Consider the following 140,274-nt stretch of genomic DNA (forward strand, 5'->3'; position numbering starts at 1 on the left):
CTGTTGTCCCAGAGAGCTCTGCCGACAGGTACAGAGACGTACTAGCAGTGACAGACCTGTCACACCAAAACTGTGGCAGTTCACACACGGTTCACCCTTGAGCGTTCCCTGCGTGGTGTGGCCGTCTCTGGAGGTACCTGAGCTCAGTGAAGAGGTCAACATATGTTTTTATACTTTAAGAGCATAATGATGCGTTTAAGATGTAACAGGAACAAATACAGTTTACACCTTAAAGATGATTTCACGGCTCTTGGTGCTTGGGGAAGGCAAAATAGGTAATCCCTGATTAAATGTGTATGATACCAATACGCAGAGCGTGGCGGCCTTTTGTTCTCTGTCCCTCAACCCCGCAGGCCTCCCACGAGGGATGAACTCCTCCGTGGTCACGGCTTGGTGGCTTCCACACCATAACCGCAAAGGACCAATGCCCCCTCCCTCCTCCCTGGGTGGTGACCAGGTGTGGGCACAGTGGGACAGCTGGGTGCTCCTACCGAGGACTTTGAATTTGAGGAATGACCCCAAGACACGGAAAGCACTGTTTCCATGGCAACGGAGCAGCAGCTGTCAGACTGACCCTTCAAAGTGTCATCAGATCACCTTAGGATGTCACACAACATCGCTGACTGAGGTCCAGGACGCGGAAGCCGTCTTCCCAGGGTCACACAGCTATCGGGCAGGGCTCCAGAGAGACCAGACTTCTCCCTCCCCGCTGTGGCACTCAGCTGACCACACTCCCCATACGGAGAACGTCAAATTGATCACTGTCCCCAGATGTGTGGATGCTCAGCTGGCCTCTCAGTCATGAGGCACAAGCTCAGAAAAGGTGCATGGGCTGCCCCAGGAAAGGATGTGAGAGTGGCGTCTCAGCTTCCCGTCGTGGGTGTCAATGTGCCAACGGAGCCCACGCCATCCGACAGGGTGGCTGAGGCGTGGGCGGAGAGAAGGCCCTGCACAGGGCTTCGGCTACCTCTGCTGCCACACCCAGGCCAGTTCTGGTTCTGGAGACTCAGCAGATATGGGAAGAGGTGCTGTGGGAGGCAGCTCGGGCCCTCGGGTGTCTGCCAGCCTCCTTCCGGCTCGTCCCTGCCGCGCCTGGAGAGCAACGCTGTCCTAGGATAGTTTGTGTTGCTGTAAGGAATGCTTGAGACTAGGAACGTTAGTCACTGCTCTGGAGGTTGGAGAGCACAGTGCTGGCCTCTGCCACTCTAACGAGGGACTCATGCCAGGTGGCAGCACAGTGGTGACAGCACCTGCCTGTGTAGGAACAGCTTGAGCAGACGAGGGGGTCAGGGCAGGGCCCACAGCCACGTAGAGCACCGTCTCCTGGAAGCTACCCAGTCCCACGAGACTGGAGCCCCCAGCCAGGTAGCACCAACCCTGCCCAGAACCCCACGACCTAACTCCCTCCGACCAGGTGCCACCGCTTCAACACTGCAGGGACAGGCGTCCCACCTGCAGCCCTCGGGGGACAGACCATCTCCAAACCGTAATGACCACACTTCTCAGACCCCTGCAGCTGCAGCTCCGGCTGTCATTTCTTTTCTGCCCGCCGGTCGCGCTGCCAAGAGACTCGTTAGAGGAGGGCCCCGCGCTCTCTCACCGCCGACCCCGGCCAGCAAGGCCGGCTTCAGGAGCAGGTTCTGGAGCCGACAGCCCGGCGCTGCCTACACCGGGTCCACGGTGGAAGCAGAGCAGCAGCTCTTCCGACTGTGGCGGACGGGCACCCCCAGCAGGCCAGTTCTGGAGGCTTCCTGGAGTGACGCCTGGTGTGGGGACCGGCGCCGTCCCCAGGCCTCAACAGAAGCTGGAGCCTCTCATTCTTTCTGTGGAAACTCTCCTGACGGGCCAGCTGAGTGCCTCTGGCACCTGTCACTGAACCCTGACGGGGAGCCAGCAGCTCCCCTTCCCTAACTCCACTTCAGCTCGTGTTCTCAGTTCTGTCTAAAAACCCGCTTGCCCTGGCTCTTTCTGGAAACTTCCTTTTACTGCAGCACTTGGGGCAGACGTCAGCTCTTCCTGGAAGTCTTGGCTTCCTATTTCGAACAGGCTGTGGCAGGTACTCCTCCTCATCCCTGTGCACTCTGCGGTCCTTTCCCTCTTCCCGTCTGTCTCCCTCCTCCCCTCCTGCCTCCCCTTTCCATTCTTCCAGCTGTCGTCAGACAGCCCCTCGTATTTAACGTTCAATGTCGGACGGGTACTGGAGGCAGGACCCGAGCGCAAGCCCTGCCTCAGGTGCCTGCAGAGCAGGGAAGCCGCCCAGCGGGTTGGCAAGTCTACGCTGGGATCCAGGCTCACAGGTGCACAGGAAAGGGACAGAGCTGCGCACGGTTTCCCAGAGGGGTTGACGCCTTAGCTGAGCTCAGACGTGTGAGGAAGAGAATCCAGCAAAGGGAAGAGGGATGACTTTCTAATCAAAAAGAGTGACAACTGCAAGACAGAACTTGTGAGAGACCATGGGGCCGGGGGACCTGCCAGTATTTCAAGGTTGCTGTTCTTAACTATACAGTGACGCGACCACATCAATGTTTACAGCAGTTCAATTCACAATAGCTAAACTATGGAACCAACCTAGGTGCCCCTCAACAGATGAATGGATGAAGAAAATGTGGTACCTATACACAATGGAGCATTACTCAGCCATAAAGAAGAACGAAATGATGGCATTTGCTGGTAAATGGATGGAACTGGAGACTATCATGCTAAGTGAAATAAGCCAATCCCCAAAACCAAAGGCCAAATGTTCCCTCTGATATGTGGATCCTAACACCCAGTGGGAGGGGGAAGGGAAGAATAGAAGTTCATCGGATTAGACAAAGGGGAATGAAGGGAAGGGAGGGGATGGAATAGGAAGGACAATAGAGTGAATGGGGCATGATTTTCCTGTGTTCATATATGAAGACAGGACCAGGGAAACTCCACATGACCACAAGATGGGATCCTAGTTAGAATAAGATGGACTCCATGTTTGTATAAATAAGTTAAATCATACTCTACTGTCATGCATAACAACAACAACAAAATACCCCACATGCAGGGAGCTGAGGGAGCTGGGAGATGACCTGGCCCACTGACAGCTGAGCAGAAGCACGGGGGGCCGTCCAGGGGCAGCGTGTGGACCGAGGTTGGAGGGAGGCCAGGCCGGGCGGCCGGGAGACGGTGGGGCGTTCAGATGAGGAGCCACCAGGATGGAAAGGCAGCCACAGGAAGAGGTGGCAGATCAATGGGCCTCAGGGCTGCTGAGTGCGAGAGGTGACGGTTAAACTGGGATCAACGAGGAGATAAGGGACATTCTTATTTTGAGGGCCAGGTAATCGAGGTGGGAGGAGGAAGAGGAGCAGCATTCACAGAGGGAGAAGACACAGAGGAGAAGCAGCTGTTCCCGCAGCGAGCGAGGGCTGTCCGCGCTCTTTGTGTGGCATTTCGGAGGCAGCTGTGTAACCCAGGTGTCCAGCGGCGGCTGGACATACAGACCTGGACATTGGCAGAGAAGACCCCGCTGAGGCCGAGGCCCGCATGGGACAGATGCAGCTTGGTGTGAGCGTGGGGTGGAGGGTCGACCAGTGTGTGTGTTATTTTGTAATGTCATTCAAAATGATGTTTTATTCTCCCTGTTGGGCTAGGAATTATGACGATTTTACCTGTAAGTCCCTATTTTTTTGGAATAGGATCTTTGTTGCAGTTTGGATAGGAGGTGTCTCCCCAAACTCATGCGAGACCCTGCAAGAAGGTTCAGAGGTGAAATGACTGAGTTAACCCAATCAGCGGATTAATCCACGGATATGGATTAACTCGGTGGTAACCTTAGGCAGGCAGGGTGTGACTGGAGGAGGGGGGTCAAGAGATGTGTCGTTGGGACTTACATCGTGTCCCTGGTGAGCCGAGTGCTTTCTGCTTCCTGACTGCCACGTCCTGAGCTGCCTTTCTCCAGAACTCTTCCACCCTGAGCTCTGCCACTGGCCGTCCAGGGGCCGAGGCCTCCGAAACCCTGTGCCCCACATGGGCTTTACCTCCTCTGTTTTGTTCTTGTCAGGCCTTTTGGTCACAGAGACAAAAAGCTTACCAGAACGACTTTGAACCTAACAATTCAAAAAGTGGGAATGAGCAGATCAATCACGATTCAATAATTCGGTCATTTTAAAATGGCTCATGATCTCAAAAGAGGCATAGGTTCAGAGGGGATCACAATAAAGGAAGAGCCAAAGGAGGGGACCCATGAGAGCCCGCGGGGCATCTCTAATATGCAGACCGACAGGGGCACCAGAGAGGATCCCGGGAGCTCAGGACCACCCTCTGTGACTGCCCTGGTGAGGACCGGCTCCTGTCCCCGGCTCTCCTTCCATCAGTGATGACTCCACCTGCAGGTACTTCCTGGTTTCCTCTAACATCTGCAGACATCCACTGGGAAAGCAAACTGCTCTCTGCACGAACCCTGGTGGAGTCACGCTCCCTTCTCGAGCCCTATGGACAGTCCTCTGAGCCCACATGGAGTCACACCTGCAGTGCTGCCACTGCCCGTTGCTCAGCTCCGAGAGCTCTGTGGCTTCCTGAGTTGCGTGCAGATGGCCAGGGACCCTGGGAGGCTGCTGCCGGCCCCGCCCGAGTGTCCCTCCGCTTTCAGGGGTTCCATGACCTGCCGGGATGTGGGCAGGGGTTGCAACAGCCTGCGCTGGTCTTGAGGTCCAGCAGATGGGAGAGACCTGCACTGACTGCAGCTTCCCCCAGGGGGCCCCAGGGAGAACTGCAGTCCTGCAGATCGGCTCACTGGTCCCACGGCAACGCCCGCAAGACCTCCTGTGCTGTCCCCCCTCCGTCCTTCAGCAAAACTGTTTATTCCAGCCTCAATCCAAAGCATCATCCAGCCAGAGCTACCTGGGCTCACCGCTGGCACAACCAGCGCCTCCGTTCCCTTTGGAGGATACGATTTGTGACCAACCCGTCCCCACGTCCTGCCCACACCCATCAGTCTCCGTCTAATGGCCTTCTGTTTTCCCTCACCTGTGGCACTACCCTAAACTGTTCCGGGGGTGAATCTGCGTAGGTGCCTGCCACCTGCTCCTACCACTGCAATGCACATTCCGCGTCTTGTTCCGGAATGTGTCTCAGAGCCCAGATTGAGTGCTCCACCGTTAACTGTTAAGTGAACGAGGTTACCTTTCTGTTCTCTTTTCTTTCTTTTCTTGGGGGGGCAGGGTGATTATCAGGGATTGAACCCAGGGGTGCTAACCACTGAGAAACATCCCGAACCCTTTTGATATTTTATTTAGAGACAGGCTCTTGCTAAGTTGCGTAGGGCCTCACTGTTGCTGAGGCTGGCTTTGAACTCACGATCCTCCTGCCTCAGTCTCCTGAGCTGCTGGGAAGACAGGCCATGTGTCCGGCCTGTTCTCTTTTCTGAGAACCTCCCAGCTCCTTCCTTTGCTGAGATCCAAGTCCTCCAGCACTAGGCTTCCCCTGCCACCCAGATCCTCAGGTCCAGGGGTTTGGGGTGAGCACAGAGTCGTCCCCTTTGACACGGCCCGACTGGCACTTTTCCCACTTTGTAGAACCTGAAACCAACCCAAGCAAACAAAACCCCAGTCCCTTGAGGCTTCCGCCATCCCCCCTCCCAGTGGCTCCCAGCAGCTGCCACCTGGCCACTCTCCTCTCCTTATCAAGCCTTTGCACTTGGTACCAGTTCCTCTTCTTTGTCCCAAACCCCAGAGACCTTGATGCCATCTGAGTGACCAGCTCCACGACCTCTCGGTGCCGGGACTCTCTCCCGGTGACGCCCACCCGTCCCTTACTCACCCACCCCAGGGCCACACCCTGTGGCTTCTCATCACGTGTAACACTTTCGTTACTGGCAGCCCCGCCAGGGAGCCTCCCTGGTCCCCGGGTGCCCAGATTCAGTCGCCTACCAGCAGGAAATAGGCAAATGATGGAAAAGGAGAAGGACTTGGGAGCAGCAGCAGAGGGCGTCCCCCTCGTCCCAAAGAAGCCGTTGCGATTTACAGACTCAAAGGCCAGCCAGTGCCTGTGTGTGGGCATAGCCAGGCTGCGCTGATCAGAAAGCTGTCATGTCCCGAGTCTGGGCGCCTGGCAGGCCCGAGGTGGTGGTCATTCTCCGCCTGAGGTCGTTCAGGAACTTTCTCCTTCAATCCACCTCTGAACAGCCAGCGTAAGCACCCCGTCCTCAGAGCCTGCCCATCTTCCCCCGACTCTCCGTTACCCCACTGCTCACGAATCCCAGACACGCAGCGGCCTGCGGGCCTGGGACCTGCTCGGCCTGCTCTGCCGCCTCCCATCCGCAGTACCTACCGCCTTCCAGTCACTGCTGAGGCCCGTGTATGTCGTACCCCCTGCCTGGCTCCTCCGTCTGCCCGCGGCACTGCCCAGCAGAGCTCTGGACCCAGCCAGGGTCTGCCCACCTGGACTCTCCACCAGAGCCACCCAGCACCTTGGGAGAGCACGGCAGCCCATGTGCACCGGTGACATTGAAAACCAGCTGGCCTCCATGGTTGCTTAGCAACCGTTCCCTGATTTGATAATGAGTCGGCTCTTCCATCTCTACAGAAAATATTCCAAACCTCCCCACTTTCTTCCACCCCTGCCACACCTCCTGTTTCCTCACCTAGAGCAGATTAGCAGAAGCTAGCGGGCCCCTCCCCAACCCCATCAGCCCAGCCGTCCAGGGGCTCTCCCCCTCCCTTGGGGCTTCAGGGGGAGGGATGTGGTTCTGCTACGCAAAATTGTTCAGGGAATCTATTTGCGAGGCTTCGAGTTGGGACCAGCCCCAAGACAGCACGTGTCCCTCTGCACATCAGGAGGAGTGGAAGGCACCTGTCAACCTCACCACCCTCCCTGCTCTGGTTAGAATAAACCCACCCTTGCAAGCATTCGAACAAAAGGGTCAGATGAGACACTGAAATCACAGAAATCGTTGCTATCTTCTGTCAAAACGACCCTGCAAAAAGAGCCTCATTTTAAGTCGTTGTCTTACTGGGCTGTGTGCTGCTGAGGAGACTTCAAAACTTGCCCACAGATCCTTCCAGACTTTTCTCATTCAAGGTGGAGCCTGATTTCCCTCCCACCGGATGCCGCTGGCATGAGTGAAGCAGGACTTTCAAAGCAAGGTCAGCAGAAGTGACACAGCTTCCACCTGGCTCTTTCCAAGGCCCACTCTTGGAACCCAGCCGCCATATTGTGAGGGTCCTTTGATGGACAGTCCCGCTGAGGACCCAGCACAGCCAGCCAGATCTGCACACAGGGAGCCCATAGCCCACTCCTGGTCCCACCCCGGGGGCCTCCTCAGCCCACGCTGGCTGGAGCAGACACATCGTGTTCCCCCTGATGCCTGAGCAACCGCAGTCACACACAGTAAGTAGTGTCTTCCTTTATGTGTTAAAGCTTATTTATTTATTCCACAATAGATAAATCAAACCAATGCTTTGGAAATAATACTGATAAAGCACCTCCACACCTTTAAGTGGCTTAAAAAAGGATTTCTCGTTAAGTCTCAATGTCATCGGTCCTTTTCTCCCAGATGCGTCGTGGGACAATCAAAGCATAGAGCACTGTAGAAGTAATCTGAGAAGACCTGTGTCACGCAGCTCACTTGGGGGAGAAGCAGCAGAGGCCAGGCTTGGACCATGCGGTGTGCGGGAACATGCACGCCACGTCCCTGGCGCAGGCACCTCCACCCGCCTTCCCACCTGTCCTTCTCTGCCAGCTCCTTCCTGCCAGGGCTCACACTTGGCTGAACCTGTTGCAGCTCAAAGGTTTCCTTAGCTTCTCATGGTCCTCTCTCCTCCCCTCCACGGCCAGATTTCTGAAGGGGTCTCTCTGCCCCCTCTCTCCAGGTTCTCACTCCCAGCTGCCTCCTGAAGACCCTGAGCTTCAGCTCGGCTCTGGTGTCTCCCAGCTGAGACCTGGTGGACGCTTCAGTACTCTTCAGAGGGGCTCTGCACGCCTCTGGTCTGTACTCCGTGCCTCCTGTCTCCTGGCTTTCCTTCCGCCTCTCAGAAGAGAGGGCTTCCTTCTGCCTGTGCTCCCAGCCACCCCAAAGGCGCTCCATCTGCGCTGCCTCTCCGTCTCCCTCGCTGCTGATTGGTTCATGCCATGAGTCCAGTCATCTGCTTTATGCTGAAAACTCCAAAATTTCTATCTCTCTTCCAAGTTTCTCCTGCACCCGGAACTGGCACCAAACGCCCTCACCAGTGTTTCCACGCAGCTTAAAACTCAGCCCAGTCAGAAGCTCAGCTTACGTCCTCTCCAAACTCCTCCACCATTCTGTCAGGGAACAGGCGAAGCACCAGCCTCTACCTACTGCCTGCAGGGTATGTGGGGGTGGGCTCTGCAGCACCCCGACCCTCGCCTGGGTCTGTTCAGGGCGAGGACTGCCATCCCTCTGGTCAAGTGACTGACCAGGCCTAGGAGGTGCCATGTACTAAGCTGTACCCAGGGACAACACAGCAGGGACAGGGACCCAACCCCCAGATCAGGGAACTTCCACCCAAACCCATCCTCCTGCCCCACAGCTGCCAGCCCTAGGCAAAGCACTTCCCATCCCAAGTGGGGCCTGGACCCCGATTTCCCTGTCTCCTCTGTTGTGGGGAGACATAGATTCTCAGAATCAGTTTCCTCTGGGTTTCCGTCAGGGGTCACAGACTTTGCCTTTCTTGTTGGGGGAAGTCATGACGGATGAGCAGCCTCTCCGACTGAGACTGGTTTTCCATGATCCTTTCTGACTAATGAGCCTGAGCAGAAAATGACATATTGGGCTGGTTCCACGGAGGGGAGTTCTGTTTTGATTTCTGACTTCCTGTTTTAGTTATTCCCTTTCTGTCATGGAAACACAGACACAGAGAGGGTCATGTACCGGGTTGAAATTCACTCCTGTGAGGCTGGCTCATGACCTAGAGCAGGGGGCTGCATTTTAACATCACGTGACAAGCGCATCTTGAAGCTGGCGGTGGGAACGAGAGGTTCTGTCGACTCACCATCGATGGCAGAAAAGGTTGAGGCCGAGGGGAAGCTCGGTAGATGCCGGAAATCCTGACTCTTCCCAAGAGCCACACAGAGCTTCCTAGATCAGGCCCCTGGGATCAGCCAGTTTGGGATGGGATCGCAGGAATCTTTATTTTAACTAGCATTCTGCTGGTCCTGATACACAGGGTCAAGGGAGTTTGAGAATCTCTGGTGCTCTGAGAGCAAATATTACATAGCACAGTAAAGGCGTGGACATGCACTGTGGCCAATGAGAGCGACGGGCAGGGCAGGCAGCTGGGTGTCCTGGGGGAGAGCCCAGCTGTCCTCACCTGTGAGGACATCCTTTGGTCTTCCTCTCAGGTGGCATCCGTGGCTCAGAACATCTGGAGCCACTAATTACACACTCTCCGTTGGCTCGCCATCGAATCCCGGGATTGCAGAAGCAGAGTGTAAGAATGAGGGGCGCTGCTTGAACCCGAAAGCTGAAGTCAAACCCCACTCAGAGCTTCCAGCATAGAACCTTCCGGAGCAGCACTTAGTCAACGGATTCCTCCCTCGGGTTGCAGGAGACTTGGTTCCAGGACCCCCATAGGCCCTGAAGCCCAAGGATGCTCAGATCCCTCACATAAAACGGCACACATTCCAAGTGACACACACAAGTCCCCACACATACCGTAAGCCGCCTCCAGGTTACCCATGGTGCCCGCTGCGCGGCTGCATGTGCAGGCTGCGTGGACAGAGCTGTTCTGAACCGTTCAAGGACTAAGTCTGTCCGTGTTCAGAGCAGACCCTCCTTCCCAAATATCCCCGTCCCTGACTGGTGTGGGAGCCACGGGTACGGAGGGCGACTGCGCACACGGAGGGCTGGGGAGGGAGCGGGCGCCCTGGGAGAAGAGCCCGAGCCCGCCTCACGAGGGGCACCAGCAGTCGGGCGCGCAGGCGGAGGGGTTTCTCCACTCCTGTGCCCGCCGCCCCTTGGCTTTCCCACTCCTCCTCTGGGTTCGAGGGGTCGCCCTCAGCTCTACTGACGGCCTGAGCCCTGTCCTCACCTCCTACTCAGGGACTCCGATGGGACATCACTTCCCTCTGCAAGTCCCTCCAAGGGCTGACCGGCTCACCAGGTTCCCGGTCAGCCCGAAACCACATAGCCGGATGAGGAACACTCAAGAGGGCCTGGGAGCCCGGCCTTCCCGACCGGTCAGGAGCACCAAGTCCTGGAACCCACTCGCTCCTGAGTCCAGACGGCACCGCGCCACCTGGGTGCTCGGTGACACCTGGAGAGAAAGCGAGGTCCCGGCCTGCACAGCCCATGTCGCAGCTGGGTGCCAAGGCAGCATAGCATGCCGGGGCGGCTCCCGGGGAACCAGGCAGCCTGGTCTCCGCCCCGCCTCCCACCTGCCAGCAGTGACCCTGGCACGAATTTCCGCAGCTCTTCCCTTGACGGGTAAAATCTATTTCCCTGCCCACATCCCCCTTCCCTCCGGCCTGGCCTGCCATCTGCCTTGAGCAACAGGATGCAGGAGCAGTGGCCATGTGAGCTCAGAATCCTGAGCCTCAAGTGGCACCAAGATTGTCACACAGGAAAGTCACTCGGGTCTGCAGAGGATGAAAGGATACCTGGAGGAGAGCCAAGGCCCCCTGCCAACAGCACAACTGCCCACCCAGCAGGCCCCAGGATGGTGAGGAATGACAAGTCGTTGCTGCTTCGTGTCACTGGGTTTTGGGTTGGTTTGTTACGCAGCAATAGCTCACTGAGACACCATCAGACCCTCTCTCCATGACTCCCTCCGGTGACCACAGCTCCTGATGACTCAGGACAGGTGACCCAGTGCTGTTCTCCACAGGGCCTGACCCCTAAGTCGGGCCACCCTGGGGATCCTACGGGGCTTCCTGGGACTGAGGTCTATGCTGACCCCACCAAGCAAGAGTTCTCCCACCTGCTCGTGCATTTCTTCCTTTATTATTTAGCAATGTCACCGAGTGCCCCACACATGACGTGAACACTGTGCTTGCTAGTCAAATACAAATGACCACAGCAGACTGAAACCTCTGCCTTGTGGCTCTTGTGTTCTAGCAGAGGCTGAAGGAGAAAAAGCACAGTAAGTGAAAAATAAATCATAGTGTATGTTAGACTTATTAGTACCCTGAGTGAGGTAGGAGTGCTGATATTCAAGGGAGTGCATGTGGTAATTTTAAATAGAGTAACCAGGGCAGGTCTCCCTGAGGAAATAAACCACGCAGGTCATTGGGGAATAAGTTTCCAGAGAGCAGGTGCAAAGGTCATGGGGTTGCGTGGTGCCTGGAGTGTCTTTGGAGAACTGTGAGAGGTCAGTGTGGCTGAGGCAGAGAGAACAAAGGCGGAGGCGAACAGGAGAGATCACAGAACTGACCTTTCCCATAACCCTATGAGCGTTCCTTTAAAAAGTGTTCCAGCAACCAGTCTGGAAAGTACTCAGCTGCATCTCCGGCCCTCTAGGTATCTGAGATCATGTGATCAGGACTGTGATCCTTTGGCTGTGGACCCACAAAAACATCCATGGAAGAGCTTCTGCCTGGACTCAGCCCGGGTAAGGGTGGCAGGGAGCTGGAGGTGGTCAGGGTGCAGGAGAATGGTTCCCTGCAGCACCTGTCTCGGGGAAAGGGACCAGGAATGCATGCTGTGCTCCTTCGTGCCGGAACCTCAGAGTGAGTATGTGCCCAACGCCTGCTTCCTGCCCAGGCTCGAAGCCCCCAGGAAGCAGGGCCCAGTCCCTCTGGTCAAGGGGGTGCTAGGGGACTTGCTATTGGCTCCAGCTATCGGCTGGTCAGGTTGATTGCAAGGCCCTCTTTATTCCAAGAGGCTCTGGAACTACTTTGCACAAGAGAGAAATGTGTTCTGGGTCTTCATGTGATCCAGGTCTGATTCCCTCTGTTTCAGGACAAGTCCATTGTGAGACAGACCCTGGGGCACAGGGGCTGCCGGGTAGGAAGGATGGGACTTCAGGTGCCAGGCAGCTCCCAGACCCAGGCAGGCCAACACAGAGCTCGATCTCTGTCGCCCCCTGCAGCCCGGAGGCCGCACTGCAGGCTGCGGGTCTCATAGGCTGGGGACCCTGGATGAGGGTAGGTTGTCGTTTGCTGCCGACTGTCTGCTTTGGTAGGATGCTAGCGAGACTTTGCAGCTATGCAAATGTGAAATGAAATCGGAAGATTATGTAGAAATATAACCTGCGTGCAAGCACTCCTGTCCAAGTTACCCTCTCGGTTTGTGCTCGACGTGCTCCTCTCTGTCAAGTTCATTTACGGAATGGTAGTATCTTTCAGAGGATGTTGTCCAGGAAAAATGATGTCCAGTATAGAGTGTCCTTCACTTTTCTTCAGTTTTCTTTCTTCTCCCTAAACCCGGAACCAGCAGGGGTGGTGCGTGCTACAGGGTTTTGTGGGGGGTGCTCACGGCAGTCGCTCACACATCTTGAGATGAAAAATTGGGTGGAAGGGAAGCAGGACCAGCTTTTGCTCCTGGTTGGGGTGGTTTAGGACACACAGGTTCTAGTGGACGCTGGACACACTGCTGCTCCAGAGCCTCCCGGATTAAAGAGGAGGGCCCTCGACCATCTGCTGCCTCCAGAGCCCACGGTGGGCACACAAGCACGCATGGAACTCATCCGGGCAGAGCACACACACACGTACATGCAGACACGTGTTCATGCTTTTGCACGTGCACCCCATACACACGTGGCACGTGCTGACATTTCCTTGCCACCGGGCTCCCTGGCGCCCCCAATGGACAGGTTGCCACACTGTGCGCCAATCCCCTTTCGCCCTGTGGCCTGCAGGGCAGTTCACTCAGATGTGAGCACTGGGCGGGAGCCAACCTGGGCCTCTCCCCCATAGCTCCTCCATGCTAGCCCTCGGCCCGCCTCAGAGGGAAGGCTTTGGCGTGGTCTCCACGGAGGGGAAGGAATCAGGAGGCAAGCCCTGGGAGGTGGGAGAGGAGTATTCTTGGCATCCGTGAACTGCGCCCGTCGGGAGCGGCTTCCATCTCTGACTTTTAAATCTCTGGTGCCAGAACAACCTGCCATTATTTACATCAGAGTCCTGCAGGATCTGCGCTGTGGGCCTGGTTTTATTTGGTTTGGAGCCCAGGGCTACACACAGGGTAGGCAAGTGCTCCACCGCTGAGCCACCCAGCCTCTGTCCTGCAGAATCGGAATCACAGGCCCTCACCCGCCGCACTTTGGAGTATCTTCCAGTCATCTGTAGAAAGCAGTCAATATATGTTGGCTTTATCCATAATGTCTGGGCCACCTACACCGTGTATCCTTGGGGTAGGAACCTTTCAAAGGTCTTTGCATCCTCAGCTCTGATACAGGAGTAGTGCCCATTAGATGTTCAATTGTTTGTTTGTTTTTTAACTTACGTAGAAAATGTGATCGAAGTGGGAAGAGACCTGGATATGCCTGGGGGCCTGGGCCAGCAAAAATGTGTGACCAGGGCTGGGATGTAGCTCAGCAGTAGAGCTCTCGCCTAGCATGTGCGAGGCCCTGGGTTCAATCCCCAGTACCATCAAAAAAAAAATAAAAAATAAAAAAAGTGAGAGTAACCATGTGCTAAAGCCTCTAACTGGGAGGCTGTTACAGAAGACAGCTCCAACCTTGAGTTCCTACCTCAGCAATCTGAAATGCAGCTCAGGGCGAAGGGTCACAGCATTCAAAAAGGAAGCCAGCTATCCCAACCAGAAGCCACCGCCACCCTATAAACAGGGACTTGCCAGTTAGAAACCCCCAGGCCACATCTAACTAAGGACTTCCCACTTGAGCCAGCCACTCTCTTCTTCTCCTGCTTGGGGCACATCTCATAAAATCTGCCCCTGCACGCCCACCTGGAGAAGCCCTGAGTGGCAGCTTGTATTCTTCCAACACAAAAATCACAGTCCACTCAAATAAACTCTTTAAAATCTTGCTGGGCATGGTAGCACACACCTGTAATTCCAGGGACTCGGGAGGCTAAAGTCGGAGGATTGCAAGTGGAGGCCAGCCTCAGCAATTGAGTGACACCCTAAGCAACTTAGAGAGTCCCTATGGCAAAATAAAAAATAAAAAGGGCTGGGAATGTGGCTCAGTGGTTAAGCGCCCCTAGGTTCTATCCCTGGTGCCAAAAGGAAAAGAAAATCCTAGTGTGCCTCATTTAATCTTTTAAGCCATGGGTGCAGGAGATGAGCTGGCCATGGAAGAGGAAGCCAGGGTCAGGCTCACTGTAGAACCAGACAGAAGGCAGGGAGGGCTGGGGGCAAGAGCTGGGATGAGCTAGGGCCTGGCAGCATCCAGGTGGTCCAGCCCTGAGAATCCCAGCCCCGCTTTAGGATAGCTGGATGACCCTGCAGGCTCCGAGGCCAGGCATGCACAATCAATCAGGCCTCCCCGACTCCAGGGGTCCCGGGGATGCCCCGCCTACCTTCCCCTCTCAGAGCTCAGCGACTCCTCAGCCACAAGCCTTAGGTGCCCCCAGCATACCTGACTCATCATGCCCCGGACGTACAGGGCTCCCCCACCTTGCCGTCCCGAGTCGCTCTCTCTGCAGAGATTGCCTCTTGAGGCCCAGATTCAAAGCACGGAGCCTGGTGGCTCCGGATCTGTGCAAGGGCGCCCCTCCACCTTGCTTCTGGGGTTCTCCTTACAATGCACCATGAACATCCTACCAGAACCAAGAGATGTCCCCTCATTTGTCAGCGATTACGCACTGAGTCAGCGCCTTCTGTGTACCAGCTGCTGTAGTAGACACTAGTGAAGTGAAGCCCATCAGGCCTCCAGCTTCACGCATTCCTGGAGCTTCCTTTTGCACCCAGTATAAGGAGGCCCTTCCTTTGCCCTCAAGGCTTCACGGGCCCTGGCCTGCTGGTGCTGCTCACCTCCTCTCTGACCCTCGCTGTCTGGCCCCAGCCCCAGCCTTCCACTCAGTGCCAAAGCTCTTCCTCTGCCAGCATCTTTCCTGTCCCAGCTCCTTCCTGTCCATCAGCCTCCATTCTAAAGCGTCAGACCACCTGCCCAGCCCGTCTGACTGAGCCCTGAGCCAGCTGCCTGCACGTTCTGACATGACCTGCCTGATCGTCTCCTTGTCCATCATTGGCTTGTTCAGTGCTTCTGCCTCTCAAGGGCGGGATCCAGGGGAGATGGGTTTCTCCACCACTGGGTCCCCAGCTCCGAGCGGAAGACAGTTTGTGGAACAGCACTGGACTCCGTGGGCCAGGCCCGAGCTTGAGGTCCAACACAGAAGCCCCCTGACCTTCAGCTTGTCACTCACTTCTCTCAGTTTTCTCGTGGTCACAGGGAGGTGAGAAAACACTGCTTTGCTGGGTCACTCGAGAAAGAAGGGACACAGCTCTCTCAGGTCAGAACGAGTCCGGGGTGCCGAGCGGCCTGCCCCACAGGAGCAGCACCCCAGCCACCCTGCCAGCAGCCACGGTAGCATGGCCTCTGCTCCAGCTTGAGCCCAGCCACAGACCTCGTGAAATGGAGAAGGATCGGGGCTCTGGGGACCAGAGTCAGTTCCAGTGCAAGCTCTCAGCCGGGTTCCAGCCCGGGCACCTCGACTCTGGGACCCCCTGTGAGCATGCACGCGAGGTGTCCTGAGGCTGTGGTGGCCTTCCAGGACGAGTCTCCATGTTCCCTCAGCCCACACACCGAGCACTGTGCACAGGACAGATGGAGGCCCCTGGGGGGTCTCCTGTAGCCAACTAGCACAAACTCCATGGCTTCAAATGACGCACATTTATTATTTTTCACATTCTGGAGGTCAGAAGTCTGAAAGGGTGTCAACAGACTTCTGGGGTCTCTGAGGAGGACCTGTTCCCTTGCCTTTGCCAGCTTCCAGAAACACCTGCTTTGGGCAGCACATGACTGGATCTTCAAACCCAGCAGCATGGCCCCCTCCCATCCCCCTCTGCCCCGTACCCTCCTGCCTCCCTCTTATGCAGTCCCTGGGATGACACAGGGCCCCCTGAAGAGCTCGGGATGCGTGACCTAATCACATTTGCCGAGTGCCTTTGCCACGAAGGGTAGACACTCAGATTCTGGGGGTGAAGCCGTGGATGTCTTTTTGGCTGCTCTCCCTACCACAAGCAGGATGGGCTTGGCGGTGGGCACCAGCTGCCTCCGGCCTCCCTAGCGGCTCTGTTCGAAGTAGAACTCAGTGCGGGCCGAGGGCTCGCTCTCCTTGGCAAGCCGCACTGGCTGCTGGGGCTTGTCAGGGCCACAGAGGAACCAGCCAGGACAGGCAGCAGCCTCGAGCCTGAAGGCAGAGCCCAGGCTGCTCTGGAAGAAGGTGAAGCGCGTGGCCTGTTCGCCGCCCTTGTACAGGTCCTCGATGTTCACATCCTGTGGGACGGGCGAGGGTGCAGAGGGGGTGTACACCCAGGGGCCTTTGGGCTCTGCCAAAAGGGACACAGGGCAGGGCTTTCCCCAGGGATGCGCCTTCTGCAGATTCCCGAAGGCAGGGCTTTAGCGTTGGGGACAAGGGAGATGGTGGAAGCCTGAGGACCGAGGGTCCAGATGCATGCGACTAGGGCCAGGCTGGGTCTGCAGCCTCCCGAGGAGGGCAGGGGCTCACCTCCAGCTGCAGGGAAGGGCCCTCTCTGGTCTCCACACATGCCAGGCAGCGACTCCCTCCCTGGATCCCCAGGAGAATAGGGACCTTGGCACGGTCCAGGTCCCTGTTGGGAAGTACGCAGATCTTCTCTGGGAGGAGGAAAGAGGCCGGAGATGAGGGCAGCCCGGGCTGCAGGGTCTCAGGCAGCAGAAGCCCTGCTGGCCTGGCCATGCCCAGCAGGGCCAGTGGAACCCTGCAGCGGTCCTTTCAGGCCAAAGCTTCCCCTGTTTCTTTCTGTGGTGGTGGGGACGCCCTCTGGTGGACACAGAAATGGAGAGAAGTAGGGCTGCGGTGGGTGGAGTGTGACACAGGGGATGGAGGTGGGGAAGCTCACCAGCACGGCAGTCGTCCGTGTCAGGATCACCCACCAGGAGCTGGCCGTCTCTCGTGTATAGCGCCTTCTGATCTGCATCTTTGATTCTGGAACATGACATCACCACTGAGACCCCAAGCCCTTCCTCTAACCCACTGCACTGAGCGCGTGGGGGTGCTGGGCCTCTCCACGGGTGAGCGGAGGGACGCTTCTCCACCGAGCAGGTCAGGGCGGCCCTGTCTCAACCCGAGAGAGAAGGCCTCCTCCCCGGTCTTCTGAGGCTGGGAGGAGTGAGGGGAGTCCCCGCCTTCCCGTGGAGGGTAGAGAGTTTCCCAGGAGGCTCAGGAGGCTCCGAGGCACGGTGAGCCTTATCCCAGATCTTCTGGGCCTGCCCCAGTGTTTTATGAATGTTCATTTTCTTTAATAAAAGAACTCATCAAGTGTATAATGAAGCATGATTTGCTTTTCAGATATTATGAAGACTTTTTCTAGGAGAAAACCTCAAATGGGAAAACAAAATTAAAAACATGCCGTGCTACCTTAGCATCCAACACGACTGTCAGGCCCGGGGCAGGCTTGGTATGCTCTGGGTGGGCCAGACACAGGTCAGCAGAGAACCACGCAGTCATGACCAGCCTGGGAGGGCCGGCACTGCTGGGCAGGCTGGTAGGCACGTGGAACAGCTGTCACACAGGCAGCTCAGCCGCCCGGCTGGTTTCGAAGGTGCCCATCAGCGGCTCCCAGGGCCTGGGAGCAGGGCTCTGGGCCCGTGCCACCCCTCCAAGCCGTCTCTCTCTAACAGCTGGTTATAACACCTTCACTAATGACTGTATGCACAAGCAGTTTCACTTGTGTAATAAAAATAAAGATCTGGAAAGATCTTGGGCTTGCTGGTTGACGTTCTCCCTCACACCTGGACAGCTGGGACCTGGCGGCTCACCTGTCAGCAGCATCCTCTTTGGAAGCCAGTGAACAGTAACCAAGGATGCAAATGTCAAATGAGGCTAAATGCAGACAGGAGCTGGGAACCTGGGCTCAAGGTACGGCCACAGACAACACCGTGAACACAGTGTCACTGGACTCGGGGTCGCCTCTGAGCGCTCAGACAGCCCCCTGGTGCAGCGCGGAGAACAGAACTCGGCTTCCGGGCTCTGCCTTTGGTAGCTGCCTGGCATGGGGGGACATGGGCCTCCGTTTCCGGTCTGTAAAGTGGAGCTCGTCATGTTTCCTGTACAGATTTCTAGGGGCAGGACCCAGGCGGTAGAATGGCTGGCATCTTGCAGAACCTCGGAAAGAGCTCTTGTCGTTGCAGTGATGACGGAGTGTAATTATGGGGTTTCTGTGGAGTCCCGTCCCTCTGACTCAGCCTTCCTTCCCTCTCCCCGTGTGGTCCCCAGACCCCCTGAGGGGAAAGCAGGGGACACAGCAGGACGACTTACATGTAGTATTTTGCCATGGGGAGGGAGCACATCCTGTAACCAGGGGTGTCTGGTCCTCACTAAGGGGGAGGAGAGAAGGGCTGTTAGAGAAGGAGGAGGCGAAACAGGGGCATGCACAGCCCCGGAGGCAGAACCACCCCAACAGACTGCAGAAGCCGCTTAGCCATAACCAGCCTGCCAGAATCCAGCAGCACCTGGCTCCCCGCACCCAGCTCCAGGAGCTCAGTCCTGTCCTCACTGGGGAGTAGGAGGAGCCAGCAGGGGTGTGAGCCTGGTGTGTGTGTGTGTGTGTGTGTGAGCGTGTGTGTGCGCACATGGGCTCACTGTGCCCATCTCTGGTGCTATGGAGAACGGTTCCCCCAAATAACTTAGCAGGACACTTCCTTGCTGAGAGGGAGATTGTGCAATCAAGCCCCACAGCTGGAGGATGAAGCTGGAGCAGATCCAGCCTGGTTGGAAGGTCACACCCCTTCTGTCCCCTGACCTAGCAAGGGCTTACCTATCCCCGAGCCCAAGAGCAGAGGGAAGGGCACCATCGCTACGAGGCCTCTCCAGCCACCCTCCAGGCAGGTCCTCCCGCAGGGTGGGGGCATCCTCCCCAGGGATGATCCTGCTCTCCTGGGCTGTTGAAGGGAGCCCAGATCCTTCCGTTGTGCTCCAAGTAGAAATCGGGACCACCTTCAGATTCAGAGGCCGTACTTTCCAAAGCCAAGAATCCTAAAGCAGAGATTGCCCCTGGCCACAAAGCTTCACGGGACCCTGCTCCTTGCCTAGAGGGTCATCCTACCCCAGAGGGCTTCCATGAAGTGACCACCCTGCAGAAAGGCCAGTCCAGACGTCCAGACTCCAGCATGAACAGCAGCCAACTGTGAGAGTGGCCAGAGCTGCCGTTACCAGGGGGTCTAGTTGTCACCAAGTTAGAAGGGAGGCAGGAGGAGCACATGAGAACAAGGGACGAGACAGGAAGAAGCAAGGAAGACCAGCAGAGGGGAGCCAGCTCGGGACAGGGCGGAGCCATGCACGGATCCAGGCGGTGGGGCGGGTCCAGCTGGGCTGAGCACTCTGAGCTCCAAGACCTGGGTGTCCTGGAGCTGTGACCAAGGTGACTTTGGGTACTGTAAACACCACTGTCACCGGGGACAGGTCATTTTCCATCCCTGAGCCTTGAGGCCAGAGTTTGAGAGTTGATGAGGGTGAGGAAGAGCCGGGTAGGTGAGCAGATTCCTGCCACACGCTGGCGTAGGGACCCTGCCACACGCTCTGAGCTGGCGCACGCCCTCGAGTCCAGAGGGTAAGAACAGATTTCCCAAAGGGTTAGTTATGAAGAAGCAAGTGCCTCGTTTTTACAATATTGAGATGCCGGGACAACCTAGGTGTTCTCAACTAACCTAATAGGCCATTGTTTGAAAAAAAAAAGCATGGCAAATCCAGTAAATAAGATGTATGCGTACATTTAAGACGATAGCGCGGAGGAACATTTTATAACATAATTTCCAAATATATTCTGGGAAAAGTGCAGGTTATGAATAATATGTACATTATAGCCCTTCCACACACATACAGAGACACACATACAATCATAAAGACTGCTGGTGTTGTTATAGCACTTATCTATGACTGGTAGGATTACGAGTGACTTATTAACACCTTTGAACATTTTTCCTATAATAAGCACAAATTTTCTTTGTAATATAAAGAAGGTCTTATTTTTTTTAAGTGCCCAGTTAAAATCATTGGCTCTCAAATATGCCTAAGCAACTGGATCACCTGGGGGACTTTTTTGGGGGGCAAGGACTGGGGATTGAACTCAGGGGCACTTCACTACTGAGCCACATCCACAGCCCTTTTTCGTATTTTATTTTGAGACAGTTTCTCACTAAGTTGCTCAGGGCCTCACTAACTTGCTGAAGCTGGCTTTGAACTTGCAATCCTCCTGCCTCAGCCTCCTGAGCCACTGAGATGACAGGCATTACCACCGCACCTGGCACCAGACTCTGAATAAACATTATTTCATGAGCTGAGGGTACTGATTCAGCAGGGCTTGAAGCAAGTCCAGTGACAAGCCAGTCTTGGGACCTGGTGTCCTAGCTCAGTTCTTCTCACTCTTTAATGAACATACAAATCACCTACAATTCTTGTTAAACTAGACTGTTCCTTAGGTCTGGGATGGGGACCCAGACTCTGCGTTGCAAACATTCAGCTGGGTGGTGTTCATGGTGCTGGTCCCTGGACCCCACTTTGAATTACAGAGTACTAGCCAACACGCAGCCCAGGTGGTCCAACAGCAGCTAGGTCTAGAAGCAAGCCCACTTGATGTGCTCCCACCCAGCCATACTGCTGAGGTGCCTTTGGTTGTGGCAACAGACGTGAACAGCCGGTTAGGTGTGCTGAGATCTGGAAGGGGCAGACTGAGTGAAGGGCCCTGTGTGAAGCTGAAGACTGCCCTTGGTCAATGTCAGTTCAAAGAGCAGATGGGGATTCCGTGGTGGTCTAGCCCCACTGGATCAGCTGGGCTCTATAACCCACCCTGGTGGGTGTTCTGCAGACTCCATATTGGGCCCTCTGCCTGGGTTCTGGCTTGATCGTGATGGAGGAAGTGGGGACAAGAAGGTGGCTGCTGGTGAGAGCCCTGCTGAGCCCGCCCTTACATCCCCAGAGCTTTCCCTTCCCTTTAGGCCCCAGATGGCCTTGCACTGGACCTTGGCCTCTGTCCCTCTTTTCTCCCTCTTCCTTCTCCCTGGACACGGCCTCTAGCTGTCTCAGTCATCCTCACATCTATTCTGGACCAAATTCCACTGACAAATGGTGCTGAGCTTTGTCCATGTTCTCCTTCCCATCACACATGTCCTGTCCTCTCCTTGTCCTCCCATACCGTGTCTCCATGGCCATTGTTAGCTTCCACGGAGCCACATCCACAGACTCTTTTTTGATTCCCTTGCTGTTTGGTCACTACCCTCACAAGAACGCTTGATATGGCCGACGCCCTTCCTACCTCTCCTCTTCTGTCTCAGGTTCATCAGATTCTCCCTCCTCCTGGAAGGAGCTGTCCCAGAGGACACAACATCAAGTCCTGAGCACTTCTGTGCCATGTCCTGTGGAGCTGCAGTTCTTGGACTTCCACCACTGCAGTGATCTCTTGATCCAACGCCTCCACACATAGTCCAAACGTCCTGCTTGAACTCCAGCCGTCTACAGCGCACCACACCGCCTCTGGGTGTCCCACCATTACACACAACCATACGTATCTAAGCTTAGATAATTAGCTTCTCCTCCTTCCAAGCCACTTCCCTCTCAATTCCATTCCTCACACCTCCAGAATATTCATTGTACTCATAAAATCCATAAGCAAAGTCCAAAACCTGAGGAGAACCCAAACTAGCTCCCATTTCTCTGACTTTGTGTCTGCCTTGTCGGCAAATCCTGATGGATCATTCTTGACACATAACTTTCTGCTCTTAATGGCCATGCAACTCCACTGTATTCCTGGTTTTTCTGCCTTCAATCCAGAGCACCCCTCGTGAGGTCTCTGGACTTCTTTTCCTAGTATTTATCTCTCACCACATCCTGCCCAGCTCTAGAATCTGCAGTGGCTCCTCATTTGGCCACCATTTGGCCCTGATCTGCCTGTATGATAGTACATCACTCCTGTGTGGCACTAAGGCACCTCTCCAGGCAACACGACTCCTTCCTCATCTTCTCAGAGAGTGTCTTCAGCATGGTCTTTGATGTCCCTCATCAATGTTCATTCAGACCTCTCAGTATTAAAATTGCTGGACATGGTATCCATATGGAAGGGTTCAGTGCTAGTTCTTTCCCATTAATTATCCACGCAGACTAGGAGCTCAGGCATACAGGGTCATGTCACTTAACAGCCAGTCCTCAGGTTCCGCATCTATAAATCTATGAAGTTAGATTACGGGGCTAAGGTTCTTTCTAGGTCAAATTATCTTTGATTCCATGACTCAAAGTTTAATGAATCCTTCCTTTACTGTTAGAACCCTGCTCTGAAGACCTATTAAGTTTCACTGTGTTGTTCATTGTTGTACATTAAGACAGTTGTTTCTCTTATAAAAGTCGATAATCTCCTGAGGTCATGAAGCATGGCTCTCTTGATGCTCTCCCCAGGTGCCCTGACTGACATTCCTAGGTGCTCATGAGCAGGACATGGAAATGCACACCCCAGGCTTTGAATGGCAAGGCTGGGTTCCAGACCTAGCTCTGCCACCAATTTGTCTTGCTGCCTTTGTCACTGAGTCTCCATTTTAATCTCTCATTGGAATGAGAGGTTGGGCAAACTACACAGTTTTCAAAACTGTGTAGTTTCACAATGAGAGTTTACACAGAAACTACTGACTGTCCAGGGAGGAAGGGACCTGCTTTTGTTGAACAAGAAGCAATGGAGACACTGGAACCCTGCTGGGATGCCTCTTGTCTACTGAAGCAGGCACTGGACATCTCCAAGGGGCTCCCACGTTCACCAAACGCTGCCTGACTTCCACTGGCTGAGGTGCTTTTCTTGGCCATTGACTTCTAAAGTCAGTGGTTCTAGATATTTAAAAATCTAGAGTTGATTTACCCTATACCACTCCTCAAATCCCACTATGCACTGCTAGACCAAGTTCTGTGAAGGGGATTATTTGTTAACCAGACAGCTCAACAGGTGGAGTCAAGGGGGGGTGCATTTCAGGGACATAGAAAAAAAGAGGAAGGCAATACTGCCAGCCCACCACTGACCTGCAGATCCTGGGTGCCTGGAACCCTGACGTCTGGATCTCCAGCTGGTTTCTCCAGGGCATCTGCCCTGCCTTTATATTACTGGTCAGGGTGGGTCAGGCCGGCCACAGTCTCTGTAATTGGTTCCAGGACAGGGAGGAAGAAGAGCCCACAGATTTCACAATGTTTTTGACACAGTATGGCTAATAAGATGGTGGGGAGATTAATGAGTATTTATCAGAGGGGGAGAGAGTCACCCATAAAGCCTTGACAGAGGCCAGGCACTGAACCTCATTCTGTGGCTACTGTCATTGACTATATTATTATTGGTTTGGCAGCCAGGTAAACAGTGTGGGGTCAGACATCACTGATGCCCCATTGGGCTCAATCCAAGGCTTGGGACATGGTTACTGCAAGGCAGAGTAGGTCTGAAGGGGCCAAGGACAGAACAACTTATGGAGCTGAAAGCGAGATCGGGGCTGATAAGCATTGGGAAAGTGACCCTTGCTATCTGGAAAGATGAGGGCGGGTGTCTCTGCTTTTCAATGGTTTAATTAGTTGATATCACCCTGATGAAACAGAACATCTAGGGAAACCCAGCTGTGGAAGATACTGACCTTATTATATTCACCCTGGGTCTGGGCAGGTGCTACGTGCTGTGCACTACCGGGGAATATGACAGTATGAGAGGTCAGAACTGAACACCCAGTTCTCTAACTGACAGTACTTAACACAGGCTCTCCATCCATCCACTTCTTCGTTCACCCACCTTCTCCTTCATTCATCCCATCATTCACCCACCCATTCACCCATTTCTCTATCCATCCATCCATTCCCCTCTAATCATTCACCCACCCCTCCATCCATTCATCCATCTGCCCATCTATCCATCTGTCCATTCATCCATCCATCCATCCAGTCGTCCACCTATGCATCCATCCATTCATCCATCCATCCATCCAACCATCCACTGTCCCATCCACCCACCCATCCATCCGTCCATCTGTCCACCCATCCATCTTTCAGAAGGGGCAGAGAGGTTTGGGCCTAATGCCCTCTGGAGTCTAGTAGCTTTGCTGTAACTCTCCATCTCAGGTTCTCGTATCATTTGTAAAGTTCCACAAAGGACTTGCTGAGGAAACGGGAGGGGTCAGCCCAAGACCCAGATGATTACAGGATGAGAAAACAGAAAAGATGGGCAGGAATAAGACCAGAAAGTTGCTTTCTGAAGCCAGTGATCATTCTCCAACCCCTCTCCCGATCTCGCACCTCTCTGTGGGAAAGACTAAAGTGTGGGTGTCATATCAGGCAATAAGTGAGTGTTTACCAAGCTTTTAGCTGCTCTATGACAAAGACATGACCAGTACTCAGTTCCTGTTAAGTAGCTTCACAGCTTAGCTGGGAGCAAAGTTGTAAACACTTGAAAGATAATTTAATGACCAGAATCTCTAAGCTATGGACTGAGGGCATGTTGAAGATTATAGTTGCAGAAAAACTCCTTGGTTAAAAAAAAAAGAAAATTTAGAAATTGAAATGACTTTGGACATGATATCTTGGTGGCCCTCCAGATGGAGAGGTCTTTGCTACGGAGCTCTGGAGAAATAGGTTGATCATACTTTTCCTCAGCACCTCTAAGGCCAGGGTCTGCACAACCTCTGGAAGAAGCACTAACAATGTGGGATTTGTGGTTAAAAATCTGAGATTGTTCAGGAAAAACAGTCTCTACATCATTCCCACCCATTTATCCAATTTGTTTTCTGGAATGACAGTAAAAGTACACTCTTCTACTTGGCAGAACTTTGAGTGTCTGAAGGGGCTCCCTGTGTGTTGCTTCTTTGGTGTGAAGACCCTCAGCACCTTCACCTCTTCCCTGATGACCTGCCCTTGGAGCCCCTCTATACTTTTCCATTTCTGGAACTGGCATGAACCCCACATGATGTGGAGAGTGTGTCTCTGTAATCACAGGTCCAGGCCTGTGGCCTAATCAACAATTACAGAAATCTATTACCACCAGGTCTTTTTCACTTGAACAACCACAATGCCAGAATCCACTGCCACATATACCCCAAGGTAGTGTTTTATGTTCCTCCCTTTTCTACTGACTTATAAATGTCGGCTCATCTAGGCAAAAGCCCTTTTGAATTCTGTCACCCCATAAATAAGGAATCAAATCACTTCGGGCTGAAGAAACCTTCAAGAATGAGGTGGAATTTGAGCTCCACCCTTAAAGGCTTAGCTGGGTGGAGGAGAGGGAAAGAATGTTCCGGGTGGAGAAAGAGTTGCCACATTCCATGCTCACTGGATTCCAGTGTTGGCTAATGTTCAGAAGCAAACTGATGCAGCCCTAACTTCAAGGTCATCTGGGGTCAGATTCCAAGCCCACTTACTACAAGAAGGTGGGCACGAAGCACTGCCAGAACAGATGACCAGCGCTCTCAGCTCAGCAAAGGCTTCTTGGAGGAGGTGACATCTTAGCAGGGTATGAAAGATGAGCAGCTTCTCTAGGCAGGGAGGATGCTGAAGAGCCCCAAAGCAGAAGAGCATCGTAAGACTGTCTACAGACCCACAGATAAAGGGGACAGGAACAAGGTGTACAGAAACACAGCCTGTCACCTAGAGCCCATGTTCTCAGCAGCCCTGGTGGAAGCTGTGCTGCTTGTTGCCTGGGGACCTCAGCTGTACCTGAGCTGGAGTTGCTGAGGCCCATGGAGGTCATCCTCCTGTCCTGGCCACCTTCTTGCTCCTCCCTCTGAAGACTTTGAACCTGCCAGGCTGGTCCAACAGGTGAGCTGCAGGTGGAATAGCTGGGGGGCTCAGATATGGGACCCTGCTCTGGCTTCTTTGCTCAGTCCCCAGGATGTTGGTAGGGACACTGGAGCAAACTCTGGCATACGGAACTAGAAGTGTGCAGATAGTCAAGAATGATCTAGATCTTGCTGAGGCAGAGAATATTTAACCTATTTTTCACGATAGGCATTTAAGTAGACTATTTGGAAAAATAAAGGGTCAGACTTCATTTTGAAAGAAGGAAAAAATGGAGAAATTGCCATCATAATCAGAATGCATTGATGGCCCTTTCCTTGGGTCTGAGTCATCTATTGCTTCATAACAAGTTATTCCAGAACTGGCAACTGTGCACTCTGATGAGCTCACAGTTTCTGGGGCAGGAATCTGGGCAGTGCAGGCTGGACCACTCTGCGTAGTGTCTGAAGGCTGCAAACCAGCTGTCAGCTGGGCGGCTGTCATTGCTGAAGGCCTGACAGAGCCAGAGGACCTGGTTCCAAGCTCGTGCCTGTGGGTGTGGACAGGAGGATTTGATTTTCATGTGGGTGTCCCTGGGAGGCTCCAGAGCCAGTGAGAGAGGAAGAGGAGAGATTGATAACGAGAGAGAGAGAGAGAGCACCTCAAGATAGGAGGCACAGTGTCTTCCATAACTTACTCTCCCAAGGGGCAACCCATCATTGCCACATCCCACCAGCCCAGGGACACCTCTGGTGCAGTGTGGGAGGAATCCACACAGGGCCGCCATGCTGTCTTCATTCCCAGAGTCCACAGTCAGTCACCACACACTTCATGCTTAAAACAACAAAAGTTTATTCTCTCACAATCCAGGAGGCTGCCACGTCCTTGGTGTCCTGCCCTGGCAAGAGGCAGCCTCAGTCCATCGCCCCAGTGCCTCCTCTGTCTCTGGGTCCTCTCCTTACAAGCACACTGGCCACGTGAGAATTTACTCCACCCAATGCAGCCTGACCCTGTCCTAACCATCTATAAAGATCCCATCTCCGGCTGAGGTTCCGGAAGGACACGATGACCTCAGGGAGGACACTATTCGATCCTCACAGCAGCCCTCTCGGAAGCTGGGTCCCAGACCTTGGAATCCCAGGGACTGTCGGCCATTCCAGCTCGAAGCACAGAATTTTTAAAATTATGATCATTATAATTTTGGTACTGGGGATTGAACTCAGGGGCACTTAACCACTGAACCACGTCCCCAGCCCTTTTTGGTATTTTATTTTGAGACAGAGCCCCACTGAGTTGCTTAGGGCCTCACTAAGTTGCTGAGGCTGGCTTTGATAAAATTGTTTTTTTGATTATATGGGGGTTTTGTTGTTGTTGTTGTTGTTTTTTTCTTTCATTTGTTTGTTTGCCTTTTGATTTGGGTTTTTCCTGTGACTGCCTTACCCTGGAGATTCCAGCCACACAAACCCATCGCATCCTCCTCTGGGCACTTAGTTGGGAGGTTTCCACTCCTGTGTCTGCAACCCAGAGCGGCTGAGCTCAATTCAGCTTGAATTTCCCTCCAGGGAAGTGGCCGAGGACTGCCAGAAATGATGTCTTTTCTGCTTCCCTCAAGACTAACTTCTTTCTTATTGTAACATAAGTAACCTGCCTTCATTATAGAAAAATGAGGAAACAGATTAAAAGTTAAAATGGAAAGAAAAGTCATCTATAGCAGCACCAGCGGACGCTGCTGCCAGGGGCATACTCCTCCAGAGATACCAGAAATGTCTACGCCGGTATTTCTTTTCAATTCAGATGAAGGTGCAAGAGCCATTACTTTTAGTGTGCTCTCCTCACGGTGCCTAAGCACACTTCCGTGTGAGGAGGACTAGCACTGGAGGTCCGCTTTGTACCTTGGGTTTCTAAAAGGGATGGCATGCCCGTCCCCTGTCTTCTGAGCTGAAGCCACTTCCTCGATGCCACACTCTCACGCCCAGGGCCAGAGGAAAAGGGCAGAGATGGAAGAGGCAGCAGACGGTGGTGGGAACAGGGAGGGGCTGGTCCAGCAGTGGATGGTGGCCCACCATCTGTGGGCCTGCACCTGGGGGATGACAGGGCCTCCCGTGGGCACCTGGGGCACCTCCAAACATAAAGGAGTCGCACTCGGCAGTTTTATGTCGCTCACGGCTTATCCCACGTGGGGTTTTAGGGTTCCACTGCAGGACCACCCGGTGGGGAGTGAATCTGGGCACTGACCCCCAACACAGAGGACTCGACACAAATGGGGGTCAGAAGAGGAGAGAGCGGCTGGGTGTCCCGTAAGTCAGGGGGAGTTGAGAGCAGGGGAGGTCCCCCTGACCCAGCTGACGCTGCCCGAGGAGCTAATCGCACTGCTGGAAGTAGAAGTCTGTGATGGGCGCGTCCCAGGCCGTGTCCTCGGGGACCTGGGAGAGCCTCACAGGCTGATCAGCCTCCGGCACCGTGCAGAGGAACCAGCCCGGGTAGGCGGCTGACTCAAAGCTGGAGGTGAGTCCCCTGTCCCTCCGGTAGAAGGTGAAGCTCTTGGACTCCTTGGCACCCAGGTAGAGCTCCATGATATTCACGGGCTGCCAGCAGAGGGCCAGGCGGGTGAGGGGCAGGAGCCGGACAGTGGAGCGGGCCGGGCAGAGTCGGGGCGCAGAGGGAGCCGCGAGCAGCAGCTGCTTGCCAGGTCCCCAGGGCCCCCAGAGGCAGCGCCCAGCCCAGGTTTGTTCAGATCGGTTGGCTCAGGGGCCCATGGAAAGGACACAGGGACAGGGCTCACCTCCAGCTTCAGAGTCGGTTCCTTCTCTGTCCCACACGACAGACACTGACTCCCTCCCTGAACACCCAGGATGACTGGGGACAGCCTGGCGTCCAGCGACCGATTGGGGACAACGCTGATCTCCTCACCTGCAGGCAAGAGTCGAGATGCGGGGACTTTGGCTGCCCTCTGTCCCCTCTCCCCCATCCTGGATTCCAGAAGCACGGCCAGCATGAGGCTGCCTGCCCCCAGGCTGGGCAGAAGGGAGACTCAGCAGTTGTCACACCAGGAAGGTCGGCCTCCCACCACTGCCCCAGAGAGGACATTGAGGCCCAGAAGCACATGGTGCCGCTGCCGCTGCAGCCCCCATGTTCAGAGCTGTCCCTAGACCCCGAGAGAAACCCTGAGCACCTGCCCTGACACCCAGCCTCCATTCTGGAACCTGTCTTCAGGAGCCTCCTAGAGGAGGACCTGGATCCCCTCTGCACAGCCCCTCACCCACACGCCTGTGCACAGACACACATGCACACACGTGCACAATACACACACAGGTACCACACACGTGCCCACACACACGCAAACACTCATATCCATATCAGTACACATGCACACACAGCAGCAGAGGACCCGCTGGCTCCAGTGACCCCTCAGAGTGCCCAGGTGCACGGGTGTGCACTATGGCAGAAGATCCGTCACAGCACACAGGTAAGCCTGAAGCCGCACAGTGCCCCCCGCCACCTGGGTCCCACCCATCGGGGTTACTGAGGACCCTCAGAGAGCAGAGGGCCGGGTTGCCCCAGAAGCCCGGCATGGGCCCACGGCTCAGTTCTCTCCCCAGCGCTGGCGCCCAGGGAAGGCACACACTTGGCCTCCTCAGCCCTTGAGGGAATGACAAGCCATGTGTCCTGGGGAATATGCCACCTCTGCAGAGAGGGCCTCGGAGGCACCAGGCCTAGGTCCTCGCTTCGCTGGAAGTCTGGGTCATGGTGCCCCACCCCAGCTGCCCAGGGCCTCCCCAGGCGCCGCCCACAGAGGGCACAGAGAGGGGAACCCTCAGGTCCTGTTCTACACCGACCTTTAATGACCTTCCCTGTGTGCAGCCCTCCGGCCAGAAGCTGGTTGTCATGCAGATAGAGCACCTTCAAGGCCGAGTCCTTCATTCTGAAACACCAGGAGGCAGGAGAGGTCGGGAGCGAGGCCCTGCAGCTTGCCTGGCCCGGCGTCCCCATCTGAGGTGTCTGGCCGCCCTCTCTTCCCACTGTGCCCGGTGCCCGGGCGCAGCCCGTCCCCAGCCCTGCTGGGCTCAAGCCCTGCCGATGGGATGACCCCCAGCCCCCAGCCGAGTCTCACCCTGCTCACTCTTTCCTATCTCACCAGACTCCATGCACTCTCTCAGAGAGAAGTGACTGTGAGTCCGAGCCCTGGGCTCTGCCATCAGTGCTGCTGAGCTACAGGGACAAGTCACTCACCCTCTATGGGCCTGAGTCTCATTATTGCTAAAGATGGGTTAGGTAGTACCCAGGCCCCTTCCTGATTAACATCTGGTTCCTCAAGTATTTTTGAAGATTTCCATGAACATTTACTTCCCCTTGGCCATGTATTCCTTTCTGAGTGAGGAGTTTCTCTAAATTTAAAATGGATTTATCTAACTTTTCAAAGTTATTTCTCGTATATGACTTCGTTGATTTTCTGATATACCATGAGGTGAAAGCTGTGCTCTGTGAAGCAGGTTTCTTCAGATATTAAGTGGGGAAAAGTTCGCAGTGTCAGCATTGGTGTGACGTCTGACCCATCGTGATTAAACAAGTGACAGGGCTGTGTAAGATCCAAAGTCACCGGCACGCTGAGAGGCACGCACGCAAGCCTGGACTGGGGAACTCTAATGCGCAAAGAACCCCTTGGGATTGAGGCCCGAGAACACACTTTGAAAAGCGCTCTCCAGTCGTCCCTTGGTGTCCACGGGGAATGTCCGCAGACACTAAAATCCACAATGCTCCAGTCCCCGATATAAACCGGCGACGTATTTGCATAGAATCTTCGCGCATCTTCTCCTGTACCGTGAATCCACTCTAGGCGACTTATAATACCTGATATCATGCAAATGCCATGCAAACAGCTGTCATACTGTACTGTTCAGAGAGTGATGATAAGACAACGTCCGCACGTGTCCACCGCAGGTGCAATCTGTCTCTGCCCATACATTTGTTTCAGTCCACAGCTGGTTAATCTGTGGGTGTGGAGACCACAGCTCCCGAGGGCCCACCATACAAGACTCAGCTCAGAGAGAGGGAGGACCGTTCTCATCCACTGCTATGAAGTCCACCCATAGCAGAGCTTCTGGATGGTACATGCTTGCAGATGGGCAGACTGGAGACTGATTTGGTTTTATCCCCCCCTCCCCAGGGCCACAGGGAGGAGGTGGCCCAGTGGCAGGGGTGACACTGACTCATGCCGTGGGTAGCAAATGAGCTCCTGGCTCCCAACCTCCCCACGCGTCGACTGGCTGCAGCTCTGCCCCCTGGTTACCTGTCCCCTGGAGGTGGGCTTCCCAATCCTGCCCTGGAAGTGACTGTGGGCCTGACCCCCAGCAGCCTGGTCCACCAGTGGGAGCCCCAGCTGGGGCAGCAGGTCCCCTGCTGGGCAGGCCTCCCCAGAACGCGCTCCCCTGGGGGCCCAGACACTCACCGGAAGCACAGCGCCCCGCTCAGGACCATCTTGAGTCCCCGATGTGTAGACTCCCCTACTTTGAAACAAACAGCAGAGAATTTTAGGAGCAGATCAAGGCTGAGCTGTCAGGGGCCTGGGTGGCAAGCAGGCACCGAGTGTCCCAGCAGGTGAACAACCTCCACGGAGCTAGGGATTCTGGTCTGGGGTCAGGAGAGCGCCCGGCACCCAGAGGCTACCTCAGCTTGCTCGTCCCGCGTGGGAGCCTGTGGCCTCTGCCCGCTCCTCTCCTCCGAGGATGCCTTGCCTTTTAAGTGCGGCCTTCTGGGCACTCTCCTCCCGGGTGGCTGGGAGGAGCCCTGAAACCTGCAACCCAGGGCGGAGCAGATTTTCCCGTGAAGTCACACCGCCCTGATCCTCCCACAACACCTGCCGCTTGGGAGGGAGGGAGGGAGGGAGGGAGGCTCTGGAGACAGCTCCTCTAGCAGCTCCCAACCTCCCAGGCTCCCCAGCAGCACTCGGAAATGGCGCAGCAGCCTCTGTCCCAGTCCCCACCTGTTGCCTTGGCCAGGCCAGTGGAGACCTGAGCGTGTGGATTCCCTGCTGGGGGAACGTGGAGGCTCCAGGTTCACTGCAGAAACCCTGAGGATCCAGAAGAGCGAACGAGGACTTAAAGCGAGCCCTGCTGTGCGCGCCCACCCAAAACCCCGCAGGACACCCTTCCTCCCGCGTCACTGCACGTCACTGCAGGCAGCCATTGGTGCAGACTTGTTTCCCACACTAATGTGCATAACGACATCCTAGGTGTGAGCAACAAGCACCTAGGATGCTATAGTTGATCATTCCTAAATACCTCGTTGGCCAAAAATACGATGATTGTGAGCCAGTTAATGTGCTTTCAGAACCTCCACAAACCCCCCCAGGTGGCTCTGAATTAACAGTAGTCCCTGCATAACAATCGGCCACCATCGGTAACTGTCTATGGTAAAAGCATGCATTTTAAAGAAAGGGGATTCAGACAGGTGGGCCAACAAAATCCTCAAAGGGTTTAGAAATAAATGTTGGCTTGATTGAAAGGTAGAAAGTGACCCCTTATCCATATAAGGCTGCCAATGTGATAAATGGCATTCGGAAAAATAAGCCTGACATAGGTGCTGCCTGAGCAAAATAACTAAGTGTACCATAAAGTGGCCAAAGACAAACGACTCAGAAAGTATTGCTGACTACGTGAACCAAATTCCAGAGTTAAGCTATAGACAAAGCAGTTTTAAGAAAACAGGTTCTTGTCTGCAAAGGGAGCGTAGAGACAGACGCTCTTTCACCTAAAACGCCAGGTACCGCCTGCCTGCGCCAGTGAATCAACCCCGTGTGCCTGTTGAACACCGGGGCCAGCTCTTCCGAGAGAGCTCTTCCCAGTTCGGAACAAAGCCTATAATTCCAGCAGCTCAGGAGGCTGAGGCAAGAGGATCGCGAGCTCAAGGCCAGCCTCAGCAACTTAGTGAGAACGTATCTCAAAATAAAAATATAAAAGACTGGGGATTTGGCTCTGTGGTTAAAAGAGGGGATTAGGTCACCAAGGCAGAAGAATGGATCAATCCTTTAAGGACTAATGCACACATGTGATAATGAGTTGCCTTGAGAGCAAATAAAACCAGCTTGGCTCTGTTCCCTGCATGTACTGTTTCAGTCAGTTTGTTGTCGCTGTGACTAAAAGACCTGACAAGAGCAGCTTTAAGGAGGAAGAGTGTATTTGATTCCTCAGGGCTGGAAGAGTGTGGTGGAGGGAGGTGGTTCACAGGATGGTCAGGAGCAGAGAGAGGGAGCACAGCACCGGACATACCCCACCTCCTCCAGCCACACCCTACCTGCTACAGTTACCACTCAGTTCACCCCTGTTAGGGGAGTAATTCAGATTGGGTTAAGGCTTCGTAACCCAATTATTTCAGCTCTAAGCCTTCTCACATTGTCTGACACCTGATGTTTTGGGGGTCACATCCAAACCATAATAGTACCGTTTTTTACTATACGGTGCCCTACGCTGCCTTGGGACTGTGCAGAGTTCCCACCAGGAACAAAGACCTCATCAGATGCAGCTGCCAATCTTGCACCTCCAAATCTTCAGAACTGTAAGCCAAAAAAATTAAAAATAAAACAAACAAAAAACAAAACAAAACAAAAACCTCTCTTACAAATTACCCAGTCTCAGGTATTTTGTTACAGCAATAGAAAACAAACTGAAACACAGATTCTCTGAAGTTAGATGTGAACTAAGAGAAGACTGATAAATTCCAAGTTATTTTTATCTGATAGAAAAAGGAAATTCAAGAGCAACAATTTCTTTTAAATGTAACTGAGCCAAGCTATTCCAGCATTTCTTTCCCAAAGATACTAAAACCATTGTTTCTTGAACCATCCTTGGATAATCAGCTTTCTCATCCTGACTCCCTCACTTATTAACAACAGTAAACCTTTTACTCCTGCTCACTGTATATTTGTATAAGAGTAAAATTTTGAATTTGGGGAATTTAAACTTTGCCTCTACCTAAGGACCATGCTATTCTGCCCTGAATCCACATACCCTAGAGCGGGTAGCCCCTCACTCCTTCCCTTGATGGTGGCCCGCCCTTGGTGACTTGCTCCTGATGAATGCGTTACCTGGTGGGAAGACTGTGTCACATCTAAGCGAGCTCACCTTGCTCTTCCCTGAGTGGTTCACCCAGGGGAAGCCAGTGGCCCTGTGATGGTCACTCATGTGGCCCTAAGGGACCCAGGTGGTGAGGGATGGATGACGGTTCCTGCCAGCATCCTGGGAGCCAGCGATCTGGGCTGCAGACCCTCCACCCCCGCAAGCCTAGGATATTACAGCCCCCGCTGAAGCCCGCCTGCCCCTGGGAGGACCCCACCTGAGGCCGCCCTCCCACCCCCAGGGCCTGTGTGAAATCACTGGTGTTTCTCGTTTCCGTTGCTGGGATTGGAACGGTGTGTTCGGCACTGGGAGCCCCACAGCACCTGGTCCCTGGGGCTTCACAGTCTGGAGTGGGCCCCCTCCCTTCTCAGCAAACTCCTCACTTCTTTGTGGTCTTTATACGCCCCAGAAATGTCACAGCCCGCAGAGGGACTATGTCCCCCGGTGACTCATGCCCGTGTGTGGGAGGTGTGCAGAGCCCTGGAGGAGGAGGAGACGAGGACTTCAGGTAAGTGTAAGCCCCTTACCACTCATGACTGAAGAGGGGACACTGTCCCTATGGAAACCGATTTAATGGCCATTAAAATGACCAGTCCTCCCCCAGGGCTCACCATGCCCCTGGAATTAAGTATGGTGGTTTGCCTGACTGTTTTCATTGCACATTTAGAGTCGCCTGTGTGATGACCACTATTATTTCTGCTCTTTGGATGGGAAATCAGGCCCGAAACTTGATCACTTATCAGTATTCGAGTCAGAACTGAGTCGGGAAACCTGAGTCCAAAGCTATTGACCCCAAGATAAGACACGGCACTCAGGGTGACCCTTTTGCTGCCTGAGTCAGACGGGTCACTCCTCTGGTCCCCACACCTCTGTGAGTGAAAGGCGAGTCTCCGAGGCCCTACGCCATGGGCTCCCTTTGACTTCCAGCCTCCTCCTTCCCGTTAAGGGGACCAAGAGCCAAGTGGACTCTTGCTCTTCCTCTAACAAGCCCGCATGGTCCTCCTCTGAGGCCTTCACACTGGCTCTCCTCCCGCTGGGAAGTTGTTCACCATTATGCCCACAAGCACCTCACTAGCCTTTGCCAGGATGCCCTCTTGCTGAGGCCCACGCTCACCCCTTTCTGCTTCCATCTCCCGCTCCCACATCCTCCACCATGCTTCATTTCTCCCTGGGACTCACCACTTAGCAGACCATATGCTTCTCCCAGCGTACAGTGCTTATTACTACTGCCTGGCTCTTCGGTGGTGTTGGTGCACAGTACCTCTTCAGTAAATGGCTGCTGAATTGCACGCCCACCATTCCACACTTAAGCAGCCCAGGAGCTGTCCGACATTTCGTTCATGATGACTATTGTTGTCCCTATAATTATTATTCCATCCCCGGAAAGCTCTGATGCTTGTGACCCTCATTTTTTCCCTGAACACTTAAGACCATGGATTGGCAAAGACTGGCCTATGGGCCACGACCCGCTGCTTGGTTTATAAATGAAGCTCACATTTACAGTAAGAGTCTGCCGAGCTGTGGTCGAGACTGTTGCTACCCAGTATGCATCTTTGGTCAATTACTGAAGCTTCTGGTTTTGGAGTTTTCATTTGTAAAAGGGGGAGAAACGTCACTACTGTTATGAGGACTGAACGAGTTAATATACGTGAAGCGTTTAGAACTATGCTAGCACACGGTAGGTGCTCACCTGTCCGCTGTATCATGATCACCACCACATCCATCGCCACCATCCATCACCACCACCATCTAACACCATCATCACCACCATCATTGTCACCACCATCATCACCACCACATCCATCACCACCACCATCACCACCATCCATCACCACCACATCCATCGCCACCATCATTGTCACCACCATCATCATCACCACTATCCAACACCATCACCATCATCTTCACACACTGTCTTCACCACCACTATCCATCACCATCATCATTTACCACCATCTTCACCACCATCATCATCATCTCCATCATCACCACCATCTTCACCACCTTCATCATCATCTCCATCATCACCACCATCTTCACCACCTTCATCATCATCTCCATCATCACCACCATCTTCACCACCTTCATCATCATCTCCATCACAACCACCATCTAACACCATCATCACCACCACCATCATCATCATCTCCATCATCACCACCATCATCATCATCTCCATCATCACCACCATCATCACCACCATCATCATCATCTCCATCATCACCACCATCTTCACCACCATCATCATCATCTCCATCATCACCACCATCTTCACCACCTTCATCATCATCTCCATCATCACCACCATCTTCGTCGCCTCTACTCAACACCATCATCCTTCTCACCATCACCACCATGACCACGGTCCTCATCACACCTACCATCACCACCACCATCTTCACCACCATCTTCATGACCCTGGGAAATTTGCTTCGTCACTCTGAGCTGATGTTGTCCTACTTGTTTCTGGCTCCCTGTGCAGAGGAAGGTTTCAGCCCTGTCACTGGGGAGTGGTGACAGCTGTATGGGCTGAGGCCGTGAAGGGCAGGTCAGCAGGTGGACAACCCCTGTCACCTGTTTTTTGACCCCTGCGTCCCCGCCTCTCGTCCCTCTTGGGGTATGTGAGACCCTGAGAACACAGTGGGGCAAGTGCTCTCTGGTTTGAGTCCCAGGTGGCTGGAGACCTGAGGCGCTGGGGCAGGTGCCCTGGCCCCAGGCAGGGAAGGCCTCCATCACTGCGGGATCTGCTGTGGGGCTTTCGTGTCTGACAAGGATGGTGAACTTCTGCTACTCTGTCATCGTGTCAGAATCAATGTGGCTTTTGTCCCATCTTATTGTCACATCAGTCCCACAGGTAAGTGCAACTTATATTCCCATTTAAAATTAGGCCAAAGAGGCTTAGAGACGGGAAGAGCCTCCTGGGGCCACAGTACAGGGGGCACGAGGGTTCTCTGGCAGTTCAAAACCCGGCCCCAGGTGGAAACTGCGACTTGCTTACAGATACAAGGGACGGAGGGTGGAGCCAGAGCAGGACGGTTTGCAGGAAGGACCAGGGGGCCCTTGAAAGGGAAGACGACAGCAGCAGCAGAGCCAGCCCAGGGCGGCCCAGCGCCGTATGCTGAGATGGGGCCTCCTGACTTCCTGGGGTGACCTTTACTAGCATGGAGCACCAGGAGGGCCCCAGCGGGCGCGGAGACAATGGCCACGTGCAGAGCACCTCTGGGAGCCAGCCGCAGGAGCGGGCCTCCCTTCAGCCTGACTGTCCTCCAGCCAGTCACGGGGTAACGTGGGGGCCACCCGGGGGGCGGGGCCGGGCTGGAGGGCCGGGCGGCGGCACTTCCCCTGGTTTGTCGCTTGCTTGCTGTGTGGCCCCGTGGCACCTTCAGCCCCCCGGGGGGGGGGGCGGGGGCGGCAGGGGTGGACGCGGAGGCCGGGGCGTCGACGTGGCCAGTTCTACAGGCTGGACCTGGGAGAGCGGGTGGGGCCCCGCGCACGCCGCACCCACGGGCAGTTTCTCCTGGCTGAGTCACCGAGGGCAGGGCCACGGCCACCGCAGCCTCCCTCCCTGAGGTCCGGGGAGGCCCTCCAGAGCTGGCCCAGGTGCCTGGCCTGCCCCTGCCCCAGAGGCTGCAGAGCCTGACCCCCGCCCTGGGGTGTGGGGCGGCCACTGAAGGAGGAGACGAACACGGATTAGAAACAAGCCCAAGTGGGGGAGAGCCAAGGGGGCAGCGGGGCGAGGGCTCCTGTGCCGGCCGCAGGGACCAGCAGGGCACCAGCAGGGACGGCGCAAGGCAGCCCCCACCCGGCTGGACCAGAGGAGCTGCTTCCACATCACAGGACCAGTCCGGGCACGGGCTTCCCCCCTGCTTCTCCGCCTCGCTCACGGGGTCCGGCACGGCTGGCCCAGGCAGCGAGCCTCGCAGCAGACGCAGACTGGGAGCCTCCGCTGCACCCAGATGCCCAGGAGGCCGCGCTTCCCTAGGCTCCGCGGGGCGCGGCACCGAGGGGCATCATCCCCCTCAAGAGTGCCTCAAAAACAGGGGCTTTTGTGAAGCTAGGATCCTCTCTTTATTATATAAGTGTCTGTACATTTGTCTTTTTTGATAGGTTTTTAATTATTATTTTCAATTGCAGGAAAATATCGGTAAGATAAAAGTTACCATTTTAACCTCGTTTCAGTGTACTGCTCGGGGGCTTGATTCAGACCAGTGGGCCATCTCCAGAACTCTTCTCACCTCCCAAAACTGAAACTCTGTGCTTCCTAAACAATGACTCCCACTGCCTGCAGCCCAGGCCCTGTCAGCCACCCTCCTTCCCATGTCCATGAATTTGACTCCCCTGGGTACCAAGTGGAACCTCACAGCACTCGTCCTAATTTGTGACTGGCTTATTTCACTTAATGTTCTCATGTTGTAGCTTGTATCAGAACTTTATTCTTCTTCAAGGGTAAATAATATTCCAATATATGTATAAGCTACATTTTCTTTATCCTTTTACCAGGCAGTGAACGCATTGAGGTTGGTTCCACCCTCTGGCTACTGTGAGTAATGCAGCTATAGCTGTTGGTGTGCAAGTAACTCTTCAGGTCTCTGCTTCTGGTTCTCTCTAGTGCACACCCAGAGGTGGACGTGCTGAGTCGTGTGGTACTCCTGCTCTTGTGATGGGGTGTTGTCAGTGAGACCCAGTAGCTCACAGCTTTGTCCAGCTCTTCTCTGTCCTGTGCCTTCTGAGGTTGCTATTCTGCCTACTCGTTCTATCTGTTATGGAGAAAGGAGTGTTGAACTCACCAGCAAAACCTGGACATGCGTCTGCTTCTCCTGTTAGTCCTACCGAGGTTTTGACACAGGTCCTTTGAAGCTCCGTTGTTAGGAGCGCACACTTGAGACCGTTTGTGTGTTTCTGGAGGGCTGAGCCTTTGTCATTAGTGGTGTTCCTCTTCCTTCCCGATCATCTCCTCGTCTTTAAATCTGCTGTGTCTGGCACTAATAGAACCACTCCGGGGCTCCTTTGCTTTGCATATGCATGGGATGCCTTTCTCCGTCTCCTTACCTTCAAACTGTCATTGTCTTTACATAATGACTGTGTAATTAGACACTATATAATTAGATCTTGCATTAGCCCATCTGGAAATCCCAGTCTTGTAACTGGTGTGTTTACAGCATTTACATGTGAGTGATGATACAACTGGGTGTCTATCATTCCACGGCTTTCTATTTATTCTACGTATTCTTTATTTCTCTTATTCTCTTCTTCCTTCTCCCAAATTAGCATCTTTTATGATTCCATTTTACCTATTATACTGCCTTATTATTTATACCTTTAAATAACGATTTTGGTCCCCCAGGGCTTGGGCGTCCTCAATGAGTAAGACTAACTTCCGATAACACGACCCCACCTTGTCGTAAAATAAGGGCCACAACAGCTCATTTCCGATTTCTCTTCCACCCTTTGTGATGCTGTTGGGATCCCCCCTGAAGCTAGGGACGAAAGCTTTCCAAAGAGTTGGAGAGAACCATATCCGTTCCACTGTCTGGCCTGGAAAGAGTCAGAATTCACAAGTCCTCAGGTTCGATGTGCAGAAGGACCGGCGTCAGTCATGGAAAGTCATTGGGCCTCGGCCACGTGCTTCTCCGGTTCCACCTCTCACATCTCAGGCACCTCAGATGCACCCAAGACTAAAGACGGAGTCCATTCACAGTGATGCCTAAATACCCGGCACCCTTGGGGAAATGGCTGAATTGGGGCGGGGGCGGGAGCACCTCAGAGTGGCCTCCACACCCTGCAGAGACGGAAAGTAGAGGGGTGCCTTGAAGAAGGACAGGAAGGACGCTTCCGCAGGAAGTACCGGTACACCTCCCAGGCCCCCATCGGAGCAACCTGGGGGGATCGGCAGGAGCCCCGTGGGGCAGAGCCAGGGAGTTGGAGGGCCCGTGGGCACCCCTGCTCCGCCAGTGCTCCCTGGGGCGAGGTGCAGCCAAGGGGATCCGAGCAGGGAGGGTGTTCCTGATCCCGTCTCCGCAGGGTGGACATTTAGTTCTAGGGGGTAAGAAAGATGCCGGGCTAGCATTGGGGGTTGTTGCCCCATTCCCAGGAAGAGAGGTAATGGGGGATTCAGAGAGTGGAGCCCCAAGGAGTCGCCGGGAGCCGCGTGGCAGCAAATTTTGGCACAGATGATACCGTTGTTCAGGATGGGTCCCGGTGCCCCCCTCCCCGCATCGTTGAAGACTGAAATCCAGAATCTCGGAGGCCAGAGCAGAAAGCTCTGTTTAAAGGATGGAACAGAGGGCGCTGCAGACTCCTCAGCACAGGAGGGGCCACGGGAGTGGGGGTGTCCTGCCCCTCTGGAATCATCCCCGTCCCCTGACCCAGGCGTTCATTCCCTACGCTGACAGCCCTTTGCCCCACCCCGCCACCTCACAAGGAATAGGGTTTTTTAATGTTCAGGGCGGACCTGTTTAGTTCTGTGTCTCAGGAGTGATGAGTTCCTCTCATTGCCACCTTCAGGCTGCCTCCGAGCCTTGATTCAGAGTTCAGGAACCACCAGCTAAATTCCAAGACTTTCTTGTGGTCACAGAGCTGGCGCCCTCCAGGAAACTGAGGCAAAGCAAAGACCACCCCCCTTCGTCTGCGACCCACGTGACCGAGTCAGAAAGAGTTCAGACCTGTCGCTCAGAGTGACAGGCATGAGTTCACTGAAGGACTAGGAAGAGGAAGGGAGTGGGTCCTCTCAGAGAGGAGAGGGACATCCTGCTTTTCTTGCACTCCAGTTTTCTTAGGGATCCCAGAGAAGTTTCCGGAGAGTCCCGCCTAGGTCCACCTCTTGACTTCTGACTGGTGACATCAGACTTTCAAGTCCATGGCAGCTCCAGGTCACCTTGGCCCACGCTGACCAATCCCACTTGGATTCTTAACCGTGCTTTCTTACAGACTTCGTGTTTGGGAGGAACTATCCTGAGCTTCCAGAATCTGGTCTGTGTAAAGGGCCTCGGAAGTCTCCCCCTCAGACTGCTTGGGCTCCTCCACGGGTGATATTTCCGGTCGGCATGTCCTTGCAGTTAGAGGTAGTTTAGAGGTAGGAAGGAGCCTCGGCCTCTGCGCTTAGGCCAGGCAAGGCTGCGGGCAAATCCCTTTTTAGTAAACAAAGCGTGTGGGGTCAGCACAGCGGGCCATTTTACAGACTTTCTCTTCACCTTGTGTTCCCACCGTCCTCGTCTGTCTGTCCCCTAATGCTACCATGCGAGCCTCCTCCCCTGGTCCCATCACTGGTCTCCGTATTGACAGTGACCACAGGACCATCTTGTGTTTGGCTAGCACATAGGGCGGGGGACGGAGACCCAGAGGAAGCAGGTCCCGGAGAGCCTGAGCACCGGGAAACGGGCCTCCGTCTTGCTAGGTTTCTCAGTCGCCCTGTGACTTGGGGGAAGTGTTTTCTTATATGAAAAATAAAGATCAATGGCCCCTCACGGTTATTGAGAGGTTTAAAAGACCACCCAGCTAAAGCTCTAACACTCAGTCACAGAATCAGCTCTTGGTATCCACATAGTGTCACGCTCGTACATAAATCTCCTGAGAGGAGGCTGTGACAGGGCGGTGGCCTCATGCTACTCAGTGAGTCCAGGAGCCACACCCCTGACCCAAGGCCCTCTGGAAAAGATGCTCTCCTCCCTCAGTCTGCGTCCGGCTTCACCTGGCTTCCTCACTCCTGGTTACCCGAGTTTGCTCTGCGCTTGTTTTTCAAGGAGCCAGGCCTGTCACGCCCGTGCTGGTTCCCGGCCAATCACCCAAAGCCTCTCAGGACCTCTGTGCCAGCCCAGCTCCCTTGCCAGAGTGGGAGGCCCCGGACCAGGAGGTAAGATTCCCTCTTGCTCAGTGGAAAAGCCCAGGGCTCCTGGCCCAGCTTCCTCCAACCTCAGACGCGGCTGGAGCCCTGATTTCGCAGCCAGGACCAAGAATACCTCTGGGCAAAGGCCGCTTCTGCTGCTCAGAAGCCAGGCGTGGAGAACCTTCTCTCAGCACTCTGGCTACCCTGGAGGTGCTTGTGGGCTCCCAGGCCCAAGTGCAGGGTGCCAGAGGACCCGGCGCTGCGTCCAAGAGCGAGGCTGCTGATTTGCTTGTTCCCTGTTTAGGAATAACTATGGCGTCAGGCCCTGGGGGTCTCGAGACAGAACGCTGAGGAGGACTGGTTCTCATTGTGAGGAGTCTGTGATCCTCAGGGAACCCCTCTGGTGCCCTCACCAGAAGCAGATGTCCCTTGAGCATCAAAATGCCTGGTGTGGCCGTGGATGGCCCTCTTTGGAAGAAGAGCAGAGGAAGGTGAGGCCAAGAGGCTCACCGGCTGCCAGTCGCTCAGGAGGGTCCCCCTCAAACTTGGCAGAGGTGGCCACTCACCAGCCTTGTGAGGACTGGACTGAAGACAGCACGTGCTCTCTTCCCTCCTCTAGGCCAGAGCCTCGCTGCACAGAAGATATCTGGGGCGATGCTCTGGACCCTCCTAACGCTCCCAGATAGTCCTCCAGCATCACGGCCTGGAGAAGCAGGGTTGCCCTGCCCTCACAGGGGTGGGGGCTTCCAATCAGGATTTGCTGACCTCACAATAAGCTCTCCCCACTCTGGCTTTCAAATGCGTATGTGGGACAGGGACTCGGGGACGCTCTCTCTAAAGCAATTTTGCCATGTTCCAGGTGCGACGAGAGAAGCAGGGGACATGTCTTCCTCCTCTCCTCCTCACATCGCGCAGCTGCAGACAGGCTGCCCTCCCCCTCCTCACATGCTTGTCCCCAACATGGACAGGTCCGAAGCCTACAAGATCACCCCAGAGTGTAAGTGGCGAGCCAGGGACCAACCAGACTCACAGAGGCAGGATGTAAGGGCCCCCAGCATTCGCTCAACTGCAAATGCATCTACTCTGGCTAAAATGCTCAGAAATCTGCAGTCGAAACTCTCAGAGCATTTAGCTCTCATTGTCTGTGCTTAGAATTGCTTGTTTATTTTAACTAAGAGAATAAAGGGGGAAAGAAACCAAAGAACTGATGACGAATTAGTTTTTGTTTTTGTAACTACCCACAGACTAGTCACAAAAGATAACCCCAGGAGAGAGAGGCAGATCTTGACACTCTCTCAAACCCATGAATATGTTTAGATCTTTTCCGGTGCTTTGATCCACAAACCAGCCCCAGCCGGCTTCCCTTTTCTTTCCCCCTCTTCTCAGACAGTAAGCCGTCCCAGAACTCAGGAGCCAGGGCTGCCAGGGTGCAGCTGGCGTCCTACCGTTAGCATAACAGCATCGTGTTCTGTGATTTGTCTTCCGGCAGTGCAGGAAATCCCCAGATCCTACTCCATTCGTGATTCCCAGCAGATGGTGTGGGTTCTGAGTGGAGGCGTTTTGATAGCTGCTCCTTCGAGCAACAGTGTCCAGCCTGGTGAGTGGCATCTGAATCCACACTTGCTCTTGAAGGGACACCCGTTCCAGGAGGCGGGCCCTGGTCCTCGTCCACTTCTGGGCACCAGCCCAACGTCCAGAGGAAGGACAGGAAAGGAAAACCCGTACCTAGGAGGGGTTGGCACCTGAAGAACCTGTCTTCAGATTCATAGGGGGTTGTCCTTTCAGACAATGGCTGACCTACTCCTTGGAGTTTCTCTCCTTTAAATTCCAATCATTACTCCCTGCGTCCTTAGATTCAAACTTCCGCATCTTTCCATCATCAGATTGGCACACTTTTCTAATTTGGCATCATCTCTTCTAATAACGGGGATGTTCCTTCCTTCCTTCAAGCCAGTCCCCCTCCGCTCCTGTCCCTTGCCCCAGGGCTCTGGCGTTGACGGAGCTCCTCTCCAAGCCGGTACCCCACCACTGTCTACTGGCTCATTTCCATTGCGGACAGACACGCTCCAGTCCTAGCACCTGCTCTTGATCCTCACTTCCTCTTCCGATTGCTCTTCCATTTCCCTGTGCCCGGCACAGCCACGCTTCACGGGACAGCTGGCCACACCACTGTCTGCACTTCACGTTGGCATCAGAACCGTCGGACTTCTACACTGCTCTCTTCTCTCCCTTAGGGTTCCCTTTCCAAGTGCATCTTCAAATGCCGACACCCAAAGGGACTCTTCTCAGAGGCCACGCTGGCTGGCCCCTCAGCTGTACTGAGCATTGCCGATTACTCTCCTTGACCCTCCGCCTTCTTCGGGAAGAGGCCTCCAGGTCCTGGGGACCGCTGACTCCTCTTTGGGGTGTATCTTTATGACTACTTGCTCCCTGAAACCTCCAAATGATGGGGTGCTGCAGGCCCAGTCTGCGATCCCGCGGGCCCTGGGGTGGGGAGCTGGTCTTGCGCTGGGGTGCGTGGCTTCTGTCCTCATCCCTGCCATTTGTGCTCTGGCCACGGATCTCTGCACCATTCACGGTGTCCTCTCTGGCAGCTCTCACTTTGCGTGCCCCAGGGGAGCTGCAAGGTCTGTCTCCTCAAAAAGGTAGGTCCCCATCAGTAGCCCTGCCCTCTGCCCCGTTGCCTCGGGCCAGAAGGTAGGGTCCCCGTCAGCAGCCCTGCCCTCTGCCCCGCTGGCTCGGGCCAGAAGGTAGGGTCCCCGTCAGCAGCCCTGCCCTCTCCCCCGTTGGCTCGGGCCAGAAATCCAGGAGGCTCCCTTGATTCCTGCCCTTCCCCACACCTCCTCCACCCGCCCGTGAGGTCCGCGAGGTGCACAGTACGCTTCATTCCTAGGGCAGTGTCATCTCTGGCCTGGACTAGCACCTCTTCTCTCACTGCCCGCCTTCCCACCTCATCCGTGGGACCTCCAATCCAGTCTCCACAGATCAGAGGGGACCTTCTTACTATGTGAACTGAGCAGGCCCTGCCCCTGCGTTTGTGTCCGTGGTGGGGTGCAGGGGGGACAGGCCTCGGGGCACTGTCTGCTTCGAGAGCCTTGAGCCTGAAAGCTTTTTCCACATAAAAACTTGAAACTTTCCTTTCCGTCTGCTCCCGTCTGCTCAAAGCCCCTCCACTGCCCAGTTCTTTCCCTTCATGAAACGTCTTCCCTTAGCTTTAAGGCCTTGCTTTGACTCCCACCTTGGCAGAGAGGTCTTTCCTGATTCCTCTGTCTAAATCTGGTCTCACTGTGTTGGTTTGGGTCACTTTCCCCAAAACAGGCATGGGTGGGGGAGGGGAGGGTGCCGCAGGGTGTTAGGAAGGAGCCAAGTCAACTCCGTTCAGGGAGCCTTCTTAGAAATCCCCCAGAGTATCTCTACTTCTGCTCCTGGGCCACAGCCTAAGTGTGTGGCCACATTCACCTGCCAGTGGGTGGGGTGGGGAATTTTATTTTTCATTTTGGGAAGCACCGTGCCCTGGTGCATGATTGGGTTCTGATATTAAGGAAGAAAAGGGAAATGAGTTTCAGAAAAGCAATCAAGGAATCTGCCCTGTGGCTAATGGGAGGAGCCATCTAGGGAAGTCCCCGATGCTCAGTATTCCCCGTCAGCCTCCTGAGTGTGAGACCAGAGGCCTGGACCTGCCTCTACTTAGAGCCTGATCGTTCTCCATTCGTCCTGTGTCTCCAGTCACTCTGACCCTAATAGCGTGCAGAGACATCGAATTCCACGATGAAGACAAAGGCAACCTGGTTTTCCTGGGAATCAAGGGCAAAGACCTCAGTTTCTCCTGTGCAGAAGTTGAGGGCCAGCCCACACTGCAGCTGAAGGTGAGTCGTGCGGACGAGAGAAGCATGGCAAATGGGCTTTATCTTAACGTGTGACAAAGTGAAACGATGTTTTTGCAACCCTGGGTTACTCCACATAAGGAAGGCCATCTGACCTGGCTGGCCCCCACGTCCGTCAGTGCTGCCATTGGAATGGTACAACACACGTGTCAATGCAGAGCGCGGATCCTCTGAAAGCCAGAGAATCCACGCACAGGGGTGTTCCTGCAAAGGCAAGGGCTCCTCCATCTCCACCCCGATTCACTGCCTCCTAGAAACCCCCCAAGGCAATGGGAGGCTCCCACGAAGCAAAGACCACCACTGTTGACAGGCGAAGAGTGTTAATCTGGATTTTGTGGGGTGTGTTTCTATCCACATACCAAAAGGAAGATTGGTAGTTACGAAGCCAGTCCTCTGCTAATGATGGAAAGCGTAAGGTATAGACCCGCTGGGAGGTGGGACTCCAAGGAGGCTGGCCCAGACCTGCAGATGAGTGCACGCCAGGGGCTCCCGAGAAAGAGGTCACACCTCCCTCTGTTCCGGGGCGGCACCAGTGCCTCAGAGAACCAGTAGCACCTGTGCCATGGAGCCAGGCGATTGGAAACTGCCAGGTCCATATTTTGACAGCCTGGAGTCTTACCCACCCCTGGGAACTGAATCCAGACATTACCACTGAGTTACACCCCCAGCCCTTTTTTATTATTATTTATTTTGAGACAGGGTCTCACTAAGTTGCTTAGAGCCTCACTGAGTTGCTGAGGCTGGCCCCGAACCTGCCCTCCTTCCTCAGCTGCCCGAGTTGCTGGGATTATAGGCCACCACACCCTAGCTTCTGACCCTCCCTGCTGTGACATGGGCTGAGTTAGCTTCGCTGCCCCCTCGCAGTCCTCACTCATGAGCCTCTTTTTTGCCCCCAGGAGGTCAATATCATGGAACTGTATGCGGAGGCCAAAGCTCGGAAGCCATTTCTCTTCTTCCACAGCCTGGAGGGCTCCACCTCCGCCTTTCAGTCCGTCTCCTACCCCGGCTGGTTCATAGCCACGTCTCCCATAGCAAGACAGCCCATAACGCTCACCCAGGAGAGGGGCGTCGGTAACACAAACTTCTATTTAGATCCTGAGAATTAAATCCAGCCTGGTCTGTGAGTGACAGATTTCAGGATAGAGGGTCAAGCTGTCAGAGATTCTTCTGTTTAAACTACAGTGCCATCTGATGAGGTCACCGTCCCCTCCGAGGTCACCCACGGTCCCGCCCATCCACGGCACACCTCCTTCTGCCTCCCCCGAAACATCTCCCCCCCCATGGCCCTCACCTGAGCACCATCCCCGCACCTCAGAGTCACTTTTTGTTCTTGCTCAGCCCACTGTCCACTGAGCTGCCACGTCCAGCAAAGTCAACCCCACGTGCTTCCTGCAGGACACCCTCCATTCTCTTCCTCTGCCAACCCTGGCCTGTCAATAAATGCCATCAGTAAATGTCATCAATGAAAGAATGTCGTGCATTGATTTTATGCATGTTTATCTAATACATTATATAATATAAACATTATGTTTATGTTACAATATAAACATATCATGTTATAATATCAACATTATATTATAGACATTTAATATAAACAATGTTTATATACCATGTTTATATTAACATGGTATATAAACATTGTTATAATAATATTATTATATATTATATAAACATTAACATGTTTACATTATGACATGTTTTATTACATTAAACATAACATGTTTATATTAACATGTTATATAAACATTGTTATAATAATATTATTATATATTATATAAACATTAACATGTTTACATTATAAACATTGTTATAATATAAACAATGTTTATAGTCTCAAAAGATAAATTGAAAAAATTAGATGAAGTAAAATATGAATTTTACATGTCTTTATAACCATGATGGATTCATAATCTAATTGGTTAATAATTTAATACACAGCATGTAATTTGGCAGTGATTAATTATTAACCATGAAGAGTATAAACTAACCCACATTTCCAAGAATTATTCAAATCAGTTGGAATTTGATTGACTTTATAGTGGTTAGAAGTGGAAGCACATACGAATATCTTCTTACTATCTTTCGGAATGGCAGTGGTATATCCACTTCACCCTTTCTTCTGCGGGGTAGTTTTAGGCCAGTTGTTCATTTCATGATCGCTTCTGCAGGTATAGCCTGTGACATGGCCTGCAAATTCACTAACCGAGCACATTTGGGATGTCAGGTTCTAGAATATGCAGAATGTGGACATCAGTCGGCCCGGCAAACCCTCCTCCCTCAGATGACCAGGCCCTCTCTTTGCACACGATATGCAGCGGTATCAGGTCTTGCCATCTACACCCATTGCTGAGTTCTCAGTCTGGCGAGCTATATCCCCAATGCTGTCTTCTGACACTGCTTCCTGTTTCTTCTCTGCCCGTGGCTACTGGGGAGACTTCTGGTCCCACCTCACGGCCTGTTGGCCTCCCTTTGGCTTTGAAGACAGGACCTTCCAGCATCTCATCGCAGCCTGACTGAGCAGCCCTCCTAAGACACCCAGGGAGGACCCTTGCAGGAACGTGCTTGGCACTCACACGTGCATAACCCTGGAAGTGGAGGCTGCTCCATGGGTGTGGAGAGTGGTGATTTGTATCAAATCATGGCTTCTGACTCCCATGGCTACGTTTGCGCTGGGAGCGGTCTGTGTGAAGGTACAGGTCAAGATGCCCCAGTTGCTATGGTGACCCTAGCCTAAAAAAGCTCCACACAATAGTGCAGAGCTGTTACCAGTCGAGGCCTTGAGTTCAGCACCAACTCCCAGGGACAGTGAATTCTGAGCCAAACAAGATGATCCAAATGTTTCTCCAGTCCTGCGTCTTTCCGATTGCCTGCTTTGCTGAAACTCTCCCACAATTAACCCCTTGAAGATGAAACTTGCTGAGCTGGCTCTGGGTCCCTAGTCCTCCATCCAAGGACAGTACCCACCTGGCCCTACCTTTGTCTCTCTATGTGTGTCTGTTTGTCTCTTCTTTGTGCCTGGTATCTGAATTAACGGCCCAGGCATGAGGACTTGGCACATGGGGAACTTGACCCACAGGGGTTGGGAGCAGGTGTCTTCCCTCACCTGGGCAGTCTGAGATGCATTCTGTATGTTGCTCAGAGGGTAGGGTCTCAGCAAAAATAAGCCCGAGTCACACAGCAGGGCTGAACTCGAGAACTAACCCTGCATAGGCGTCCCCATTTCTGTGCTTCAACTCACAGGTCCCTCTCTGGTCCCTGGATTCACTTTTTGTCATCCTGCATGCAAACCCTTGTCCCTGCTCTGCTCTCTACTGAGACCGATTGTGTCAAAGCAAACTCTCTGCCGGCCACCCCGGGGCTTCTTCTCTCCCTCTGTGCCTCTGTGCCTCCTGCCACCGTGTATCCGCCTGCCCGGTCTTCCCAGCAGCCCAAAACTGCTTGAAGAACTTAGTGCCTCTTGTCTTCCCCAGCAAAGACATCATTTCCTTTACTTTCAAATCACATTTTTGCCTTTTCATGGGACAATTCCCTGTGTTAGACTTGGTGCTGTTCTTGCCTCCCGAATATGGTTTCCACTCCTGTTGAAATCAATTAACCCTCTTCGCATGCCGTGGTACCTGTAATAGCATCTTCCCCCTGCCGGGAAGTGCGCCCAGCAGGACCTTGAATAGCCAGAGCAGGGGCAGCTTCGGCTTTGAGAAGCATCAAAGGAACTGCAGAGCCCCTCGAAGAACATGCTGTGGGGAAGCACAGAGAGGTTCTTGGGAGCTTCTCTGTTCATTCCTCCCCCTCTCCCCATTGTCTGTGTGACCCAGGGGACTGTGAGGTGGCTGGGATGTCCACCTGGGGGTTGCTGCAAAAACGAAGCACAGCCAGAGCATTCCGGAGGGCCTCCAGCCAGTGTCCGCGCCAGCCTCTCAGTGGGCTCAGCACAGCGAGGGACTGCACTTTGCCCAAGCCCTCCCGCACACACATAGATGCCCGTGCTCAGTGTGGGCACACAGGCGGAGAAGCCCACAGATTCACTGCTGCAGCTTTTTACTCCAGCTCGGTCAGGACTAAGCACAAGTGGACCCTAAAGATGGCTTGAAAGACTCGTAACAATGACGTCAGGCGCACAGTAGGCAGAATCACCAAGTATGTGAGCTCGGTAGATAGCGAGGTCCGTAGAAAGAATGGCAGCTGGTGTCCGAGAGCAGTGTCATCCCAGACGTGCTTGTGAACATTTGCTTCCCAGCAGCTCAGGGGCCCTGGGCACCAGCAAGAGACAGGCACCCACACTGCCCCAGGGCCTCCAGTAGAGGGACAAGGACGCGGGGGTGGGAGGGAGAAGAGGAAGAGGCCATGGAACCCCAGAGAGTCTGCGTATCCCAACCCTGGGTGAAGGAATGTGATGCTCTTTGCTTAAATCTAAAGCTAAGAACCGAAGGCGGAAGCCCAGGAAGACTATGTCTGTTCTGCCAGTACCAGAAGTCACTTCCCAAACATTGTGGTCCGCTAACTTCACCAGGAGCCAGGCGAATCCTTGTCAGTCTGCAGCATGGAGAGAGGTAGTCCAACATACACTCAGGCAGCGCGGAAGGCGCCGGCCACAGGAGGAACGCGTAGGCAGTCATCCGGTCCCAGCCTCTGGAGCGCGGATTCCTACCCCTCCTCCCTCCAGTCCGATTGGAGACAGAGATGCCCCCTGAATCTCTTCCACTCAGCCACCTGGATGCAAGTCCAAGTCGGCCTCAAGCCCCCCTCCCACCCTTCCTTCCTCATCTGGGTTGCGTCCATGTCTGCTCTTTTCTTCCTCAAATCCAGTTCTCTTTATTCTTTGGAAGAGAAAATTTTCAAGAATCTACAAACTTCAAACTGAAAGTCTTTGTCTCCCACGTAGGCAAGAAGTCAGTGTTTATTTTGTCTGTGACCTAAGGTGAACGGGGGACAAGAAAACACCTGCACTTTCGATGAGAAGGAAGGAAATACAAACGTGCCAAAGATAAACGGATGGATCGACGGCCACGTGGCTGAGTCACTTACAAGCAGAAGGTTCTTTATTATGACAATAACACCGAACAGTCGACCTGGGCCATATGGTTGGGATGTGACTCTGGGAATAGGTGGACATTAAAAAATGCATCAATTTACCCAAGCATCACCCTGTGCCCTATAAAGACGTTCAGTGATTATCCATTATAAAAATTTATGGCAGCAGAAAGTTGGTGAGCACAGCCATGGAAAGCCCATGAGTTGCTTCCTCCCAGGCAGGGTCACCCAGGCCCAGCAGAAAGGGGTAGCTGTGGTCTACGCCTCTTACCAGCAGCCACCAAGTGGCCGCCCTGGGCATCCGTTCTGGCACCCTCCACGGCCTCAGCGCCCTGGCTGGTTATCTTGCCAGAGGAAGTTTGAGTTCCAAAGTCACAGTCAGGACCCAGGCTCTGAGACCCTTGGAGGCCCCGCTCACCCTCCTGTCTTCACTTCTCCTTCATCCCTCTCACTTTAAAAACTGTTAACTGTCAACTGTCACTAATGAGTGGGTACAGTCACTCTGTAAAAAAATAAAATAAAATTCAAACATATCCGTTAAATCTGATTTCTTCCCTCCGATTCTGTTTCCCTCTCCCCACCCCAACCGTGACCACCGGCATGTGCGAGGATCTGGTTGGTCCATTTCTCACACGCTGGATATGGAAATGCACAGGGTGGTTTCCTGTGTGCCTCTCTGCGTGTTGGTGCGTGCGTGCTTGCTCACGGACAGTCCCCTAGTTGGTATGATACTCTGCATGTTTTTCTGCAGTGCAGTTCTTCACCAGCATTGTGTCTGCACAGAGAGCTGTATCAGTGTGGACGGCTTTATCTCATCCTTCTAGAGCTGCTGCCAAGCATCCCACAAAATGGTTCTACTGTCAGCCATTCCTTCCTAGTTAGTTTCCACTTTCTGGGTAGTTTCCCTTACAAACCATGTGGCGATGAAGATTCCAGCAGACGCCTCCTGCACACACAGACTGTCTTTAGAATAGGGAAGCCGGTTGCAGGCCATGGAGCATGCTCCTTCTCTATTTTCAAGAGCTTCCAGGCGCTCTTCGATCTGGCTTTTCCATTTAACTCCCAAGGTGTCCATTCCTCCCTGCTCGGCACCTGCGTTTACGTTAGTTCTGCTGATTGCGTCCAGGATGACAGTTCGCTGTTACTCCGACTTGCTCATCCCTGATTACTAACAAGCCACTCACCCTCAGCACACTCCAGGCTGACTGACTCCTGACTTCTCCACCCAAGCCTTTCTTGGACCATCCTAGTGAATCTCTGTTGCCTAATCCAGGACACTGCATTCGGCGCAGACTGTCCTGTCCTCGACCTCCACGCTCACCTGCTGGCCATTATGTAACAAGCTGCTTCTGGGTTTTCCCCAATCTCCCTGGGTTTCCCTTCTGGCTCCCATTTCCTGGTTCCTCCCCAGGTGACCTCTAAGGGTTGAAGTTACTCAGGAATCATCTTGAGTCTTCCCTTCCACCTCATTGGATGATACTATGGATGCTCATGAATTTAAATTCCAGATATAACGCAACAAACCATCTCTGGTCCAGAACTCTGCCGACGCCCCAGGTTTGCTTTGGGGGCTACCAGTCTGAACTGTCTCAGAACTTCCAGGATGAAGGCGGAACCCTTCGTTCTTCCCCAGCTGCCTATTCCGCACCCAGGCTTCTCCATCTCGGGTCCTCAAGACAGAAACCTGGGGCTCACCCTTTGGTCCTTCCTGCCCTGAAGCCCCTCATCACCCCATCAAACCACCATAGCTATCACCAGAGCACACCTGGCCTGCAGATCTACCTCCTGCTGCTGCCTGTCAGCTGCTCCTGTTAAATCCATCCTCCACGTGGAGCAGGGTTCTCTCCACGAGGGAAACCCCAACCCTGGCCTTCTGAAGCTGGACGCCCCAGTGTCTCCATTGGCACTTAGCAGGAAATACAGATTCTTCACCGTGGTTCACAGGCCGGAGAACCGGCACAACCATTCCAGGTAACTTTCCGCGGCCATCTTCAGCCACGTTCACGGACATGCCACGTTCTTTACAGACCAGGACAAACACGGTCCTGGATTATCAGTTTATTCACATCTATGTCTTTCTCCTTCAAGTCATGATATGTCCCACAATGCCAGCATTGTGGTCAGGAGGTGACATCTCAGGAGGTGACTTGGGAGGCAGCAGGACATGAGAATAAACTCCCTCTGACTCTGCATTTTCTATCTCGTGCCTTTGCACAGTTTATGGCCACTTTATTTGTTTTCCTGTACTTCTTACTTCCCCCATTACATCATTCCATTATTCTTTCTGTGTGTGCTGGGGAAGGAGCCCTGAGCCTCCCAGGGCGCATGCCATTGCTTGAAGCTGATAGGCCCTTTTCCTTCTTGCCCCCAGCCGTGGGTGAGCAGTCTTGTGCCACCATGCACTTCTGCCATGGTGGCTGCTTGGTCACCAAAAAGCAACTGACCATGGACTGAGAACTGCAGAACCCTGAGCCAGAACAACCTTTCCTCTTCATAAGTCTGTCACAGTCCCTTGAATCCTGCCCTAGCTCTGTGTCTGGATGGGGTGGCCCACCATGCTGTGGCCAGTCTCCCTTCTGGCGGTGGGTCAATGAACCTGACTTTGTTGGGTCCCTGGTGGTTTTAGGCTAATGGGGCTAGAGCAGCGTGACAGTTGGGCATGAGCTCGTCACAGATGCACCCTGATGGCAGACCCAAGCATACATCATGACACCTTAAATCAACGGACCAAAGAGGCGGCTGCCCCAGCAGTGGCTCATTTGCCTTCAGCAGTGCTGCTGTACCCCTTGGGTTTAGCCTTTAGTTCAAGCTTAGCCCCGGTACTTGGCCTGTCTGGCATGGGTGGCATCCATCCCTACCAATGGCGTTGGTGGGATCGAGGATTGGGTTCTGCCAGGTTAATCGTTAGAGCTTGAGGGGAGGCGTGAGGGACCCTGTCCCTCTTCCCCGCTGGAGCTATGCACCAACAGAGAACAGGACTAGGCTGGTTTTTGCTCATTCATTAATTTGTTACAGATGGAGCTGATATTGGACAGTGTGGATCTTTCTACAAACCAACACACTGAATAAGGCCCTGAGAGCAACAGTCACACCCAGGCCAGCAGCTCTGAGTGCCCTGGCCCCCTCATGCGAGGCTGGGCCTCCAACAACAGAAATCACAAGGGAACGGAGGAGGGTGGATGCTCTCCCCAGTGGGACGTGGGGACAGCAGCTGGGCCGCATGTCCCCACTTCTCACGAGTAACATGAGCACATCCTTCACCATATTATGTGGGACTCGGGGTGGGGGTGGAAGGTGGCCTTAGTAGTTATGCTGGGACAACAGGTGTGCACCAGGATGTCCCGGCCTGCCCCCCTTGGGTGGAGTGAGGAGAAGAACATCAGGTGCAGAGCAGAAGGAAACGTCAAGAGCAGCAACAGGCTGGTGAATCCGCCCTGGTGATTCATGTTTCAATGGGATCAAAGAAGAGTGTTTTTGATTAAAGAGGGGTTGCAGCCAGGCCCAGAGTGGGCAGTGGATCCAGGTCTGTGTCCCCTACAGTGCAGAGGTGAGAAGGACGTGGACTGTCGTGTCCAGTAAGCTTTTACAAACCACTGCACCCAGGCTGGAAACTGAGGCTGCTTCTAGGTGACAGGGACTCGTATCGCTTTGGCAAGGTTGAGAAGCTCCCTTGTTCCTGTTATAGTCCACACAGTCGCATTTCTGATTGTGCAGAGTTTTAAAGCACAAAACCTCTCAGTGAGAACATAGTGGCCACTCCAAGAAGGAGGTGTTGGGACGCCTTGCAGCTGGCACGTCCCTGGGAGAAGCACTGCTTCTGGCTGCTTGACAGCCCGTCTCCTCTGTGCGGGGTTAGCCTGGCCTCTTGAATGGTCTTCCCGTTTTCACTTTCCCTCCAAACAGAGTCTTCTGTCCTTCCCTGGCCCTCGCACTGCTGTGAGGTGCAGGGAGCAAGGTCCCACCAACTCTGCTCAAGGAGCGCTGCTGTCCCTTGATTCCAGCCCCAATGACCCCACCTGTGGCCAGGCCAGGGGCACAGCAGTGGGCTCGGAATGGCAGCCAGCGGCTCCCCAGCATGAGCAGGGCTCAGGGGACATGGTGTGGCCCGGTCTCCTTGTTCCTGGGGACACCTGGCTCTCTCACAGCTCCCTGTGCTGGGACGGCTCAGGCAGGTCTTCTGTGGAGGCTCCTCTCCCCAGAGAGCAGCTTCCTGTGAGGCTGCAGGTGGAGCAAGGACAGGTGCAGCACAGGTCAGCCAGCGTGGAGCTGCTCAAGGGCAGAGGCAAGCAGGTCCCCAGCACTGTGGGAACGAGCCAAGCGGCAGGAGCGCTTAGCGGGACTCTCCCACATCAGGTGCCTGGAAATGTCCCATCTAGTGGGCCAGCTCCCTGGGGTCAGGGAACACCTTTCCTGGGGCAGAAGAAAGAAGACCCAGTAAGCAGAAGTCCTCCCAATAAGTCCCAGGAGAGGTCACCAGTGGGGACACCGGGTCTCTGAAGATGGACTCAGCTCCCTTTCAGGAGTGCAGAAAGCGACGGCTCTCCTCCCAGGGACAGCTCTCCTCCCAGGGACAGTTCTCCTCCAAGGGACAGCTCTTCTCCAAGGGACAGCTCTCCTCCCAGGGACAGCTCTCCTCCCAGGGACAGCTCTCCTCCAAGGGACAGTTCTCCTCCAAGGGTCCTGGCTCACCTCGGCTTTTCCCCGACATCTTCTTCCCGTGTGGAAACCATGCCAGGGAGCAGATGTTCAGCCATGAGACCAGGTGTTTCATCATGTGAATGGAGAAAGTGGTGACGCTTTTCCAGTCCGTTCAGGATCCCGCAAATGCCCAAACAGTACCAGGCACCCAAATGGCACCAGGCGCCCTGAGTCTCCACTTCCCTAGCACTATAGCAGCACGCAGCTCATTGGGAGGCATGCTGGTGTCCAGCACAATCAGTGCAGTGCATCAGGTTTGACCCCAGCAAACACACACAGCTGCCAGTGGGTGCTGCCACGTGATGCCTGCCCAGTGCCCACCAGGGCACGGGGACGGCACTGGGCAGTGGGCTCTCCACCTCGTCCCCACACGGTGCTCCACAGCAGGCTGGAGGCCCTGGCCTCCTGTCCACGGTTTTCCTGATGCTGGTTTGTTGACCTTCAAGAGGTGCCAACAGAGGGTTTGCCAACATCAACCGGGATCGTGTTCCTTCAAAAAGTGGCTTTTTCTGGCTTTCAATTCGATTTAGTTTCTCCTTTGACTACGCTTTAGTGTATTCCTCGCTTTGCTGGTTTTCAATTCTTTTTTCCACTTCATCCTCATGGAATATTTTGTTGAGAATGTTCTGTGTGCGGCTTTCTAATTGTGATTTGTTTTAACGTTTATCAGGGAAGGTTTTTATTTCATCTTCAATCTGAAACTTAATTTTGCTGGATATAAAATTCTTGGTTGGCATCCATTTTCTTTCAGAGCTTGAAATATGTTGTTCCATGACCTCCTGGCTTTGAGGGTCTGGGTTGAGAAATCAGTTGAGATCTGAATTGGTTTTCCCCTATATGTAATTTGCTTTTTTCCTCTCACTGCCTTTAAGATGTGATCCTTATTCTGTATTGTAGTCATTTTCATTATATTAAAGAAGAATGAAATTCTGGCATTTGCAGGTGAATGGATGAAGTTAGAGAATATCATGCTAAGTGAAACAAGCAAACCCAAAACACCGAAGGCCAAATGTTTTCTCTGATATGCGGATGCTAATTCACAAGAAGTGGGACTCATCGGAAAGAACAGAGTTACTTTAGATTAGGAGGAGGGGAGTGAAGAGAGGGGACAGGGCATGGGGTAGGAAGGACAGTAGAGAGAAGCAGACATTATTACCTCATGTGCATGCATGACTGCATGACCCATGTGACCAGGAAACCTGTACAATCAGAAAAATGAGAAATACACCCCATTTTATGAATGATCTATCAAAATGTATAAATCATACTACTGTCATGTAAAACTAATTACAACAAATAAAATAAAATAATTATTTTTTTAAAGTGGCTTTTTTGATGATTTATTGAATGAGACATCAAAAGGGGAACATTTATCTAAACACAATTTGCACATGTGACATCCAAGTCATGACTGTCACCTGCTTCACCATATTGTAAGGCGCCGTCCACTTTAGGGGCACACATGGAGACTGCAGAGATGTTAAGATGTAAAAAGACAGGTGTGACCGTTAAATGGTGAAATGATGGTGTGTGGCCCACAGTGGACTCGGGAAAACATCAGTCAGGGTTCAAAGATCAGTCAAAGAAGACATGGCAGATGGGAACACAAGGTACCAAACAATTTAGAATCAAAAGTAATTTAAACAAACCGTGAAAAGTAGTAAGATAATTTGACTAAAAACATAGTCATAAGCTAAATATGGCTGCATATCTATCATTCCAGCTGCCCAGGACCCTGAGGCAAGAGGATCGCTTGAGCCTAGCAGATCAAGGCCAGCCTGGCCAACATAGCCAGACTCAGTTTCCAAAACACAAAAAAAAAAGTTGTCAGAGTAGGATGATTTAATACTCCTTTCTCAGTAATTGATAGCTGCGTGGAAGCATTTCCCTTCCACTTTAGCCTCAGTTGGCTAGTTTGGCATTTGTTCCTCCTGCGTTTTGTCAAGTCCAAGAAATCTGATCATGAAGATTTCCCCTGTTTTCCTCTAGGACTTTCACGGCCTCAGGTCTTCTGTCAACACCATTAGTCCATTCTGCACCACAAGTTCATGTGGCCTTATGCACAATAGCCACGTTATGGAAACGACCTAAATGCCCATTGGGGCGGGTAAAGAAAAGGTGGGATATGCGGACATTGGGATTCCATGAAACCTGAGCAAAGAGAAAAGCCTGCCTTTGGGGACAACCCAGGTGAACCTGGAGGACGTTATGCTAAGTGAAATAGGCCAGTCACAGATGACCAAGTAAATACTGCACGATTTCCCTTCAAGACAAGGTACCTCAGCCAGTAAAGCTGGTGGAAACAGAGAGTAGATGGTGGTTCCTGGGGGGAAGGAAAAACAAGGAGCTGCTCTTCAACAGTATCGAACCTCAGCAGAGCAGGTTCCAAAGCCCTGGAGACCTGGTGTCAACAGTGGCCTTCGAGTCACTAAGGCGTCTCCTGCACTTAAACTGTGTGAAGCCAACGATCTCACATCAAGGGCTGTTGCATGATAAGAATGATAGCATGTATCCCGGGGGTTCTAGGAAGAACTGCCGTAAGCCCTAAGCATTTCTAAGAAAACAAAAAAGAAGGAAAATAACTAGCAGACATTCCCAAAGCAGTCGAACTCCTTTTAGAAAAGTTCCAGGCAATGTCAAAGGTGGCCGGGTTCCTGCACAGCTCTGCCTGAGAGCATCCGCCTCAGGTGGTCCAAGAGCATCTCCGTTTGTGCCCATCAACCCAGCATAATTGTTGATAGCCCTAAGTGTCCGGGTCGGCCCACTGCTCTTGGGAAATCAACAGAGGGAATGCAGAAGAGGAACAGTCCCTCTTCCTGAAGGAGCCACAAGGAAAAAAACCTCAGAGAGCTCTGTGCCAAGAAAACTGGGATCTCCACCCACAACCCAGCTGTTCCAGTGCCAAAAGGAGAAGGTGTCAGGATGGGGATAGGAGGTGGGGATGACGCCCGCACCTGGAGTCGTCAATTGATCCAGAAAACAGTCTCCTGCATCCTTCTCCAAGGCTGGGGGGAAAGTAAAAACGTGATAGAAGGTTAAAAAAAAAAAAAATTACAGCAGGACTATACGGATGATTTGAAGAATCATCTTATTGCAAAGGATAAAATCTCAAGTGATATTTGTAAGAAGAAACCATGTATTTAAAAAGATATGGGAAAAGGCAGGTCTTCAGAATAAAAAATACCTCACAGTGAGTGACAGCCCTGTGTGTTGGTGGTTTGTGAGTTCACAGGAAAAGCCCACCAAGGCTCCTGACACCCTTGCAGGACAGAGAGGGGCAGTTTTCAGGTGCCTGTGTGCCCCCCTGTGCACTTAAGTGTAGAGTATGGTTTCTACTGGGAGAGCCCTGGTTGTCCCAACTGCCCCAGTCCCAGGGCCTAGGAGATGCTGGCTGATGAATTGACCACCGTCCCAACCATCCCGCAGGTCCTATTTGCCATGAGAGACTTCATGGGAGCCTACCTGGAAGTTCTAAAGCTCCTCACAATGCAAGGAATCAGTGTCACGACCATGCTGTTCCATTAAAGTCATTCCACTGAGATGAAAAACCTTTATTCCACAAATTTAACTCCTCCTGAGGTGGAGTGATAGTACTTTAGGTGAAGACTTTGTAAACATCAACGGTTCTTCATCCAAACCTGAATATAGGCTTCACTGAGAGGGAAGCCGAGCCCAGGAGGGATTCAACTTTCTTTTTGTTCTCTCCGTTTTGTGGAAACTTCTATAGTGGCTTCTTCCTGCTGGGATCCAAAAGGTCTTGGTTCAATGCCACAGAGTAACATATCAGAGAATCCAGAGACCTGGAATTTAAGACAAAAGAGTCCCATCCTCATTTCTTCATTGGAGCATCAAGTGTATGAAGAAGACCTTTCTCAATTATTTTTGTACTGGCACCATGTCTTAGCTCTATGGCATGGCAAAGGCCTCAGTTTCCCCTGGTCATTTTCCAAGCAACCCAGGTCATTGCATGGATATATGGGGAGGGCAGCTAGACTTAGGTCATTACATGGATACACTGGGGTGGGCAGGTGACAGCAAGAAATCCTTAGGTGGAAAACCCAACCATTGGATCTCCCTTCCTCCTCCAGGCTGAGATTGTCCTGTCTGTCTTCCCTTCAACCTGATGTCCACTCTTGAAAACGGAGCCCAACAGTGGCAGCTCTGCCTGTCCTTCTTGAATGGGTCAGTGTGATCACGTTCGGGTCAGAAGCACTTTGTTGCTGGCTGGACAAATCCACCCAAGCCCCAGACTGACCTCAATGCTCTCCAATCAACTCAAAGTCCGTGACGTAGGTTGTCCCCAGTTCCTGGGTCATGAAGAGTGGACGGTCTCCTTTGGAGCAGGCAGCGATGAACCAGCCAGGGAAGGCCACGGACTCGAAGGTCGACGTCCTGCCGTTCTCGCTGTGGTAGAAGAGGAAGGGCTTCACGGGCTCGCCCGAGTCATGCAGGGCTTTGATGCTTCTCTTCTGAAGAGCAAGAAGAGGGCCCAACCAGAGCTGTCACCTCGGACGCCACACGCTCCGTGCACATGGGTATTTCCACGATGGCTCTCCCCATCTGTCTGCATTCCCCACTCCAAATGGGTCAGGAGGACTCGGTTCATACTAGGGAATTAAGATGGTGCCACCCTGGGGCTGGCCTGGCCCGTGCACCACCGTTTCTGAGCTCTGCCCGATGCCAAGGCAAAATCACCCGACTTGACAGCCACTGTTTCATATCTCACGGTCAAAGTGTCTGCCCAGGCTTTTTTATTGAAAAGGGTCAAGAGAATTCCTACACCTAATTTAATTACCATACACATGGTAATTTTTTAAATTGCTATAACACATGGTATTTTTTTAAATAACGGAAAATTGCAATTATTGAAATATTTGTTTTAGAGATTTATCTTTGTTCACTTAAAATGGCAATTTTGTTCAAAAAGATATTTGAATTAAGGCGTACACTTTGTGATAGGTTAACTGCTAAAAAATGTCCTTGGTGGTTTTACTCAGTGAGTGTGTGTGTGTGGCATGTTGGGGTCAGGAATCACTTTAGGAGCCTTTCTCCCTGCCAAGGTACTTTTCTAAGAACCTTTGTAGTTACGGGAGCACCAGGATGCACCCTGACGGCATCACAAAGGCATGGACACAGCCCGCTGTCCATCGGGCCCCAGCACTTCCTGCTAGATTGCTTTTGTAAAATAAAATGGGCGATTCTAGCAGACTACATTCAAAACACCATTACAACTTTTTTCCTAGTCTGTCACAATACACACAACCCCAAAAGAACCAAAAATAAACATGCCTAAGAATAGTAAATAAGCCCCTTGGACAATACACAGCGACCCTCTCCCAGTCAGGCAGCCCTGGACCCTTGTCTTCTGTCCTCGCCTCGAGCTGCAGCGCCGGCTGCTCCCCGTCCTTTTTACAACACAGGCAGCAACTGGGCTCCAACAGCCCCAGGTACATGGGCATCCCTCTGTCCTTCTCTAGGGTCTCCAGGTGTTTGCATGGCATCAAGGTGACGGTGACTGAGAACAGTGCAAAAGGTGTCACTGTCGCCCCTTCCACGGCAGCATCTCTGAGCAGAGACCGAAGGCAGCAGAAGCTACGACCGGCTGACCAGCTTCACGGAGTGGTCACCCTGCCGCTCGACACCTCCCTGTCCCTGAGGAGCTCTTTCCATTACAAAAGTCAGCCTCTGGCAGATTTGAAATCGAGTCTTCCGGTAGGTCCCACTCTTTGGTCTAACTCCTCCAAGTTTCACTGAGAAGGTCTTCCACCCTCCCCGTCAGCCTGCCTGGACTCATTCCTGTAGCCCAGACGACATCAGGACCACCCCCCATCATTGTCCACAAGAGGACAGACCCAGAGACCACACCACCTATGAAGTAAAAGGCTGGTCACGGCAGCACTGGCCACAGGGGCTGCCCACACCAGGCCTTGGCCACTCACGTGGAGCCATCCGTTCCTTCCTCGGGACCATTACCAGGGTCTGGCCCTGAAGAGCCCACACGCGGTGGTTGAGATCCTGCACGTACCTCCTGGATGGGACTTCCGAGCTTAATGCTGCAGAGAAAGTCAAGACGCAAAAATGCAAATGTGTGCTGATGAGGGTGCAGGGGTCCCCCCTTTCCAAGCCTTTGCCCTTCCACAAAGACCTTTACCTTTGTGCATTGCGGTGGTGTTGCTTCAGAACTGCTGAGCGCTGGAAATGTTTCTGTGCACACTGAGTCAGTCCCAAGCTATGGTGTGACCCAGGGTGGGAGGGCTGCCCAACAGTGACCCCAGTCAAAATCTGTGCTCTCAGAAAGCACCAGACTTCCTTAGCTTCTTGGACTCAGCAGAAGCAACCACACCTATGAGTCCTGCCCAGGCACAGAACTAGAGTCCTAACAGGACAGATGTCCAGAAGCAAGAGGAAAGCAGAGGTCAGCAGACTTCCCAGGGGTCAGCTGCCACTGTACCCTGCTTACGCAGGACCCTGTGTCCCTGCCTTTGTGAGCCGTGGCTTCTGTTGCACTCAGGTGCTCTGAGAGTCTCCGCCAGAGTTGGGCCTTTTAACCACCCAGGGAAGGAAGGACGTTCTGCCTCTCTAGAGCCAGGACTGCCTGGAAGGTTAGGTAATCGCTGGTTCCTGGTATTCAGGGATTTGCTGAGTATCTATGCTAATAAATATCAATTGTAGCAGGGTCATGACTTATCCAAGCATTCTGCAAAAGGAGGAAACTTTAAGACCAACAACCAGGAAATACAGTCCCAGGACTGCCCCAGGGAGAGGTCTGTCCTCTGGTGACATCAAATGACACACAGCCAAGTTATTACTGAGAGTAGGATCCACAGCAGGTGAAGGTTGTGAGCCTGCAGAGGTCTCCTAAGGCCTCTGTAACTTCTAGGCAGCCTAGTCCACAGTCACTGCGTTCTCTGCCCAGCAATGCCGACCCCAGTGGGCCCTCCTCCAGCCTCCCAGAGCAACCATGCCTGCTGCCTCTCCACCAGAGGAGCCTCACCCGCAGCAAGGCCAGCTCCTGGACCTTGTCCCCCTCAGTGGCCTCCAGGTCACTACCTTATTGCAGGGGAAGGAGCCAGGTTGCCAAGTGCTCCACTCTGGGCCTGCAGTGCCTGACCTCAGGTCTTCCACAGCAAGAAGCTGGGATGCTTTTCCAGGCTTTCTGGGAGATCACCTGTCAACCTCATGCCTCAAGGGCTTTCATTGCAGGGACAACTTCCACCAATAGGTGAAGGGACTGGCGGGTAATATCCCAGCCTCAATGTCCTCTGATGAGACAATATGAAGGCTTCTCAGAGAGCCCGTGGAGGCCCAGCCCCAGTGACCCATAATGATAACTAGCATTCCCGTTATTGACTTGCTAAGATCACCTCCTAAAGGAGCTCCCTACACCCAGGGTCTGCCATGGGGACTACCCAAACTAAGGTACTAGTTCAGGGTGCAAAGGCAAGAGGCTTGTGTTCAGATGACGTGTGTTCAGAATCAGACTTTGCAGCGTTCCTAATCGTGCACATCCTCGAGACTCAAAGGTGATCTACGGGTGACGCATTAGCATCATCTGGCTGCTTGTCAGAAATGCAGGATCTCAGGCCTCAGCTGAGACCTATGAAGTCAGATCCGAACAGGAGCATCAGAACCGCGGTGCGTTCTGCACACGCTCATGCTCAGTTACGCAGTCACGCCAGCCCAGGGGCTGCCCACTTGAGACTTCCCTGGGGCTGCCCAGCTGCCTGCAGTCCAGGGCTCTTCTTCCCACCCTCCTTCCTTCTCGTTCCTCTGTTGTGGGTGCCAGTCCCACCTCAGTCTGAGGCCCCCCTCCTGCTCCTGTCCCTCCCTCCCTGTCCTTCCTGGGCACTTCTCTAGGCATCTTATCTGCAAAGCACCCTCACTGACATGACCCGTCGCCTGAACAAATCCCAGGAGCATGAAGAAGAGTTGAAAGAATACGTAATACTGTGACTTCGTTTCAAGTTTTCACACATGCAAACCCAGCAATACCCATTTTAGGGACATATGTACCTGTGGTGAGACGGTAACAAGAGGTAAACTGCAACAGAAGCCAAGGGAAGGGTCTCCATCAGATCAGCTTGGCAGTTCCTTTGCCGAAAGTCAGAAAGGCAGGGAGGAGGGACGGCAGGGAACCCGGCTTCCGGGGCCGGCTTCTGCTTCTGCCGCTGGGGCCCGCGTTCGTGTGGGCTCCTTTGGTCTAGACCCCAGCCGTGCTTATTAGAAATATTCCTTCACACCACCTCAGTATTTTAAACCACAGAAACAACATAGGTCCAGAAGAAATTTCCCAGATTTTCCTAAAATAATGAAAACTACACAATAATTCTCGAGTTACTGAGTGTTTGCTATGTCCTCATTCCTGTGTTCAAGTCTGGCAAGTTTTTAAAAAACTATATGTAAATCCAAATAAAATAAAATATTAATTATTTAGAAATCAGAAATAGATCAGGAGTTGAATCAAAATATAGCAGACTGTAGAAAGGGAGGCGGGAAGAGAGGCCCTGGGGTGCCCATTAGCATGAGCTGCATTCCGTGCTGCATGATCATACAGAAGTGGATTCAGCTGTCATGTATAACTAAAAGGACTGATAAAATAATAAATACATAAATAAAAAGAAAAAATGAAATAAAATCCTTTTATGAATGTTTTTAAGGTAAGTGTGTGATTTTAAAATCCAAAGACATGGATCCACGATGAACAGAAACCCTTAGCCCCTGTCCACACCCTGGGCCCCAACAGAGGCAGCCTCAGGCACAGGAGGCCCAGTGGCAGCTCCCCTTTCAGTGCAGAAAAGAAGGGCACTATCCCGTCTGCAGCCCCCCACCACTGGAAAACCAACCACTGCCATTTGCTTTACGCAAATATTAATATTAATATTGATATTAATCCTTAATATCAAATATTAAGGATTAGACAAGTAAAATACTAGAAAATAGAGTTTATACAGACCATGAACACAGCCTGAGCAGTATGCTACGTAGTCAAAAATAAGTTTTTTACTCAGTCCTCTTGCCTCTCATCTTTCCACCCCAGGGAGGAAACCTTCACCGAAAGGTAGCCTGTGTTCCTGGGGTCTCACCAGCCCCCCGAAGGAGCCACAGGAGCCATGAGAAGCCGCCTGTAAGCTGCCTCGCAGGAGGGACGGGCGGGCTCTTCTAGCCCTTACACCGGACATCCTTCTATCACGCACGACCCAACCAGCCCCTTCCACCCATCCCGACGTCCACACATCCTGCCAAAATCTATACCTCATAATTTCAACTAGGTCACCTTGCGGAGTTTATGTTATCACTGCAGCGCAAGTGTTATGGACAGCTGGGCGGCGGGCAGACTGGGGCTCCACTTCCTCTCCTGAGTGATTCCATGTTTCCTCTGGAAGGAAGAACCATCTTGCCTTCGTTGCTTTTAATTTGTGCTTATTTTCCCAAAGAACCCAACATCTCACAGCCTCCCTCCTGTCAATTCCTTCCAACACACGGGCTGGCCGAGAGCCCAGCCACTCACCCTGGAGCCTCTGCAGCGCCCGCTGCCTGACTGCCCTGGGCTTCCCACTGCCACCCTGGTGCCAGCTCCCAGCGTTTCTCTGGAACACAGTCCCTGCTTGGAGGAATCCACGGTTTTTTTCCCCTCTTTTTCCTTTCTTAGCTTAAACTTTCGTTTGGAAAGAGCTCCTTCTCCAGCAGCTTCTCAAGTAAAGTGTATGAAGCTAAATCTTGACAACGGGTTTTCTGCTGTCTTATACTTAATTGACGGAAGTATTTGCTGGAAATCATTTACTTCCCTTCACCAGGGGGAACCACTGTTCCTGTGGCTTTTGGCTTTCTGTGCTACTGCAGAGGAAAGCAAAGCCACGTGGCTTTTAGACGACTTGGAAGTGACCAGGATCAGTTCAGCCAGCTTTTAGGATCCTCTGCCTGTCCTCCCTTGAGAACACCACCCTGTCTGGTTTCCATCATCAAAGATGAAGGCTGCCCGTTCTTGAACTTCTCATAAATAAATACACAACACACCCTTTGTGTCTGACATCTTTTGTACGTTCATCTGGTTGAGTCTCTATCAGTGATTCATTTCCTTTCATTGTTAAGTAACACTGAAGACACACTACTTATTTATCCATTCTCTGTTGATGGAAGCTTGGGTTCTTTCTGGCTTTGGAAATTTTATTTGATGGCCTGAATGCTTTTATTTGAGTCATTTTGTTCAATTCACTTTTAAATCACTCAAGAGGAGAAAAACCTTAGAGAAGTAAATATCAACATAATTGCAAAGAAGTATCTATACATAACTCTTTATTTCTGGAGAAGCACGCAGATTCTCCCACACATGGTCAATCTGTCTTTTTGCACTTGAAAGTCCACTGGGATAATCCAGGAAAGCATTTCCCAAGTTGGGCTAATCCATCAGTATTCCCTGGGGTCCTGGGTGAGATATTAATTCGGAGGCCCACTCCGAAGTGAATAAACTGCAGTTTCTAGGAGAGGGTTTTCAGCAGGTGCACACCCCAGGGCAGGCTTCTGCCGTCTTGAGTCTAGAAACACAGGTCATCAGCACATTTCATCCGTTAGGATGTCTGGGTGGCCAGTGTTCCACCCAATGGGTCATCAGCTGATACCTTGCAAAATAAGGGCCGCCCTGTGGAGGGAGCGCGGAGGCTCGGACCTGGCTCTGCTGCCCTGTGGGGTCCTTGTGGCTGATTTCCCACACGTGTTTCACAACATCCCGACTCTGGCACACAGGAATCTGAAGACCCAACCTCGAGAGTTGTGGGGGTCCTCTCTGCCATGTCCCTCACGGAGGAGAGTGTTTCTATTACCCAAAAAACTAATCTACTCAATAAACACACGAGAGCCAATACTCTTTATGAGGGGGGCATGACGGGCATGGCTGCACCAGCTCTGGCCTCTCCTTTATTTATAATATCAGGTAAAGGGGGCAGGACTTCTTCTGTGATGGACAGGATAGGGTGGAGCTAGGGGAGCCATCCTCTTAGGGGGAAAATTCCAGAAGGAGACAGGGAGCCATCCCACACAGCGCCACTTGCTTCCCAGCAGTTCCTAAAGCCAGGCCTTGGGTCCCACAGCTCTGCCGAGTCTGATTCTGCTAAATCAGGACGGCTTCCCATGGAGGGTGGTTCTTCCAGTCCCATTAAATGCCAGTGCCCCTCGGCAAGTCCAGTGCCCACAGTGGTCCTCCCTTTCCTCGCCCACGAAATGGAAAGGCTGAAGGAGAGGATGTGATTCATAAAAATCATCCCACTCCCAAAACAGAAGGTGAAAAGACAAGTTCCGCACCACCTCGTGGCCCCTCCGCTGAGGGTGCTGCCTCTGCGGGCGAGCGTTGCGCTGTCGGGTCAGACTCCTGAGACTTTAGAGGAGCCCACACAACGGAAGTTCAGCATCATGGACGTGGGTTATTCATTGTGACCACTGGTTCAGTGGGGGACAGCATCTCCAGCCCCATGCCTATCACAAGGTACCAGGCTGCCTCTTCAGGTCCAGCTTCATCAAATTACCATTAAAAAAGGGGAAATAAGTGGCCATGGTGTGCAGCATGTCTGACAGTTCTGATTATTCCAGAACCTTCATGCCTTCCGGGGGCCAAAAGCCCCTCTCCTGGTGTGTTCAGCCCTCTATAACTCCCCGCGGCTAAAAGTCCAAAGAATCAAGTTTTTCAGTGAAAAAATTGAATCTCAAATGCAAGAGTATTTCATATGGCAAGCGTGTGCAAATCACGACCACCTGCCACTCCTCGCCGGGCCTCCCAAGGTCTTGCACACCCTGGCGCCCTGCACGGCCTCTCAGGCGTGACAGGCTGTGGAGGGTAGGGTGGCTTCTGCTGGAGAGGAGCCTTCAGCCTGAGCTGCCTGCTCTGAGTCAGTCTGCTCCTCAGTGGCCACAAGTCAGCACGTCCTCCTCCATGAAAGGAGATGATGACCGCAGCTGGCTCCCCTCTTGGGCTGAGGTGACACAAACCAAGTCCTGCTGGGAGCTCACAAGCTGGAAGGCGAAGACCTCTGACCGAGCTACCACCCCATGCGGCGTTCAAGCCTTTAAATCCAAATTGAAGTTAGTGTTGTACACTTTCCCCAGGTCGGAAGTGAGGAAGAGGGGCTGGCCTCTCTTGGAGGAGGCGATGAACCAGCCTGGGAAGGCCACGGACTCGAAGGTGGAGGTACTACCAGCCTGGACGCGGTAGAAAAGGAAGGGTCTCACGGGCTCTGCTTGGTGGTACAGGTCCAAAATCTTCTGCTCCTGAAATGTGGGACAGAACACCCAAGGGGAGGAAAAGAAGTTGCTAGAAATGTTGCAAGTACTTTGCACACAACCAATAAATAACCCTTTCAAAATTCAAGAAAGCCTTGCCCATCTATTAGCAGGACTGGAAAAGTAAGTTTCCAAGAGCTGCAGAGTGGCTCCCAACCCCACCCTCAAATCCAGAGCGAGGAAGCGGGGGCAGGCCAAGGAACCAGAGGCTGCCCTTGGACGGTGAGCTGGCACTCCTCTCCACAAGGGACTGAAGGACAAAGACGCGAATTTGCAGAGGTTGGCTAATGACCTCGCTGACCCAAGCCCAACAGTGAGCTCGACACCTGGAAGAGCAACTGTCCCAGCCAAGGACAGCCAGCTTATTTAGGTAAAATAAGTTTTATTAAGTAAATCATGTATGTGCAAGATCTCAAGAGACCCAGGACTGGTTCATGATTCCAGCACCTTCCACCCTGAGTCGGGGGTTCTTACATGGGATTCCGTTACTCCAGCAATGGCTTCCCGTCATTTAACAACTCTTCAGGTGGCCAGACACCTAGGAGTCATCCTTGACATCTCCCGTGACCTCTCTTCCATCATCTGACCCAGCACCACGGCCTGGGGACTCCATCTCCAAACACCCCTGGAACTGAGCCCCAGCGGGTGTCCCCCACCCTGCACACCGGGCCTTTGCCCGTCAGCGCATCAGCATCTCTGGCTGGGATGCTCACTGCCACCTCCTAACTGTTCTCCTGGAATCTACTCCATTCCCAATCAACCGTTCTCCACAAAGCCGCTGAGCAAGCTTTAAACTAAAATAAGGACAATAAATAAAACCGAGTTCTCTTCTGGCTTAAACTTCTTGCATGAAGTTTTGTTGTAATTACCACAAAATCCAAACAAAGCCTGGTCTCAACTCTCCAACCCTCTCCTGCCTCACTACCCCTACCTCTGACCTCTCCCCTCTCCAACCCTCACCTGCCTCACTACCACTACCTCTGACCTCTCCCCAAACGCAGATTCTGCTCCAGCCACACCTGTCTCTGCCTGTAGCTCAGAGACACCGAGGTGCCGCCCAGGGGCCTGACGCTCCCTGACTGGACACTCTGTCCCCACACCTGCCAGGGCGGGCTCCTCCCCAGGACCCAGGTGTCAGCTCAGATGCCCGCTCTTCAGGGACAGCCTCACTGACCATCCTAGCCAGAGTGACCTCAACTCCCACCCCTCTGCCATCTTGGGCTCGTTCCTGGGTCATTTCCTTCCTTTCCCTGCATTCTGCTGGGCAGAGAGGTGCAGTTTCACAAATGGAAGAGCGTCCGCTCCTTTTAGACCACACCTCTGCCTCCCCCTGCCAATACCTACTCCCTGGGACGATGGAAGTTTCACAAACCACCCTGCAGTCCAGGCCAGCATCCTGCCCACACTGACCCCGTCCTGCTGAGCATACGCGTAGGAAAAGGAGAACATCTCCTTCCTTTTTAATTCTAAAATTAGAACCTTTTACCAAATAAGATTCTTGTAAAGAAACATGGGTTTTTTTCAATGCTGTTTTTCTCCATCGCTCACCTTCAGCCGCAATATGGGCTGTCCTTCGACGTCCTCACAAAACAGACACATGTCTGGATCCTGGATGCCCAAGTAGATGGGGACCCCTCTGTCTTGCTCAAGGGACTCTGGGTACTTGCAAGGGATGATCGCGACAGTGACTGTAAAGATAAGCAGAGGACAGGCCTAGTGTCCTTCTGAACAGTTCTAACAGTCACTACTGAGTTAGCAGCATCCTGTGTTCCCAGTGGGGCTGGAAGACCCCTGGAGAGTATGATGCCTGCCACACCAAGCCCTCAATTTGTCCAACCACTGCATCCACCCGCCACATGCACCCACCCACCCTCCCATCCCGCATGGCAGTCACTGACTCGGTAAATGGAGCACACAGACGCCAACCTGCCCTTGAGATCGGGACACCCGTGCCTGAACATCTGGAGACGGGCATCCCCTGCCCCAAGCCCCTCCTGATCCCCAGAGCTTTGTCCCCTAGCAAGCTCTGCTGGAGTTTGGCTTCCCGTGGTGTCCCCCTCAGTCCTTCCAGGACCCTCGAGGCCACACAGTCAAGCTGCTGCACTTGCACGGAACAGACGAGCTACTTCCGACCCCTGAGGTGGCCCTCTCAAGCCCCAGGAGCTCCTCCGCCCTGATTTCTTTAGCCTAAAGCAAACCTCTCTGGCCTTCCTTCCCAGACAGTCATGAGATTCTTTCCCTTCCAGGGGCCCATTGAAAGCCACTCTTTTTCGGGCACATCGTAATTGCATATATTTACGGGGTACGGCGTGAAGACAGCGGTATGCAGCAGGGGACGTAAGGGGACCTTTCATTCATATTTCACGGTGGTGACAGCATTCAAAACCTCTCTTCCAGCTCGTGTGGAACACATGCTGCCATTAAATACAGCCCCTCCCGTGCAGTGGACGTCTGCCCTCACACTCTGTCAAAAGGCCACACGGGGCGGGGCGGCGCCAGCCACAGGTGGACCCTCACCTGAAGTCACATTGCTGCTCCGTGGAACGATCACCAGGGTCTCTCCCTGCAGGATCCACACCTGCTGATACAGATCAGAGACCTCCCCAGTCTGAGGCATGAATGCTGGTGTTTGGAAGGGAAAAAGGAATGAAGAAACATGAAGTGCAGGCTGCTTCACTGCACTCTCGAGAAAGACCGCCTAGACCAGGCTCCCGCAGGGGGACGGGGTTCACACCCGGAAGAGGCCACTCTCGGGACCCCTCGCCCAGCCTTGCCAGCAGAGCTGTGGGCTCTGGCGAGAAGGGGGACGAGCAGCCCACAGTACCTGGTGCCGGGACCTGGCCACCCTTTGTGGCTGTGGCTTGGAGGGCCCGATGCTGGGACCAGCCGGTATGATGAGCCGTCATTCCCTGCCTCCAGAATCCCATGGCCCCAGGGGCAGGGAGACAGCCCCACACAGTATGGGCCACACACGAGAAGGGGCAGAAAGGCCATGTCCAGAGGACACAGAGGCAAATGCCGGTGGCCAGGCCTCTAGCACCCCAACCAACTCACCTGCCGCAGACTCTTGTTTCCCAGTGTCCCTCATTGTGGTGTTGTGTCAGCCGGAACCTGTGGGGACAGTGACAGGTGAGCTTGGGACACATTTCCAGGACCTCCCAGGACGCGGGGGCCTCAGGCACTCATTCTCTAGGGGAGCGAATGCCTGCCTGAGACGGAGCTCTCAGATGAGGCCTCCTATGGGGAGGGGGAGCAGGCCGCACTCCCCTTCACCCAGAGATCCAGCCAACGACGTTCTCTCCCTGGAATACCCAAGGCCAGACACGACCCTTGGCCTCAAATTCCCACAGGCCTCTGCTGCCGGCGTCTCCTCCTCCTGAGGTCCTTCCGCCTCCTTGGCGTCCATTTCTACTTAGGGGCAAGGGAGCGCCCCATGCCAGGGCAACTCTGCAGAGGTCCCAAAACTCCCCAAGAGAGGCAGTGAGTCCCACCTGGGACTCGGGCCCTGGCCCTTCACTAAGCCCCACACACAGAAGGCCCCAGAGTTAGAGGACTTTCCAGCTAGGGTGGTGCCTGCACGGAGCAGCCCTTACCAAAAGTCCAGGGGACCAAGTGTGGCTCCAGTAGCTTCCAAGAGCAGCGATAGTCACTGGCAGAGTCTGGGTCATTTATTTGGAGGAACAGAGAGGGAGGCTCCGGCTCCTTTGGTGGGTGTGACAAATGTACAACAGGAAAGAAATCCAGTCCCTCCTGCTGGAAGGTCTGGGTGGCTCAGGTGAAGAAACCGTGGAGTCAGCACAAGAGTGACTCGTCTGGGCTCCCTGGGAAAGAGACACTGAGCCAAGCCCCGCAGGCCAGCCTCAGGAAACAGAGACGATGACAGACCCCGGATTTCTCAAAAAGGGGAAGCGAGGGGACTTTCCCAGGCTCAGCCCTCCGGCCGTGCTGAAGTCAGGAGAGAGAAAGAAGGCTCGGCAGGTAGGGAAACGGCCCCTCGCCCACGTGGCTCCTCCAGCAGGCTTCTGCCGAGAGGCTGGCAAAGAGGAGCGTTTAAACAGGGGCACGCGTGACCTGGAGTCCACGGCCTCTCCCAAGAAGGAAAAGTGCCTGGTGGACGCGTGATGGACACAAGGCCACGTGAGTGCCTGTGACCACCTCACACCTAAGACCCCGGGAAGCCCCAGACGACGCTGTCCAGCACTCTCAGGTCACCTCCCGGTGTGGCAGCTTTGCTCGGATTCCTTTTAATAAATTGTTGTACTCTGCTTTCTCCTTCTGCTGTCTGTGACGCTCATCCTGTGAATTCACAAAACAAAGAATTCACCCGACTCCATGCTCCGAGTTACACGTCCCTCGGCGGGTAGGACTGGAAACTCCAGGCTCTGGCAGGACAAGGTCTCAGGGTCCTGGCACTGGAACCCTCCACAGCCTGGCCCTCCATCCTTCTTTCTGGCCTCGGAAGAGCATTATGCTTTCCCGTCGAGGCCCCAATCCTGCCATCTGTTTGTCTGCTATCACAGGAGAGAGTGATAATGAACTCAGGCCTAACCAGGGTCACTCTCTTGAGTCCCCTCTGCCCCGCTGAACATTTCCTCCGTTAAGTCTTGGTCCCCTCCTGGGGACATTCACCAAAAGTAGCATCTGAAAGTTTCCGTCACCTGGCTTCCAGATCCCTTGGGTCTGTTTCAGTTGGGATCCAACCTGGGAAACAGAACCTGCCCTAGGAATCGCAGGCGAATGGAACTGAGTGCAGGGAATCGGGCAGGCGTACGTCAGCGGGCTGAGGGAGGGGGACGCTGAGCTATCCCAGAGGTAGAGGCACAGGCTGCAGTGAGGACCTGGGCGCTTAAGTGAAGGCCCTTGTAGGATTGATACCCAGATCTCAGGGAGAAGGGTCCTCTGCCAAATGGTTCTCAGACCCCAATGCAATCTGGTGGACGCTTGAATCATGAAGGCTAAGGGTAGGAGTAAACCAGGAGATGCCCGGAGGGTCCAAAGGACACACCCAGAGAGCTACATTTTCACTGACTCAAAAGCCCATGACATAATTTGAACTTTTCATGCTCAGGTGAAGATTGCACAAGCCTGCATATTCTGGGCTTTTGACTATCCTCCTTAGCCTCAGTGTCCTATTTCACATGGCCCTGACCTTTCAGTAGTTTCCTAGCATTCAGGGAATATAGCTTTTCCCAGATTTCCCAACCCTCAGTATCCACTCTGAGTTTCCCAGTTTAAACTTTAGTGTGAATGAGTATAAGAGAAATTAGAGGCAATAGGGAGGTGCATGTTTGTTTTCTACTGCTATAACAAAACACTTGAGGCTGGGTACTTTATAAAGAAAAAAAAAGTTCATTTAGTTCACATTTTTTGGAATTTTTTGGAAAGTCCAAGATGGCTCAGCCTCTGCTAAGGGTCTCAAGGTGAATGTCACCACAGCGGAAGAAGACGGGAAAGCAATCGTGTACAAGACAGAAAGCCAGAGTGGAGAGGGGCCAGCCTTGCTTTTTTCTAACAACACTTTCTCACTGAAACTAAAAAGGGTTTCTAGGTCAGTGCTCCCAGTGACCTGACTGGCTCCCATTAGGCCCTACCCCCTAAAGGTCCCAACACCTCCCAAGATCACACACTGGGAACCAAACCCCCAGCACTTACAGAGCACGAACAAATCCTTTCCAAAGCACAGCAAGTGGCCATGGTGATAAAAGGGGAGAACTAACCATGGGGTTGATCCTCCAAGGCCAGGGGTCTGCTGATGGAAAGGCCCAGACCTTTTCTCTCAGGCTGGAAGGGTAGACATTATGATGACCTGGTAGCCTGGCTTGACCTGAGAAGACTAGCAATATTGACACTAGTCATCAAAAGCAAAGACCATAGCTTTGCTCTGTTAATAATCCAGTCACCAGATTCTTTCTATTAATGTCACATTTACCATGGAGAACAGGGACAGTGATGCATGTCATTAACCTTGGCCCAAACTGAGTTACCCAGAAGGCCAAGTTTCTTAGACGTGGAAATGATTTTAAAAGAACTCAGTCCAGACTCCAATTCTCAGGCTCTAGGATACAATCAACTGTGTTTGTTTGGTAATTAGTTCTGCTAATTTGCTCATTTTGCATACTCATGAATTTTTAAGTTGAGGGACCATCAAAGGAAGCAGGTAGGGTGAGAGAGTTTGATCATTCCTCATCATGGGAATCTCTAGAATTTGCTACCAGATGCCAGCCCACATCTTATGTAACCAGGCTCATGATCAGAACGAATAAAAGAGAGGAAAATTGTGGAGCAATAAAAGTTATGTGGCCTTCGAGGATGTCTAGTAGACTAGACTTGGGATCCTGATTCCCAGGTCCAGACCCCGAGCTTGCTGCTGGGATGCTCGCCAATTCCCTTGTCATGGCGAGCCACGGACCCTACAAGAGCTGCATATGAGCAGGACTAGAAGTCCAGTCCACTAAAAAGAACCAGAACGGGCGGGGCAGCATAACCTGTGCCTTGGAGACCTACGCAGGCCCATTGGTACTCTCGTGGACTGGAGGCAAAGCCAAGGAGGCTCCCTATGGCCTCTGCAGTGGAGCCTTTCCCTGGCTGAGCCATGAGGTTGGCATGTTCAAAGGCCTCTGCCCCTCCACGCGGCCCCTCCACATGGCCCCTGACCGTGGCCCCCGCCCGTGGCCCATGCCTCGCTCCCCGCATGCTGATCCATCATGTCTTCCTGAAGCCCCTCCCCGTGCAAGCCCAGACTCTCAGACCATGCTGATTCACACCTTCTGTCTCCCTCAAGTGAAAACAAAGGACAACGTGACAACCCAGGGCTACTCAACAACACGGCAGAAATCAACAGAAGCACTGGAAGAATTATGACAGAGCCTCCCCTAGAGAACCACAGAGCTGTATCTCTGTAACTTTCAACACTATTGATGGAATTGTACACTTACCTGCTTCAACCACAACAGAGATAAGGCAATAAAAAGCCGTGACTGGACCACGCCTCCTACACACCTGAGAAGGAAACGCTAAGTTAAATGTCTACCGTTTGAAACTTCCAGACAAAGAGCCAAATGGAAGAGAACTAGGAGCCTTTGCCTAATGGTTCATGTCACTCAGAATGCAGAAGTCACGGAAGAAAAGGTGAAAAATTTGGTGGCACCCAAATCGTAGAATTTTGGACAAAACACGCTATGAAAGAAAATTAAACAGATGAGCTACCGGGGATGGGGGATAGTTGCAACACATGTAACAAGCAAATGATTTATTTCTAAAGTTTTCAGGGAGTTCTTACTAATTGATAGGAAAATGCAAATAGTTCTATAGAAAAACGAACAACAGATATAAAAAGCACTTACTGGGTAGAAAACAGACAAGCCTGAACATTCTAAGTAATTATGATTAGTCCACACTAGTAATTAGCAATAGGCAAATCCAAGGAATAAATGAGATTCGGTTTCCACCCATCAGGAAGATACAGATCCAGGGACAGTGGCAACCATGGGAGGAAACAGATTTCCGCACCAGGTTGATGGACGTCTGAAATCCCGCAGTCTTTTTTTAGCCCGCTTATTTCAAAGCAGGGCTTGCGCTTCAAATGCCTGCTGGCAATTCCCGACCACACCTTCTTAGCAATGACCTCTTCAAATTTTTGGTAGCCACCATCATTGAGAAACTGTTTCCACAAGTGAGTGGGTGGAAATAGTATTTATCTTTTTCTTTTCCTGATGAACTTTCTTACAATGGATCTGGATGGCTTCATAGGTTTAAGTTGTACTTGGAAGGTGCTGCTATTTACCTCTGCACCTTTTTTTGATTTTTGATTGAAGATTTTCAGTCAAACACCTGGCAGTCATTGCAGCCCGCACGCGCACACAGATCCACAGATCCCCGGGGGCTTCAGGCCCCTTGACTCACTGCTGTCCACACTCCTTGCTGGGGTTTCACTGAGCTCTTCTCTGCACAATAATGTGCCTGGAAACATTTCTTCTCAGTAATTCTAAGCAGTGTGATTGAAGCGGGGACTCCTTCCTAAGAGATTTCCTTTTCTGTCTCTTAACAGCTGCACCCGCAAGGTTCTGCTTCCATTGGGAGCTGTGCAGGCATCGGAGTCGCCTGGAGCCAGGGGGAGACGTCCAGGTTACTTGCGTGAGCAAGTCCTGCAACCCAGACGTCGGCCTGAATGAGGTCGACGGCGCTGTGCTCAGCCTCCGGAGGAGCCCCTGCTGAGCCCGCCCAGGGCTGAGTGAGCTTGCTCTGCTGCTTGCCTCTTTCCAGAGCCTTAATTTTACCGTGTTTTCCTTAACATTAGGAGCTGAGCACAGCGCTAGCCTCTGCTGATTCCTAATCACAGAGAACAGTTTTCTCACTCACGCGTCTTTGGGATCTGGCTGATTCTGTAACAGCACCAACCGCACAAGCACCAAGTGTCTCATGACCATGTTCCTTCACTTCACCGTTCCCAGTGTGCAGCCCACTCCGCGGGCTGGGTAGTGGGCGGTTCTGCTGGCGTACCTGCGGGTATTCATGGTGACCCCTTGCTACCAGCATCTGAGCTCAGCCGCGTGAGAGAGGCTAGATGTAGTTCTCATTTTGCACTTGCAGGCATTTAAAAAAAAAAATTATAACCTTCATTTAAGAATGAAAATTAATTGAATTTAAAAACTCAAATGGAGTATTATAGTATATACATTGTCTTTCTTGTGACATTTATGAACTATAAAGAGAAATATGATAATTTTTTTAACAATTTAGTAATCATAACTCAGCAGATACCACCTGGATCAAATGATCAGTTAACATCATCAGAAATACTGATTCCGCCGTTTATCAGTGACAGGTTCTGCTTCTTCAGATGTTGAAGTATAACAACCCAAGAAGCACACTGAGGCAAGCACATGAAGCAGGTTTTATTTAAAGGCAGTAACGCAGACTTCTCCCGGGAGGGAGAAGGGGGCCATGGCTGATGTTCTAGAATCCCAAGATGCGAGCCACACCCTGCATCTTTTAGAGATTAGGGTCCCCTCTGTTCTCCTGTTCTCTTCCCCCTTATCTCTCTCTCCTTCCTTCCTACGTGACCAGGCCCAGGAGTGCCGTGGAGATGCAAAAAGGTGAGAAGCAGATGGCAGGGGGAGGGCCAAAGTGATTCAGACAGGTGGGGACCCAGGGGGCATTAATCAGCAACTCCCTGCCTGCAGCTTTTCGGGAGGGGCATTTAGGCAGGTAACCTTGGTGATCAAAAGGGCTCTGGAGACACTGACCTTTCAATCTCCCAGGAGTGGTCTCCAACTTCCCAGACTCAGATGGCCTCCAACCCTCAATTGGACCAGATTCCCTGTTCTACACTAACTGCCTGTCCTCAATTCTGGCTTCAATAGGACTCCCAGGTGTGGACCCCAATTTTGTGCCCTGAAAAGGACACACTGCTTCTGTGGTATTCTTGCCAAAAATACTTGTCCTCGGTGTAATTAGAGGAAACATGAAGCTCATTCAAGAGACCTCCTGTAAACTAGCCAAGACTCTTTAAATAAGTGCCAAGGTCATACAAGATACAAATTGAACAACAGCTACAGATTGAAACTAAGAAGCTACAACATGAATCCGGAGGCTGAGGCAGGAGGATACAACGTTTGAGGTCAGGCTGCACAATTAGGGAGACCCTGTTCCAAAATAAAATAGAAAGGGCTGGCTGGGGATGTGGCTCAGTGGTAAAGAGTCCCTGGGTTCAATCCCCAGTACCAAAAAAAAAAAAAAATGTAAGTAAAGAGACATTTGGGACCATGGGATTCTTGATTGGATTTTGGAACAGAGAAAAGACATCAGGAGGAAAAATCATTGACCTCCAAATAAAGTCTGTGGGTTGGGGCTATAGCTCAGCTGGTAGAGTACTTGCCTCACATGCACAAGGCCCTGGGTTCAATCCCCAGCACTGCAAAAAAAAAAAAAAAAAAAAGACCAAATAAAGTCTGTAGTTTAATTGTTAGTATTTTACCAAAGTTAATTTCCTGGACTTGATCATTATTATAGGGTTATATTTTTAATGCTAGAGGAGGGCATGAATGGTATATGTGGACGCTACTATTTTCTCAACTTTTAAAATAACTATTTCATAATAAGGCTCCCAAAGTGCGAGAATCAATAAATGGGATGGATTGAAACTAAAAAGTCTTCTCTCACCAAAGGAAACAATCAATAATGTGAACAGAGAGCCTACAGAGTGGGAGAAAATATTTACCACATGCAATTCAGATAGAGCACTAATCTCCAGATTTATAAAGAACTCAAAAAACTTAACACCAAAAATACAAATAACCCAATCAATAAATGAGCTAAGGAACTGAGCAGACACTTCACAGAAGAAGATATACAAGCAATCAACAGATGTATGAAAAAGTTTTCAACATCTCTAGTATTTAGAGAAATGCAAGTCAAAACTACCCTAAGATTTCATCTCACTCCAATTAGAATGGCGATTATCAAGAGTACAAGCAACAAAAGGTGTTGGTGAGGATGTGGGGAAAAAAGTACACTCATACATTGCTGGTGGAGTTGCAAATTGGTGCAGCCACTCTGGACAGCAGTGTGGAGATTCCTCAAAAAACCTGGAATGGACCCACCATTTGACCCAGCTGTCCCACTCCTTGATTTATACCCAAAGGACTTAAAATCAGCACACTACAGTGATGCAGCCACATCAATGTTCATAGCTGCTTAATGCACAATAGCTGGGTTGTGGAACCAAACTTGGTGTTCTTCAGCAAATGAATGGATAAAATATTTCTATTCACAAGATATGAATAGAATATTTTGGGCAATATTTTGGAAACCCAATGATAGTCTGAAGTCCTAAGACTAATAGTCTTCCCCTTAATGAATTGGTTTAGTTAGATTATATCTTATTACTCCTCCTTTTCAAAGTTAACTGAGCTATGTGTAGACCTTTAAAATATAGATAACCAGAGATAATTTTAACTTTAGAATAGGTTTTAGAATAAGTTTATCGGGTTGTTTGAAAAAAAAATACAGTGGCTCAGGAGGCTGAGGCAGGAGGATCGTGAGTTCAAAGTCAGCCTCAGCAACTTAGTGAGACGCACTTAGCAAATCAGCGAGACCCTGTCTCTAATAAAAATATTTTTTAAAAAACAGGCTAGGGATATGGCTCAGTGGTTAAGCACCCTGGGTTCAATCCCCAGTATCCAAAAAAAAAAAAAAAAAAAAAAAAAAAAAAAAAAAAAAAAATCCAACTGGAATTTGGGGGGGAATACATTGAATTTATAAATTAATTTGGGGGGAACTTGATAATATTTTCATTGCATTAAAGGCATGCCTCCATTTATTCAGATTCTCTTCTGCATCCTTTCTTAGATTGTAAAATTTCTTCACATAGGTCCAGTGTATTTTTGGTTGTCCACTGATAGTCGCAGTAATTATTGCTATCATAAATAGCATTTTTGATCATAGAGAAGTGAGTCCTGATTCTCGGTGAGCTTGCACCCTGATAAACCCATCATAAACTGAAAATGTCCCAAATCACAAGTGCATCCAACACACCCAACCTGCAGAACGTCAGAGCTTGGCAACACCGTGCTGCAGAGAGTCGGCGCCTCCCCTGGGGACCCCGGGCTGCCAAGGAGCTGCCACCTGCCGCTGCTACCTGGCGAGAGAAGAGGACACCTGGGGGGAGACGGAAACTCGAAAGAGTTTCTGCCGAATGCACGCAGCTTTTGCCTTAGGTTCAACCACCCAAGTCGGGACGGTTGGTGCTCCTGTTGGTGACTGCTCTTCACCGCTCTGCGTCACCCTCTAGTAACAAACTCACTGAACTCTGACCGGTTCGGTAGTTGTTATTGATCTACCGTTGCCCTGTAATTTTCAAATAATGACCCTTCTATCTCTTCCTTTGCAGTACTTATACCTCTCGTTTCTCCTCCTCCCAAAGCAGTGCCCAGGAGCACACCTCAACCTTAACAGTAACGAGCCCCTCTGTCTTGCTGCTGACCTTACGAGGATGAGTTTAGAGTTCCTCGGGTTTTATGTTTGACGTAGACTGTGCTATACAGCCCTTCGCAGGTTAAAGAAATATTCTCCTCTTATTACTAATATTTGAAGAACTTTCCAAAATCAGAAATAAGTGAATGTTATCAGATGTTTTTTCAGCATAGATGGAGGTAACCATATCCCTTTTTACTGTTTGTTAATGTAGTAAATGTGATAGATTTTCTAACGTTGAACCTTCCCAGTGTGTCTGGGATAAACCCTGCACGGTCATGAAATGTCTTAATGCACTGTTAGATTTGGAGAGCTGATATTTTATGTAGAAGTCTCCCTGGGCCTCCGTAAGTGATACCGTACCATAGTGTCTACCACCATCACCTCCCCCTTTTTCTGCTTCTGAAATCAAAATTATCTTCTCCTTATACAGTTGAGTGACTTTTCCTCTTTCCTTTTTGTCCTAGAAAAATAAATTGCATACAATAGAATCGACTCTTCCTTGAATGCTTGGTAGGGTCTTCCCTGACATCGCCCCCTCCAGGATTTGGGGAGGAGACCCTGGAGCGCCGTCTGGTCGTTCACATTTTTGAGGGTGCTTTCTCACCCTCTTCCATCTGGAGCTCTCTGTTGCGTCTGTGGTCTGGCCGGTGTCCTAACACCAAGTCGAGCATTCGGATAAGTGGTTCTTGCTATGACTTCTGGCACCTGACACCTGTCCTTTCTTCACTGAATGACGTGGGCATGGGTCCAGGGAGAGCTGGCCTAGAAATGACCCTAGGTGAGTGCAGGGCAGTGGGTTCACTCCCCACAACTGCTTCCTCCCTGCCACATCCCTGCTTGTCCTCTGCTTGCCCTCGACTGGGTAGAGCGTAGCCAGTAGTAGGGCATCTGCCTGGTGTGGTTCTCGAGGTCCTGGGCTCCACCCCCAATGTCAGGAAAAAAGGAGGAAATTATCTTTGACTACTTTTCTAAAAATAGACTCAATAAGCTTGTCCTGATTGTTTGGCCGGAGATACCTAGAAATGCCTGCCTCTCCAGTTAGGTTCACAATAGGAGCCCCACCCTGCTCACCATTTCTCAGTGAAGAAACAGGAGGTCAGCGAGATTCAGCACCTGCACTGCGAGCTCAGGTGGGTATGCAGATGGTCCCCCTGCTGTCCCATTAAGCACGTGGAGTGGGGACTGGGAGGGAGAGGAGGCAGTGATGGTGTGAACGGAGCACCAAGCACCGAGCTGGCAGACCTGGACCAGCAACCAACCGGGAGTGCGGAAAACAGAACGCGAGGTCACGCAGCCAGAAGGAAGAAGCAGGCTGGAAGGCGAAAGGGCCCTTCTGCGGGACGTCAAAACTTCTTCTCCTAGACAACTTTTAGGTCAAAGAGCTCTCATGCAAACCTACATCGCGGTTTTTAGAAGACGAACATAGGGAAAAGCGACAGTTGAGAAGGTACGGGACGTAGCTTAAGCCGTGTCTTGGGAAATATCAAAGCCTTAACCCCTTGATGGCAAAGAAAAATTCAAATATCAAGTTTCTGGGTCAAAACATCAGCAAGGGACAGAAGCGAGAAATGGGAAGGAAAAATAAGAAAATGGAAGAATCATAACAGACTCATCTGTTCATCTCTGCATGAAACCTGAACAGAATGAATAATTTCCTAAGAAAATATAATGCATCAAGATACTCTCAAAGATTGCTCGAAGTCCATTACCAAATTTCTCAAGAATTAGCAGATAAAGAAGCTTTCCCCAGAGAGCATAGACCCAGGGAGCTTAAATACAGACACACTACCAAACGCAGTGATCTGATTTCAATGCAATTTAATTGTTCTGCAGCAGAGGAAAGGAAGAAGGTTCACGAATTCTTACTGTGGAGTGAGTATTAAAAACACCAAAAACTGATCGAGATGTCATAAAGAAAGACAAAAATCTCACTTCTAAAATATGCCCCGTGTCCCAGGTGAGATTTATTTCATAAAGCACACACAGTGCAGCATTAGGATATCCAAAAATATGATTTATCATAATCGCACAGGGGTGTTTCACTGCCAGGTCAGACATTTTTCTCTCTTCCCAGTCCCTTATTCCCTCCATAATCCAAGAAATGTGCTGAGCACAGGCCACTGGGACAGGTGACCCCTGGAAAGACAAGATCCTGGGGAGCCTGCAGGTCTGAAGAATTGGAAGAAACAAAAAGCTGGAGTAGAGATTCAGGTCACACCACCCCTGGCTGCTGCCACTTATCTCTGCACATTTGGAAGGGTTCGGGTTCGGATTAGGACAATCTTGGGACAGTCGGTGCAAATTTCAGGTCAGATTAATATTCAGAGCTCATTACCTGCCCCTGATGGGTCTCTGATGAACTGGGGTCAGCTCATTCCCACACAGCCCCACGGCAAGGGCCTCACTGATGGCCACTCCAGCTGTGGCCCCGATGTTAGGTGCAGAGCCTCAGGCCCCACCCCAGATCATGGCATCGGAATTCGTGCAAATTTCAACAAGGCCCGGGCTCTTCCCTTTCACACAGGGAAGAGCGATGGGCTTTGCTCAAGAGCACAGCGGGGCGTAGTCACTGTGGGAGACACTTACCCGGTGACCGGACGCTGTGCAGAGGGTCAGGCTGCTTTTCCAGGAGAGTCACGCAGAGACCCCTCCTGGGGGAGGGAGACAGCTCAGGGACAGAAAGGAGGCTCATATCACACTGAGACACCTCCCTGTCCCACATCACTATAGCATTTCCCCACCTTCCAGCCCCTGGGAACAAGAAGAGACCTGTTTTTCCATTCTGGCCCTGCTGGTGAACATCACTGTAGAAGTCACTTTCTTTTCTCTGTGACTTGGTTTATTTACCTGTAACCAAGGAATCTGGAGTTACTCAGCTAATTACCAAGAGCTCTGCTGTCGACCACTCTCAACAGCAGGATCCAGCTCTCAGTGACTCCCAATCCTGCACAGTGCACTTTGGAGGCAGAAGGTTGCAATCCAGTGCCCATCAAATGCTGCAGGTGACCAACTGGCATTCTCTGCTCTTCTGGAGACAGGAGGGACATAGTGGTGGCATTAATGGACCACAGACTAGATTGTGTGCCCTGGGAGGAAGTAAGGTCGGGAAAGTCCAGAGCCAAATCCGCCTTTATGCTATTTTCCCCCTAGATAGCAGCCCAACTCCCCACTACCCACAGAACCCAGTGCCCGGAGACTGTCTCCAAATCTCAGGAATCCAGGTCAGGTTGAAATGTTTTTCTCTTACTGAGAATACAGCCAACAGCATAGTATCGTCCATTGTCTCTCAATAGCCATGCTTAGAAATGTGTTCTCTCAATTCTGGGGCCCAGTTTCCTTTGAGAGTATAATCAGTCACCAGTTTTGAACTTTTGCTCTGTGCCACATATTGCCCTAGTGCTACAAATGCATTCAAGAAGAATCGCCGCCCTTCAGAGATTACATGGGTGTGGGTGCAAAGCAGGCAAAAAATTAAAATTAAAACTAGAAAGGCACTAACATTTTATTTGAAAATATCAAGTGCTTTGGGAAAGAAGTAATAGAAAGATCCTGCGCCATGTGCGAATGGATTTCACATAGACTGCTCCCGGGAATCACCGTGACAATGTGCATCCAAGTCCATGAGCATGGTACCTCTGGGTGGGTGCGTGCCTTCAGAGCTCCCCCGTTCTCAAGCGGGGGACCCAGGGCTCTGCCAGGAGTGGGGAATAGTGAGCAAGGGGAGTGAGAGCTTCCTGGGGCACTCTGAGGGAACAGACCTGGAAGCCTGCCTCAGGCAGCTGAATCGGGCCTCTGCATGGTCAGGGCGCTGGCCAGACTCCCCAGGGGGTGCTGATGTGCAGCCTGGGCTGGGAGCCACCTGGAATCGCTTCTAGTGCTCTGCCTGATACACACACTGATGGGGGTTCTGCGTCTCTCACCTGATTTTCCCCTTAGATGCGTCACTTGTGCCCTTCTGCCCTGGCCAGGAGCATAGTCAGAGGAAGCACTAAGCCAGGCCCCTGTTTGTCTGGAGACAGGACTGAAAAGTCCCTGAAAAATCCCAGGACAATGAGAGCCTAAGAAAGGGGGAAAGGCAAAGCTTTTCTTCCCAAAGCTTTGAGCATTTGGGAGAGCCCACCAGAATATTAAGCCTTTTGAAAAACACCCAGAGCGATCATGTCACAGTGCTTAATCAGTAATAAGAGGGAAGGTGCTGAGCACCTCCTGTGGGTGTGGCACCACACCAGTGATAACCTGAGCTCCTGAGCTAATTACGGGGAACTGCAGAGACAGGGTGTGTGGGGTCCTGCACCCTTCTCCCAGTCCGCCCAAAGGTCACATCTTTCATCATCACAGTGACTATCAAAAACATAAAATTGACCCTGATGCAATCCACAGACCTTATTCAGATACCACCAATTACACACACTTACTCGTGTGAGTGTGCCCACGGGTGTGTAGTTCCATGCGCTTTTATCATAGGCAAAGTTTCCCGTAGCCACTATCTGTCAATAAACAGAAGTCGTCCATCAATGCCAAGAGCCCTCCCCGGGGCCTCAGTGTCACCTACTCCCCAGCCTGGCCCTGTGCCCAGTCCCTGGCACCCACACTGCTTCTCCATCTCATCAATTTCATGATCTTGATAATGTCTCACAGATGGAATAAGAACACGACTGGAGGCTTTGAAATCTGCTTTCTTCACTCAGATCCTATGGCCGTAGTTCATTTTTATTGCTGTGTAGCTTTCTACTTCTCCATTGCCCATTGAAGGACCTTTGAGTGTTTAAAATTTGTGTCTATTTTGAAGAAAGGTGCTTAAACATTTACACACACACACACACACACACACACACACACACAATTAGTGTGTAAAGGTAAGTTTCCGTTTCTCTGTGACAAATGCCCAGAAGTACAATCACTGTGTCTAATAGGAAGCCTACTCCATTTTTTGAGAAGCTGCCACATTGTTTCCAGAACAGCTGTAACACTTTACATTCCCAGCAACAGCAGGAGAGACCCATTTTCTCTGCATCCTGGCCAATATGACACTGTACCCATTCTGTTCGGAGAGGTAGATACTTAAATCTCTTTGTGGTTTTAATTTGCATCTCCCTAATAACTGGTGAATGAACTCGTTTTTGTGTTCCATTCGCCATACATATTTCCTCTTTGAGGAAATGTCTGTTCCTATCTTCTGCCCATTTTCTATTTGGATTGTTTTTAAGACCCAAACTATGGCAGACGAGCCCAGGATACAGGCTTCACTTTGGCAAGGGGAGCCTGAGAGCACTTGCCCACAGTTGACTGAGGGGACAGGCCATGGAGACCACAGGTAGGGCTGACTGTGGGGGAGGGGAATCCACCTGCGGGGCGGGGAACAGGCTCTTTATCAGAGGAGAAGAGAGACGCACGTTATAGAGATAGCAAAGAGCTTGCATTTGGAAAAAGACGTCGGCTCACCCCTTTGCAGGCTGTGGAAATAAACAGAGTCATTCAAATAAGAACAAGCAAAGTCTACTTATGTGGTGCTTTCTATAGCAAGGGAGTCAGCCAGCGTGACTTGCTTTGGTGGGGACTCAAAGGATGCAGAGAAGCCTGACATCAGGAAGGCAGGGACGGCGTGGCGTGTGCCCTGGCTGGAGGCCACTGGTGCTGGGGAGCTGGAAGCGAGCTGACCAGAGGCAGGGCACCCACGTGGCTGACTGGGGGCACCGTCTGGGCTCTTTCTGGGTCTTAAACTGCAAGTGGGCTTCCTGGGTTGGCTAATGTGGGCAGTGGGCTGTTTTCAGTGTTGACTGCAGCAGACGGTGGGTCAGAATTCTGACCTGCCTATGACCTGTTCGTGGTCCATCTGTCTATTCAGTCTCCCAAGAGCTGGTCAAGCTGCTTCCTTGCCGCCTTCCATCCTCATGAAGCACCATCTCCGGAGTGAGGCGTGGGGACACCTGGAGGCTGGAAGCTTTGCAGAGCTGAAGACAGAGAGGTGACTGCATCCAGATGTCTGTCCTGGGGCCAGTCTCATGATGGTGGCCGTCAGGGGTGCTACCCCCTGGTATGAGCTTATACGTTAGTTTTTCTTTCTAACAGAGGTGAAGGAAAACCCAGGAAATTACCTGCAAAGGTCTGACTCTGTGTTCCCCAGCTCTGCAGCCATTAGCCGCGGTGGGCACAGAGCACTGGGAATGGGTGGGGACTGAGCACTGGGAATTCGGGTCTGCTACGCTGCCTGGCTCCAAGCTATATTACTAATCTACAGTAACCCAAACAGTACAGCCCTGGTGTAAAAACAGACACCCGGGCCAACGGAACAGGGGCAGAACCAGGACACAAACCTGTGCCCCTACAGCCAACTCATCTTTAATTAAGTGCCAGCAACACACGGAGGAGGAAGCACAGTCTCTTCCCTAAGTGTTGTGGGAAAACTAGGTATTCATGTGCCAAAGAATGAACTGGGATCCTTGCCTCACAGTGGATGGTAAAATGAACTCCAGGTGGACTAAGGACTCACACGTAAGATCCGAAACCACAAAACTCCTAGAAGAAAGCCTAGTGGAGACCCCCGTCACGTCAGTATTAGCAGCGACTCTTCAATCCGGCATTAAAGGTACAGGCGACAAAACCAAAATAAACAAGTGGTCCTGTACTGAACGCAAAAGGCTCTGCCAGGAAAGGAAATAACCAGCAGTGAAGAGACAGCCCGCGGGACGGGAGACAAGATTGGCAAACGGCACGTCCAATGAAGGAATAGTATCCAGGGTAGGTCATAGGGAGCACGCCGAACCCAGTGGCAGAAACAAAACACCTGATATTTTTAAACGGGCAAAAGATCCGCATCAGTATTTCTCAAAAAAAAGTCATACAAATGACCGACAGGTAGATTAAAAGGTATTCAGCTTCACTAATCATCAGAGAACTGCACATGAAAACCTCAAGGACTTCATCTCATACCTGAGAAGAGAGGAGGTGTTGGCAAAGGGACCCCTGAGTGCTGCTGACGTGAACATAGATCACTATGGCCATCGTGGGAGCCAGCACGGAGGTTCCTGGGAAAAGAGGAACTCAACAGCCATCTGACCAGCAATCCCACTTGTGCATCCAGGAACATGTCAGTGGGCCAGAGAGATGCGCACAGGTCCCCTGGGCCTTGCTCACAAGAGCCAAGGAATGCAGAACAGGGCCCAGTGTGGCGGAGCGGATGAGGATAGCGAATACACGTCACAATCCTAGGCAGCCTTTGGCCAAGAGGGAAACGTCGTCATTTGCGACAACATGGATGGATGTAGAGGACCACAGGCTAAGAGGCATCAGCGGATACAGGAAGACAAACAGCCTGATCCCACTCACACAAGGACTAGCAGAGTCAAAGGTGCAGAGGCAGAAAGGGCATGGGAGTGGCCAGAGGCTGGGCGCAGGGGAGGAGGGCTGCAGATCCAAGGGCACGAAGCTCAGTGGCAAAAGGGTTGAGTTCCGCAGCCGCTGTGCAGCGCCTTTCACGATCGCCACGCAACGTGTGCGTGCATCCAGCCATCACGTTCTGTATCCCAGTCTTTATCGTTCAATTAAAAATTCAAAGCTAAAAAATAACTAACCCCCAAAAGGTCTCAATGATTACCCCTAGATTACGTGTTGAAGTGACAATATTTTAGATATTAGAATAATTTTTTTTTAAATTAGCTTCACTTATTGCTTTTTACTTGTGTATTTTAATCAGTTTTCAGTTGCTGGGACCGAAAGACCTGACAAGAACAATTTAGAGGAGGAAAATTCATTTTGGCTCACAGTTTCAGAGGTTCAGTCTGTAGTCAGCCAGCTCCACAGCTCCGGGCCCCTCGGGTGAGGCAGAGGGAAGGGCCCGGTGGAGGAAAGCCGCTCATCTCATGACAGCCAGGAGGCAGAAAGAAGGCTGCGTCCACCAGCGCCGAAATATAATCCCCAGGGACAGTTCCTCCAGCCATGCCCCACGTTACCACCCAGTCAGTCCATACCCAAGCATCAATTCGCTGATCGGGTTGGACCTCTCATAGGCTGGTCACTCCACCTTTGAACATTTTTCAATTGCTTCACACATGAGCTTTTGGGGGACAACTCATATCTAAACTATAACACTGTATAAATGTGGCTACTAGAAAATTTAACATGACCTGTGTGGCTCACATGTGTGTCTGGTATGACATCTCAATGGGGCATGCACCTAAGAGATACAACAGTGGTCCCAGAAAGTCCCAGGTACAAGGCCAGTGAAGGGGCTAGCTGGCTTAGCCCGCCCTGTGGGGCAAGTGCTTCGGAGTAGACGACAGGACAAAGAACAACATTTTGATGCCACTGACTTTTTTTCTGAAAACTTGTTTTACAGCCCTAAAAAAAACAACACAATCAATTCACAGCTTATAAAAGTAACAAGTGTGACTGATCTGTTCATTGAATCACTTGGCTTCAGGCCCTGCACACTGCACATCACCTGCATTCCACCATCTGAGCACGGTTTGCTTGCCCCGCATGCTTACCGAGTCAGACTGTCCTGCTCGGTTCCACCAGTCAGAGCTTTCCAGAACACACAGCTGCTTTGGACACCACCCCCTCTAAAACTCATCCATGAGGCCACATCCCCCACCATCATCTGGAGAATAAATTTCAAACAGTTAGGCACCCATGAGGTCCTGGCAAGGGACACAGCACGCACTCAAAGGTGCACAGTGGAGACGATTGTAAGGAAAAGAATGTTTGAAAAGAGCAACCAGGAGGAGGAACAGGAGACCGTGAAGCACTGGGTCTGCTCTGGAACCACTGAAGCCCAGAGAAGGAGCAGGGGGTCTGAGTGGTGACTGGTATGCTGAGCAATCCAGAGCTGCAGGGAGCGGGTCACCCACAGAGGCTAAGGCTCTGTTCAGGGAATGCAGCCCCGCCAATTCATTGTTCTCTAACCAACTCACCCATCCCTCTGAGAGCCCCTGCCTGATCCCACCCAGGAGACAGAACAAGAGACCATTGAAGCAGCTTATTGTCAGACTCCCAGGCACACAGCAGGTGGAGCCACGAGGCACACACACCTGATGCTGGGAGACCCCATGTATCATCTGGACCTGACCCAGTGATAACTGCCCGCCCACCTCTGGCCACTCCCTTCTCCAGACTGCCTGACCGACTTTGAAAAAAATCCTCGGTAAATGCGGACCTCACCAAGACTTCCCGAGGCTCCACAGCCGGCAGAGCCAGCCCTGGCTCTGCAGCAAGAGCGACTGCTCATCTCCTCGCTCGCCAGGCCTGGGGAATGCACACGGTGGGCTCATCACAAACCCTGAAGGGCCACCCTTGGCCCCTACCCTGCTACAGAGAGGGCCTGCTACAGAGAGGGCCGGCCAGCATGGAGCCAGAGTCCACTCTGGTCACCTGCAGAACACCTTCAGGTCCTCTGGCTGTGTGCGCCCTCCTGGAGCTGCTGGCAGAGCTGTGCCTCTCAGGACCAGCAGAGGGCGCCGCGACATCAACGCGGGGCACCACCTGGACGTGGGGCTACTGCAGCTTTGGTGCCCTCTGGCTCCAGGGAGGGCGGGGGGGGGGGGGGGGGGGGGGGGCGGGGGGCAGGACTTTTATCAAAACACACTCTCAACTTTTTTGAGAGGGTGGACAGCGGGACCACAGAAGGCAGCTCAGTCCTGGTCCTTCCCTCCCTGCCAGCTCCGGTCAGGAAGCCAGGAGGAAAGCTCCCCTTCCCACCCTGCCTCCCCGACTCCACTGCCCGCCCTCGCCCCGTCCCCTCGCTCTCCTCACCCCTTCCCTTCCCAGCTCCTTCCTTCCGCCCACAGCCTCACTGGTCCCAGTAGATCCCTCCTTACTGAAAACTAGTTTCTCCACTCTCCTCCCCACTCCTGCCAAAGGTCCACTCTTTTTCCATTTCAGAGTTTACCAAAGCCAAGGCCTGGGTAGTAAGCAGGACAGAACCCCAGGACACCCATGTTCAGTCTTCACAGTCTGCCTTTTGGCCACAAATTATATATCCCTTCCTTATGCAAAATAAACTCACCCACTTCCCGAGGCCCCAGAGTCTCACCAGTGATGGAACGCACGGCACGTATGCACCACATATTTAATAACGTATCACACATCTCCATGCCTTCCAGCCTAAGCTACCACCGTTATCAAACCATTTTGCAGCCTCAATTTAAAAATCAATCCCATTTGACAAAAACAGACTGATCCTCCTTTTCAAGTCAGGTGACCTGTGAAGCTTCTGTGGGACCCAGCCTTAAGGTCTCTCCAGGACCCACCAGACCTGCCCTTCACTCTTTCTGAGGTCTGACAACTTCAGGTGACAGTTTTGCTATGCCTCCCATGGCTACGCACCATGTATTGTTTTTCCCTGACTTTTGTATCATTTTTCTGACAGTCTTCATCTCTGACTACAGCTTCCTGGAGGACACATCTTCCACCTGCCGCCCACACCCAAAGCCAGCACCTTGTATTTTAGGTTGCATTTACCGTAGCACCTTACCCTGGTACCTGCTTCAGTTCCAGTTATCTGGAACAAAAGCCAGCCCAAAAGTTGGGGGCAGATTTGACTCATAATCCTGCAGTCTGGGCAGGGCTGGGCCGAGGTGGTGGGCTCGGATCCTGCTCACCTGGGGCTGGAGGATCAGTGTGACTAAGTGCTCACTCGGTCCAACTGACAACTTGGCAGGGGCTGTCGGTAGGCTCCACGTGAGTCTCATAATGGCATGCTGGCTGTGTTCCAAGACAATATTTCAAGGGACAGGAAGTAAAAGCTACCAATCCCCTAGGACGTGGCTGAGGCTGGAGGTTGGCTTGTCATTTCCACTGCATCCCTATTGGTCCAAGCAATCACAGTCCACCCAGAGTCCAGGTGGGGAGACAGACCCCACCTCTCGGCATGAGGAGTATCTAAGACCTTGTAGTCATCCTTAATGTGCCCCATCCACATGCGGCGGAGGGAATGGTGGTTGCTGTCGTGATTTCATACCTATCCACTCCCATTTTATGATCTCTGTGAGGCAATAGTCTCTAGGATCATTGTGGTAAAAGACACTCCAGAGAGCTCCCAACATCCACTCAGCTCCAGACGCCGGCCTGGTAAGTGGTTTGAACTCCCAGTTTACTGGAGTACCGTCCTGGGCTCTGGTGCCAGTGATTTTGGCCCTTCTCTCAGGCTGGTCCGAGCCCAGATTGTATTCCTTGGCTATGGATGTGCGTGGTTGGGGAGATGAGATAGTACTTATTAACTTGGCCTGGCTGTTTTCTTACTGGGAGAATTTCTTCCTTTCTAACTTTCTAAATTTTATCCCAAAAGCCTACTTGGTCCAAAGTCCAAGAGCAGACATTTTCTCCCAGGAGGACTTGTACTAGAAATCAGTGGGCTGTTAGTCACACAGGCAGAGGGAGAGAACTGAGAACAAACACCTCCACGCACTGTGACCGCATACCAGGCACCACCTGCTCTGCTGTTCCAGGGTCTGGGATGACCGTTAAAGTCAAATAGAGAATTCATCCTAGGAACTGCTTTTGGAACTTTCTTTCCTCCACGAAGATTGGTCCCAGATGGCTGAATATAGCATTTCTTTAGGTGGATCCATACCTATCACCTGAGTGGATACGTCAGATGGTCTGCTCTGAATTTCATCAGCCCTCTGTATGGTAGTTAGTTTTCTGTTACTATGTTGAAATACCTGAGGCTGGGCTACTTAGAAGGAAAGAAGTTCATTTAGCTCACAGTTTTGGAGACTGAAAGTCCAAACAGCATGATACTGGCTCTGGCCAGGACTCCTGTGGCCATGTGCCACTCATGGCAGGAGAGGGTATGGGAGGGAGTCAGCACATGGTAAGACAGGAAAGGACCGTAACAACCTCTAGTCTCTTAAAGGTCCCACCATTTCTCTCATCACCGCTATGGGGACCAAACATCCAACATATGAACCTTGGGATACAAACCAGAAGACAGTCATCAAATGTCCCCATCCTCCAGGCTTTGCTGTTTGCAATGTTTAAGTGAAATTGACTGAAACTTGGACCTAACATCTGGTGGAAAACCCAGTTTCCCTGACCCTGCTTCTGACCCTTCAAGGGTACCCTGCTGGTCGCTGATTTCTTATATCTGCTGATCTCTCTCTCTATCGAGGCTCATAGATTTCAGTTATTCTCTCTGTGGGTATCCCACTATCCCAGAACTTCAGTTTTCTAAATAAAACAGTGTCACAAAGCATCTATATCAGCCCAGTTGTCCTGGTTTTAGAATTGCCCAGATGACTTTTAAATATCCCAGTGCTGAGTCTACTCCATGAACCAACCAAACAAGACCGTGTGGACTGGAAGGCTTCAGGGTCTTTCAAGACTCCCTTGGCTATTTCACGTCAGTGATACTGGAGAACGTGTCATCCAGCACTGTGCTCCTCAGACACCGACGCATGGAAATCCGGTGGAGGTCTTGTTAAAGGGCAGGTTCTTAGCTGGGTGGTGTGGTACGTGCCTGTCACCCCAGTGGCTCAGGAGGCAGAGGCAGGAGGATCACCAGTTCGAAGACAGACTCAGCAAAAGCAAGGAGCTAAGCAACTCAGTGAGACCCTGTCTCTAAATAAAATACAAAATAGGGCTGGGAGTGTGGCTCAGTGGTTGAGGGACCCTGAGTTCAATCCCTGGTTCCCAGAAAAGGAAAAAAAAAAAAGGCAGGTTCTGATCTGGTCTGGGACGGGGCCCCAGGTTCTGCATCTCTGGTGAGTTTGCAGGCCATGCTGACACTACTGCTCCCCAAGCACACTTTGACTAGAAAAGAGCCCCCCCACGCCTCCCTCGGACACCCCCAGCACGCATCCCACGGTGCCCCCACCATCAGGCACTGCACAGAGCCACCTTGTCTTTCATTTCCTTCAGCTCCTCCCTCTTCCCGGACCTCGGCCCTGTCCTTCCCAGGCTGCCGCTGCTTTATTGGGCTGCGGCATCTCGTCCTCCATTTCCGACATGTCCTGATTGCACCGGGAAGTCTTCCTCCCTCTCCTCAGTGCACCGCTGACGAATCCCAGGGCACAGCCTTCCGCCCACAGAATGCTGCTTCCCACTCCTGCGAGGCCGCATGGCAGGAATTTCTTCACTGCCTTTCAGTCAAAAGAAATGCCTGACAGTTCTGCTTGTTATGTAGCTGGGCTGCAGCAACTTTGGTTCACAGGGGTCCAGCAGATGTTTCCATGTTTCAATCGAAAGTGATGGGTGCCTCGTGGACCCCTGGGAATGCAAGGGGGTATCCCAGGGTCCCATTCTCTAGGAACCATGTTTCTGAGTTAGTAACTGGTATAGATGTGACCCTCAAAACCCCCGTCAAGGTAAATAGACCCTGGATTGACGATTGTGTTTGGTCCAATGGGAAACGAAACTTGATGGAAGAGATTTCAGGGCACTGTTTTCTGCTACCAACCCCCACCAGAATCTGGCACAACAGGCCAGCTCAACTCGGCTGTAGCCAAGAGACTCACTCTCTAGACTTATCTCCCGGTGGATTTTCAAAGGACTCTGGAGCCCACAGAGTATAAGGAAGAAAATAAGGGCAAGGTAGTTTGTTTCTTGGCAAAAACTTAAACACATGACTCATCTAATATCAGAAAATTTAGGAGCAGAGCTTAATAATTATCAGACAGCTGTGTCATCTGGTGGTGCAACCCAAGAACCAGATTCCATGCAGTGATTCCCAACTGTGGCTCTTCCAGAGCTTTCAAAACTAACCACTGCCTGGGCTCCACCCAGGCCAACTGAGCCTGTCTCTGGAGATGGAACTCAGAGACCTTCTAAAGTTTCTCAGACGATTCCAAGACGCAGCCAAAGCAGAGAGCATGACCCGTGGATCCATAGCATCTGTGTTCCTTGGAAGCTTATGACAACTGCAAGCTTGGTCCCCATCTCAGATACACTGAATCAGACTGTGTTTTAACAAGGGCCGAGCTATCTCATGTGCATCTCGAAGTCTGGAAAGCTTCTCCAGCCCACACGGAATCACAGAATGCCAGTGCTTTCTTAGACATCACCAAAGCCCTTGTGTATCTCTGGAGGTCCGGGGACTTACGGAGCTTAGTGTTCACCCCGCACACTGCTGGCTGGGCCAAGATGGGCATTCATGTCTCCTGCCCTCCAGCCTGGTACTCTCTGCAGGAGGGATTGGCTAGTGCATGTTGGGAAATCATCAGGAGGTCTGGGTTTGAACTCCAGGGCTCTGCTACTTGTTTCTAACTCTGTCACCCAGGAGATACTGCTTAATTTCAGTTTCTTCATCAGTAAAAAGGGAATATGAATATTTGCCCCATGCTCCCTGCAGCCTTGAGATGAGGATTTACTAACTCACGTATGCAAAGGGGCCTTTACTCTGCAAAGGGCAGTGCAGACATCCAAAGGAGAAGCAAGAGCAGGGTCCCCCAACCCCACAGCAGAAGCACCATGAGCCTGCTCTGTTCCAGGAGGCTAGAAGTCGAGTTCCCTGGAGGCTTACAGCTCGGTGTGATCTGCGACCCACAGCAGAGGCATCACGGAGAACTTGCAAGACATGTAGAGTCTCAGGACCCACCACAGCCTGCAGTTCTGCAAGATCCCCAGGCAACTTCTGGAGAATCAATCCACATGGGAAAAAAAACATGGTGTCTGATGGCAAACCACAGGACTGCCTTTGTGGGTAAAATCAAAGTAGACTTCCTTTACAAATTAAAATGATTGAGCCTGGGACGTTGGGCAATATTCCTAAGCAGAGGCCGAGCACTGCCCTGCAAGGGCTAGACAGGCGGGGAGAGGTCCCCTGAGGTTTCGAGATTCCACAGCCAAAGTTCTCCTGTCCACCCAGGTCCTACCTGCCTTCACGGTCCCCACCGTTGTCATCCTCAGCTGGGACAAAATTCGCTCTGGATGGCATCTCAGACATGGCGACTATCCCTAAGTCCTGCAGGGACCAGGATGAATTCCAGCCAGGGTCAGAAGGTAAGTCCCCTCTACAAATCCACTCTTGGCATCAGAACGTGGTTCCCCACTGGAAACTTTCAGTGGCGCCTAGAAGAGCCACGCTTCTCTGTCCAGCCTGCAAAGCGTGTGAGCTCCTGGAGTTCCCCCGGTCCTTACGTACCCGGGACAGAACAGAACATGGTGGAGGTGGACCCCAGATGCAGCATAAGCACACCCAGTTCTGATCATGTGCTCAGATAAAAAAGACTTTGAAACTTTGCTTCTGGAGTTGACTGGTTTACAGCTCCAAAATCTCCTTCCTAAATAAACAAATAGCACAGCGGGAGTGAAATCTTTCAAGTTGAACAGTTTACCTGAAGTTCCAGTTCCCCAAAGCAGGGGAATTCCCCATTCCAGTAGGAGGGTTCTGCCTACGTCAATAGGTGGCAAAATCCTTTGCGATTCTTTCCAAAATCTTTGGAAAAAATGGCCCTGAGAAGTCCCACTGTGAAGAAGAACCCAGCTCAACATGGTGGAGCACAGAATGTCAAAGACGTGTTGCCCGCAGACCCTCTTCAAGAGCGTCAGTCTGCTGCCTCAGAGTGGTTTGCAGACTGTACTTGGAAACTCACAGAAGTTAGGAAGGAAATCATCCCCTGGCCCAGTGAGCGTAAACCCCAACTGCATTTGCTAATCGGTTGTCTTTGACTCCTGTCCATCAGTGTCAGGCCCTCTGCTGCCAGACCTCGGCCTGCTGTTGTGGCTTCCAGCCACTCAGGAGATCACCTAAGGGGTCTTAGGGTGGCAGGGCAGGGTGGTGGGTGGCACAGCCCCTGAGGAAGTACGGAGGCTCTTCTGGGGTGTCTGGAGTATGTGGGGCAGACGGTGCCCAGACCCTCATTTTCAGCTTTCAGAGTCTTAACCTTTGGGGAAAGAATAAGGCCAGGAGGTAGAGTAAGGCTCGGTGCCCTGCTGAAGAATCGGAAAGTCACCTTTAGTGAGCAAGTCTGACGCAGGCTCCTGGCGGGAAGTGCCGGCCAGGGACGCCGCCCATCCACACGGCAGCTGTACTAACAAGGTATTATGTTCCAGAGTGCCAGAAGGGTCCCGAGACCTGGCCAGCAGGGAGGCAGAGGGGGCTTATCAGCGGGGTCTGACCAACGCCAGGGCAGGGCTCTTCCTGTCACTCTCTGGGGTTGGCAGACCTCAGAGGACTCCCAGAGTCACACCCTCCAGGCCTTCCCCATCCCAGGAGTGCTGGGAAGCTCTGTTGAAAGGAGGGAGCGCTGGCCCAGGGAGGGACGGCCACCGCATCCTGCTGATGGCCAGGCGGATCCAGGGAGTGCTGGCAGCACAGGGGCCTCTGGTCACCAGCACTGCCTCCCTCCCGACCAAAGCTGCAGGTGGGTACCAGGAGCAGGCTGGTGGCTTCTGAACCCGGGCCAGCAAGGCAGTGATCGCCAGCCTGGTGCTGTCCACTGGGAAGCCACAGCTGGCCCTGCAAGAAGCGCAGCATGAGTCAGAAGTCCGCTGCATGAGGGCACAGTCACCCCCGCCAGGATGCGGGGACCAAGCAGAGAGGAGGAAGCAGGGGAGTCCCGAGGCCAGGACAGGAGGACGCAGACAGCAGGCCACAGGGAGAGGAGAGGGAGCTGGGGTCCAGCCCAAGGCACCACTCCTACAAGGAAGGGGAGGGAGCTGGGGTCCAGCCCAGGCACCATTCCTACAAGGAAGAGGAGAGAGAGCTGGGGTCCAGCCCAGGCACCACCCCTACGAGGGAGGGGAGGGAGCTGGGAAAGAAGCTGAGGTCCAGCCCAGGCACCACCCCTACGAGGGAGGGGAGGGAGCTGGGGACCAGCCCAAGGACCACTCCTACGAGGGAGCAGAGGGAGCTGTGGTCCCAGGCCGTGGCACACTTCACGTCCATTATTCTACCAGACTCTGTCCTCTGCCCTATGTGTGGGCAATTGCCCAACCCCATGTAAAACTGCAAGTAGTCACTGACAGGGGGTCATCTGCTCTATCAAAGTGGCACGGGGAACAAGTTCCCAGTTTAGGAGTTACCCAACTGAATGACCAAATTACCCCATATTCAGGCAAAGCCCTGGCCACTGCTACAGATGGTTCTGCCCCTCAGAAAGGGCAGGCACACCTCTCTGGCTTCCCCCAGGCTCCTGAGTCCCCAGCCCCTTCCTGACTCAGCTAGGCAGCCACTGCCAGCTGCCTCCTGCCTTGTCTGCCATCCCTGACCTTCCACTGTCCTCATGAGCTGCACGGCTGGTGCCTGAGGTGACAGAGACCCATGCCAGCTGGCCTTGCCAAGCTGGCCTTGCCAAAGGCAGGCCACAGTGAGAAGACGCCACCACTGAGGATAATAGTGATGGGCTTCCAAGAGTGTCATGCAAACATCTCATGTCAGAAGTCACGAGCTTCCGTCGGCTCTCCCATTCCTGATATGGGCCCATAAGACAGGTTCCCTGAACCCCATCTTTCTGGTGGGCCAAGTGAGATGTTAGGTGTTCGACTCGTAAGTGACTGCCCAGAGATCAGGCCCAAGTCAGGGTGACCCAGGACCCAGGGGCTGCCTCACTAGACATTCCAAGACTCCCCTACCAACGAGTTAGGGTGAAAGGTTGAGAAGAGGAACGTGTCGCCACTGAGCCCAGGGCACCAAGTGGGGACCTGAGTCTGAACGCAGACTGGTTGGTCATGTATGCTCTCTGGTACTGTTTTCAGGCTCAAGAATCAAATCTGAAACCCCAAGTAAATATCGACTTCGAGACCCACACCAGGAGGTTCTGGTCCTGGAAGACGGCATCCTCAAGGGGGTTCCAGACAAACAGTCCAAAAGCGGAGGTGACTCCCAAGCTGGCTTACTCAGTGGCGGTGGTCTGTCTCCCCTCCACCAGGACTGCTGGGCTCCTCCCTCCTCTTGAAAAGACGGAGCACGCTGCCCAGGGAGTAGCCTCAGGGCCACTGGTGATGAGCCAGATAGAGGAGTCCTTGGCTCCCAGGATAGTCCCACAGGGCTTGGGACGAAGGCAGAGCCAGAGAGACGGGGAGGGGAATTCTGAGAATAAGGTGCTCTTGGCTCCTGGGCCCACAGAGGGCCGAGCGTTCCATACCTGGCTGAGGGAAGAGGGTTGCTGTACCTGAAACGTCAACAGAAACAAGCAAACAAAAACATCATTTTCTGTCTAGATCTGACCCAGTTTTTAAATTTTTCCAGAGATCTTTTACATATCAACTTCAAACATGCACATAGACGGCACCACAAAGGCAAATATTTTTTTAGCTATCTGTAAACGGAACCTCTGTCTCTGCTATGATAAAGTCAAGGAACCAAAGCCTCTCTTGTTAGAACTAAAGGTAAGAGAGAGAAAGGAAGTATGGCTGTCCTCCCATCCACGGAGGCGGAAACCTAACGCTAAGGCTGAAAGTCTAAATCTCAGCCAAGACCGCCCTGATCTTCCCCTTGTTCCTGCATAGAGTATCCTGTTACTTTCCATTACTGAAACAAATACCTGGAACAATGTACTTATAAAGAGAATAGGTGTGTTTTGTCTCACAGTCACAGAGCCTTCAGTCCATGATCCCTAAGCCCTGATGCTCTGGGCCTGTGGTGACTTGCCATGGCAGAAGCAGGTCCTGAAGCAAAACTGCTTATGTTCAGGATGCAAAAGAGGAAGAGGAAGGGGCCAGGTTCCACAGTGTGCTTTGAAAGCACAACCCAGTGACCTGAAAGCCCCCCACTAGGACTCACCTTACGGGCTCCGCCACCCCTCAACAGCTCCACGCTGGGGACCCAGCCTTACCACGCAGCCCTGTGGGAGACCTTCCAGATCCAAACTGTAGCAGCTGGTAACAAACGCTTGTCATGAGAAGTGAGTAAGAGAGGAATCAAGCTTGGTTCCGACAAGTGGATTTTATTCCCGCAATGCACACTCAACATTCCTGATGATAGCAAGTCACAAATACATTGAAGATTCACTCCCTTGTTCACCTAGAGTCCAATCCCCATGGACTTACTCAGTGCAATGTCTCTTAGCCAAGAAGTCAGTCCGCAAGACAGAGGGGATTCTTCTCAGCCGTAACCTCTCTCAGCTCCTCGGATGTCTTTGGATGTCCTCGGGTGTCTGACAAACCGGAGGCTGGGTGGCAGTCTTCACCACGGAAGAGGTGGTCAGTCATCTGGCCTCGGTGACAACAGTCGATCAGCAATCAGCAATAGAGTGGACAGCAGCCAGGGCAGTCAAGAGATAGAATGACGTGGAGTCCTCTGGTCACGGTGCTGCTGACAGCTTGCTCCAAAAGTCCAGGGGTTTAAGTGGTGATTTTCAGCCCAGTCACGCTCTGGTCTTCATTGATAAAGACCAGAACACGACTAGACTAGCAGCCATCACTCAAATCATAGATTAAAGTTCATATCAGCATTGCTCAGGAGTGTCATCCTGCCACACAGCAAGTATGTCACCAGGCACCCTTATGATTTTAGTTTTACAAGCCCAGACAAATACCAAATACAGCTTATTATTACTACATAACACACAACTATAGCAATTCCTATTATTTCCTTGTCTCATTACAACCCTCCTTTGTCTTTCAGAACAAGAACGTCAATGAACTAAACTTACTGGACTATGCATAGCATCTGCCCTTCACCTTCCTCCAGGAGAAGGTGGGCTCCTATTTCACTTTGGAATCTGCTGCAAATCCTGGCTACTTCATCTACACCTCCAAAATACCCAAGCAACCTGTGGGCATGACCAAAGAGCTAGGGAAAGAAAATAACACTCATTTTCAATTTCAAAATGCAAACATGGATCTCAACTCAACTCAGTGTGGTTAAAGGCTGAATATACGAGTGGAAATGTCCAGACCACCTTTGGCAGCCCACCTAGAACCACCAGCACTTGGTCAGTGATGCCAGTTGCCTCCACTTCCAACTTAGCTCCAACCAGAGAAAGCCAACTCTGTCCCCCAGATCAATCACAGAGCTTCCTTGTGTTAGCAACCTTGACCAAAGCATACCTGAGGTCTTCTCTCTCTCTCTCTCTCTGTAATAAGAAAGCTGTCCCACTCCTCTGCCTACCCTTGAGTCTCTGCCAAGCACCAGTGATGCTGGCCATTCCCTTGCTATACAGCAAACTCTCAATCAATAGCTGTGGCTTATTTCCATTTGGATGCTCTTCCTGATTTTAATAAGAACAGCACATCAATTATCTTCTCCCTGTAAATGTTGTCATCAACCAGCAAGTCCATGGATTTTGTCTTTAGTGTCATTTGTCCCTTTAAAGTGTATGCAGTTCGAGTTAATCACAACATACCAGGCTGAAGTAAGTGTCTGGGGATGTGCTGCATCCCTCAGCCCACCTGACCTCCCCCTGGTTCTTCTGCCTCTCAGATGTAGGCAAGCCATCACTGGCCGTCACCTGCAGCAGGACAGGGGGCAAGGTGGGGTCTGCAGTTAGCGATGCATGCCTGTGGAGGCCACACAGGTTCTGGACAAGCAGATCCAACAGAGGGAGCAAACACAGAAGAATCAGTGGGGTCCAGGGTCCATGGGGCATGGCCAGGCACAGTGGGCGTGGGTCCTCCCCAGGGAAGGTGGGCAGCAGGGCCCTTGTCACTCATCTGTGTGTAGGTCAGAGACAGGCAAGGCCCAGATCCTCAGCAGAACCAGAGGCCATCAGCCAGAGGAGGAACTTGAGGACCAGGCCACAAAGTGGATGGGGGAGGCTTGTTTGGGCTCCAGAGTTTTAGGCAATAGGTCCAACACTGTGGTGGCCCTTGGCTACATAGAAAGGGCATCTGCAACTGGGAAGCTGGTGGTGATTTGGAAGTCTGGAACTGGTACCTCCTTTTGTTTAGCTGCTGATCTTTCTTGACTGGATCCTTAAGAAACAACCTGTCTGTGTCCCTTAAGAGTGATTAGCTGACGGCTCTCATAATCTAACCATCTCACCTCAGAACACTATTGCCTTGTCTCACCGTCAGGTTTTGGGGGACCCCTCATATCTAACCCACAACATGGGCAGACTCCACTTCCACCTGATTTTCCAGTAAAGATGTGACTTAGCTCTGGGATCTTCAAGGTGTTTCTTCCATATGCCTCATCAAGGTAAAATGTACATCTTGCCACCAGGATCAAACCATCTGGTGTCCAAGTTGTTCTTCCGGGTTCCCTCTTAGCCACGGCAGATTCCCTTCTTAAAGGGAGACTTCAATCTCAATGCTGAGATTTTCTTTTTTCTAGGAGAGGGGTTATTATAGAATACTGTTCTACATGGTCGATGAGGATAAGTATAAAGAGCAAATTATTATTTAATGAAAGAAGGAAATGTATACAGTATATACTAAAAGCACACTTGTAAATATCTTAAAACACATAGGAAAAAATATATATCATTCATAAATACCTACATATGATTATAAGAGTATCCAACAATGAGCAGAAAGGATTTCCAGTTCACCACAGGGTGACTTCTGGGGCGCTGGAAAGGAAAGGACAGTGGAGTGAGCCAGGAGAGAAAGACCACTACCACACTTCCAAAGGTTTGTTCTTTTATTGAAAAAAAAAAAAAAAAAAAGAAAAAAAACTTGAATCAATTACAAACTATTGACAATTGAAAGTTCTAAGTGATACAAACATGAATGTTTTCATATTATTATTTATTTTATTCTTTGCTTTGTGCTTTCTCAGAATTAAAAAAAGAAAAAAAGAAACAAATCAGGAGCAAAAGTCAACCTTATTTTGTCCCAAATCGGATGCAATCCACACAGCTGCTGCCGCCCCACCTCTTCCTGGCCACCACGATCAGAGCGCCTTCCCTCCACCACACCCTTCCGCCATGATGTTCTGCCCCACCAGGTCCCAGGGCAATGGAGTCAGAAAAGGGCCCAAAGTAAACAAAATCAACACTTGAGGGTGCAAGTCATTCAAATCTGGCAAAGCGGTTTCTTTGAAACTCCCCTTTCCTGCTATTGTCTGGCCTACAATTCCTGTCCCTCCAGTGATGGAAGAAAGGGACGTTGTCTGGCTGATCTGTGCTCTTGGACTTGGCTGGTGCTGCCCACCCCGAGGTCCCCTGGTCTGCTGTGCCTGTGGCGATGGTGTCATGCATTCTCTGCTCCCTTGAAGGAGCAGCCTGACTCAGCTTCCTCTCCCACCTGCGGGCACCAGCCTCACTCCGGCTTGGGTCTGTTTGCCCTTCAGCAGCCCCCAGGGCAGGACTTGAAGATGCCCACTAGCCCCCTCTGACCCAGGGCCTCCTCTCCTCGTGGCTACTCAGCACATGCACACTCCTTAGTCTTGACGGGCATGGGCAGGTCCGATGCCTGTCTTCTCGCTGACAGCAGGTGGCCAGCCCTCTCCTGCGCTTGGGTTTCCAGGGAGGAGTAAGACTGTCTGGCAGGCACTGCACAACTACCAGGCTGCCTGAGGGCCCTCTCAGTGACCTTGAGGTGCGAGGTGGGCACCCCACTCTCCCTCATCACTCTCCCCCAGGGGAAGATGATGGTGCCGGTGGGTAGAACTCATGGCACGTTTCTCCCTCTCTCTCTCTCTCTCCCTCTCCCTCTCTCTCTCAAAACCCTCCTCTTGGGTCTTCACTGAACTTTTTCACTCTGGACCTCTTCAGACCCTCACTGAAGGCAAGGAGCTCAGGATTCCCCAAGCTGCTTCTCAGACCTTCATTCTAACAAATCCTCCAAGTGGCGTGCCTTAAAACTCATTTTGATATCCATGGCTGTATTTATTAGTCAGATTTCCATAGCTGTAACAAAATACCTGACATAAAAAACCTAAGAGGAAGGAAGATTTATTTTTGGTTCATGGCTTCAGAGGTTTCAGTCCATGGTCAGCTGGTTCCATTGCTTTTTGGTCTGTGGTGAGGCAGAACAGCATGGCCAGGACGGGGAGGGGAAGTGGAACTGATCAGGAAGATGGCCAGGAAGCAGAGAGAGAGAGATGGGAAGGGCTGGGGCCAGATATCTCCTTCAAAAGCCCATCCCCAGCGACCTGCTTCCTCCAAACAGGCCCCATTCCATGAAGTTGTCTCCACTTCCCAAGAGCGCCTCCAACTAGGAGCCAAGTCTTTAGCACATGAGCCTTTGGAGGGGGTTCCAAATCCCAAATCCCTGACAATGGCCTTAGAGTCATTTCAACAACGTGTTACAGGAATGAGCTGCCTGACCTCACTCTAGGGCTTCACAACCTCATGTCTCTGTTGTGACACCGGACGTGAAGTCTCAGACAGGCTGCCCCACTAGGAAATGATCAGGACACCCTGCCAGAGACACTCCAGCCTCTTCACCCCAGGATGAAGGCAAACCCCTGCCCCCACCCTCGAGTCCAAACCATGCCAGGGACTTGCTTATCAATCCTGCAAATCAAATACATGCCAGACAGTATTTAACTTCCAACATGAATTTTAAAATTCCTAGAAATGGCAATAGGATCTTGTGACAAGCTGGGTTAACCAGAGTTATAACATAGAAATCACAAAGATTTTCATACCACTTTTGATATAATTTCTTTAAATGCCACATAACGGTCAACCAAAATAAAGAGGCAAAGAGAGAAGAGGCAAGGGCAAGTCGGGTTTATATATCTATATATGTCTGTGTGTGTGTGTGTGTCTGTGTGTGTGTGTGTATTAGTTGTTGGAGGATCTTTATTTTTATTTATTTATTTATTTATTTATGGTGCTGAGAATCAAACCCAGTGCCTCACACATGCCAGGCAAGCACTGTTTCATGGAGCCACAACCCTGGCCCAAGGGGAAGTTTTTAAAGACAAAAATGAGAAGGATTACTTTAGATATTTTGAAACCATCCTTGGGCACAGGAATTATTCACAAGAGTAGCATCAATCTGAGGCTAAACAGACCATTGCTGGGCAGGTGTCTCTGCCAAAGGACGGGCTGTAGAAGGCTGTGGTGGCCTCTGCGAGCTTCCAATCCTTGCAGACTCCAGTGTAGACACCACCAGGCGACCATGTGGAAGAACCCTGCCTTTAACACTTTGGCTCATCTGTTTGTTTTTGTGTTGACACAAGTGAATCCATGTTGATTCTGACGACATTCCTCTTTCTTCCACGAAACTGTCAGGCCTTCAAATCAGCACAAGGCCTGCCAATCACAGCCAGAGGTGACATCATCCCAGGAAAGACAAGGCAAGGAGACCCAGCTTTGGGATGACCAAAGGCAGCTTAGCGTAGGTTTCCTGGCCTGCTGAAGTAAAGCACCTCTGCCTGGGGGTGAGGAGCAGAGCTGTCCTGTGGCTGCAGGCGGGAAGGGCATTGGCAGGGACCATGAGGGATGGGAGGGACGCAGCTTCAGAGAGTGGAGAGAGCAGGAGGCACTGAGAGCTTTGGGGCTATCTAAAGAAGAATAAGGTCCATTCTCTTCCCAGAATTCCAAAAGAGATGTACAGGTTGTCCCATGTCCCAGGGTACCCAAGGCCACATTCATACCGATTGCTTCTCCAGCAAAACTTGTTTCAGCTGTGAGATCAGGAAATGGGTTTTAAGCATTCCAGGGAGCAGGGGAAGAGAGGTAGGGACAAAGGTTCCCTGTGCCTCTAAAGCACCATCGCTACCCTTTCCCCTCCCCCAGGAATAGAGGTGCCAGAGGCATGTCGGGGGAATGGGCACCACGGCCTGGGAGGCCTGTAGCCACCCTTGCCAGCTGGGGAGGTACATCAGCTCCATGCTGTCCACACCCCTCCTTCATCTGTCTTCTCTCTGTATCCATAAAGGAAACTCATTTGGCCTCCTTAAAAATGGCGGAAGTCCTCTCCCACCTTGAGGCTACTTAATCCCACTCTGTCTCCATATCACATTCAGGGGTGCCTTCCCCTCTGGTTTCCTGATAGGACACACCCCCAGTCATACTGAGTGACATCTGTCTCCCTTGAGGGCAGGGACAGCATCCAGGTCTGCTCAGTCTTTGATCCTCACCCCAATGTGGCATCCACTGGCAGAGGACTCACTTTGCCAGCCTTCGCCATTGAGCTCTGTGTCAAAAGCCTCTCAGTGCCATCTTCTGCAGGCCTCCTCCATGCTGGGGACAGTGCACAGCCACTCAGTGGAATTACTCAATGGCTTTGGCTCAGGTCACCTTACTTGGGACATTCCTTAGGGTGTGTTCAAGCCTAAGACTAAACATTAGAGCGGGTGTCCACAGGCAAACAATCATCCAGAAATGACTCACAGCCAGAAAATCACGTTTCCATTTTCCAAAGAAATGTACAGTGTTTCTCAAAGTTTGGATCAAAAAGAATGGTTTGCATCAGAAGTATTTGAGAGCGTGTTTTTAAAGACAGCTAGATCTTGAACTATGTCCCAAACGCCTACAGCAGCACCTCAGGGTGTGTGACCCTGGGAATTTGTGTTTTACACAGCAAGTTGTAACATGGACTGCCAGGCGGGAAGAAGGAGCAGGACAGATGGCATACCATGCCAGTCTCCTGCGTGGTCAGCCTCCTCAAAGCCAGGGTCAGCCTGCCCGCCTCTTTCCTGCTGGACTGTAAGGGAGCCAGGGCACTAGTGGAGAGGGGCAGCCCTGGCTCGGAGTCCAGGAGGGTCTGTGAAGAAGACAGTCCTTCCTCTCCAAAGCATCAGTGTCACCTACACACGTACTAAAATGCTAAACACGCCAAATACTTTTTTTTTTTTTTTTTTAACCATTGGGCTAGAATCCGGCTCCATCAGCTGCAGCATCAAACAGAAGAGCCTGGCCAACCGCCCCGCTCTGCCTGTGCGGCCTCACCTGGCCCTCGGCGTCCGGGACACTGTCTTACTCCCTGCTCACACTGGGCCTGGCCTCCTGCCTGGCACCCACGGCCTTCTGCTAGGGTTAGCTCGTCAATTCTACTTTAATGATGGTCACTGGACCGGTAGGATACCGTCTGGTGGTGGACAGAGCTTCCTGTCATTTCCGGCCTGCTAGACATGTCTGATGCTGGTTCTTCAGCACATCCTTCAATTTTAAAAACTAGTCTGGGGCAGAATAATGCTCCCCCCCATAAGACGCCCACACCCCTATCTCCAGAATCTGCAAATCATGTCCTGCTGTGTGGCACAGGGACTTGGCAGCGGAGAGGGCAGCTGGGTCACCCAGGCAGGCCCAGTGTGAAGGACAAGAGTCCCCAGAAGTGAGGAAGGAAGGCAGGAGGGTCAGAGCGCCGTGCATCAAGGAGACCCGACCAGCCATTGCAGCTTTGAAGGTGGCAGAAGGGACCGTGGGGAAGGAAGGCAATCTCTTGCTGCTGCAAAGGCAGGAAATGGCTTCTCCCAGAGTCCAAAAGCAATGCCTGCTGACATCTTGATTTTAGCCCACAGAGGCCCACTGTGGACGCACCTCCAGAACCATGAGAGAATACACGTCAAGTTGATTTGAACCATTAAGTGACATTCGTCACAGCAGCAGTAAGAAGCATGCACGCCCAATCTCCTCCCTGTAAGCTCCCTGGTGTTTTAGTAGACTTTTTACTTAAGTAAACCGAAGGTGATTAATATTGCTTGCAACCTACGAGGCAAAACTAGTAGAGGGCTAGTTGCCACTCCTCCCTCCTGGCCCTGACTGTTTCCAGGCGCAGGTGCTGCCTCACCAGCTCTCCTTGAGAAGCCCTGAGCCTGCTCAGTGACAGAACCCTGCCCTGCTACCGGGCCTCCCAGATGCTGACTGGCCGCTCACCTGGTCTCTGGCTGCCACCTGACCCAGATGCCCTGTCTCTGTGCCTTTCCCCCACCCCTGTCAGGTGACTCTGCTACCTGAGACCCACCCACCCCTTTCCCCTTTCCTCATATCACTTCAGTAGATGGTGACTAGCTGTCACCGCTCTTCATTGCACACTGTACCCTGGACACACTCAGCCACTCCTGCACACTTCTCCTCAGTCAATCCCACAGGGTCACCACACGGCAGGAATGGCTCTTTCCAGAGCAAGGCATGCACCCCACAGTGACTTCCCTGGCAAGCATCAGGCTGGGCCTGGCCGGATCACACAATGTGACACACCCCACAGCCTCTGCTGGCTCAGGGTAGCAGAACCCAGGACCTTATTTCCTCTACGAAGTCCGTCATCAGGCAACCCTTCTTTCTATAAGCCTCAAACACAGACCCCTCAAGTGTGAATGAGAAATGAAACTCAAAGACACAGACATTAGTGAGCAGGCTTCATGTTCCTCTCTGACTGACACGAGTCAGAGAACAAGGCAGAGGAAGGCGGCTGTCGGGTGGGACAGTTTCTTCATCGCTACCCCTACTGGCTCCTTTCAGTTTTTCAAACTTTCACGAATGAAAACTCGGTATGTTTCCATATCCCGGTTTTATTTGTCACTCCAACAGGTTCATGGAGTCTGCAGGAAGTGCAGATGAACCACCCCTGGTGGGCAGCGGACTCCAGGGTGTGCAGAGAGCCCACCTGAGACTTGTAAAAGACGTAGCCCTGAAGCTCTGCCTCCTTCAGAGAGGCCAGGCTCATCAGCTTCTGCTTCTGTGAGATGGAAGAGGTGACAGATAGCAGAGGCTTCGAGAGGGAAAAGCCAACACACGGGCTCTTGCTCCAGGCCTTTGCCCGGAGAGGAGAAAACAGACGGCCTTTGGGAAAGCTGGTGCCCCGCTTGGCGCTGTGTTTCCAGGGATGGTAAGTGTCCACGCCTTCTCTTCCACACCCCTCCCCAGAATTAAAGATCAATAGACAGACAGGCCTGGTGTAACCCATCCCCCAGGAGGCAGGAGGACCTCACGTTGGAGGCCAGCCTCAGCAACTTAGCAAGGCCCTGTCTCGGAATTTAAAAATTGTTTTAAAAAGACCGGGGTTGGAGCTCAGTGGTTAAGCGCCCCTGGGTTTAATCCCTGGAACCAAAAAAATAGAAATAAAAAGCAGAGAGAGAGAAAAGCAGAGCTCTCCGCATGTTCTTAAAAGATGGATCAGAACCACACCTTAGATCTGCAGCCAGCATCATGCTGCTCTGGGGCCACTGAGGGCATGGGAAGCCAGGCTGGGAGGCTCACCTTCAGCTGAAGGGACGGACATATTTTTCCTTTGGGTTTCTCACAGCAGAGACAGAACTCCCCTTTAGAGACGGCCAAGAAAATCGGACTCCCTTTCTCCTCAGAGGACGGAGCCGAAGGTGAGGCCAGCACATGGAAGGTCTCTGCAAAGACAGAACAGAGTCCGTTCTCAGAGCAAGGTGTCCCTGCGGTCTGCCTGACTCAGCCTCGCCCCGCCCTGCGGCTCAGGATCAAGGGCCCTCCCCCAGGCTGGCCCAACCTCCTCTTCCAAGCCTTTCCGGAAGGTCCCCCTCTGAAGTGGTCATGCCCTTTATCCAATTTCTAGAGCTCCCTGGGATTCTCACCATGACCAAAGCCTGCTGGCCCTGGGGGTGTCCCCAGTCCATGCAAAGAGAGCCCTCACCTTGGTGGACTGCGAGTTACCTGGACGTATGTAGCTTTTATTTGGAACTGCTTTGAGAATCCCAGAGTCCAGGACCAATACTTTTTGATCACGGTCGAAAATGCTAAATTTCTGGGGCTCATTGACCTTCACTTTTGGACCTAGACGAACATGGCCAGACATCAATACATCCCAGTGAAAAGGAGACTCAGTCCATCTTCTTCACATCCCAGGGTGCCAGCCCCAGCTCCCCACGCTGCCCATCACCGAGCCCCCTTCCACTTCAGGGTTTCTGCCTTGCATGGGACAAGCGTGTTGGCACTGGGCATAAACAAGTGGGGTCCAGATTTTCACAGCTGGGTTCAAATCTGAGCTGGGTTCATTACTGCTTTGGGACCGGGAACAAGCTACTGAATCTTTCTAAAGCCGAATGTCCTAGTTTGTGAAATGGGGAACATTAAAACCTGAGAGATGGTTGTGAGGATTTAAATGCTTGCTGAATGAGCAGCACATACCCAAGCTGAGACCAAGAACACAGCAAACATGGCTTGTGGTCACCCACTCACCAAACTCTGACTGGGCATCGTTCCAACGGCAACGCCTGGGTGGGAGAGACCCCGCACTGCCTGGTCCAAGAGAGTGATAATGGGCAAGCAGGTGGGGGAGCACCAAGGTGGGCTGACCCAGGCACTCAGGGCCGTCCAGGGAGGAGCCAGCACAGCAGGGGCTCCGTAGGAAGCCACAGGGGTGGTCCCCAATCCTGGAGGAACCTCTTAAAGCAGCAGGAACAGATATGAGAGCAGCCAAGGAGTCGCCCAGGCTGTGGGTTCCTCAGCAGGAGCCTCCAGGTCTAGGTCAAGACTGGCAGGGATGGGCGGCCATGCAGGGTCAACATGATACTGTGACCATGCGGCACCCGCCCCCGCAGGACGCCAGGGCACAGGAACCCGTGACAGAGTTCTCAGGCAGAGTCTTTCCAAGGCCTCTCTCTCCTCAGGTAGGATCAAAGCCTCTGCCGGGCTTCTCAGGGGACTGACCCTGGTCTCCTCCCCAGGGACCTGGGAGGATCCTCCTGCTGCCTCTGTGGCCCTCTATGTCCTCTGAGTGGGTGGCATCCTCTGGCTGCCCAGCTCTCTGCCCTGACCCCTTGGGCCTGCACACAAGAATCAGGGTCCCCATCTCAACACTGGGCAGCATGGTCAGCTCCCAGGCAGGCCCCTGTCTGGCTTGCCTGTGACCCTCACAGGCTCCACATAGTTCCGACAGTGGACTCTCAGTGTTATGGAAGGTCTGACCAGCCCCAGGCCAGATCCTGAGTCACTCCATGGTGACATGGGGCAGAGGAGACCCCTCCTCTCAGCCCTGGCTTCCACCCTACTCTCCTAATGGTCTGAGTCCCTGGGGCAGGGGTCCCAGGGTGGTGAACACTGAGCTAGACTCTGAGCCTTTCAGCTTCTCCCCCTGGCTGTGCAAAAAATGCCCTGGGCTCGTGGGTGTCTGTGTGCCCTGAGACTGTGGCTGGAGTCTGAATCCCCTGGGCTGCGGCTGGTGTCTGGATCCCCTGAGGCTGTGGCTGGTGTCTGGATCCCCTGGGGCTGTGGCTGGTGTCTGGATCCCCTGTGGCTGTGGCTGGTGTCTGGATCCCCTGGGGCTGTGGCTGGTGTCTGGATCCCCTGGGGCTGTGGCTGGTGTCTGGATCCCCTGGGGCTGTGGCTGGTGTCTGGATCCCCAGGACTGGCGTCTCCGGACCCTGTGCTGAGCAGGAGGTGGTGAGCCACAGCCCTGAATCAGGCAGACGGCACCTGTGGCTTCCTCCCTGAGTCACCTGGGAAGGTGACGGCACCACTCTGCCTCAGTTCCCACACCCAGACTGTGGTGATGGAAGCAGCTTCCTCTGGGGCAGCTGGGGGTGGCGTACATGGTGACCTGTGGGAGCAGCTGCCAAGGGCTCCTGGGCGGGGAGCCCCTGGGGCGCCCCTGCTGGACACCCCCTGTTTCTCGCAGTGCTCGGGGAGGTCAGGGGTCAGCCTCCGGCAGAGGTCAGAGGGCATTCAGAAGGCTCCTAGGTTCAAGGCCTTCCTCCCGCCCGGGCCCCGTGTGGGTTACTACCCCTCTTTGCACAGGCCCACCTTACTCGTCCTTCCTGGAAACTTTCCGGATTGGACTCCCCTCCACAGAGGGGAGGCACCCTTGGGAGCTGCAGCCTATGAGGCCCAGCAGAACATCCTGTCCCCACCCTCAGCCACCCACCCTGCACCCAGGGACCTTACCTGTGCAGGCAGAAGTCACAGAGGCTGGGCTCTGGCCTGGCTCCAGGGGGCTTCTGGCTGAATCTGCAATCGGAGACAGCAAGGTGAACACAGGCAGTCAGGATTTTCCAGGCATTTAGAAGCTCACTTAATTCTTTGATTTGTTTGGTTTGTGCAGAGAAATACAGAACAGGGAGACAGTAACGACATTTAAAAACAGCTTCCCTGGACACACATGTTGCAAAAGAGAGAAGAAAGTCGGGGGTCAGCCTCTGGCAGGTGGCAGGCCTCTGTCTTCATGCCCCACACACAGACCCAAGTCTCATCTGGCTGCCATCTGAGGCTGCCTTCCTCCAGGAGGGCCAGAGCCCTGCCCTGAGCCGCTGTCCAGTGCAGCCCCTCCACGCAGGCCTCCTTTCCTCAGATGTGATGGATGTGTGAGCCCGCCCTCGCCCTGAGCCCGAGGTGGGAACAGTCCATTCGTCCACCCCCGCGTGCCAGAGCACCTGAGGCAAACCTTCCTCTCCCTTCTGGATCCCTCTTGTCGGATCCATTTACCAGGGAAGTTCCACAGCTCACTAGCTGGGCAAGGCCAGCAGGAAGCTGCTGCTCTCAGATTCTACTTTGGCCCTGCTCTGAGTTTTTCCCCAAATTTACCTTCTGAGCAACACTGGGGTTCATCTCTTTCCCAATCTTGGGAGTCCATATTCTCTTCTGTGTTGGCCTCCAAAACAGACAACTTCGATGTTGGTGAGATGACTCAGCAAGAGACAGGATGAAGCACAGGACCTGAGTGGACCAGCAGGGAATGAGCTCCATGTCCCCAAAGTAGCATCTGGCCTTGCTGCTGCTTGGAAGTGCTCACTGCCTGCAGGAAGGCCTCGCAGAGCAGGACCACACCCCTCCATCACTCCTCCAACGCAGTGTGTTCCAAACTACGGGTCATGACGCCAACACTCAGGTCACAATATCACTTTAGTGAATCTTGACACCATTTCATAAAAATGATACAGAATAAAAAACTCAAAGTGCATTGCTCTTTGGACTGGCAAACTATGGCCCACAGGCTACATCTGGCCCACTTGTTTTGTGTTTAAATAAAGTTTTATTATCCTCATTTACACAGTGCTTTAGGGTTGCTCTGAAATAACAAAGTTCGGTACTTGAGAGAGAGAAGCCAGTAATGCCTAAAATACCATCTGAATCTTTCTGTAAAATTTTGCTGAATCCTAAGTAACCTAATCGTTACCTAACCGAGGGCAATTTCTTTATAAGATCTTGCCAAGAAACACTAAGTTTTCAAAGGCCCAGACAGCTTGACTCCTGATTTCTCGGGTAGGTGGTTTTCCACTTTTGCTTCACCGGGAGTGGTTGGAGGAGAGATAATTATATAAATCCTTTACGCTCTATTTCATCTGATGAAGAACTTTCCCGAACATTAGTCCAGGTCAACACAGGAAAAGAAATGGAGCATGAACTCTTAATCCCATTTTACAGATGAGAAACCTGAGGTCATGTGACTTCCAGGCGGGCACCACCTGCAAGTGTGCCGAGTTGGCATTTTTGTGTGAAAACCTGATCCGCAGAGAACAGCTTAGGACTGACACAGGAAAACCAAATTATCTTGCCATAAACAAAAATGACAGGGAAGGACTCCAGGGCTCAGCATCAGGGACAGTGGACAGGAGGGAAGGTAACCACCAGGCAGCTCTGGGAGCTGGCGGAGCTGATGGTCTTCAAGGGCTGCAATGTCTACCACTAGGTCTTAAGTTGTTGTTTGGTGGCTCCCTGAATTCACAGAGCACAACTGAAACAGAGAACTGATGGATGGCCCTTGAGAACACACAGCGAATTTGACAAGACGTCAGAACAAGACATGTCTGGCAGAAAAGCAGGTACCCAAAGATGTGCAGATTCTTGCAGTGCTGCTACCCACAGAGGAAAGAAGGCTACCTGAGGCTGGGGGACCTGGGGACTCCCTGTGAGCTGCTTACGGAATTTGGCACCTTAGCAAGATAACTGCAGGTGCCTCCCACTGAATTCCCTAAGGAAGTCACAGACAAGTCATCTGAGCCCTCCCTTTCCAATCAAGATCACTCAGTATCAAATTCCAAAACCGCTTTCCAAAGGCCAGTACTTTCTAGACCCTGAAATCCGTCTTCTCAGCTTACGGAGAAAGTGCTGGCATCACCTAAGCTGGCAGGTCTCTTAAGCCCGCGTCTGCCTGGCTCTCCAGCCACACCACACGTCTGTCACAGGCAGTTACTGGGGCCAAGGGCCTGGAGGTGCGGGCATCTCAGAGGAAACACTCCCAAGTTCAGGAAAGCCCTAAAGAGACAGGCTTCTAGTGGGGAGAAAAGGAAGGCAAGGTCAGGTTCTGACACCTCCCGTCCATGTAAATGGGCCTCTAGGGGGAGGCCGGGGAAGGGTGGAGGCCACCTACCTGACCCGGATCCCTGAGGTCTGCGACTCCTGGAGCCCTCTGTCTTCTGCGCTTATAAACCCTGGTCTGGAGGAGCCACGCTCCTCCTGATTTGGGACGATCAATATGGGAGTGGGTGTTTAAATGCAATGACGACATTCCGGTAGCCAGTGATAAACAGCTTTCTGGGTTATCAGACACCTCTCATCACCTTCCGGTTTCCATGCCAACAGTGTAAACAAATTCCTGTGGGGTAGCATCACTCTGCCAAGGCCTGTGCCTCAGCCACTCAACACACTTCAAGGCCCCAGAGATGGACTTCGTAGCTGCCCATTCTGTCCAACTGTGAAGGAGGAGGAAACAGAGGTAAGTGAAGAAGAGACGCCAGGTCCAGGTCAGCCAGTGAGCCTGGGAAGGTCGGAAGACCTCCTTCTCACGTGGATTCTCAGCTCTGATTCCAAAGTCCCCATGTTCCAGAGAAAAATGTTCTCCTCCCTGCTGACTTCTGGGTGGACTCGAGGGCCAGCACTACCAGCCCCATCTCTCAACAGGGATCACCCAGGTCCCCTTGTAGTCATTTTCCACGCACGTTTATGCGACACACCATTCAGAAATTCCTTTCCTATTTAGTATGGTGAGTTTTCTAATCAATGTGAGATTGCAAACATCATTCCATTTCATCAATACTTTTCTACACTATTATTTTTAATAATAGCACTACTTTTAATAAAGTGTTATTTTTAATTGTTAAAGCATTTCACAAATTGTCTGAAGAACTGGATAAATGTTACTCTTTTAATGGCTAGAAGGAAGATCCCTAATCTAGCTGCTAAATTCTTTTTTATTCTTTTTTTCTTTTTTTAATTATTTGTTCTAATTAGTTGTACATGACCATAGAATGCATTTATACATTTTGATAGATCATACATAGATAGTTTCTCTAATTCTTCTGATTGTACATGTTGCGGGATCACATTGATCCTACATGCACATGAGGTAATAATGTCTGCTTCCCTCTACCGTCCTTTCTGCCCCATACCTTTTCCCCTCCCTTCACTCCCCTCTACCTAATATAAACTCACTCTAGTCTTCCCTAGCACCCCTTTATTGTGAATTAGCATCTGTGTATCAGAGAAAACATTCAGCCTTTGGTTTTTTGGAATTGGCTTATTTCACTTAGTGTGACAGTCTCCAGTTCTATCCATTTACCAGCAAATGCCATCATTTCATTCTTCTGTAAGTCTGAGTAATAGTCCATTGTGTATATATACCACTCTTTCTTTATCCATTCATCTGTTGAAGGGCACCTAGGTTGGTTTTATAGTTCAGCTATTGTGAGTTGAGCTGCTGTGAACACTGATGTGGCTGAGTCACTGTCGTATGCCGATTTTAAGTCCTTTGGGTTTAAACCAAGGAGTGGGATGGCTGGGTCAAATGGTGGTTCCAAGGTTCCAAGGTTATCCATCTTCATCTAACCACTAAATTCTTAATGAGAGACGTTTTGTTAAAGAACTCAGGATAAATCTCCCAGGATAGGGATGAGATTATGAAGGACAAAAAGAAGCAAACCCAAAATGAAATCAAAATTGCTACTAGTTGTTTGAAGGAAGCCGGGAGGTAACTGCAAGCACTTTTCCTGGTGCTGGTTTCTGAGTGGAGGAAGATGTGCCCGCACGGCTCTCAGGATGGGGAAGAGGCAGGGTGGCGGGAGCGACGGGTCAGGTGGGCACAGAAGAGACCTGGAGTCACTCCAAGAGGGGAGACGGGGTGTGTCTACAGCGGGCCTGGGGTGTTGGTGTGAAGGCTCACCTTGACTGCCGCGTTGATGGCCTGGTCCAACACCAATACACAGGGAGGCCCAAGAAGAGGACAAGGGACAACCAACATGTGCCTGCAGCAGACTCGGGAGGGCACATCAGGTTGATAGACGTAGCTGTGGAGGTGTCTGTGAGCCCGGATGTGCGGGAGCTTCCATCTTCATGAATACCATTGCTTATTCCTAAAGCATCAATTCCTGGATGTGTAATTGCTAGGTCAAAGTACTCGTTTTATTTTATATACTTTTTATGTGTTTATATACTTTTAGATCTTTATACTTTTATATGTTACAGTGGTTTTAAGAACTAAACATAATTTATTAGATGATTTTTTCCACTTTTCTAATTACTGCAAGGCAAACAGTACTCAGAAGTTTTGGCTGTTGTCAAGTTCCTGTGTGTGTGTGTGTTTTGTAGTGTGTATGTGTTTGGGAGAGTGCATATCTACTTTGCATGGGGAGGCACGGCATGTATATATGTGGGTTTGGGGATGTTTTGTATGTTGTGTGTGTTGTGATTGTATATGTTGTGTATTTTGCATGTCTGTCGTATGTTGTGTGGGCATATTTATTTTGTGTGATTTTTGTGGGTATGCATGCCACGTGTGTGTTGGAGAAGGGAGAGGCTTTTGCCTGACTTGCAAGGTGCAGCAGATTCTCGGGTAAGGCATCCCTACCTTGCAGCAGAGCGGAGAGAGCGGCAGGACTAGAGGGCTCCACTTCAAGCCAGCCTCCCAGGTTCAGGTGGGGTGTGCTGGGAGACACGCCACGGTGGGTTAGGAGAATTATGAGCCAGTTCTGCCGGTGGGATGCCAGCAGCTCTCAGCCACTCCTCAGATGTCTCTGTATACATGAGACCCGCTGGACGCCTCCAGCTGCAGAGACCTGCAGGACACCAGGGGGCAGTTACGCACAGGGGACTTGACAAGGGAGACCTGTACCCCCAGCAGTGCCCCTCACCAGACACCCACCCCAGGCCTGCATCACTGTGGGCAGCTGTGGCTGCTGTCCAGGGAGCAGAGCCAGGAGGGCTCCGTCTTCCCTCCAGCCTTCCCACACTGACCCCGCTCCTTCCCCTTTGGCGGCTCCCTCATCCACATGCAGTTTTCAGGAACTTACTCCCACTGTATTTCTGCTGTTGTCGTTTATTTGTGCTATGAGACGTTGGCATTTCACAGAGTTGAGGGAAATACTCTGAAGAGAATCTTCCAGAACGTCTTCTGGAAATTCCAAGAGCACCTCATCCTTGGAGATGATTGCATTTTTAAAAGCCTTCATTGCATGCAAAATCCTTTGTACCACCTATTACCCTACAGCCTCCAGTGGCTTGGGCCATGTCTCTGGGTCAAGGGGTAGCCAGTTATTGTCCCCAAGCAACCACGGCATCATATTAAGAGCAAAACCCAAAAGCTGCCCTCCCAGCCACACACTCCTACGTCCCCCTCAGGTCCCTCCTCCACATACTGCAGCACCCACGCATCACGGGTCAGGCATGCATGGTGAGATCCTGGAATCCATACTCTCTCTGCTTCTCTAGTGTCTCCTGAGTTGATTTTGGGGGAAGAGCCAGCAGAGCATGGTAGGTGGCCATCCTTAGGGGCTGTGATTTATTGCAGGGTGGGAGGCAAGGAAGGCCCAGGCCTCCCCAGTGGAAAGAATGGGTGCAGGTCATGGGTCTGTCCAGACACACAGAGCAGTACAGGCCTGGGTTAGGAAGGGGAGAGAGTAGCTGGACATGTGGGGTCTGTGTCCAGACACCAGAGGCCAAGAGGCCAGAGTTCAGTTTAGGGCTTGACATCATGTCCAGGCCCCAGCTGCCCAGAGGGCCTGTGGCTGAGCAGCTCCGATAGTGGCCTAAGGACTTCTGCCCCCTCAAACTGGGCAGCGCCAACTGCCCATGTTCTGGTGGGCCTGCCTGCCAGGAGCTCTGAGTTTCCACCCACATTAAATGTTCTCCAGTGACTCTTCACAAACTACCTTCTCGTGACGCCAATACCAACCCCAAGGCGTAAAAACCTGCAACAGAGAGAACTAGCATTTTAGAAAAGTCAGGCGTCTTGCCCAAGATCCCGTGGCTGGAGGTCCATGTCCCTGTGAAGCAATGGCTGGTCTCCCACACCTGAGGAGGCCCAGGGGGTGCCACAGCTGGACTCAGGTTACCCTCTGGCCCTTGCCCATCCCTGACCCTGACAAGGGGGACTTACAGGTGTGGGGACAGGTGTGCAGGTGGCACAGGCCCAATGACAACATGGTGGAGTTGGGGCTGCAGGGTGCCAAGGGGTCATCCACGGCAGCTTTGGACTCATGGAGGAAATTCTTAGTCTTTCATCTGTGGAGATAAAGTAGAACTTTAAGGAAAATTCAATATAGATCAAGGCCTGCATTGAGCACTTCTTCTGGCTTTGTTGTGATTCGGTTATGAAATCATCTTGTTTCTTCTTTAAATTCGGAAGTGTTCTCGGGTTTCCGGTCAATAAGAGCTGGGAGACGCGTGTGTGTTCGTTCGGGCCACCTCTGAGACACACTGGGTTCTCTGCTTTCTCATCTGCTTGGCACGGGGTCCGGAGACCCCAGGCCAATCCAGCCCTGCCCCAGGTGAACGTGGGAGCTGAGCCTCCCTTCCTCCAGGTCAAATGTCAGCAAAGGCCAGAGGTGAGGGGTGCAGGTGGCTGAGAGAGGCAGCCACGGCTGCTCCTGCCCTGCGACCACGAGCGCCAGCTGGTTCTGCCATCTCCGTCTTGTTGAACTGCCTGCTGGCTCCTGAGCACCCTGTGCCAGCCCCGCAGGCCTGGTTCCTTGTCAGGATCGTGATTCCTGGAATCTGGGCGTGGTGGCTCTCAAGGTGTGGCCCTCAGACCACCTGCACCCACAGAGCCTAGAGATGCAGATTCTCGCCCCGACCCAGAAGACCGTATCAGGAACTCTGAGGTCGGGGGTCAAAGGGGCATGTTGGGGCAGGCAGCACCGGCCATGCTCATGCCTGGGAAGGGCTGGGAACGCTGTCCCTCAGGAGACTAAGGCAGGGCCTGAACACCATGGGCACCCCACCTTGGCCTGAGAAGGGTCTGGGCTGGAGGGCGTTGAGCACAGCAGTGCCTAAGAGGAGGCTGCTCCAGGCTGAGGCTGACAGTGGGGCCTCTGTGAGGCCAGGGTGGGAGGGAGATCAAGAAAAGAGGGAGGGATCCGAGAATGCTTCCGAGGCTAAGCAGGGCAGGGCCGTGCTTCCCGCGACCTCTTTCCACAGCTCCTCCGCCCCACGTCACCATCACCGTGGAGTGACTCAGGATCTGGCCTGGGGCTGGTCAGCCCTCCCATAACATTGAGAGTCCCCGTCTGGGCTCTGTGGAGGCTGTGGAAGGTCACAGGCAAGCCAGACAGGGGGCCTGCCTGGGAGCCGACCATGCTGCCCAGTGTTGAGATGGGGACCCTGATTCCTGAGTACAGGCCCAAGGGGTCAGGGCAGAGAGCTGGGCAGCCAGAGGATGCCACCCACTCAGAGGACACAGAGGGCCACAGAGGCGGCAGGAGGAGCCTCCCAGGTCCCTGGGGAGGAGACCAGGGTCAGTCCCCTGAGAAGCCCGGCAGAGGCTTTGACCCCGCCTGAGGAGAGAGAGGCCTTGGAAAGACTCTGCCTGAGAACTCTGTCACGGGTTCCTGTGCCCTGGCGTCCTGCGGGGGCGTGTGCCGCATGGTCACAGTATCATGTTGACCCTGCATGGCCGCCCGTCCCTGCCAGTCTTGGCCTAGACCTGGAGGCTCCTGCTGAGGAACCCACAGCCTGGGCGACTCCTTGGCCACTCTCATGTCTGTTCCTGCTGCTTTAAGAGGTTCCTCCAGGATTGGGGGCCACCCCTGTGGCTTCCTACGGAGCCCCTGCAGTGCTGGCTCTGTCTTGCACCAGGCTCCTGGGGGTCTCCTCTCCCCAGGTCCTACCCACCACTGTTCTATGCCTCTCCCTTGGCCCAGAGAGAAAAGAGATCTCCCCGCTCCCCGGCACTGGGATGCCCTAGTCTTAGGGAAGAGGACTGGTCTTTAAAAAAATCAATAGTGATAAAGAAGTTTTGTGGGTTTTTTTGAAGGTCCAGCCACCTCGTTAAATACTGTCCATTAAGCAACTTTAATTCTAAGGCGAGTCCCCGTGGGTCGGCTCTATCGCAGCATGAGAAGCCTGCACGCTGGGAGGATTTAGGAAGCTGCTCTTGGTCCCACGATACCAAGTGAGAGATCACAGACAGAAACTACTTCTGCCTGAGAGCTGAGCCAGGGACAAGGAGGGGACAAGGAGGGACAAACCCCGCAGCCTCGGGCTGACCGTGGGAGGTACAGGAAGTGCACTCTCCACCGTTCCAGAGCACAGTTCACACCCAGCCCAGGGGAACAGGCTTCCACAGAGCTGGCGGAACTTCTCAGGCTTAATACAAAGGGAGAACACTGTCCTTTTTCTCCCCACACCGGGTCCATGCCCTGGTGGCAGGAAGGTGTGACACAGGGCAGACGCTGGAGAGAGGGTCAGTGTGTGCCTCACCCCCTCCTCTCTGGCTGCAGGCGGGGATTCTGGAAGAAGGGCACACTCTCCTCTATGCTGCTGCTCTGCTTCTGGAGGAACCTAGGTTGACCTGAGATCCGATTCTGGGATCCTCTGCTCAAGTGTGGCCAGTCATCCACAGAATGACTCAGGGTTCTGCAGACAAAAACTCCCTTGGGTGACTAATTCCTAGGTCTGGACTCTGGGGAGCAAGTAACAGGAAATCCAACCGAGCAAAGATCCAGCGCACATTCTGTAATCCAACAGTCAAAGAATTGGAGCCTACTTGATAATCAGTTTGATTCCTGCCTCCCATGTCCTGGGCGACCATAGGAAACTGTCCTCTCTCATGATTCAGCTGACGGCACAGCAGCAAGGGCAGCAAGGCTAATTCTCTGCTCAAGGACTAGCCATGCCCGAGGGGCTGGTCAGTGTAGTGGGGACTGATCCATCTGCACAGCCATGGTGGGGACATTCAGCCAGAGCACATCATCCAAAGGAGACTGGCAGTGCCTTATCTCAGGAAATATTTGGTGAAGGAAGATGGGACAGGTCCCACACAGGTACCATAAACCCCAACAGGTGGGAGGAGCGTGAAGGGAATCTGGGTCAGGTGGCAGTCACTGGATGCTCCAGATAAGCAGGCTCACCAGCAAGCACCTCCAATCAGCAGGCTCACCAGCAAGCACCAGGGCACATCACAGGAATGAGGCTCAGAGGACTAATGACTTAGAGGCTGGGGCATTAGTTAGTGAGCAGGACAGAGCCCAGAATAAGACACCGAATGGGAAAGTAGAAATTATGTGACCATGTTTACTATGAGAAGCTCTTGGAAGTCAGTAAAGAGATGGTTGCAATCCCCATCATACCCATCATAGTCTGCAATTAACATCTTCTGCATGCCAGGTTGCTCATTTCAACACCAAGATTTTTTTAACCAACATTTGAATGTAAATATTTGACATGTATTGCATAGTTGTTGGATATTGTATACCGCATACATCCATGAGGTCAGATGCATTAGTCCTGTTGACCAAATACTCTCTCTCCTCATGGTTGAAGTACACTAAGAACTCCCACTTTGACATAGATTTATTATTGGCCTTATATATTTGGAAGTCATATTATTAGGCGCATATACATTTAGAAATGTTATAGCTCCCTGTTGAACTGAAGCTTTTATCTCGAAGGAGTGACCCCTTTATCTCTATCAATGCTTATTGTCTTAAAGTCTTCTTTGTCAAATATGGCAATCTTTTTAAATTAGTTTTCAGGTGGTATATTTTATATACATACATCTATATGGTGTTTATTTCTATGCATGTATTTACCTACAAAATTCACAACAAGTAAAACAAAACAGAATATATAGAATACCCTCTAGGACTTCTTAGGACCAGAGATTTTATTGATACAGTTCAAAGAATAAGTTTTTTACTTGTGAAAACCAAGATGAACACACTTAAGTTACATGGCAGCCTTGTTAAAAACAATTTTATATTATCACTGAAATTTCAACTTTATGTTAAATGAAATATAAAAGATTGATGAAATAATTTAAACTTTTCCAAAATCTTCTATTAAACAGACAAAAATCACCTTCAATATTTAAAATATTTACAGAAATCCTGTTATGGGGCACAACTTAAGAACAGACAGATCACCACTGAGAAGTCCAAATTTGAGAGTCCTTATTAAGCCAGCCGGCTGACTGTCTCACACAATGCCCCAAAAAATGGCTATTGGGAGAACAGTCCCGACCAAAGGGTTGTAGGGGTTCTGATACCAAAAATTATATTAATCATAAGTGTCTGTTGCTATGATCCAAAATTACACAATAACATCATGAGATCATCGACAGAGGGGGAAGTGGGTCACCTAGGTACAAACTAAAGAATGGTTACTATCATCCTCATAATCACTGTTAACATGGTACATTGTTTAGGAGCAATAGGAATCAAAAGAGAGCAATTCTTTACTACATAGGGGTTGCCATTGTATATTATTAAACATGTCACACCAAGTAACTGATGATGGGCACAGAGGTGGGGTGTTCCCATGGGAGAAGCTTATGTCCTACATAATATGAAGTGTCAGAGCAGAATGGAGTCTGTTTAGTCATTTCCTTTAGAGTCTGGCCTATAACATTCTCATGGAGTCAGATCCGTCAGCCCATCACATTCCCCACTGGTTTTATGTACATAATCAAATCATTGATTCATTAGTAGTGTATAGGTGATTGTAGTGAGTGTGCAACACCATTAGCTTAACAGACTGGATTCTGTCTCTAACACATTTAGTTAAACAGTTTATCATGCACTGCCCGATTACAAGTCCCAACATAACTAGGATGAGAGGTCTCACCATTGTGATTATTAGTTAACCAGGCGGACCAAGAGAATAGATTTTGTTACCAATGTTTTTCAGGTTTTTAACTTTTTTTTTTAGCCTCTTTTAAATCAAAGATAAACTATCATGAATGACATCTGAGTGGTTAGTATAGAAACAATGGGTCTCCCCTGAGGCCATACATAATTTTCCTTATTTTAAAAATAGCAAATTTAATCCTCTTCTATTTTGTAGAACTTCTTCAGCAAGTGAATCAAGGGCGTTTTCTAAGTGACTTACAGAGTTTTCTAACTCACTTCAGTCCAAACCTATTTGTCTACTTAATGTTTTGAAATTCTGGTTTCCAGTAATCAGGGCAGTGGTTCCTACAGCTGTGGAGCCCGCTATACCCTCCCACTAGGAGGGGAACTAAGACAGGGCCGCTTGTTTGGATATTAGTCCCACATGTTTTCTTCTTCCCTCTTTATCATAATAGTGCACCTGGGGAATGCTGTGAACAGTAACACAGAATTTATCCCATTTGGTAAGCTCAAAAAGTTGAAGGGCTAAGCATGGAGTTATTCCTGACACAGTCCAAGCAAGAGAAAAAACATGATTAACATTTTTTTAGTCTATCTTTAGATGATGGTTGGGGTCTCTGAGGGCTGTCCATTTTTCTGTTGTCTTGACTCAGATGTGATGAGTCCATGTTGTGAGTAAGGTCCCTTCCATTTCAGCCGGGTATTAGTCCTTTCTGGAACAATTTGATGTAGACGTAGTCTTCTGACTGAAATGGGTGTTGGAAATCAGTGGTCTCTTGGGGCTGGTTCTCTCGTAAGTTGAACCTGTTGGAGAGACTTAACAACAGGATAGAACAGGAGCAGGTTCTTGGTAAGGGTGGAGGAAGGGCTCTGGAAGCATTAACATTTTAATCTCTCAGAGATCATTGCCTCCAACTTTCTGGACCAAAACTGGCCCTTATTTTTGTGAATTAACTTAATTTACCTATCTATATTGACTGTCTTTTTAAAGTTTTTATTATTACCCCCTCTAATTTTAGGGACTTTTTACTGCTGTAAGGAAAAAGGGCGATGACCACTCTTGCTGCTTCAAGCTGAGAGGGGGCAATGTGGGGTGGAGCAAGCAGTAAAAAGTTCCTTTTTAGAAATTGGATCTTTGTAGGGGTAAAAGTCTTGTTTTATGAAAGAAACAAAAAAACCATGAGTACAAAATAAATAACATCTGGAACATGTCAATGAATATCATGAAGCTGATAGAAATTAATAATCTCTTACCAGGCAGTGGAAGAGCTGAGACATTGTTTACATAAAAATGCCTAACAAAGTCTAACAAGGCTGGAGAGGATAAGACCTTAATTGTAAATCTTGACACTGTTGGAGTTATCAGGAATGTAAACACAACATTTAGTTAAGCTACTTAATGTCACCTGATTTTTGTAAAATATCTTTTTATTGGCATGATCTCTTTGTTTAGTAGAGATCCCTTTATTTTTGTTACTTAGGGTTAGAGAATCATACTAGCAAACATTAAGTCTACCTGTATTGGAGGTTAGAAAGATCTGCAGGCCTTAAACTGACTAAAAACGTATAAATCTGGCAGTTTCTTTTGATAATTATCAGGCATTTTTGTCTAAGAATCTTTTTGTCACCTTTAGTTTTACTTATTTGGGGGGGGGGGGGGCTAACACAAGTGTACATTTAGTTTTTTAAATGTCCAGGAATGACTGTGTTTTGGTTTTAACTGTTTTGCTAGGTGTTTAAGACCAAGCTGGTCAAATTGACCTTGTTCCTATCTGCTGTTAAGAGTCAGCTGAGTTCCCACAGGGGTCACTCTTGGGGAACTTGAGAGCAGCTTCTTAGCTCCTTTAGTGCCATTCACTTGGTAGGGTCTCCTTGATGAGATGGTTTCCTTTGGAAGCATTAGGGATGGCTCCCTTTCCCAAGGACCCTCCTCTGCAGCAGGTGCACTGATTGATTTCTCATCCTCTAGTGATCTCATCACTCTCCCTGATCGGAAGGTTGTGTGGCCCAGAGTTGCAAAGCTCCTTAGAGAAGTTCTCTTGTTCCCTGGATTTAGGCTGACTCTGAGGGCAAGAGCCAAATATTGATTCTCTTGACCTCTTTATTTTAAAATCAATCTTTAAGTTTTGATCTTAAACATCCAGCAAGTCAGTTTCACTAGTTATACAGTAAGAGTACTGGGCTTTAACTTTAATGTCTATGACTTTTTAGTTATTTACCAACTTTTATTAAACTGGGGTCTATATTATCTGTCCTATAGGTGATGGCTTATTATCTCAAATTAATTTAGATTGTTCTCGAAGCTGTACCTCTGTAAAACATTAATCAGTCAACAGTTACAGAGTTTACAAGGAAAATACAGAATGGAATTAATAATAGTAAAAACATATTTAGTCATATAATAGCTATCTTAAATTTTAGCTGAGCTATATATTATATCCCCTGTTTGAGATCACAGTAATTTTATAACAAAAAAATCAATCTCTTGAATATAACTTTAAATGAGCTGAAGTTTGACTTATTTTGGAGCCACTGTAACGTGTAGTAAGGTAGGAAGCAGAGCCTTATCTCAGGTAAGGCAGGGCTCTTCATAAATCTTAGGTAAAGTGGTCTAGTTCTGAAGCTGATCTTTATCTTTTTTTAAATTTCATTTTATAAAGTTTACATATATTATTTTCTAAGTCTGTATAAATGTTAATTAACACAGTATGATATTACACCTAAAACATAAATCAAAGAAAGCTGAGAGAGCATTTAGCTTTCTTTTTGTGTAGTAAAGTGGCAAAATGTTCTCATGTTTCATGATATTAACCTTTAAACAGATCAGACTCTCATTATCTTTTAGAAATACATTTACATTTTTATCCCAGTGCAGAAGGTAACGTAAGGTTCAGGTCCAGTTACAGAACACTAAATGATATAAATAAATCCCCAATAAAACTTCTTATTCTGATGAGTTTAAAATTACCATTTCAACTTTAGGTTGGAGAACACCAGCTTGATAAAATGTTCTTTTAAACCTTTTAAAGACTTGTATACCTGGAAAATATGAACACATTTAATATATAAAGAAGAGTAATAGAATAATAATTGTATTGATGTTTTCATATTAACCATGTTTAGCTTTTAAAGAAAATTTACTTTGTAATGTAGTACAATACTCTAAAATAACAGTTGCTGTTTAACCAGAATTGCACAGACCCTTAATTTTTAAGACTAGTTGCTCTAGAGAATAAAACCTAACAGATACAATGTTAAGAGTAAATTAATGTTTTAAGAATTATTGGTCATTTTAGCATATAGACTGAACTTTGGTTTATATCAGTACATTAATATTTGACCTTAGGAAAAAATCCTTGAATAGTTTTAACTATTGTGTTACTTATACATACATATAAACCTCTTAAAATTTATCCTTAATTTACACTTTTTTAATCTCTTAATTAGACCCTATTACTGTTTATTTAGCTGTATTACTTGCTTTATTTTATTACACAAAGACATTTTTACCTAGAAACATTTTTTACTAAATATACTTTTATTTCTAAAACCTTGTAATGTTTTAATTTTTTAACTGGTTGATTCCCCTTTTTAAAATTTACATTCTGAAAGAACCCTTATAAATTTCTGAATTTAGATAAATTACTCCATTTTAATCAGATGAAACATTTTGTTACTTATATAGTCAAAATTTTTGGACCCTTTATATAGAATAATACCTGTTAAGATTTTTAGTAACCATGTTTTCAGTGATAACACAAAGTAAATTTAAATCCTCTTTTCATTTGCCAATTTGTGAAAACACCAAAAATGTTTTAAGTATGTTACCCTGTGGAATTTAAGGAGTTAAGTGTACTAGATGTTATATTTAACAGTCAGAGTTTTAACTCTCTAAACCAATCAGATGTCTCTAACAACCACATCCATGATCAATCCCATATATGTTAAATGTAATTTAGTTATTTATTTAAAAGCCAAGGGGCTGGGGAGATAGCTCAGTCAGTAGAGTGCTTGCCTTGCAAGCACAAGGCCCTAGGTTCAATCCCCAGCACCCAAAAAAATAAAAAAACAAAAGCCAAGATATCAGAGAATTGTATAGAACCATATCAGTCATTTCTTTCCTGTTGAAGAAAAACCTAGAAACAATGGATATTAGACATTTTATAAAATTGACATCTTATTTATTTTTTGACCACCTGGAAACAAAACTGTGTTAGTAACTTGAAAGTCATATTTTTGTTTACCCAATTTAAAAACCTTTTAAATCATGTAAATCAAAAGCATTTGGATCCAGTTTTTTAAAATTTACTTTATGAGCTCACATGTTAATTTTGGTAACAAATATATGTAGACATGACAATACACCGGTGTACATATACATAAAATAAACAGATGGACAAAGACCTTATAGCTTATTTTTTAAAACCCATTAGATTGAGAGTTAACCCTTGTAAACTGGCCTCTGAATGAAACAGAGCATTAAGAAAACCTTATAGTTGAATAAAATAGGTCTGATCAAAAATTAACCTAGGCACACCAGATCGAAATTATGAACTCAAAAAAATAGAACTTTTAAAAGTCTTCGGCCTCCATCCTGATGTGGTCCCTCTCATCAGAGATGAAAGGAATTGAGAGAATATAGACAAGGTTATGCCCTATCCCTCCCGAAGGAGATTCCTGAAGAGACAGCAAGGGAGCTACTTCCATTGGCCTCCTTGGGAGAGCCCCCTCAGGTTGGGGTCTTGTTCTAAACTGGTTTTCCTGGTCTCTTGGGTAGTGTCCATCAAAATTTTAGCCTGGCATTTTGGTGGACCAACTCCAATAGTTGGAAGTTCCAATTGGCAGCAGTTTACATTTTAATATAAGCTTTAGTGAACATGGTTAAAAACCATTTAACCATTTTTTTTCCAAATTTGACTACAAAACTTATGATCAAGATGTTCAGGCTGCCCAAAGACAATTTGGTGGTCCCCTGAGGGGGCCATCTGACCTCGAAAGTTGGTCATTCTCTCTCACAGAATTTAGAGAGAGAAAAGACATCGCAGTGGGTTCCGTAGTCACTGGCTCTCTTCTGGAATTCCTGGAAATTAGTTAACATGCACTGGAGGGGAGCACATGACTGACGTGAGGGAGACTGACCCAGGCTTACACTTAAGGGCAACAACAACAACAACAAAAAAAAAAAAAACCAGAAAAGGACAAACAAACACAGAACAGATAAAACACCGAAGACACGGACAAGTGGCCACTCCAGATTCCAGACCAGAGGGACTGAGCAATGTCTCGCCAGTCCCAGAGTCAGGAAGTAATGCTGTGTCCAGCCTTCCTCAGAGTCCCCAGGCGCGGATCCGCCAGAAACAGACTTATCAGTCCCCCAGGGGTGCAGAAACAGGTGACTGTCTTGGAGAATTTAGTCCAGTCCTGGGGCTCCACAGACCATGCAGCCTGGGCTGAGGAATGTCTCTCAGAGGCCTTCCCCTAGGAGCAGTACTGTGGCCTCTGCCCTCCGCAGGAGTTTCCAGGTCAGTGGTGAGTGGTGATTGCTCACCAGGCAGCGAGGATCTCGCTGGGGCCTCCAAATGTTATGGGGCGCAACTTAAGAAGAGACCGATCACCACTAAGAAGTCCAAATTTGAGAGTCTTTATTAAGCTGGCCAGCTAACTGTCTCACACAATGCCCCCAAAAATGGCTATTGGGAGAACAGCCCCGACCACAGGGTTGTAGGGGTTCTGATACCAAAAATCACATTAATCATAAGTGTCTGTTGCTATGATCCAAAATTACACAATAACATCATGAGATCATCGACAGAGGGGGAAGTGGGTCCAAATGACACTTACCTAGGTACAAACTAAAGAATGGTTGCTAACATCCACACAATCACTGTTCACATGGTACATTGAATCCAAAGAGAGCAATTCTTTACTACATAGGAGTAGCCATAGTAAATTATTAAACATGTCACACCAAGTAACTGATGATGGGCACAGAGGCAGGGTGTTCCCATGGGAGAAGCTTATTTCCTACATAACATGGAGTCTCAGAGCAAAATGGAGTCTGTTTAGTCATTTCCCTTAGAGTCTGGCCTATAACATTCTCATGGAGTCAGATATGTCAGCCCATCATATTCCCAACAGATTAATTTTAAGGGCTATTATAGTACATGTAGCTGTTTGCATACCCAGTATGTCATTAACACTCTCTAAAAAGTGAGAACTGTAGACTCTAGTTTGAGACCCTCCACCCCAGGGATGGAGCAGGACACTTGGCCACACCTGTGTGGTACTGCATAACAGCACATCCATCACAGTACATGATCCCATTATCCAAGACAATGGCTAAGAAATCCCCAGACAATACATAGTTAATAACTAAACGACACTCAGAAGACTTTGGAACATTCTTAAGATACTTTAAAATATACAATGAAAAGAGTGAACTGAAAAATATAACCACAATATGTGCTGAAGTTCAGTATCTGGGCTAACTAACTGTTTCTCCAAACATCTAAAATTTCTTACAATATAAAAGAGAGGAGTTCTCCTCTGTCTAAGCGGAGTCTGACATTTTTCCTGCAGCACGAGTTCAGAACAAAAGGCACACCTAAGAGCTGGATTTGAAGCGCTGGGTGCAGCAGGCGTCTGCAAAATACTGGTGCAGGGGCACAACCTCCGCACGCCTTCCTTGCCGTTCAACGTTGGCACCCATCTGTTATTTACACTATTTTGCAAAAGTAGCTTATAAGAGTGGAAAGAAGTTCTGTTTCTAAGTTTAACTCAGAAACATACATATATACTTCATCTGCAAAAACCTTCCCAGGAGCCAGAGTACTAAAGTGACACTAATACGGGAACATGGGTAATCAAGGTCTCGGTCACTGAAACGGTGAGTCCTCATCCTCATTGGGAAAATCTGGGCAGATACTGCACCCTTCCTGCCAGTCCCTGGTATGACCTACACGTATGTGACTGGCGAGGATCCTTCGTGGCTTTTCGGTGAATCGCTTATTTGAAGAGGACTGTTGGGGTCTGGGCGCAGCGAATGCACTCTGTCTTTGAAGGCGAGGCCCCGGTTTCCATTTAGTTTCCCCGTGTCCTCCCAAGACACTGGACTCTGCTGATGCAGTTCCACATGGAGTGGCCACGCTTGGCAACCACACTTGGCAGCCAAGCCCCACGTGTTCCAGCAAAGAACAAGCCTCCTGGAGCTGATTGTGCAAACGGAAGTTTCCAGGGAGGGTAGGAGGACGCTTCTCCAACCCCCGGTGGGTTCAGTGAGTCTCCCAGGAAAGCCCGGAGAGCTTCTGCCTGCTCCAGGGAGTCCATCTCAGGGCGGCAACTCTGGCCACCGCTGCGGCCCCCGCCCTCACCCCTTTTTCCTTCTGTCTTCTCCACCTTCCTGTTTTAGACGTATTTCTTACGAATACTGTAAACCATTCACGTCAGCCCCAGGACACCGTGGGTTGGTTGTGAGACACAGTAGTATCCTCTTTCTTTCCTTGAGCAATATTCTGTGTGTGAATAAGAGAAGCACTTGTCCATTAGACCATGACACGCGCCTTGACCGTAGCTCCAGGACCCTTTGATATGCCAAGCCAATCACACAGGCTCTCTGCTTGGAGAGTTCCGTCGTGATCCTAAGAGATCTGGCGATGTCTCCTGCTTTACATTCCACATGACGTTTTAAAAAAGTGTAAGACAGCTTTATCTACTCATAAATGGTTTTTTGGGGGAGTGGGGAAGGGTTTTAGAAATCTCTTGGTATGTGCAAGAAAATATGGAATTGCGTAGCTAATATTTAAATTTCACCCTTCTGCTGTTTCATACAGCCATGGGGCGACCAGGCCCCAGCTCTCTGTACTGACACTGCCCCATCTGGCCTCAAATACAGACCACAGTAGAAATCAATCCTACTGTGGATTTTCCTTCATAAAGAAAGAAAAAAGAAATGTGACCTGCCCGTGAAGCAGGTAGAAGACTTCGACACTACAAAAATAAAATAAAATAGAAATTTAAAACCCTGGGGTGGCTCTTCTCCAGTGCTGCTCACTTTCTCATTCACACAGTCATGTATCGTGACGCGCTTAAGGACTCATTTGCATGAGGCACTGAGCTAGGTGCTGGGTGCACACTGTCCCCACAGACGTCAATCCAAGTCTCACAGAAACAAAAGTAAAACCACCCCTGGGGCAAATGCATGGCAGAGAGCGATGCCCAGCCCTCAAGGGCTCAGGACAGGGGACCGGAACTGGGAAGTGACTCCTGGGCTGAGATCTGAGGAGGACACAGGATGACAAGCTCAGAAGAGGAGGAAGTCGCCTCCCCTGCTTTGGGAGTGATGATCCACGTCTGTGAGTGATGTCGAAACAAGCTAAAATGAGAAAAGTTTGGGCAAAAAGGACAGGGACCACTGCGTCTATACGGGTGGACTCGGGGGTCTCACACGCACCTAGCTGTGTGCCTTTAGTCTGCATGCACTTCTCAGAGAGCAATGGGTCCTGCTCAGAGGCAGAGAGGGCCCAGGACACCCACCCTTGCCCTCCCCAGATCTAGCCTCTGGAGCCACAGAGCCAGCTTCCTTCCTAACAAATTAAAAGAATTATTGTTGAAGTCTACTTGCAAGATAAAGCTCTGGGCACAGCCAGGGCGTCCTACCTTCCCCACGGCCTTCCCTGGACACAGCAGGCGTGAAGCTGGCTTCTGCTCCTTGGAGAGCCAGGGCACTGCTTGGCCCCGGTTGCTTCCCAGGCAATGGCCCTAATGTTTCCCACCTCCACGCTGTTCTTGCTTGAAAAAAGCAGCCATAAAAGGAGGTTTCTTGCTCTTCTTTCATTCACTCTTGAGTTGTGTGCAATCGAAGATCTGCAGAGTCATGCTAGGGGAGCCGTGAGCTCTTCCGCATCTCAGAAAGTGAGGAAAAGTTACGTATTTAACTGCCTTTCATTTGAACCTAGGACCGGTCTCTGCTTTTAGTCGGAACATCCTCGGCTCTGTGCTGTGACCTGATGGCCTTGTGCAAGCAGAAGCCACTCTTGAGCATTGTATGGTTTCAGCACACGGATTAAAACACACACTAATCCTTGCTTAGTAGATACCTTTGTTTATAAAAGCCACTGAAATTCACTGTGGGAGGGAGGGGTGAAGGTGATTAAGGAGGTTCTAGGAAGTGCAAAGAGCCAGAACCTCCACAGAGCACAGAGAACTGGTTCTGAATGTCCTTGTCACAGAATGGGGAGCCAGAGCGCCAAGCCTCAGTCCCCTTGTCCCTATGAAGGAAAGTTTAGAGTCAGACATGGGAAGTCCAGCAAGAGAATTTCATTACAAGTCAAAGTAATGAAAAGCACAAGAGAGGGGGAGAGAGAGAGAGAGAGAGAGAGAGAGAGAGAGAGAGAGAGAGAGAGAGAGAGAGAGAGGGAGGGAGAGAGAGAGAGAGAGAGAGACAGAGGGAGAGTTGTCTCCAAGCGGAGAATCACTAAGAAAACTTAATGCTCCTTCCAGATATCTGACTGATGTTGATGTTTGCCAGGACAACTGGGGTCCACCTTCGGCAGCCTCCACCAACTCAATGGTTGACTCCTCCTTCAGGCCGGGCAGGGGAGTTGTGACCCTAGTTGGTCCTTTCGGGAACTGTCATGGCAACCTTCAAATCCCGGGGCTTCATCTACAAGTCGGTCTTGCGTTAAGCGGGCCGGGATCCATGATCAGGCAAACTTTACCTTAGTGCACCTGCACTGCTGGAGAAATCCCCCTCCGGTGCACGTGAGAAGCCTGCGGCTGCACATCCTAACTACAGTGATCCCAGGAGACCCTGCCAGGAGCGAGCCCTTAGTCTTCCCTTCCAGACGGGTTTCTTACTTGGCTCCCTTTGTTCACACCTGTTTGTTCTCAGGGTCAGCACACCTGTTGTTTGATTACAAGTTTCCCAATGATTTGTTAGCCTTTTGTCATCATTTTTTTTAGTTGCAGATGGACACAGTAACTTTTTATTTTATTTTTTTATATGCGGTGCTGAGGATTGAACCCAGGGCCTCACATGTGCTTGGCAAGCGCTCCACCACTGAGCCACAACCCCAGATCCATCGTTAGTCTTAAGGGCAACTTAAAGGCACCCACGACCCTGCTGCATTATTGGTTCACATTACACTGCTCATCTAAGGATGACCCACCATCCCGACTCCATCCTTCCAGCTCCGTGCATTTGCTCACCTCAACTTTTCTGATCCAGAGTCCTCCTTCTGTAAAGTGAAATAATACTGGTCTCACGGGGCACTGGTCAGAATCAGAGGTACAACACTGCACAGGACCTGGGACTTGCTAGGTTGTCCATGGGTGAAACTCCGATGAGGATGAGGATAGTGCTGAAGATAATGGTGACGATGGTGATGATAATGGTGATGATGGTGATGATATTGATGGTGATGAGGACCGTGATTATATTGATGATGATGGAGATAAGGGTGAGGATATTGATGATGAGGAGGGTGATATGTGACATTGGTGGTGACACTGATGGTGATGGTAACAGCAATGGTCGTGGTGATGATGGAGATAAGGGTGAGGATTTAATGATGATGACGTGGATGTGATGAGGGTGATGATAATGATAATGTGATGGTGATAATGTGATACTCATGGTGATGGTGATGATGATGTCGTCACCAGCAGGGGTTTGAGGAGGTCCCTTCAAACAAGAAGGGAACTCAACTCAGACTGGTGAGTTTTTGAGGTTCACCTCAGTAAAAAAAGTTCAGGACACACGAGCAAGAGAGGCACAGGAGGAGATTTATTCAGTAAAGTCGAGTAATGCACCCTGAAAGGAGAGACAGGTGCAGGGGTTCTGGAGAGGGAGGCGGAGTGCGGCGTGGGATGTCGGTACCATGTTCTGACCGCCTGGGGGGCGGGCAGCATGTTGTGCTTAGACTCTAACTTTAAAATACTTATGGATCCTTGAAACCCAGGCTCTCATGAGGCTGGTCCTCTATCTCGAGATCACAGTTCCCCTCCGGTTAAACAGCGTGCCATGGACCACACAGGGACACCGTGGGAGTTTCACTACATCTCCATCTCTCTGTGGTCAAAGGAATTTCATGAGTCCTGATGTCACCAACAACAGCTCCCTACAGGATAAAAGAAAGGAGGCACTGGAACATGCCCAGGCCAAGGCGGAACTTCAGCCTAGCCTCAAGCCACCTGCAAAATCAGTTCGCTGTGGATCATGGACTTAATGTGAAACATGGAACTAAAACTTCCAGGAAAGCAAGATCAGCCAAGATGTGCGGTAGCTAGGAGTGGACAAAGACTTCTTAGACTTAAGGTTAAAGCAATCTACAGCAGGAAAATTTGGTAATTCAGGCCTCATCAACATTAAAATATTTTTCTCTGCCAAAAGAACTCTGTTAAGAGGTTGAAAAATTAAATTACGGACTGGGAGGAAGTGTTTGCAAATCCCATGCCTGACCGCAGACTTGTATTTAAATACATAAAGAACTCTCAAAACCCAGTATTTAAAAACAAACCATCCAATTTCAGAATACATAGACACAGACGCCAAAGAAGCACGAAAAGAACTCCGGTCCGGTCAGCCACTGGAAAAGCGTGGACGGCATCCACCGGGTGACATCCCTACGCACGAGAACGACAAAAACGACAATTCGTGCTGTGCAGAGGCGGAGGGACACGCTGTGCGCAGCGAGGCGGCCGCCCGGGGGGTCGCTGGTGAAGTGGACACGATGCTGCCCTCCTGGGCCAAATCCCGGATCAAAGAAGACGGCTTCTCGCAAAATCCTGCTCCAAATGTTTTATGGCCTCGTTTCTGGCGACAACCAAACCCTTCAAACTGGCTGAAGGCCCCAGGGGGCAGGGGGCGAGTGGGAACCAGAGCGTTCGGATCAGCAACAAGGAAGAACCAGGGGTACCCAGGAGAGGGGCGGAACCCGGGGGCGGTGCCCAGCAGACGGTGGCTGCCTGCTGGTGGGTAGAGGTGGTGGGCAGAGAGGCAGGGAGGAAGCTGGGCTCTACCTGGCCATGGCCGGCCGAGCACTCTGTGGTGCTGCGAAGCTCTGCGCGCACTGGACCGCGCACTGGATAGCGTACTGGACCACGGCACACGCGCTCAGTGTGCGAACCAGCAGGCGGGTGACTGGTGACATCCGAACGGGCTCCGGGGACCGCATCGTGGCCGATTGATTGCCTGGGGCTAATGCAGGATGCTCATGTGGCCGAGGCTGGAAGAGGGTGCTCAGGACCTCCCTGGACACATTTTTGCACCCTCCTCTGAACCTGTGATTATCTCCACATTGAAAGGTGGTCTTTGTTTGCACGTTTGTTTGGGTAACAGGGATTGTACCCAGGGGTACTCAACCGCTGAGTCACAGCCCCAGCCTTTTTATTTTTATTTATTTATGTATTTATTTATTTTTGAGATAGAGTCTTGCTGAGATGCTTAGAGTCTTGCGAACTTGCTGAGGCTAGCCTCAAACTTTCAATCCTCCTGCCTCAGCCTCCTGAGTAGCTGGGATTACAGGTGCGCATCACCACACCCGACCCATGAAAAATTTTTTGAAAGCTATGTCATTTTAATTCTGAAAGCCCTTGCTGTTGGTCATCCCATCTCTACATAAGGATCAAGAACCATGCGGATGTCTGTGGCCTCTGACTCCCACTGACCTCTCTTGTGACCCTGGCCAAGTCACCTTTGCTCCCTGGTCCTCCATTTCCCATCTTCAAAATGAAAACCAATGGCCATGAGATCCCTTATACTCTTGAGGTGAAGGAGGAGGTGTTAGGTGATACAAATTTGAGGGTTTTACCATCAACTATACAAGACATGGTGGCCAAGGAGGCAGAACTGGATGAGGCCATCAGCACAAGGCTCTGCCACCCACCAGGATGGCCAGTTGGCAGAGTGTGACAACAAAGGGGACTTTGGGAAGATGCGTGAGTGGAGATGGGGAGGGACAAGGGAGACCAGGGGCAGCCCCGTGTCCACGTGGGTGGGAAGGACTGCCCACCTGCAGGCTGAATGCCCTGCCTCTCTGGTCCCCACAGCAGGAAGGACGTGGGTGGTCTCCTGCCCTCCCCGGTGCTCAGGGTCTCCGTGTCCAGGGCCTCTCTCCCAGTCCCGGGGTTCCAACCAGACTCTAGGCAACGCCTTCCTGCCCAGCTCCCCCGTGGACTTAGCTGTTGACCTAACTGCCAACCTGACAGGCACAGGCACCTCTCCTGCCAAGTGGCCAGAACTGCCCTTGCCGCCAGGTCGCCCAAATTCAGCCCCCTCCAACCTCCCCCAGGACTCGGCCCTCCCTCCACAATCCGCCAGTGAGCCCACTCCCAAGAAGCGATCCAAATCCTTCCACTTCCCTCCTCGCCTGCTACTGCCCAGCTCCCAGGGCCATCTCTTCTCCTGTGGAGCTGAGTCTCTGGCTCCCACCCTGCCCTGGGCAAGATGATCCAGCACGGAGCCTCCTTGTAGGTTCTTTGGACACCAGGGCCTTTGCACTTGCTGTTACCCCAGCCCGGGGGGGCTGCTCCCCAGATCTTCACACCTGCTCCTTCTTGACAGCACCTGAGACCTCCCCAGCTCTCTTCTCTGCCACACCCCCGACACACGCGACCCTCCCCCACAGCACAGCTTCCTTTTCCTCATGGAGGGTGGCGCTTTCTCTGCCCCAGGAACACGACCTGTAAGGGAGCAGGCGCCTGAGCATCACCACCTGTGGCTGCAACACAGCCTAGCACCCAGCACATGCTCAGTGGTGGCTGTTACATGAGCCAGCTGCTAGGGGCCCCATTTCCCTACTGTGTAAACAGCCCCAGCACTGGGATGCAATCCAACACTCTGCTGTGCTCCACTGGACTCCTGACCCCCCAAGATGGCTCTTAGTCTCCCCTTCTCGGAGGCTGAGCTAAACCTCTGGCCCCTAAACCTCCAGCAAAGGGTGAAGATGAAGCTTCCAAATGGCGGACCGACACTCAGGCCCTAGTACCACCCACTGAGCACCAACTGCAACCCTGATCTCATCTTTTAGGCCCCAGATAACTTGTCAGTTTTGAAAGAAGTTGTTCTCATTCTGCCACTTGGCACCCATTGCACCAGCCTTCACTCCTCCATCCCTGCTCTCCCCATTACAAGAAGGAGGAAAAGTTGCTGTGTACTGTGCTGACAGGCATGAGAGTGCCTGGGTGGGGAACAGGGTAGGGTGCACCCAGCAGAGCGACACCACCCTTGCTGCAGCGCTCTGAGGAAGGCACTGCACACACTGGCCCAATGCACCCTCCCGAGGGAGGGCCAGCCTGTCCTCTTTCTGCTTCTTGCTCCTCAGTTCAACACACCTGGTCAGAACCTTCTGGAAAGAGACCCTGCCTTCATCACAACCATCTTCCCCATGGCTGTCTGTGAGTGCAGGTGGAGACTTACAGGATTCAACCCCCAATCCTGTATGAGTCTCACACTCGCTACGGCTGGCAACAAGTGGTGGTGCTTCCTCAGGGGTTTGGGTACCAGTAGGTGGCACAGCCAACCCAAGGTCCTAGAGGCAAGGAGACCACAGCCAGGGAGGGAGGTCCAGGTGGGCAGCAGAGCCCAGGAGGTCCCACTTGGTGCATCAGTAGAAGGTCGCGTGGGAGTCCCGAGGTTTCCACTTCACCCCGCCACAGCGGGGGCAGCCTTCCTCCCCATCTGATGGCAGGAAAAGCTCTCTCCTGCTCCTGGCCGGAAGCTGAGAACCCCTGCTGCCCTCTGCTGGGGGCACTCAGTCATCTCTTCTGCACCTGGAGGTCCAGGTGTGCAGGCCCTGAGGGCTGCATCCGCGGCCTCGCTGCTGGGCTCACCTGGGAGACCACACACCATCTGACCCTGCCCAGGCATCACCTCCTCGTCCCCTCGATCCCTGGGTCCCCTCTCCTACACTAGAGCTGGCCTCAGGCCTGAATCCAGCACAAGCAAAACTAGCTCCTCTCGTCGTTTTTCAGTCTCACTCTTAAATTATTAGCTCACACTTCTCCTTAGATAGAGCACACAATAACTCCCACTTTTATACATAATTATAATGCACTAATAAAAATAAAATTACTAAGTTAAAATAATAGGAGGAAGATCAGTAGGGCAGAGGAAGGGAGGAGGAGATGGAAAGGGAATGATATTGAAGGAATCATGTTACGGGCATGCGTGAATATGTCACAGTGAAGCCCACTGTCGTGTATGATCATAGTGCACCAATAAAGACCATCAAAAAAGAAACAGATGGACATGACCGTGGTCTGAGGATGCCAGTGGGAATGGCTAGCAGGAAGAAGTCATTCAACTGGCCAAAAGCACATTAACGGGCTGTTTTTGAAGGGTGGGGTTGTTGAGGGTTTTGCTCCATTTCTCTGTGCATTTCCAATTCTCTACCAGGGGCTGATGTGACTTTGGTGGCCAGGACCTCCGACAACCTGCCTCTGAGAAGAGGAGATGAGGAAGTCAGGGAGAGGGGACGGGAGCCAGCGAGACACAGGCCCATGGCCCGCTGCCCAGGCACAGGACACAGAGCGAGCAGGAAGAGGACACTCCAGGACCAGAGAGCTGAATGAACCAGCGGCCTGGGCCTCTCAGCGCCCTGCAGAAGGTGCTGGAGAGGAGCATGCCGGGGTCAGTTGGAGTGCAGCCACTTGAGCGGGCCATTCCTCCAAGGTCTGCTCAGTGTGTGCCAGGTGCCACCTGGGTGCTGGGCAGAGCCAGGCAAGGGAGGGAAAGGAGGGCATTTTAGGCAGAGAGAGCGGCAGGGGTGAGGCTCAGGGCTGCAGGAGGAGCCGGCCTGTGCCCAGCACATCTGGCCAGGCCTCGTGCTGGGGAGGAGGAAGGCTGAGGCCTCAGAGCCAGCACGGTGCCCTGCACTCAGCCCGGAGCCCCTCGAGGGCAGGGTCCTCCAGACGGGCGCCACAGCATGGGGCTCCCTTCTGTGACGCTCCCTCCCTTGGCAGTGTGAAAGACAGGTCTGGGCGGAGAGGGCTGAGCTGGGCTGCAGGGCGCGCAGAGAAGCAGGTGGCTTCCTGAGCCTGGCGGAGGCAGAGGCCGTCCATATAGTCCTCCTTCCTGGGGACTGGAATCAGTCATTCCTAAGACAAAAGGCAGGGGACAGCAAACAGGACAGCAATGAGCCCAGAAGTTCCCTCTTGGTGCACCAGGGACCACAGTAGAAGGTCACTATGGGAGTCCCGAGGTGGCACCTGGAGGTGCGGGGCTGGGAGCAGGCACCCGGACGCCGATTGTCATCATGAAAGTTCACGACAAGGTTCACGGGGCCCTCGCCGCGTCCTTGGAGAAACAATTATTTTGGGCTATTTGCCAGGATCTTAGGGTCACTAGACTCTAGTTTTTATGACCTTGTTGAAGTCAAAATAAAAACCAAATAAAGAAATTAACAGAGCATTAATGTGAATCCCAAATCTCCCATTCTGGACGCTGCAATTCTCGCTTGGTAATTCTGCAGGAGTGACCTGTGGAAGTTCTTCGAGGACCCCCTGCCGGGCTCAGGGAGTCCCTCAGCTTCCAGGCGGCCCTTTGTTCTGCAATCCTCTCTCTAAGGATTTGCAAACCAACCCCAAGTACTCACAAAACCAACGCTCCTAAACATGCAAATCGGGACAGAAAAGAAACTTCTAGAAAGCCCAGAAACTAGACAAAGAAAGAAAATGAGGAACTGAGGATGGTGGGTTTTTTTTTTTTTTTTTTTTTTTCCTTCCATGCTTCGATGTTTCCAAATTTTCTCAATATTATATGTAAGAGAAATCCATTTTGTGAAGAAAGGGAAGGGGGTCTCCAAGGTATTTTGCCAGACCTTTTGCTTCCATGAGTTTGTATTGACGGAAGACACAGCAATGAGACCAGCAGAACACACAGCTGTTGCAAAATCTAGGAAATCCTCTTGCCAGAGGACAAGGGCTGTGGTTATACTGTGTCACAAATTAGAATGACATAGTAAAAGAAGACCAAAAACCCCTCTGACTAACTAGTATCAGTCAACACAGACCCCCAGAGAGGTCGGGCTGTGAGGCCAGCAGGGAGTGGACAGTCTCTGTGACCACACAAGAGCCTTGTGCCCTTAATGAACAGCATGTCAACTATGCTTTCCTGTTAGCAAAGCTTTTTCCCAGTTGTGATTATGTCTGACCAAGGACTCATACACAAAATAGGGAAAGACTAGAAAATCAATATGGAACTTTCCTAACATCACATGAGGACAAACCACCCCATTTTTTAAATGGGCAAAAGATTGGGACACGCACATCACAAAGGAAGATACACATGGTCAATAAACACATGAGAAGACGCTCAATAGCATTGGTGAACAGGGAAGAGAAACATGGAACCAGGTGAGAGACCTCTGTGCGCCGCTGAGGGTAACAGCATAAGCACTGGAGAGAACCGGAGCCGGAGCCCCGGAGCCCCTGGGACTCGCACCGCTAACAGGAATTCCGCAAAGCTATCACAGAGAACCGTGGGCGGGTCCTTACAGACCACACCCACTAACTCCATTCCCAACCACTTACCCAGCAGAAAAGAAGAGGCAAATTCAGGCAAAGATCACGCCTGAATGTTCATGACCACTTGATTTCTAATCGCCAAGATCCAAAAGCAAGTCAGATGTCCATCAGAGGTCGAATGGACCAATAAACCGTGGTGTTACAATGTAAAACGGCTCAGCAAAACCCAACAACGCTCAGAAACGTTATGCTGAGCAAAAGACTATGCAAAGCAGGAATCCACTCATATGAAGTAGCAGAAGGGCCAACTGAGGTGGCCGGTGGGCGGGTGGGGATGGGGTGGGAGATCGATGACAAAGGGGTAAAGCAAACTGGGGGGTGGCGGGGAGACCTGATTGGGGTACTAGTTATGCAAGTTGTACATTTGCCAAAACTTACTGAGCCATACACTTAAACAGGTGCTTTATTGTAGCTAATTTGTATCTCAATAAATTAATTTTTAAATAAAATAATATGGTTAAGTGTGACCTCATTCAGGCAAGTATATATATATATGAAGAACAAAAAGGTTTACCCTAGAAGGACATCAGCCAACTGGTACAAGGTCATCTTGTCATCAGGGAGTATGTTGGGCAGTGAGGAAAGATTGAAGTGCACTTGAGCTTTCTTCTACAAAAACTTTGCTGTTTGAATTTTGAGGGAAAAAAAAAACTTAAGAGGAGGAGGCAGAGGAGAGGGAAGTAAGTGATTAACACGGGCCACCAGGGCAAGGTAGGAACCCCAGTCCCAGTTTTCTAGTTCCAGAATGAGGAAGCTCAAAAGAAAGATGCTTCCCATGATCCCTTGCCCTTTCTGAATGCACACAAAACTGTCCAAATGCAGCTTTTAAAAATTCCCAATAGTAGCAAACATGGCCCGATTTCAGGGGTATGGGGTTGTGGTTTCCAGTTCCAACTGTTGAACACAAATTTATGGCATTGTTAGCATTAACTTTTCACGAACGGGCAGAGCCTCCGCGCTTCCTCACCCAGCTGGGGCTCTGGACGAGGGGCTCACAGATTCCCGCATCCTCCAAGCACACCTGAGCCGAGGGGGCAGCTCCGCTCTCTCTGGTCCTGCCGTGGTCGGCTCCTGAGCATTCTGGAATGTTATAACCTAGACCCACAAGACTCCTGCATCTTGTCCCCAAAAATATAAGTGTCCCGAATATTACAACTGCCATCTTTTGATAACCACAGGCCGGGCCCATCTGTAAACGTGTTCTCCGTTTTAGAATAGGCCTGGCACATACGGGGGCTCTTTGTGGGTGCAACGTATTGACATGGACCTGGAACACAAGAAAATACCAAATTTCTCTTACAACATCACTTTTCTTTTCCTATCTTTATTCAGTTTGATTTTAGTTTTGTTAAATTCCAGCGCAAACCCTGTTCTGGTGGAACTCAGTGGTGAAACTCCCTTGCAATGTGGACACATGGTCTCTAGGTGGCAGGGGAGAGCCTCCTGCCTGGAGGGTGAACCCAGCTCTGCCCAGCTTTCTGC

At 51.4% G+C, this 140,274-nt stretch overlaps 5 protein-coding genes across 10 annotated transcripts; 1 reads left to right on the forward strand and 4 right to left on the reverse strand.

Annotated features, from left to right (window-relative positions):
- Positions 1–15,703: 15,703 nt before the first annotated feature.
- On the reverse strand, positions 15,704–27,005 carry IL1F10 (interleukin 1 family member 10). Of its 3 annotated transcripts, none has more exons than XM_079110640.1 (5): positions 25,738–27,005; positions 18,343–18,401; positions 16,925–17,010; positions 16,552–16,679; positions 15,704–16,319 (listed from the first exon to the last, which is right to left on the reverse strand). In XM_079110640.1, the coding sequence occupies exons 2-5, from the start codon at positions 18,372–18,374 to the stop codon at positions 16,107–16,109; spliced, it is 459 nt and encodes a 152-aa protein (XP_078966766.1). In that variant the 5' UTR covers positions 18,375–18,401; positions 25,738–27,005; the 3' UTR covers positions 15,704–16,106. The 3 variants fall into 3 exon arrangements, with proteins under 3 accessions (XP_078966766.1, XP_078966764.1, XP_078966765.1); XM_079110638.1 differs by lacking the exon at positions 25,738–27,005 and adding an exon at positions 23,077–23,131; XM_079110639.1 differs by lacking the exon at positions 25,738–27,005 and adding an exon at positions 18,842–20,058.
- Positions 27,006–27,157: 152 nt separating this feature from the next.
- IL36RN (interleukin 36 receptor antagonist) lies at positions 27,158–31,573 on the reverse strand. 2 transcript variants are annotated; one of them, XM_079110636.1, is made up of 5 exons: positions 31,462–31,573; positions 31,244–31,301; positions 29,634–29,719; positions 28,580–28,707; positions 27,158–28,382 (listed from the first exon to the last, which is right to left on the reverse strand). In XM_079110636.1, the coding sequence occupies exons 2-5, from the start codon at positions 31,270–31,272 to the stop codon at positions 28,158–28,160; spliced, it is 468 nt and encodes a 155-aa protein (XP_078966762.1). In that variant the 5' UTR covers positions 31,273–31,301; positions 31,462–31,573; the 3' UTR covers positions 27,158–28,157. The 2 variants fall into 2 exon arrangements, with proteins under 2 accessions (XP_078966762.1, XP_078966763.1); XM_079110637.1 differs by having other exon boundaries at positions 31,244–31,298; positions 31,462–31,534.
- A 10,010-nt stretch (positions 31,574–41,583) lies between these two features.
- On the forward strand, positions 41,584–47,098 carry IL36B (interleukin 36 beta). 2 transcript variants are annotated; one of them, XM_079110081.1, is made up of 6 exons: positions 41,584–41,757; positions 42,035–42,221; positions 42,590–42,727; positions 43,220–43,327; positions 45,457–45,596; positions 46,511–47,098. In XM_079110081.1, exons 2-6 carry the CDS (start codon positions 42,191–42,193, stop codon positions 46,718–46,720), a joined length of 627 nt encoding a protein of 208 aa, XP_078966207.1. In that variant the 5' UTR covers positions 41,584–41,757; positions 42,035–42,190; the 3' UTR covers positions 46,721–47,098. The 2 variants fall into 2 exon arrangements, with proteins under 2 accessions (XP_078966207.1, XP_078966208.1); XM_079110082.1 differs by lacking the exon at positions 42,035–42,221.
- Positions 47,099–58,885: 11,787 nt separating this feature from the next.
- Positions 58,886–71,275, reverse strand: IL36G (interleukin 36 gamma). 2 transcript variants are annotated; one of them, XM_079109814.1, is made up of 6 exons: positions 71,204–71,275; positions 70,665–70,721; positions 70,128–70,232; positions 69,159–69,298; positions 59,599–59,812; positions 58,886–59,083 (listed from the first exon to the last, which is right to left on the reverse strand). In XM_079109814.1, the coding sequence occupies exons 2-5, from the start codon at positions 70,696–70,698 to the stop codon at positions 59,600–59,602; spliced, it is 492 nt and encodes a 163-aa protein (XP_078965940.1). In that variant the 5' UTR covers positions 70,699–70,721; positions 71,204–71,275; the 3' UTR covers positions 58,886–59,083; position 59,599. The 2 variants fall into 2 exon arrangements, with proteins under 2 accessions (XP_078965940.1, XP_078965941.1); XM_079109815.1 differs by lacking the exons at positions 58,886–59,083; positions 59,599–59,812 and adding an exon at positions 66,718–67,598.
- A 35,377-nt stretch (positions 71,276–106,652) lies between these two features.
- Positions 106,653–112,684, reverse strand: IL37 (interleukin 37). Its single transcript, XM_079109573.1, has 6 exons — positions 112,581–112,684; positions 110,795–110,926; positions 110,159–110,221; positions 107,930–108,049; positions 107,507–107,649; positions 106,653–106,985 (listed from the first exon to the last, which is right to left on the reverse strand). Exons 2-6 carry the CDS (start codon positions 110,841–110,843, stop codon positions 106,773–106,775), a joined length of 588 nt encoding a protein of 195 aa, XP_078965699.1. The 5' UTR covers positions 110,844–110,926; positions 112,581–112,684; the 3' UTR covers positions 106,653–106,772.
- Between the last annotated feature and the right edge of the window lie 27,590 nt (positions 112,685–140,274).

The sequence above is a fragment of the Sciurus vulgaris genome, assembly GCF_902686455.1.
Source record: "Sciurus vulgaris genome assembly, chromosome: 14".
NCBI lineage: Eukaryota > Metazoa > Chordata > Mammalia > Rodentia > Sciuridae > Sciurus > Sciurus vulgaris.

What these genes read in the sequence shown, in the direction of transcription:
- IL1F10 (XM_079110640.1), bottom strand. Translation starts at nt 18,374, where the DNA reads ATGTGCTCCCTCCCCATGGCAAAATACTACAT. An exon ending in CCCATGGCAAAATACTACAT is followed by an intron (nt 17,011 to 18,342) that starts GTAAGTCGTCCT and finishes GTCATGTTCCAG; the next exon opens with AATCAAAGATGCAGATCAGA. An exon ending in CACGGACGACTGCCGTGCTG is followed by an intron (nt 16,680 to 16,924) that starts GTGAGCTTCCCC and finishes TCCTCCTCCCAG; the next exon opens with AGAAGATCTGCGTACTTCCC.
- IL36B (XM_079110081.1), top strand. Translation starts at nt 42,191, where the DNA reads ATGGCCCTCTTTGGAAGAAGAGCAGAGGAAG. An exon ending in CTACAAGATCACCCCAGAGT is followed by an intron (nt 42,728 to 43,219) that starts GTAAGTGGCGAG and finishes GTCTTCCGGCAG; the next exon opens with TGCAGGAAATCCCCAGATCC. An exon ending in AGCCCACACTGCAGCTGAAG is followed by an intron (nt 45,597 to 46,510) that starts GTGAGTCGTGCG and finishes TTTTGCCCCCAG; the next exon opens with GAGGTCAATATCATGGAACT.
- IL36G (XM_079109814.1), bottom strand. Translation starts at nt 70,698, where the DNA reads ATGAGGGACACTGGGAAACAAGAGTCTGCGGCAG. An exon ending in GAAACAAGAGTCTGCGGCAG is followed by an intron (nt 70,233 to 70,664) that starts GTGAGTTGGTTG and finishes TCCAAACACCAG; the next exon opens with CATTCATGCCTCAGACTGGG. An exon ending in AGCCCATATTGCGGCTGAAG is followed by an intron (nt 59,813 to 69,158) that starts GTGAGCGATGGA and finishes CTTGCTCTTCAG; the next exon opens with AAGAGAAGCATCAAAGCCCT.
- IL37 (XM_079109573.1), bottom strand. Translation starts at nt 110,843, where the DNA reads ATGGACTCCCAAGATTGGGAAAGAGATGAACCCCAGTGTTGCTCAGAA. An exon ending in ACCCCAGTGTTGCTCAGAAG is followed by an intron (nt 110,222 to 110,794) that starts GTAAATTTGGGG and finishes CTCCGATTGCAG; the next exon opens with ATTCAGCCAGAAGCCCCCTG. An exon ending in TGTGACTTCTGCCTGCACAG is followed by an intron (nt 108,050 to 110,158) that starts GTAAGGTCCCTG and finishes ATGTTCGTCTAG; the next exon opens with GTCCAAAAGTGAAGGTCAAT.
- IL36RN (XM_079110636.1), bottom strand. Translation starts at nt 31,272, where the DNA reads ATGGTCCTGAGCGGGGCGCTGTGCTTCCG. An exon ending in CACAGGGAAGGTCATTAAAG is followed by an intron (nt 28,708 to 29,633) that starts GTCGGTGTAGAA and finishes TCTTGCCTGCAG; the next exon opens with GTGAGGAGATCAGCGTTGTC. An exon ending in AACCGACTCTGAAGCTGGAG is followed by an intron (nt 28,383 to 28,579) that starts GTGAGCCCTGTC and finishes CTCTGCTGGCAG; the next exon opens with CCCGTGAATATCATGGAGCT.